This window comes from Trachypithecus francoisi, unplaced genomic scaffold (assembly GCF_009764315.1).
Source record: "Trachypithecus francoisi isolate TF-2019V2 unplaced genomic scaffold, Tfra_2.0 Contig01474, whole genome shotgun sequence".
NCBI lineage: Eukaryota > Metazoa > Chordata > Mammalia > Primates > Cercopithecidae > Trachypithecus > Trachypithecus francoisi.
In genome coordinates this window covers 4788272-4932450 of record NW_022681435.1, presented here as the reverse complement: position 1 = coordinate 4932450, position 144179 = coordinate 4788272, and the positions used below count along the sequence as shown (strand labels likewise).

Below are 144179 nucleotides of genomic sequence, written 5' to 3'. Positions count from 1 at the left end.
AAACTCAACTGCAAAAACAAAAAGGGGGAAATGAATCCCCCAAAAACCAGATTTTGAAGGTTCTTTTTACCTTAAATTTTTTGAATCAATGGAGACAATTGCAGGACTCTGCTGCCGTAACTCATCTTTCCTTACCTCCCTCGGTGATAGTCCCCGCCGACAATTTAAGGGTTTGGTATCCTAATAAAGAAGGTAAGTATGCTCAAGGGCAAGTTCTAAAACAGGGACGGGGCTATGCTCTTGTCCTTACAGGGAGCGGACCTGAGTGGTTTCCTACAAGAAGGTTAAAACCCTGTTGAAAAGAAAACTGGACTCAGCATGCATCTCTTCCTTTGTTGGTTGTGCCTCGGCGGGGGACTTATTTCCCTTAGTGAGACTTTGTATGAATATTGGACTTATATTCCCTTTCCACCCTTGTATCAGGGAGTTGCCTGGGGGGAGGCAGAAATTAAGGTTTTCACCAATGACACTACTTGGATGCCGTCCCCCTATATGGACAAGGACAACATAGAGCGGGAAATGGGAATAATAAACAGCACATACCAATTTGGAGTGAAAGGACTTCCAATTTGCATGGGAAATAGTCCTCATTGTCTCCAAAAATCGCATGAAGCTTGGGCTGTTCACTATAATCATAGCCATGTGGCTGCTAATACTGTTATTATTATAACTAGAAGCTTTCAGTATAATCATACTGTATATAGTAATGAGACTATTCCTAGTTCCTTACCTTTTTGTCCTATCCCAGAGTTTCCCCTAATATTGAGGTGCTAGAGTGGCAGCACTGTCGGGGAACTAAGCCCCGGATTTTATTAGAATACAGTGGGCTACAAGTAACTGATTGGAGTGTGCACGGTGATTTTCAAACAAAATTTAGTCATATACCTTTGAAATGGCACCGTGTAAATAAAAATATTGCCGCTGACTGTAATGAAACCTTGGTATGGCGTGAAGGAGGCCTGTCGCCACCTATGCCTCATCTTAGACACTCTTTACAAGTACAGAGTCATCTTTGGAAATTATTAGCTGCAGGTGATGCCATTAGTACTTTTGTGGGAAATATGTCCCTTAATCTTTCTAACCCGAGTAATTCTTTTCATATTCAATTACATTGGAATACCTCCCAATATATCATTGCTTGTGTCTGAAAACCTTATCTATTATTAGCAGGGAATTTGACATGGAATAATGATACGGGGATTGTTAATTGTACAGATACGTGTACATTTTTGTCTTGCCTCAATCATTCCTGGTAGCATGACTTTACTAGAGATATTTATATCCTCAGGGCTCCTAAGGAAATTTGGCTACCTGTCAACCTTACGCGACCGTGGGGGGCATCACCTCTTGAGACTTATATTTGGACTTCCCTCCAGCGGACCCGTCGTGCCCTTGGACTTACAATTGCCTCAGTGATGGGCCTCGTTGCCGTTGCCTCCACTGCGGCCGTGGCAGGGCTCGCTCTACATCAAAGCATACAAAATGCTGAGTTTGTGCAGCAATGACACGAGCAATCTCACCGGTTGTGGCTTCAACAACGAAACATTGACACTCAACTTGCTGAAAGATTGGACAACATGGAGCAAGCCTTAACATGGCTTGGAGATCAGCTCACTGTCCTCAGTACTTGGATAACATTGCAGTGTGATTGGAACTCCACTCAGTTTTGCGTAACGCCTGTGCCTTTTAATGTCTCTCAGAATTGGACCAAAATCCGAAAATTATTAATAGGCCATAAAAATATCAGTTTGGACATCCAAGAACTCACTCAAAATATTTCCGAAGCATTTCGACAACAATTACATGTATTATCCAGAACAGCTACCCTGCAGGAGCTGGGTCAACGCCTTGCTGCCCTTAACCCATGGACCCAGATGAAAACATAGATTTCTACAATCTCTGGAAGTATCTTGCTTTGGGCACTCGGATTAGGTCTACTTCTCATAGTGATCCGATGTTCCCTCCGTCGCATACAAAAACAAAGAAAAATGCAGGAGCAAGTATGGGCTACCTTTCTAGAATTGAGGCAAAACAAAAAGGGGGAAATGCAGGGGCCATTAAAAACAACATGCTAAGAATAGATAGGGCTCAAGGACAGTATTTCCAGTTGAACTTTTAATGAACTCCCGTAGGCGACAAGAAAGCGGACAGATAAGGAAGAGCCTAGAGACAGAGAACTAAGCAGAAAGATACATCTGGGTACAGAAAGTTTGTTTTACATTGTGTTATTTCTGCTGACGTGGAGCTTATAGAGTATAAATAAAATAAGGCGGAGGCTCTGGGGGCGGCCGCCATGTTCTCTGTTTGTCTTTGTCTCTTGTGTCTGTTTATTCTCCACCATCCCCGGCGCAGGCCCCAATAGTTGTTCATTTGTTGTCCAGAAGTTAAAACATGTATAGGAGGATGCATATGGAAGCTGATTAGCTAAATAAGCGACCTGTGCCTTTGAACAATTTATGGCCTCTCTCCAAATCTACCCTTCCTTGCCCTGCTTTGTGATACAGAGCTGAACCCTGTGAATATTCGTCCTTTGCCAGCTGGCACAATGTTAAGCTTTGCCAATAGAGAGCACTGGGGCACACCAGAGGAGGGCAGGCCGTCGTGTGCCTTTTCCCCTGTTCCGGTGGTATGTAGATGCCTGTGGTATTTAGATACCAGTGGCACGCGTGATTCCCAGTGCTGCTCACCCTCCAGCAAGTCGCAATGTTTGCACAAAGGTTGACTCCCCTTTGAGTTTCACCCATGCCCCAGATGGCCTTCCAGTGCATCTCACTGGCATTTCTGTGGGCAGTTTCCTACTTGCCATCCTAGCCCGTCACACCTCAGAGAACTTCTCTACCATCCAGGGGACACAGCCACAGCTTCGAAATCTTATCTCAGACATCAGGAGGCAGATCCTCTTTCAAGTTTGTTCTTATCTTGGGTATACTGCCTCAGCCCTGTAAGTCGTGGCTACTCCTTGTATCTGCTAGTCCTGTATTCTTTAGAATTTTCTTTACTCCCTCAGTAGTTAATCCACTGTTATTAGTTGCTAGTTACTAACATATTAAATTTTCTCTGTTCAAATTACTGGTGTGATCTTTGTCTCTTGACTGCACCCTGAGTCATATAACTAATCATTGAAGAAGCTGCTCCAACCACCAAACACAGTGTCTGACTTAATAAGCTAGGTGAGTTTTTTTTCATATAGTCACACAAGTAACACATAAATATTCCCATAGAAAACCCAAATTACACACAAATGAAATCTCCCTTAACCCCACTCCACTCTCAATGCAATCCCAGTTACTTCCCAGTGTTGGAAGTATGATGTGTGTCCTTCCAGACCTAGCCCCTCTCCCTTCTTAGTAATTTATTTCTACTTTTTGCTTTTGAAGCAATGTTACGGCATGTTGGGGGGCGGGAGGTGGCGGTGTCTTGGTAGTTTTGTAAGATAAAATTCCTAGAAATTGGATCACTTAGCCAAAGAGCATTAACATTTAAATTTTAAATTTCCCTTCTGAAAGGATAATCTAAATTCTCATCCCACACAATAAGATTTTAGCCAGTCGCAGTAGCTCACGTCTGTAATCCCAGCACTTTGGGAAGCTGAAGTGGGCAGATCACTTGAGGTCAGGAGTTCAAGACCAGCCTGGCCAACATGGTGAAACCCTGTCTCTACTAAAAATATAAAAATTAGCCAGGCATGGTGGCATGCACCTGTAATCCCAGCTACTTGGGAGGCTGAGGCAGGAGAATCACTTGAACCCAAGAGACAGAGGTTGCAGTTAGCCAAGATCGTGCCACTGCACTCCAGCCTGGGTGACAGAGCAAGAACTCCATTTCAAAAAAAAAAAAAAAGGTTGTAGACAGTCAAGGTATGTCAAAGTTAGAAGGTACCACAGAAATCACATGGGTAAAACTTTTTCACCTAACTGATGATGAACTAAGGCTGAGAGAGAGACCCAAAGCAAAGTGGAGAACTGAGGCAACTCTTCGTATAACCACTCTTCCAACAGCCCTATATTTCAAACAAAATGATCTATGTGTCTTGGCCATGGGTGAATTTGCAGTCCAAATCACCCAGCTATTGGCCAGTTGTTTTTTAGGATCATAACATCTAAGGCTTCAAAGGGATTTAGAATCCATCAAGGTCAAATTTCTACCTACAGCAGCATCTTCTCTAAAAGACTAGGCAATCCTAGAACCTCCCTTGAAATGTTACTGAACAGCTCCTAAATTCACTAGTGAAAATGGAGCAAGGGAGAAGCACTTACCAAAAATTAACCTCAACACTGTTCATATGGCACCTCCTTAACAGTAGGCCCTTAAAAAACAGGAAAAGAGGCCTAAGTGATGAAAGCAAAAAAGCAGAAGCAGTGACACCCAACCACCCATCCTTCCAACCTCACAGCCCTGTTCACAAGGAAGGGTACACTCTCAGCATCCGTACGGTTCCTCAGCATGGAAGTGGCTGTGACAGATGTGATCTTGAATATGCCTCTTGGATCAATTCTTGATGCTGCTGGGCCCCTAGTTTTGTCTTCTTGACTTGTGCTTACAAAGAAAGTCAATAAAGTCAAGTGAAACCTCACAGGTTCATCAAGCACCTAAAGAGTTCCCACCCTTTGCTGGGGATCAGCTCTCTCCCTCTCTGTTCTCTGTTCCTAGCTCTTCGTTTTTCCATCTCCAATTTGCTTTGATATCAAATACAGGGTCTTAGCTCTAATTGGCCTGTTCTTCCAAAGACCTATGAAAAGCAGAGTCTGATTGCCATTGGCTCTGCCAGCATCTGGGGAGATCTAGTTTAGCATTACAAATCAAGAATCCTCTCTCTGCTTAGGTCCTGGTCATTATAGCATTTTCTTGATTATGTAGTTTAAATCAAAGCATAGTATTGCTTTATTTCTCCCTTTTCCATGGAAAAATAAACAGGTAAATTTTCCATATGAAATTCCATAAACACAGGCTGACACACACCACAAACCATCTCTTTATAATTCCTACACAGCCTTGTTTCCTTCAGGTGAGATAATCAGAAATAGAAATTTAAGAAGTCTTTCATGCAACAGTTTTCTCTTTCTTATTTATTAAATTATTTGCTCCATCTGGCACTAGGAATCCAGAGGTGAATAAGACACTGTCTTTGGATCCAGTTAAAGCTGTAAATGTGCAGGGTGACATCTCTAATGGGATAACAGGTGAACGAGGTAGGCCATCATCAAAGGTACGCACTCTCAGCATACCAGGGTAGCCCTTATGAGTGCGGAGGATGTAATTGCTACAGAAGTAATGCCAGATAACATTTCCTATGTGTTTATTTTGTGTCAGTTAAGTACATCTTTATATTTACTATCAATTTCATTCTTACCAAAAAAACACTATTTTATAGAAAATGGGTAGTAGTTCTCAGAGATGGTAAGCAACATGGCTGACATCACAGAGCTAAGAGACGACGGTGCCTAACTTGAATACAGGTCTGCCAAATCCAAACTGCCATCTGCTGCACCACACAGCCTCTCCTCAGTTTTTCCTACCCTTAGAAGCCACTAGGCTGCATGAGCAAACCCAGCCTCAGAAGGCTTCCAGTTTGTGAGTTCAAGTTATTGCCTATAGACTGATGGTGGGGGAAACCAACAGCAGCTCCAGTCATGAGTGCTGCAGAACCTCAGGGATCCTGTTCTATTTTTTCTTGATGGAGAAAGGTAGAACTCATTCTTCAATGAAGCACAAACAGAAAGACATATGATGAATGACTGAGAATTTGGTCAACCCTAGCAAAAACACTGCAAGCTGTCTGGATAGGCATGAGTTGTATCGTCTCAGATCTGAGTCAGAAGCAGCTGGTTAATGGTGCCAGACACCAGCTCTCTGAGTCACTCCCTGCCTTCTCCATCTCTTGCATCTGTGGAAGGGTATGCCTCAGAAGAACGGCTCTGTTCCCTAGAGATGTCACAATCAGAGGGTGGAAATGTGGGCTGCCTTATCCCTCCTCCTCAGTCCATCTCCCCCTCGGCTGCCTAAGTGCTCTTGTCAAAATAAGCCATTTCTCAAATTACCAGCCTTTTCTACCCCAGCTGACTGTTCTGATTGCCTCGCTTTTCCTTGTAGATGCTACAACCAGCCATGTGGAATTTTATGGTAAGAAAAGTGTCAGGAATAATTAAAGAGAGAGAGGGAGGGAGAGAGAGAAAAAGATAGAAAGGAAGATAACGTTCCTTAGCAAAAGATGCTTATTTTGATTTTCTGTCCCATGCTACAGTTAACTGTCATGAAACAGTCAAGAGCTGTTAAATTTTGGCTCCTAAGTTTAATTAAATGCTGTATTTTTCTTTTAAATGCTGGGAGACATTTTCTTATACTTGATGTACCAGTGAGACTCAATACTTTCTGCATAAGTTTGATAGATGCAGGAAGGCAACACCATGTGATACTGAGCAACCTGGAACCAGAACCAGGAGATCCAGGCTGTCCTCCTGACTGTGCCCACACATAGTAGTGTCACCTTGAACTACCCATCTTACTCCTTGGGCCTCAGTTTTCTCATCTGTAAAAACCAAGTGGTGGCCTCTCATGTTCTGTGCCAAGTATAAATTTTGCAATTATGGCCTCCGGGGAGCAAAAACGTAACTTTACTTTCCTGTCATTTAGAAAAGTTGACTGGGAGCGGTGGCTCACACCTGTAATCCCAGCACTTTGGGAGGCTGAGGTAGGCAGATCACTTGAGGCCAGGAGCTCGAGACCAGCCTGACCAACTTGGTGAAATCGCATCTCTACTAAAAATACAAAAATCAGTTGGGCAAGTGGCAGGCACCTGTAATCCCAGCTACTTGGGAGGCTGAGGCACCAGAATCACTTGAACTGGGGAGATAGAGGTTTCAGTGAGCTGAGGTCGCACCACTGCACTCCAGCCTGGGCAACAGAGGGAGACTCTGTCTCAAAAAAAAAAAAAAAGAAAAAGAAAAAAAAGAAAGAAAGTAAAAAGTTATATTAAAGCCCCCTTTATCTGGTTGGCAACAACTGAATATCATCATTTTCAGTTTTAAAACTGCGTCTCAGTAACCTCAATAATTTGAAATTATTTTAAGATTCTCTCCTATCCCCATTTTTTCCCCCAACATGACAAGTGAGTTTAAGGAGGTGTAATGTGGCCTTCAGGGCAGCTCTTTGTATTTGGTTCTCCCTCTTGATCTATCTCACTCCGGTTCTAGCATCCCTTGAAAGGTAGCCTGTCTTAGCTGGGCCTCAAGTGTCTTCCACAGTGGCACCCTCCAAGTCATTGGCTCCTGTCCTCACTGTCCCCATTGAAGTGCCTGAGGTCCTCCTGCGGCTGTGGTCCTCACCCCCACTTGCAACCATCAAACCTGAAGCCCCAGGCTGCTTCAAGTCCTCTCTCTTTGGGCCTTTCTTGGCTGACATCCTGAGCCCATCTCTATTCTAATATCCTATGCCACTGTGGCTCAGGAGACACTGGCAAGGCTGTTGACACTCAGAGGTATAGTTGACACACTTCCACTGTGGAATTATCAACCCTAGAAAGGACAGATATCTTCATACATTGCTGCACCTTCAAGACGAAACTGAAAGGGGGACAATGTAAAGACAGCCCTTGGAAACTCTTCAGATTCTCCTCTAACTCTCCTCCCTGTGCCTTAGTCTAGAGTTTTGAAGGGATTTCAAGGAAAAATGGATTATTCCAGATGTCATCCCCATTTAAATCTTTCTGACCTTACATCTGAATGGTGATTTTAGCTTTAGAAGTCAAGAATTCACCACTTTAGTGTCAGACATTGACCTCTTTTTTTTTTTTTTTCCACCAAAGTAGGTAGTTCATGTCTGGTTGTCTATACTGGGGCAAGAACAGCATCCCGGGATTCACGTGGCAGTATTAAAAGAATGTACACATGGAGAAATGGAGCAAAACTATCAATACTACATATGACAGTATGATAATTCTATGATTGGATGACTTGACTTGGTTAAGTATCAATTCTAAGTTTTAGGCTAGGTGTGGTGGTTCATGCCTATAATCTCAGCAATTCGGGAGGCTAAGGTGGGAGGATTGCTTGAGGCCAGGAGTTTAAGACCAGCCTGGGCAACAAAGTGAGACCCCCATCTCTACAAAAAATTTAAAAATTAGCCAAGTCTGGTGGTGTACACCTGTGGCCCCAGCTACTTGGGAGGCTGAAGTGAGAGTATCACTTGAGTATCAGAAGTCAAGGCTACAGTAAGCCACATTCATGCCACTATACTCCAGCCTGGGTGACAGAGTGAGACTCTGTTTAAAAAAAAATCTAAGTTTTCAATTAAAGGTTTGCAGCTGGCCATGGTGGCTCACACCTGTAATCCCAGCACTTTGGGAGGCTGAGGTGGGTGGATCACCTGAGGTCAGGAGTTTGAGACCAGCCTGGTCAACATGGTGAATCCCCATCTCTACTAAAAATACAAAAATTAGCTGACTATGGTGGTGGGTGCCTGTAATCCCAGATACTTGGGAGAATGAGGCAGGAGAATTGCTTGAACCTAGGAGGCAGAGGTTGCAGTGAGCCAAGATCACGCCGTTGCACTCCAGCCTGGGCAAAAAGAGCAAAACTCTGTCTAAAAAAAAAAAAAAAAAAAAAAGAAGTAAATTAAAGGTTTGCTTCTCTTTGAGGAAACTCACTAAAGTCACTAAAAAGCATATATTTATAAGTTCTTACTACTTACATTTTTATAGAAACTGGGGATTCAACTGTGTGCAAGTCAAGGTCCTTGCTTGTATGATGCTTTAGTATGGAGAAAGACGGTAAACTAGCAGATGAGAAATAATTTTAGACATGTATACTGCTGTAAGTAATGAGAAGGAGCTAGCCATTCCATGCTTTGGGGAAGAGCATCCTGGGCACAGGGATTAGCAATTGCTAAAGCCCTGAGAAGGAAAAGAGCCTAGAGTATAAAGATGTCACTTAGAACTGTCTGCAAAAGATGGATAAATGATCAGAACAGTAAAAAGACATTAGTCACATACGGAAACTCAGAGAGAATGGTGAATTTCAGCGAAGCTGGGTTGCCCAAAGTTGAGATGATAGTAAGGACATAGGAGCAACCAGAATGTCATTTAGTGATATGTTTATTTGCATCATTTATTCAGGCATATAATTCATTCTATAAGGACTTATGGGGAGTTCTAAGGGTTACAAAACCAAACAAAATCATGGCCTTTGCCCCCCAAAATTTTACAAATTAAGGAAGGAATTGAGACATGTATAAATAATTACATTCAAGGTACAGTGTGTTAAACACACACACAGGCACACAAATTTTTACTGCACCATAGTAAGTCTAAGGGAAATGAAAACAGATGTACTGAAAGAGAACCAGCAGTCCTCAAGAATACTCAGCACTTGCTTTTCAAACCCAAGGTTTTGGACCAAAAAGGAAAATAAAAGCCATTTCTCTCTTATAGGTTCCAGTTCTTGAAAGCCCAGACTTTCAAGACTATGGTCTCTACTGGGAGTTTAGGAGTCTATAACAACTTGGTCCCCTTCCCATATGGTAGCAGGAGGAACTCCATGGATGCAGTCCCCAGTGAAAAAAAAGAAAAACTGGTGGAATTTACTTAAACAAACCATTCAAAGTGTCTGGAAATTGTCAAAAGGGCACACGACAAATGAAGAAACATTTACTCAAGAAAGTCTATTGAAGTCACTAAGAAGAATAAGAGTTCATGGCATTTGAACTGCACCCCAACCCCTCCCTCACCCTACCCTAGCTCAGCTTAATGGAAGTTCCACTCCAAGTGGGTATGGCCAAGAAGATGGAGCTCCATCTTCTTATTCAATCAGAGGTTGCCATAACTCATAATGGGGGACTGGCCATCAGCATTTCTCATCCTCTCCAACTACAAGTTGAATGGCTAAATTTCTGATGAGTGCAACCAAGAGGTTAATATACCTTCCTCCTTCCTCTGTCAAGCTCCCATTCATGGGATGGAGCCTCTACCTCAGGTACAGAAGCCCATGGATACTTGGAGCTGGTCACCTTTGCCCCAGCTCACTCCCAAGGCAGTGGTTCCATGATAAGAGAGATAAGCCAAGAAGACCAGAGGCTACTGCTCCTGCTCAGCTCCCTGGATAGCAGGTCAGAGATTTTGACAAGTGGAAAGAGGCAGTAGGTGAAAACAGAGAGCTCCAAAATATTCTCCAGAACAACCAACTTTATTTGAAACAGAGTGTGGGGAAGTTCAAGCCTAAGGGTGCTCTTGAGAAAAATATTCCTTTTAAGCAAAAAGCTAAACTATAGGCTCTTATCTTAGTCTGTACATGCTGATGTAACAAAACCCTTAGATTGGTAACTTATAAAGGACAGGAGTTTATTTCTTACAGTTCTGGAGGCTGAGAAATCCAAGATCAAGATCGCAGCAGATTTAGTGTCTGGAAAGAGCATCAAATTGTATTTTTTAAATGGGTGAATTGTATGTTATGTGAATTATATCTCAGTGAAGCTGTTTTTTTTTTTAAGTGCTTGTAATAACTTGACTGTTTGTTATTGACCATAACAGCATGTAGAAAGCTATCACTGGCCAGGCACAGTGGCTCATGCCTGTAATCCTGGCACTTTGGGAGGCCAAGACGGCTGGATTGCCTGAGCTCAGGAGTTCGAGACCAGCCTAGGCAACATGGTGAAACCCCATCTCTACTAAAATACAAAAAAATTAGCCAGGTGTGGTGGTATGTGCCTATAATCCCAGCTACTCGGTAGGCTAAGGCAGGAGAATCACTTGAACCCGGGAGGCAGAGGTTGCAGTGAACCGAGATTGTGCCATTTACTCCAGCTTGGGCGACAGAGTGAGACTCTGTCTCAAAAAAAAAGAAAAAAAAGAAAGCTATCACTGCTTCAGAAGGTTGAGGGAGTGGGGGTGGGTGGGCACAGGGACAAATGGGCATAAGAAGGAAAGAAAGTCACAGAGTCACAGGGTAACCCATACTCAAGGAATAGGAAAACAGACTCTTCATTATAAGAACAATGAAGAATTGTGTGCATTTTTATAATCTACCACACACACCCTAACCTGTGCACTGAAAACATTTTTTTTTAATTTTCCTTGAGTTCATAGCAGAATTCCTTTTGACAAACTTTTAAAGACATGAGGGTACTTGGGAAGATTTAGGATCTGAATTTACAACTGCCCACTGGAGCAGGACAGCTTACGGGTTCTCAGTCTCTATGGCAGGTCGTGGGAGACAGTACAGGCATAGCTCAGTGTCCTATGTGGTAGAAGAGAAGACAGTGGGTGTGTAATCAAGCCTCAACTTCCAGGTGCAACACCTACGAACAGAGTAACCAGACAGACAGCAGAGCTAGAGGAGAGCCCGGAAGAGGTGATGGGGGAAGCTCAGTAAGCAGGCTCATAATCCGCAGGAAATGTCTCAGCAAGGGAAAAACTCATCCATCTAGCAGAGCTTTAAGATATTAAAACCCACTTATGCCTAGTGTTCCATTATTGGAATGCTAAGCATGTGAGAGTTACTCATATCCTACTGCTCAAGGTCATCACTAAGGCCTGATTTTTCACTTATGCAAAAATTAAAAACATTGCAACTTCCAGCATAAATGGGTTAATATGGGGGCCAGAATCTTTAGCTGATTCTCTCAAAGATCAAGTCACTAAATGTCTGTAGAGGGTGAGATGGAAACCAGATCTCAAATACAAGGTGAAAGGCAATTCTCAGACTGGGACATTGGGTCAACCAGCACCAGACCAATGGGGCGGGGGCTTTTCCTGCTTTTGGTCAGGTTGGCTTCTGGATTCTGCAGCAAGGCCGAACAACACAGCTGTGACAGGAAGAAGTGGGACAGAAACTGGCCTGTGCTCAATATTAGACTAAATCACAGGAACTAAGGCAGTTTCCATGGACTGAAATTGAATATAATCATGAGTGTGATGAGACTACCCAAAGTGAGAGTCGTGAGTGCAAATATCAGCTTCAGAATGTCTGCAGCAATGCATCCATTCCTTTCTCAGCTGAGGAGGTCTTCCTGGTACATGGTTTTCAGTACTGAACAAAACGCTTTAAGAGGATCCTTGACAAACTACAGCACATCAGGAGAGGAGTTTTTAAAATGGAGAGGATTGGAATGTAATAGCACATTAGAAATGTATATGGGAGCTGGGCATGGTGGCTCACACCTGTAATCCCAGTACTTTGGGAGGCTGAAGCGGGTGGATCAACTTGAGGCCAGGAGTTCAAGACCGGCCTGGCCAACATGGCAAAATCCCATCTCTACTAAAAATATAAAAATCAGCTTGGCGTGGTGGTCCATGCCTATAGTCCCAGCTACTCAGGAGGCCGAGGCACAAGAATCGCTGGAACCCAGGAGGTGGAGGTTCCAGTGAGCAGAGATCATGCCACTGCACTCCAGCCTGAGCAACAGAGCAAGACTCTCTATCAAAAAAAAAGAAAAGAAAAACCACACACAGAAGAAGTGGATATGGGAAAGTGAAAAGGAGGGTATTCTGGCTGTGAACAAGAAGACATGCAGAAGGGGAAGTAAGGATGGAATTACAACTGCTTTAAACTAGCTCTAGGGGACATCAGACATTACACCCCAGAAGGAAGAACCAGGATCAATGAGTGAAAGATGTCACTTTAGAGAGAAAACAGATCTAACAATTAGCAGTTGGAAAAATGGAACAGGTTTTCCTGTAGTGGTAGTGAGTTCCTGGTCCCTGGACATATACCAGCAGAGACTTCTGGGAAACTATAGAAGAAATTCATGCGTTTGATAAAGTGTAGGTTGAGATGGGCTCTAAAGAACCTCATAGTCAGAGACTCTAGGTCTCTGAGACCTAACTGTCAAAGCCATGGATGGCAGAGAACGTTCTGAGCCGGAGTCACATACAGAGGATGGGCTTCAGGAAGAGCAATTCATTGGCAAGTAAAGTAGAATGGAGATATAGGGACTCGGGCCACGTGGCCAGTCAGGTGGTGTAGTGGACAGCTATAGGGTTGTGTTACCCCTAATCTCTTTTTTTCTGGAAACTTACCCCTCCACTCACTACCCACATAGCTACAGAAGCAACCTCATATTCCAATAGGATATGGCCAACCCCAGTCACAAATCCTGGCATAGATGCCTGACCACAGCTGCACTGAACACAGTGCCTATTGCCATGACCTTAATGCCAGTCTGGGTTGGGGGACCTGACTCAGCTTGCACAGTGAGCTTTTTCCCAGCATCTAGGGATGTGAGGGTCTTTCCCTCGGTGGTTGAGGCTACACTACCTGCTGTCATGTTTCCTCCATGAACCAGAGAAGTAGAGACAATGCGTTTGTAGAAAGAGGGAGAAGGGACCATGAAGGTATGAACAGGGAGGGATGGAGGTGAGAAATGGAGAGCGAACCCTGACCCTGCTGAATTCCACATTCCAAAGATTCTGCCATAACCACATTCCTGTCCCGGGTTCCGCAAAACCCCCAGGTATCCTCATAAGAGTCTCCCTTTCGTTTAAGCTGGACTAAATGAGCTTTCTGTCACTTAGTATATTGGTAAATATAGTCTTAGCCAATTCAAAACCTCCTTACAATTGTCAAGGTAGAGCCAGATAGAAACAGTGGGAAGGGAAAGGCCATGCAGGTTTCAAATATGGAAGGAAATGATGGACCATAGCATTCTTCCCTTCGAACCTTCCCGCCCCTTCTCCCCACAGGGGCTCTCTGCAGTCCAGGTAAGAAACATCTGAGGTTATGGCTGAGACGATGCTCAAGTGCCAGTTTACTTAGAAGTTGATAAATTGGTCATGGAACAGATGCTACATAGAATGTTACTTAATTTCATTAGCAATTTTGCCTTTGCCAAAACATGTTTTTGCCAGAAGTGCCAGCACATCAGAGTTGTGTGTTTGTTAAAATTGAACAGGATCCCAGAGAGCCCTGGAGAGGGTCACAGACCACCTGGCAGATGGTCACTGGATTTTCCACAGCAGGAAGAAAACACAGTGTGCCCCACAAAGCTACGCTTCCCTGGGAGCCTCCAACATGCACCCAAAGTCCCCCCAAACCAAACCGGGATCTGCCCCAGGGATGGCCTTTTGCTGATGAATGACTCAGCCCAAGAGACTCCATAAGAGACCTCCTAATGTCCACACTTTTCCAGACCTCATGCTGCTCCCACTCCACGCGCTACCCAAAGGGGACAGCCGTCAGTGCATTTTTATCTACATTTTTACCTGCAGTTCATAGTCAGTTCTCAATAATCAAACTGGCTTTCCTTCTCTTCTTAGCTAATTTCAATAATATATAAAGCAACCACTCCCTTCCCTCACACATATGCTGTGAGATTTAGTTGACTTCTTCAGTTAACAACAGTCCTTTTCTTTGAAGCAAATTTTCTTCTTTATTAGATCTTGATTAGAAGCAATTAATAATGGGTTCGAATTTGCCAAGAAGAGCTTCCCAGCCACATACATTTTGCATTTGTAGCAGGAACTCGTTCTCTTTTTTTTTTTTTTTTTTTTGAGACGGAGTCTCGCTCTGTCACCCAGGCTGGAGTGCAATGGCCAGATCTCACCTCACTGCAAGCTCCGCCTCCCGGGTTCCCGCCATTCTCCTGCCTCAGCCTCCCGAGTAGCTGGGACCACAGACGCCCGCCACCGCGCCCGGTTAATTTTTTGTATTTTTTTTAGTAGAGACGGGGTTTCACTGTGTTAGCCAGGATGGTCTTGATCTCCTGACCTCGTGATCCGCCCGTCTCGGCCTCCCAAAGTGCTGGGATTACAGGCTTGAGCCACCGTGCCCGGCCAGGAACCCGTTCTCTAACAACGGTTTCACACAAGGAGCAACATGGTCTGAACAATTTCAAGGATTTTCATAACTTCACGCCTCAACCTCACTAGCAAACGTGCTCACTGGGGCTACTTTGGTCCATTTCTGGATTACTTTCGGTCCACTTCCATTTACTTCCGGTTCACTTCTATGCCTATGTGAGTGTTTTCAGACACTAGAACTATATATTCCAGGTCAAGTGTCTCTACATCTGCTTTGTCCCTGAATGCAGGATCATTTAACAATAATAATTTTGTTGTACATTTGCGTAGTACTTTTAGCTTAACAAATTTACGTAATCTTTGGATAATCTTTACGATCAGGAGTTGTCAGAAATATTTAAGTTACAAGTGACAGAAACCTAACTCAAAGCTGATTAGGCAGAAAGGGGCATTTCTACTGGTTTCTATGGCCTATCTCAAGGAAGGCAGAGTAGTTGAGCCCCAGGACTCAAGATTCCTCTCTCTCTCTCTCTCTCTCTCTCTCTCTCTCCTCTCTCTCTCTCTCTCTTTCTCTCTTCATTTTCCAAACATGGTAGTTTATTCTCTCAGAATGGCTTTTTCCATGGGGCCAAAACCTAGCATCCAGCAGTTCAGGGGGCCATTACCTTCCCAACTTTATCTCCAGAGAGGAGAGGAATCACTTAATTCCAGAAGGAACTGGTTTGGGAAATATGTCACCTCTGTGTCCAGGGATAATGGGAACTGCAACTGGAGCCCTCTCTAGACCCCCATGATCGGGAGGCTACAGTGTGAAAGTGGCTGTTCCCCAAATAAATATATTGTTCTCGGCGGGGCGCGGTGGCTCAAGCCTGTAATCCCAGCACTTTGGGAGGCCGAGACGGGCGGATCACGAGGTCAGGAGATCGAGACCATCCTGGCTAACACGGTGAAACCCCGTCTCTACTAAAAAAAAAAAAATACAAAAAATTAGCTGGGCATGGTGGCGGGCGCCTGTAGTCCCAGCTACTTTGGAGGCTGAGGCAGGAGAATGGCGTAAACCCGGGGGCGGAGCTTGCAGTGAGCTGAGATCTGGCCACTGCACTCCAGCCTGGGCGACAGAGCGAGACTCCGTCTCAAAATAAATAAATAAATAATAAATAAATAAATAAATAAATAAATAAATAGTTCTCAAAAGACAGAAGAGGTTCTAGGCAGGACCAAACAACAGATATCCACTCTATAGGTGTCTTTGTATTTTACAGAAGAGGAGGCAGAGAATGAGAAAGTGGGCAACTTGTCTGTGCGTATTCAACTAGTAAATGGCAGATCCCAGACTACAAAAAAAAAAAACTAAGAACATCTGGGTATAGTCACATAGTTTGCAATCTAAAAGCAAAGACAAAATTCTGACAATAAGTCTGAAATTGGGGCAGAATATACGAAATCAGGACAGTCTTAGAAAATCTGCAGTTTTTTCTTAAGAACCATATACACCTAAAAAAGTGCTTCACATACAGTAGATGCTCTAAGATGCTGAATTTCACAACTTGACAGTGTTTTATTATTTTTTCTTTATTCTTAATCTCTCATCCTCTCCTTGCTAGAGTTTAGGATACCATCCAAGGGGGAAAGTAAAGATTTGGTACATCATGGGTGTATAACCAAGGATAGCAACTCACTCCTAAACCGTGTAACCTTTTCTCGGTTTGCCTGTTGCAGTCAGCTCCCCAAGTCCTAGGAACAAAACTCAGAAAGTGTGAGTGAATGCAATGCAAACCCAGCTTTCGTGGAGAAAGCAACCAAGGGAGGTGCCTTCCAGCTCTGGCACAGCAGCCGAGTTCACCGCCAACCTGATCACTCAGGAGGCAGCAGATATGTTGCAGATGTCATTCTGCATGATCTTCCTTTTCACCCTGGAATCATGCCAAGCACACTGCAGTTCCAAAGGAAGACTTTGGATGTGGATATGAAATGCCTTACCCTGCTATACCTCTGCCCTCCTTCCTTTCAATCCTCCCTCCCTCCAGTGGCTTAGACATCCAGAGCCTTTCTTGCCCCACAGCTGCCCAAATCCTCCCTTTGTACTAGACCCAGGCTCAGAACGAACTCATCCTGCCCTTTCCTGCCCTAGCCATCCTCTCACCCTTTAGGGTCCTGAGATAAATTGGAAGTAGGGGTGATATGAAACCCACAGAGGCATTTTCCTTGTCCAGGAATGTCCTGATTAGCAAAATACAATACACAACTAACTCCTAAAAAGTAATTGAAAGGGCTTGCATTTTAATCAATATGGCAGACTAGGTATTCAGAGAGATTCCTTTCAGTACAGCACACTGAACTTTTTTTTTTAATTTAATGCACAGTTGAACTGTAAGAAAAGTAAAGAAATTCCTCAATAAAGCCTGAACCCAGAGTGCAAGCAACACGATTGCTGGTATTTGTTGACCTCTGGTGGCCTAGACTCTGGATTTTAATGGGCCACATGCACGGGGACAAGAATAGCCAAGTATACTTTTCAAAATGTTAAAGAAAACCACTTTTTCTCATACAAATACATGGTAATGTTTATTTGACTCATTAATAAGAGAACCAGAGAATGACAAAGCCAGTTGCCATTTCAAGGGAAGAGACATTAAATGTGTGTGTGTGCTGTTTATGTATGTGTATAAATATATATGTAATGTTGGATTACGATTTCTGAACAATTTTTGATGGCTTAATGTCCTACAGGGCAAAAAAAAAAAAAAAAAAAAAAAGCCATAGCTTTTAGAATTATCTCCTTTGCCAGATAAAAATTGTTTGCATCTCATCAGCAATTATTTTCTATAAACTAACATCTAACTTTCCAGAGTCATAAGCTTTCTGGGCTCTAATCAATAGAAATCGCAAAAGAAGAAAAGTTTCCTTCCCCTGTCTAGAGAGGCAGATGACTTTTAAGTAGCTTGTTAAATGATGCCCTAAATGACAATGTATGGCAGGTGATCATCTTTTTGCCTTACTTCCAAATTTCAAGTAACTTTTCATAATAATCCCCATTGTGTTTCTAGGTATTCTCCAAAGATTATTTAAAATTACATGCATGCAAAAAAAAAAAGGGGGGGGGTGGGGGGCAAGTGTCATTATGTGTTTGTTATTTGGCCTGGTTCCCATACATAGAAAGAGCAGCAAGTGGTATTAGGACATATAAGCCTTTCTATTGTGTGATCAGGAAGAGCTGAGTAGCTACTAAAGCCAGACAATTAGCTTCTTTCCAGCAAGGTCTTAAGGAATTCAAGTTTGCATTCTCAATAGCCTCCATCACTCCAGAGATTTAAAAATTCACTCTTATTTTTTTCAATTATTCCAAGGCTACAAAACCAAAATTCATCTCCACTAGATTTCATTTGTAGCATCTATAAATTAATATTTTTCTCCTTGGTGGTTCCCACATTTCCTAAGTTTCCTGGCCTGCCAAGAAGGAACTTTCCTTTTACCAGATCGGTTTCCTGGGAGTGTTTTGCAGACATTTGTTCTACCTGTGAAGTTAGGCCTATTTACTGCTATCATATCAGACAAAATGAGATTGATTTTTCAGATAATGTATTCCAGGTTTGCCCTTGGTTATACAATCATTTTGTCTAATTATATTCTAGTTTAAAAATAAAAATGAGGAGACAGTTTTTTTGTTGAGCTTATGCAAATAATTACTTTGCCATGAAATGTAAAAAAGACTCAGGAAAATAGTTGATTCTGAATTTTGATATGTCAAAGAGAAAAATATATCTTTTTTTATTTTTTAGATGAAGACTCGCTCTGTCCCCTGGGCTGGAGTGCAGTGGTGCCATCTTGGCTCACTGCAACTTCCGCTTCCCAGGTTGAAGAGATTCTCCTGCCCAGTCTCCTGAGTAGCTGGGACTACAGGTGTGTGTCATTATGCCCAGCTAATTTTTGTATTTTTAGTAGCGATGGGGTTTTATCTTATTGGCCAGGCTGATCTTGAACTCCTGACCTCAAGTGATCCATCTGCCTAGGCCTCCCAAAGTTCTGGGATTACAGGCGTGAGCCACCGCAGCTGGTGGATATTGTTTTTGAGGTGTTTCAGTTAGTGAGAATATAGAGTCTAGTAAATCAAGAATTAGGAATAGATCAAGAAATAAAAGTGGTTCTTTATGTGCCCATCAGAAAACAGAATATAAAAACAATGCCAACAATATTTAAAACAAATAATCACATTTTATTTCCTTCATTGGTTAATTCAGACATACTTCATCAAGTCTTTATTTGCCAGATCTTGAATCAGCAGTCTGCTTTTGGGAATTCATGTGCATCTAGACTAAAGAGCTTCCTGGAAAGTCTGACACAGTCCCAGTATCGTCTTTCAATTGTCTACTTGTGGCAGTGGGTCTCCATGAGTTTATTCCTTGTGGAAACAGTTGATAATATCGCTTGACACAGTGTTTTCTAGAATTAGCCTAAGACACTGCCATGGACTGTTTATGTCCCCTCAAATTCACATGTTGAAATCCTAACCCTCCAAGGTGATGGTGTTAGGAGGTAGGGCATTTGGGAAGTGATCAGATTACAGGGGCAGAGTTCTGATTAACGGGATTAGTCCCTTATAAAAGAGACCCCCAGACAGATCACTCTCCCCTCTGACTGGACATGTATGGTTACAATAAGAAGACAGCTTTCTTCCAGAAAGCCAGTTCTTACCAGACACCCAATCTGCCAGCACCTTAATCTTGGACTTCCCAGCCTCCAGAACTGTGAGACATCAATTTCTGTTGTTTGTAAGCCACTCAGTTTATGGTATTTTGTTACAGCAGCCAGAAGAGACTGCTGTATTTTGTTAGAGCAGCCTGAAGAGCCTCAGTTTCAGAAATTCCAATGAATCCTAAGCAGAATGAATAACATCAAATCCTTATCTAGACAGATATTAACAAAGCTCCAGAGCACCAAGGCAAAGGAAAAGATCTTATAACCAATTAGAAAAAAGAGAAAAATTATATACCAAAGAGTGACAATTAGGTTGACAAGAGATGCTCAACACTAGCAACAGAAACCAGAAATAGTGAAACAATTATTTCAACGTACTGAGAGACAATAACTAAGAATCTAGAAATACATAAGTAACAAAACTATCTTTTAAGAAAAATAAAGAAAAAAGATATATTTAGACAAATAAGAAGCAGAGTATTACCAACAGTTCCTCCCAGGAACTTCTTAAAAATGTCCTTTGGATGGGAGGAAAATTATTGATCCTGGAAAGAAGAAATTAGATTAAAGAATGAATGGTGAGCAAAGAAAATGGTTAAATAATAAATTGTAAAATCCCAATAAACACTAATATAAAGCAATGTAAATAACATTTAATATATATAGTTTAAAAATATCAAAATAGATCTAAAATCCATTACAATAATAGTTTGTAAATAAGAAGTGATTGATGTTAAAATGTTCTAGGATCCTCATATTATTCAAGAGAGTGAAAATTGATCAGTTTTAGACTTATAATAAAGTAGTTCCCAAAATTTCTAGAGTTTCTACTAAAAGAATATTTATGAAAAGTTTAACTTTCAAATAATAGAATGAGAAATGAAATACTGTGGGAAAAAAGTCAGTCCATAAGAAGGTAAGAAAAGAGAAGAAACAATAAAATAGAGCCAAGAGAATCTACAAAATAAGATGATAGACACGAATCTAAATACGTAACTAAAATAAATGTAAACAAAATGAAGCCTCCAATTGAAAAATAAATATTGTCACATTTGACTTTTTTTTTTTTTTTTTTTGAGACGGAGTCTCGCTCTGTCGCCCGGGCTGGAGTGCAGTGGCCGGATCTCAGCTCACTGCAAGCTCCGCCTCCCGGGTTTACGCCATTCTCCTGCCTCAGCCTCCCGAGTAGCTGGGACTACAGGCACCCGCCACCTCGCCCGGCTAGCTTTTTGTATTTTTTAGTAGAGACGGGGTTTCACCATGTTAGCCAGGATGGTCTCGAACTCCTGACCTCGTGATCCACCCGTCTCGGCCTCCCAAAGTGCTGGGATTACAGGCTTGAGCCACTGCGCCCGGCCTACATTTGACTTTTAAAATTTCAGCTATAAGCTATTTTTAAGTGTCACATCAAAACATAAGGTCATGAAAATGTTGAAAGTGAAAGAAAAGATATTTGAAGCCAGTACTAAGCAAAAGAAAATTTAAGTCACTGTATTAACTTCAGACAAAACAGACTTTAAGCTAAAAGGCATCATTAGAGATAAAGAAAGTCACTGCATATTACTGAAAGGCTCAATTCAAATGAAGAAATAATAGATCTAAATATGTGGGCACGTAATAAAAAAGTTTCACATAATGCAGAATGACAGAACTAAAAGGAAAAATAAAAATCTCATCATCATACTGGGAGATTTTAACATTCTTTCAAAAACTGATCAGTTGGCCTGGCATGGTGGCTCACACCTGTAATCCCAGTACTTTGGAAGTCAACATGAGAGAATCACTTGAGCCTGGGAGGTCAAGGCTGCAGTGAACTCTGATTATGCTACTGCTTTCAAGCCTGGGCAACAGAGCGAGAGCCTGTAGTAAAAAACAAAACGAAAAACTCATGAATCAAGCAGCCAATAATATCAATATGACTAGAAAAATAAAATCCACAATCTTAATCTAATGGAGATACGTAGAATAGTATAACTAATGAGTGAAGAACTATACATTTTCAAGCATATGTGAAACTTTTAGAAAAACTGGTTGTATCCATGGTTATAAAAGAAGTGTCAAAAGTTGTCAACATAGTAACATCATACAGATCACATTCTTTGACTATAATATTATGGGGTTATAGATGACTAATGAAAACACAATTCTGGGCCGGGCGCAGTGGCTCAAGCCTGTAATCCCAGCACTTTAGGAGGCCGAGACGGGCGGATCACGAGGTCAGGAGATCGAGACCATTCTGGCTGACACGGTGAAACCCCGTCTCTACTAAAAAATACAAAAAAAACTAGCCGGGCAAAGTGGCGGGCGCCTATAGTCCCAGCTACTCGGGAGGCTGAGGCAGGAGAATGGCGTGAACCCAGGAGGCGGAGCTTGTAGTGAGCTGAGATCCGGCCACTGCACTCTAGCCTGGGCGACAGAGCCAGACTCTGTCTCAAAAAAAAAAAAAAAAAAAAAGAAAACACAATTCTGAGACAGGTACATGGAAAATTAAAACTACATTTTTAAATAAAAATAGAAAACAATTTAAAAATTGTTACAATAACATATGTATATCTAAAAATAAATCTAATATACAATATTGATTATCTTTATGCCATAAATTAGAAACTTTTCTTTAAACACTTTAAAGAAGACCTAAATAAATGGAAATGTATGCCAAAGTTACAGATAGAACACTCCCTCTTGAAAAGATGTCTGTTCTCTTTAAATTTGTCTGTCTGCTGTATAGAATTCAAGTCAAGATTCCAAGAGGTTTGACTTCTAAAATGTATATGGAAGAATAAAAGGTCAAGAATAGCTAAGACACTTCTGAAGAAGAATCAGGTAAAATAATTTACAAAGCAGTAGAAATTAAGATAGTGTGGTAGCACCAGCGGGGAAAACAAGTAGACAAACAGAATAGAATAAAGGTGCAAAAAAGACTCACACAAATATGGGAACCAAACAAGCTGCCACCCACTCTCAGCGGAAATCAATGGATTGTTTAACAGATGATTAAAGTTGTGCTATTTTTCATATGGAAAAAAAAAAGGAAAAGGAAAAGGAGGCCAGGTGTGGTGGCTCACGCCTGTAATCCCAGCACTTTGGGAGGCTGAAGGGGCCAGATCACTTGAGGTCAGGAGTTCGAGACCAGCCTGGCCAACATGGCAAAACACTGTCTCTACTAAAAATACAAAAATTAGCTGGGTGTGGTGGTGCACACTGTAATCCTGTTACTAGGGAGGCTGAGGCATGAGAATTGCTTGAACGTGGGAAGTGGAGGTTGCAGTGAGCTGACATCACACCACAGCACTCCAGCCTGGGTGACAGAGTGAGACTCCATCTCAAAAAAAAAAGAAAAGGAAAGAAAAAGAAAAAAGGCACTTAACTGATAACATACATATCAAATTAATTCCTAACAGATCAAAGACTTAAATGTGTAAAGGGAAAACTTTTTTTTTTTTTTGAGACAGAGTCTTGCTCTGTCACCCAGGCTGGAGTGCAGTGGCCAGATCTCAGCTCACTGCAAGCTCTGCCTCCTGGGTTTACGCCATTCTCCTGCCTCAGCCTCCCGAGTAGCTGGGACTACAGGCACCCGCCACTTCGCCTGGCTAGTTTTTTTTTTTGTATTTTTTAGTAGAGACGGGGTTTCACTATGTTAGCCAGGATGGTCTCGATCTCCTGACCTCGTGATCCGCCCGTCTCGGCCTCCCAAAGTGCTGGGATTACAGGCTTGAGCCACCGCGCCCGGCCGAAGGGAAAACTTTAAGAAAAGCCTTTATAAGAAAACACAGGCTTATGCCTATAATGTCAGCACATTGGGAGGCCAAGGTGGGAAGATCTCTTGAGTCCAGGAGTTTGAGACTAGCCTGGAGAGAAGCGCAAGACATCTGTCTCTTCAAAAAATAAAAAATTAGCTGGGCATGGTGGTGTGTGTCTGTAGTGCCAGCTACTGGGGAGGCGGAGGCAGAAGGATCTTCTGAGCATAGACGATCAAGACTGCTGTGAGCTATGATTGTACCACTGCACTCAGCCTGGGTGACAGAGTGAGACCCTTTCTCAAAAAATAAATAAATAAACACAATATTGAAATTTTTAATTACGTTAATATTAAGAACTTTTTAAAATCAAAAGACATCATCAAAAGAGAGAGATAAAACATACCATGAATTGAGAGAAGATACTTAGAATACATAAATCAAGAAAGAACCAGTTTCCAGAATATAAAAGAAATCCTATAATTCTCTTAAAAAAAAGACTTGAACAAAAGGCATTTCACATAAATAACATGGATGCCTAATAAACATATAAAACATTTTTTAACCTCATTAGTAACTGGGGAGGGGATACAACCAAAACCCATAATGAGATTTCATACTGCCCAGATTGACCAAATTTAAAAGCCTGATGAGGAGGGTTAAAGATTCAGGGCAACAAAAGCTATCAGCCTCTGCTGGTGACAGAGTAAATTGGTAGGATCACTGTGGAAGAAGATGAGCATTATTAAGTACAACTGAAGATACACAAATCTGTGAAGCAGCCATCTGCCCCTAGGTATGTATTCTAGAGAAACTCTCGCACATCCACATCTGGAGACACACACAGAATGTTTATAGTAGCAGTATTCTACTGACAAAACTGCAAACAACCAAAATGCTCATCCACAGTAAAATGGATAAATTAGGATGCATTCAAGCAATGAAATATTAAATATAAATAATATTTTATTCCCATGTGTATCAACATGGATATACCTCAAAAGCATAATATTAGATCAAAAGCAAGTTGCAGTATGATTAAGTTTATGTAAGTTTAAAAAAACAGGCAAATCTAAATAAGTAAAAGCTTAGGGATACATGCATTGTGGTGAAACTCTGAAGTGAATGAAAATGAGCAATAGTGGCTGGGCGCAGTTGCTCATGCCTGCAATCCCAACACTTTGGGAGGCTGAAGCAGGCGGATTACTTGAGGTCAGGAGTTCGAGACCAGCCTGGCCAACATGGTGAATCCCATCTCTACTAAAGGTACAAAAATTAGCCAAGCATGGTGGCGCACGCCTGTAATCCCAGCTACTCAGTAGACTGAAACAGAAGAATCACCTCAACCCTGGAGGCGGACGTTGCAGTGAGCCAAAATCATGCCACTGTACTTCAGACTAGGCGACAGAGCAAGACTCTCTCGAAAGAAAGAAAGAGAGAAGGAAGGAAGGAGAAAGAAAGAAAGAAAGAAAGAGAGAAGGAAGGAAGGAAGGAAGGAAGGAAGAAGGAGAAAGAAAGAAAGAAAAGAAAAGAAAGAAAGAAAAAGAAAGAAGGGAGGGAGGGAGGGAAGGAAGGAAGGAAGGAAGGAAGGAAGGAAGGAAGGAAGGAAGGAAAAAAGAAAAAGAAAATAAGTAATAGACAATTCAGATTCAGGACAGTGTTTACCTCTGAAGAAAGTGAACAGAGAATGATTGGAGTGGGGCTCCCAGGGAGATCCAAGGGGCTTGGGAATGTTTTATTTCTTAAAATGGGTGGGAGGTACATGGTTATTTATTTTTCTTTGAGCTGTAAAAGTACATTATACACCCTCTTGTAAGCATGACAAATTTTATACACTCTCTTGTAAGCATGACAAATTTCATACACAAATCCATTTTAAGGCCAATCAGTATGGAAACAAGCAACGTGGCTCAGAGTGAGGGCGCATTTAAGAGTTTCCTGGATGCCCTGTTACTTCCCTTGGAAAAACACTTACTGTGCACCTGCCTCATGCTAGGAAAGGTGCAGCTGAACGGACTCCCTGCTGGCTCCTTTGTCCCTCCTCGCCCTCTTGTGGACGGGAGAAAAAAGCCACTCATGCTCAGAGTTCCTCCACTAGTTCCGACACTTGTGCTCAGAGTAGCCTACACTACGCTGGAGATGGTCACACAGGCTTGCTTTGTCCTTTGTGGTTCTTTTCTCTCCTTCACCACTCTGAAATTGCTTCGGAGGGTTTGATCTATGTTTTCTACTATCCTTTATTTCTTCAGTGACCGGAATGCATACGTAGATACATAAATATTTAACCTGGCACACACTCTTCCGATTTTTTCCCCCCGAACCTAGATAGGAATGTGATTTCAGAAAGAAAGGAATTAGGAGTGCAGTTTTGTGGGTTATTGATTATGTTTTGTTACTGTTAATGATAATAGTAGAAGTTCAGTGGTTGAGCAATCCTCCTGGGCACAGGGGACCTTCAGGTTACTCAAGGGAGCCCTGATGGGGGAGTGTGCTGGCTGCAAGCCTTAGCCCTGGGCAGGCATCAGGCAGTACCAACCACCTGCCTGGGGTGAATCCCCGTCACTACCCCTACTAGCACCAACAGAACCTAGATGTCTTTCTACCTCCCCCATGCAGCAAATAAGAAGAGGGAAAGTCTATGTGGGTCTCCTTGCAACATCCCTTGTTTTTAGAGAAACCCCCTTGGGAAGAGTAGGTCTCTCTTCTTGTTCTGGGTGTCGTCATGCCAGAAGGTGATTCCGGAATCGTTGTAGCCATCTCGTGCCCAATCGGAGATGAAGCTAATACCGAAGGGCAAATCTCAGTGGCTTACAACAAAGGGGTTTATTGCTCGCGCGTGCTGTGTATCCAACACGGATGGGCTTTGCCTGGGTCTCTGTTCTGAGGCCAGTCTATAGAGACAGCTCTTATAGAGGACCTGTTAATCTTAGTAGAGGAAAAGAGACATGAAACCTTTAAATATGGCACTTAAAACTTCTGTTTGAATTGGATCGTGTCTCACACATTTCACTAGCCCAAGTAAATCACATGGCCAAGCTTGAGTGAACAGAGCGGGTGGCATAATCCTAACACAGGGAGACTGTAAATATTTGGGAACGATTATACAATCTACCTAGGATGGCAAGAACCTAAGAATCCGGGTCCTCATGACATCACTGAGTCCCACTTTATAACTGTCTAGTTTGCCATGTCTCTGGACCTACCTGTTACATGAGATTTTTCATTGTTTAGGCTGCAAAGGTTGGAGTGGCCTCTTCAGAAAACAATGGTATTGCCACACTTTTGTCCTTTAGCCTAGGACGCTCAAGTTCTCTGATGCTTTGACCCAACAAATAAATATCCCATAGTGACCCTGAAGCTTTATAAGTAACATCAAGGAGGTCCAGGAAACTTTTGTGGAGCCAGGCCAGTTAGCAGAATTTCCAGACTCACATTTCAAACAATTTTCTGCATCTTTATCCTAGAAAATCATAGAGGTATATGATAGTTTTTATTTAGCCAACAAACAATTCCTTTTGAAGCACTCCCACCCACTCTCTTCCAGGCCAAGCTCCCATGTCCTTCAATTGTGCTTTAGGCTGATTCTTTTTAACGGCTGTTCTTTCATTGTCATCTCCATGGAAAGCCTTCCTGGACTCCCCCGAAATGGTCGGTTGCAAATGATAGAAAAACATACTTAAGACACAGGGAGCTTTTTTAGCAGGCCCCTGAGATACCACCCAGAATTGAAAGACGTGTCTCTGGAACATTGGCTAGGGGAGGGATGGGGCTGGGCCTCAGAAAAAACTGCAGCCAGGGAATGAGAAGCCATTGATTCTCCTCCCCTCCCCTCCCCTCCCCTGCCCACCCTTCCCCTCCCTAACTTCCCCTCTCCTCTTCTCTCCTCTCCTCTTCTCTTCCTTCCCTCTCAGGACAGACCAGCTGCCTCCACATGGCACAGATCTGTCTGCTGTGAGCTCTCAGGTTATATGTTTTCTGACTCCACCACCAGAAAGAGAGAGGGGCCCTGTTTCTAGTTCAAGTTCTACCTTGCCAGGGAAAGCTCTGATAGGCCTGGCTTGGGTCAGATGCTCACCCCTAGTCCAACAACCATGGCCAGGGTTTTACCATTGGCCCAACCTGGGTCAGGAGTCCAAGTCTGTTCCAGGACCAGGGATGCAAGGACACAGCAGCTCCTGTTGGAGCCACCGATTGGAAGCAGGAAAGGAGAAATACTCAGGGGAACTGTTCTTAGAGGAAGGATGGGGGTTGCTGGTTAGACAAAAAAATAAGTGTCCATTCTACCTTCCATAGCACTTAGTGCTTTGTGTTGATTCTATGTCTACTCACCTATCTCCCCACACTGAGTCAGACCCCGGAGGGCAGAGACTAAGGTTTCCCCCAGTGAAAATCCACCACAGGCAATGGCTGCAGGGAACAAGCTCTCTCACTCAGTTGAGGCTTGGTCCTGTCCATCGTGGGACCTTGGATGGTATCCTTCATTTCTGAGAGTGTCAAATCCATAATCTGTAAGATTTCAATATCTTCCTCAAAGTTTCTGATGAGGCTTGAAAGAGATAAAGTGTTAAAGTACCTAGCATGTAGTAAGTACTCAATACATGTTGATTAAAGAGTAATTGCCAAACCCCCAAGACTCTTTCAATCTTTGGTACTTAGTTGACTCCGACTGCAGAGTTTAGGAGCCCCCAAGATGAATGAACCTCACTTCTGATACCAATTGCAAGGTTAGAGGTCCCCCCGAACCACCCCTGTGTTCTGTAATTCACCAAGAGGACTCATAGAACCTTCCATGGTTATGGTTTATAGCAGCAAAAGGACACAGGCTAAAAGCAGCCAAGGGAAAGAACCCCTGGAGCAGGGGCCAGTGAGGTTCCAAGCAGGAAGTTTCTACCCCAGTGGAGTCACAGAGGACTGACTTTCTCAGCAACTGTGGGTGACAGTGGCAGACTATTGGGTATTGCTAACCAAAGAAGCTCACCCAAGCTTTGGTGTCAGGAGATTTGACTGGGGCACCATCATGTGGACCTTTGTGGCTGCCCATGTGGCTGAGCTCAGTCTCCAGCCCTTCACAAGGTCAAGCTGGTACTGTATGACCCAAAGCCCCCCACAAATCATATTGTTAGACCATTTGGTGCCACTCAAAACCCCCAGAGAAACAGGCTCTTATCAGGCATGGCATTCCAAGGGCTTAGAAATCACCTCTCTGGAGCAGAGGTGAAAGTGCCAAACACTCTTTGGGTAAGGTTCACTAATTAGTAGAAAGCCATACATTTCTTGTGTTATCAGGACTGACTCTTGCCTCAATAAATTCTGCAGGCAAGGGCTGTGTCTTTTTAAAAAACATTTTTTTTTTTAAATTTTAGGTCCATAGTAGGTGTGTATTTTTTAAGGAGGTACATGAGCTGTTTTGATGCAGGCATGCAATGCATAATAATTACATCATGGAGAATGGGGTATCCACCCCCTCAAGCAGTTATCCTTTGTATTACAACCAATCCAATTGCACTTCTTTAGTTCTTCCAAAAGGTACAATTAAGTTATTATTGACTATAGTCACCTGTTGTGCTCTCAAGTAGTAGGTTTTATTAATGCTTTCTATTTTTTTGTACCCATTAACCATACCCTCCTCACCTCCCTTGCCCCAGACTATCCTTCTCAGTCTCTGGTTACAATCCTTCTACTCTCTACGTTCATGAGTAACATTGTTTAGATTTTTAGATCCCACAAATAAGTGAGAACACATGATGTTTGTCTTTCTGTGCCTGGCTTATTTCACTTAACATAATGATCTCCAGTTCCATAAATGTTGCAAATGATAAGATCTCATTATTTTTATGGCTGAATAGTACTCCGTTGTGTGTATGTACCACATTTTCTTCATCCATCTGTTGATGGACACCTAGATTGCTTCCAAATCTTAGCTATTATGAACAGCGCTGCAACAAACATAGGAGTGCGGATATCTCTTCAAAATACTGATTTCCTTTTGGTGGTGTATAGACCTAGGAGTGGGATGGCTGTGTCATATGGAAGCTCTATTTTTAGCTTTTTGAGAAAACTCCAAACTGTTCTCCATAGTGGCTGTAGTAATTTACATTCCCAGGTACAAGGGTTCCCTTTTCTCCACATCCTCACCAGCGCTTGTTATTAAGGGGCTGTGTCTTGTCTCGTGTCTTCATCAAACCATCTAATTTAGGATAGAGCCTTTTGCAATTGTTCAGCAAACAACTGATACCAAAATCAATTGAAACCTGTTATAAGTCAGCATAGACAAGAAAATGAACTTCCCTTGTGCACATGAATAACGAGAACAAGCAGGAGCTTGGGTGGAAAGGAACCCTGGACGGGGAGTGTTTGGGGAAGGAAGCCAGTGGTATATTTTGGAAAAGTAGGCAATTTAAAAAAAAAAAAAACAGTTTTAATGGCATTTGCTTTGCTTTCTAAGTAGCTCTATATTCACAAATTCAAATTCAAAACATACAAAAGTGTATGCATCAAAAATCTTCCTCCCAGATGGGCAATTTTAAAATGGAATTTTGAAGATGAAAACATCTGTTCACTTACTATCCCCTCCCTCCGATCTCCCAAAAATATTCTGCTTTCAGGAATGGTTTCAGGGTAAGTTGTTATTGTTTTGATTTTACCAAATGAGCTACATATAAAAACAATCATCTACATTTTAAATTGCGTGTCCTGCTCTCTGCCACAGACAAGGATAAGGTCGAATTTATTAGAAAATACTTTTCTTGGGCCGGGCACGGTGGCTCACGCCTGTAATCCCAGCACTCTGGGAGGCCGAGACGGGCGGATCATGAGGTCAGGAGATCGAGACCATCCTGACTAACACGGTAAAACGCAATCTCTACTAAAAAAAAAAAAAATACAAAAATTAGCCGGGCGTGGTGGCGGGCCCCTGTAGTCCCAGCTACAAAGGAGGCTGAGGCAGGAGAATGGCGTGAACCCGGGAGGCAGAGCTTGCAGTGAGTGGAGATCACGCCACTGCACTCCAGCTTGGGCAACAGAGCGAGACTCTGTCTCAAAAAAAAAAAAAGAAAGAAAGAAAATACTTTTCTTCGGCCAGGCGTGGTGGCTCAACGCCTGTAATCCCAATACTTTAGGAGGCTGAGGTGGGTGGATCATTTGAGGTCAGAAGTTTGAGACGAGCCTGGTCAACATAGTGAAACCCCATCTCTACTAAAAATACAAAAATTAGCAGGACATGGTGGCATGTGCCTATAATCCCAGCTATTCAGGAGGCTGAGGCAGGAGAATTGCTCGAGCCTGGGAGGTGGAGGTTGCAGTGAGCCAAGATGTGCCAATGCACTCCAGCCTGGGCGACAGAGTGAGACCCTGTCTCAAAAAGAAAAAAAAAAAAAAATACCTTTCTTTTATTCTAAGATAGTAGCCTTGCTCTTAGACTCTTCCCTGTGTATTTGGACTGACTTGGGCACTTTCCTTTGAATGATGAAAGGCTATCTCACCTTGAAGCACGCATCTAAATCCACACAAGCTCTCAGTATTTGATGAGTAGATCTTCCTCAATGCCTCTGATCAGTTGAACTTTATTTCAATTTGAGAAATCTTGTATTTTTCATCACTTTATTTGCCTTCCCAGTTAGAGGCCTTTGTACTCACACAGGCTTCCTGCTATTTACCTGGCAAATAAAGCAACAATATTCTAGGCCTGTTTGTCTCCAGGAAGCCTGCTGAAGTGCTATTAGCCAGAAGAGTGTATCCAAATGGAAGCATGCAGGTTAAGAGAGACCAGCCTTTGCAAACAGCAAACAAAGTCCAGCTGGCAGAAGACAGGATGAAACCATATTTGCAATTACCTGTTTGTTCAGAAACCTGTGGAGCGGGTCTGGGGCATGCTTTCTTTAGAAGACTCTCCCCACACGCCCACTGCACTTCTGGGCACCTGTCATCAAACCTGGCAGCAACTGTTTGTCTTTTCTCTGCCTCTTCTCACTGCCTGTGCTGGGAAAACAGAAGGACGGAAAACAAAGCCCCGAGAGCCAATTAACCCACAGTGCCACCCCTCACTCCCAGCCATTCTTCCTGAATGCTCAGACACATGTTTCTGATGCACTAGTGGGGACTCTGTCTTTCCCACCCAGCATGCGGATGGCCCACCTTGGCCTTGCAGTCTTCAGAGGGACGTGCAGGCTGGCCTGGATTTGCCTCTTGGCTGTCTGTGCCAGGTGCATTCATCTGTTCAGGCTGCTGTAACCAAGTGCCACAAACTGGGGGCTTAAACAACAGAAACGGATTATCTCCCAGTTCTGGATACTGGAAGTCTGAAAACAAGGTGTCAGCAGAGTTGGTTCCTGCCAAGGCCTTCGAGGGAGATTCTGTTCCTTGCCTCTCCCCTGGCTTCTGGTGCATGGCTGGTGATCTTGGTGTTCCTTGGCTTCTGCTGCGTCTTCCCATCTCTGCCTTCATCTTCACATCGTATTCCCCATGCGTCTATGTTCGTCTCTGTGTCCAAAGTTTCCTTTTATAAGGACATCAATTGTGTTGAAATCGGGCCCACCCTACTCCAGTATGAACTTGTCTTAACGAATTTCATCTTCCATGACCCTATTTCTAAATATGGTCAAATTTTGAGGTATTGGGGGTTAGCTGTCAACATCCGAACTTTGAGGGAAACACAAGTCACTTTGTGATATGGTCTGGCTCTGTCCCCACCCAAATCTCTTCTTGAACTGCAGCTTCTATGATTCCCACATGTTGTGGGAGGGACCTGGTGGGAGGAAACTGAATTATGGGATCAATTTCCTTTATATTGTTCTTGTGGTAGTGAATTTCACAAGATCTGATTTTTTTTTTTTTTTTTTTTTGGCCCATGATGGTTTCACTTACCAGATTCTACTTCTGTTTTTAGAAAATGTTCTGCTGCTTAAACACAAAACAAACCACTGATCTAAGAAGTACTGATCTAAGAAGATCTAAGAAATACTGCTCTAAGAAAAGCAGCACTTTTCTGACATTAGCATTTGTCCCTGTCCCTCGCTTCAATATTCCTGCTCAGTACAACATTCCAGAATGACTCCTCTGAGTGATGGAATGATCAGAACTAGATTAACAACCAGGACTCTAGGACGGCAGAGTCCTACACAAGACAAGAAGAGCAGGAGCCAGTCTCAACCAGCTCTGGTTCTAACCAGCAGGGTGACTTTGAGTTTCAGGGTCCTCCTGTGTGAAGTGGGATAACTCTACCAGCCCTCTCTGCTCTATGGAAGAGCAAGCAAAAGAATTTACGTAAAAGCCCACTGTGAAGTGTATACTGTGAACAAGAAGGGAACGTTCTGTCTTGCCAGGCTCTGTGATCAGAAATATGAGAAGGATTCACCCCACATGCATGCCGCTTCTCCACTATTTGTCAATTCCATGTTGTATTGATCCCAACAGTCACTAAATCCATTGCTTCACACAGATTTACAGGCTAGGAAGAGACCCATATAGCTGATATCATTCATTATACCTTATTCCACCACAAAATCAATATAAATGTGTCATGAGAGATCAAAACTCTTCCGAGTCTGCACCATACCCATAAACTAAGCAGAGTTTGGGGATTTCTGATTTAATTTAGCCGTACGTATCAGGAAATAGAGAACAGGAAATTGAGTAAAAAGAAACAGAACAAAATCAAAAGAAGTCAGAATCTGAACAAAACACAAGGCCTAGGGATTTCACTGCTCAGCAGTGGGTCCTGGGTGTGATAGGCTGCTGGGTTTGTGAGTCCAGTGAACCACACCTCCTGATTCATACCTTGCTTGGTTCCCTCCACTTCAGTCTCACCTGGGCCTGTGACTAGTCGGCTTGAACCAACAAAGTGGCAGAAAGGACACTGTGTGGTTTGGAGCCTAAGCCTTAGGAGGACTTGGCAGCTTCTACTTCTGTGTACCTGGGAGCCCTGGGGTACCACATTAGAATATGGACGTCCTGCTGGAGAGGCCACATGGAGAGCACAAGCCCTGAGACTACCAGCAGAAAAACCAAAGAACCCAGGCAGTGGGAAGAACTGAGGTCCCAAAGACACGACCTCAAGAGAGCCATTCCAGCCACCCCCAGCCATTTGAGCCATCCTTGCTGGGGCACTGGACATGGGGTGAAGATGCCACCCTGAACCTCCCTGTCCCAGCAGACACCACTTGAAGCAGAGAGGAGCTCAGAGGGCCTCTGAGTTACGTAGCGATGGCTCACAGAACAAGGGTTGAAGAAGCCAGGATGGGGGTCCAGCTGAGGTCAGCTGTGCTCTGCCTCTAACAATTCCTAGTTGGAGCTGAAGGCAAGTATGGCCAAATTATAACCCTCAAGGGGCAAGTTAGGAAGCAAAAAGAGGAGTTACTTGGGACAAAATAGAGAATTCCTAGATGCTGTACGTACAAATAGAAGGAAGAAAGATGAGGAGAGGGACTTAGAAGGAAAGAACTGAGATGCTCTAATGGGGAATTTGATTAATTTCTTCTTCTCCATTATCTCAGGAAACTTTCAATACTGTTATCCATTTCTTGTGAATACATCGTAAAGGTAGATGTTTGAGAGATGCACCTAAGAGCTGGGTGATACACTCAGGTGACACCTGCTCCTCAAAAGTTGTGTGCAGAAACCCAGGGAACTAAGGATTCTCCTATTTGATTGGCTAAACCATGTTAATAAACTTTTGTGATTCAAAGATTTTCCTGCTCAAAGCATCCATGTAACCCCAAAGATGCTCCAGGAAGAGGCAATCCAGTTCTAACACAACTTAGCTAAATCATTTTGCGTGGATAAGGCCAACCCCTCAGGTAATATAAATCCAATGCCTTTTTCAGTGATGACCAAGGTAAGGGAGGCCCCAAAAGAGCCCTGGGAAGTGAAAACCAAGGCACATGTAGTCTTCAGGAGCCCATGGAATGGTCCGGAATTACAGGCAATTATTGCTCAAGAGGTCAGTATGGGTCAAACACCACCCTGCACCTTCAGAATCCACTAACTTCAGCCAGATTCAATATACATGATTTCTTATTCATATCGACACCAGCAGCAGCTATCTCTGGTCTTGGGTTTTCTTGGGGTTTTGCCATTTATTTGGCTCAGATTTTACCACTGACTGCTGGCCCTCCACTACTGATCCAGGCCCTTCCATACTCATGCCCTGCTGTCCTTCAATCCATCTGTCCAGGGCTGACATCAGCATGGGTCCCCGTCCCTAGCTTCAATATTCCCACTCAGTATAAACATTCCAGAATGACTCTTCTGAGGGATGGGATGATGAAAACCAGATTAGCAACCAGGACTCCAAGGAAGTGAGAGGGTTTGAAGCAAGCCAAGCAGGCAGTTAAGAGATAGAACCTCCAGAAGAACATGGACATTGGAGAGGAAGGTAAGGCAACCAGGAATCTGAAAAACAGCAGAATCCCAGACAAGCAGGAATCCAGCCATCCTTCTCTAAAGATCCAAGAGGAGCAAGTCAAGAAACGGGGGGAGAAGGCTGGCCACAGCCCCAGTGCAACATCGTGTGCACTGTTGTTGAAGAGAAAAATGACCCTGAAAGTGAAAAGCGAAAAACAAGAAGCCCTTGACCCTAAGGCATACATTTAAACATCAGAGGATCTTTTCCATAACTCTGTCTCAGGGACGGGAAAACAATCGAAAGAGGAGATGGGTGGCTGCACCTGCCCAGACATGAAGACAGGGCAAAGGTTGGGATGAAGGCAGGTTGGGGACATCACTCTTTACTTTGGTCCCTATGTTCCTTGATATTCAGTCAGGCCACACGAGTGGTACTGGAAGCAGCCTCCTATGCCCAAGGGAATGCCCAGCCTTACTCCAAATGTGGCCTCTGTGCCATCCACAGAGCCCCATCATCTCATCATCTCTCCTTAGACCTGAATAGCTTTTTGATTGGATTTTTAGAAATGGGAATGTCAGTGGCAAGAACAGGAAGTTCACAATTCCCATGATATGCTGAACAAGACAAGCAAAAGGAAATGTCACTATCCTCAAGAAAGAAGTCACACACCAACCCTTCCAATCAAAAACACAACAGAGTGGCAGCTTGTCCTTTGCATGTGATCCTCAGACTCACATTGCAGTGCATCAAGCTGAGTCACATTTGGCCATCGTTGAGGAGTGGCTGTAAAAGTTGCCCCTCCATGGCCCTCCAGTTATTCCATGCCGCAGGCCTGCCCAGTGCCATTCAGCTGCACAGCCACTGTGTCTTCAAAGACCACACAAATTACAGACTGTCAGAAATCTGCATAAGACTAGGAGAGACTGTGAGGCCAAGCAAGAATGACTCCCTCTGCAGAACCCTGCTGCAAACTGCCCTTTAGTTGATCTGAAAGGAAGATAAGCTCCATCTATGTGGGAGGAAGAGCAAAGTGCTTTCCTTCGGGTGTCTCTGAGCAGATAATTGGAGCCAGAGTGACGGGGAGAAAGCAAATTCACACCAGAGCAGCTGTTTCTTCTGCCTGTTTTGAAACTCATTGCAAAAATATAGACTTCAAGGACGGAAGTGCACTGAGTTTCCATGCCCAAGATGGTGGTGTCGTCTCGCATAGCAAAAGGAATGGTGTTCTCCCTGGCCAATTTTGCGTTTTAATGCCTTGAGAGGCAGCTGTCTTGTAGACAGCAGTTTCACTGTGTTTTAAGAGAGTTTCTTTCGTCTATCTCCCCATTCACAGTGAAAATACTGTCTCAAAGAGCTCCTAGAAGCACTTTATTAGAAACCTAAAGTTTTAGGCCAGGTGCAGTGGCTCACACCTGTAATCCCAGCATTTTGGCAGGCCAAGATGGGCAGATCGCTTGAGCCCAGGAGTTCAAGACCAGATGGGGCAACGTAATGAGACTTCATCTCTACAAAAAATAAACAAAATTAGCCACATGTTGTGGCATGCACCTGTGGTCCCAGCTACTTGGGAGGCTGACCTGGGTGGATCGCTTGAGCCTAGGAGGTTGAGGCTGCAGTGAGCCAAAATCACACCAATGCACTCCAGCCTGGGAGACAGAGCAAGACCCTGTCTCAAAAAAGAAAAAGAAACCTAAAGTTTTGAAAGGTGTTATGGATTGAATTGTGTTCCCCTCAAATTCATATTCTGAAGCCCTTACCCCCTAGTACCTCAGGATTACGACCTTATTTGGAAATAGGGTCATTGCAAATGTATGCAGTTAAGATGAGGCCATACTGGTGTGTGGGCTTCTACTCAAACATGACAAGTGTCCTTATAAATAGGGAAAATGTGGCCACAGATAGTGGGAACATGCCACATAAAGATGAAGGCAGAGATCAGGGCGGTGCTTCTGAAAGCTATGGAGCCCTAAAGATTGCCTGCAAACCACGGACGCCGGTGGAGAGCATGGAACGGGTGCAAACCATGGACGCTGGGGGCAGAGCATGGAATGAGTGCAAACCACAGATGCTGGGGGAGAGCATGGAACGGGTGCACACCACGGACGCTGGGGGAGAGCATGGAACGGATGCAAACCATGGACGCTGGGGGCAGAGCATGGAACGAGTGCAAACCACAGATGCTGGGAGAGAGCATGGAACGGGTGCAAACCACGGACGCTGGGGGAGAGCATGGAACGGATGCAAACCATGGACGCTGGGGGCAGAGCATGGAACGGGTGCAAACCACAGATGCTGGGGGAGAGCATGGAACGGGTGCAAACCACGGACGCTGGGGGAGAGCATGGAACGGGTGCAAACCACAGATGCTGGGGGAGAGCATGGAAAGGGTGCAAACCACGGACGCTGGAGGAGAACATGGAATGGGTGCAAACCACGGACGCTGGGGAAGAGTATGGAATGGATTTGCTCTCGCAGCCCGCAAAAGCCACCCCTGCTGACACCTTGATCTTAGACTTTGAACCTCCAAACTGTGAGACATTACATTTCTATGGTTTAAGCCACCCTCTTTTTAGTACTTTGTTACTGCAGCTCTAAGAAACTAATGCAAAAGACATTGCTGTATATGGATGAAAGAAAAGGACAAGTCGAATGAAGCTGGTGCTACTTAATGAATTAGGTAGATCCTAAGTGTTGAAAGGGTTTAAAGAGTACATAATTCAAGAGAAAAATATTTTACCTTCCAGGAATGTATTTTCTCACTGGAAAAACAAGATATGTATTCAAGAATCAAGCCTTGGGTTTTTTGTTTGTTTACTTGCTTGTTTTTCGAGATGGGGTCCTGCTCTGTCGCCCAAGTTGGAATGCAGTGGCGCGATCTTGGCTCACTCCAACCTCCGCCTCCCAGGTTCAAGTGATTCTCTTGCCTCAGCCTCCTGAGTAGCTGAGATTACAGGCACACGCCACCATGCCTGGCTAATATTTTTGTATTTTTAGTAGAGATGGGGTTTCACCATTTTGGCCAGGTTGGTCTCGAACTCCTGACGTCAAGTGATCCACCCACCTCGGCCTCCCAAAGTGCTGGAATTACAGGCATGAGCCACCACACCTGGCCTCTTACTTCCTTTTAGAAAAATAGCATCACTCATGATGTGATCTCAAGTCTCATAGTCCTGGTTCCTAGGTCTTTCTTACGTGTGGGCCAAGTCTCCTGGTCCAGGAACTGTGGCCAGAGGTCCCAGGCCTGAGCTGAGGGGAAGTCCCTGGGCCTACAGCACGGAAAGCTCCTGGCTCTTCCTGCACCCCCCACCCCAACCCCTTGGAGAGGTTGCAGAGAAAGGAGGGTTCAAGGACTTGTGGCATGTCTACTGGCCAAACAGGTGCCAGGGCTCTCATCACCCACTAGTCACCAGCACGGAGCCTTCTCCATGAGATGCCAATTAGAGGAATGGGCTGGAAGGGCTGGGAGAGCCCAGTGAGCCTACCAATGAAGGACGTGAGGGAGGATCATACCCTGTAGCCAAAGGGCAGGTATCAGAAGAGGACAAAGGCAAGTGGCAAGGAGGTGCCTGATGGGCCACAGCCTCTGGTCATTGCAAAGCTTCCTTGAGCATCTCTGTTCCTACGGTCTGGAATCTCCTGTCCCAAGGACTGCCACGTAGTCTTCATCAGAGTGCTGATTAAGGGCAGAGGCCAGGGAATCAGCTGGCCTTGGTTCAAACCCTTCTCTGTCAGTTACTAGCTGTGTGACCTTGAAAAAGTGACTTAGTGTCTCTCAGTCTCACTTTTTTCTTTTTTTTTTTTTTTTTTTTTTTTTTTTCCGAGACGGAGTCTCGCTCTGTTGCCCAGGCTGGAGTGCAGTGGCCAGATCTCAGCTCACTGCAAGCTCCGCCTCCCGGGTTCACGCCATTCTCCTGCCTCAGCCTCCCGAGTAGCTGGGACTACAGGCGCTGCCACCTCGCCCGGCTAGTTTTTTTTTTTGTATTTTTAGTAGAGACGGGGTTTCACCGTGTTAGCCAGGATGGTCTCGATCTCCTGACCTCGTGATCCGCCCGTCTCGGCCTCCCAAAGTGCTGGGATTACAGGCTTGAGCCACCGCGCCCGGCAGTCTCACTTTTTTCAACTATAGTATAGAAATGATAGTAGAGACTTTGGGATGGATTAAGTTAAATAACCCATCTAAAGGGTTTAGTAAATCATCAGCTACATGGTAAGTCCTCAATCCATGTTAACTCCTTAATAAACTCACTTTTACACCTGACAAAAGCATTACCCCCTTGCAGCCCATCTGGAAAACGTCCATCTTGCTTAATCAAACCCTCTTTCTTTTTTTTTTTTTTTTTTTTCACTTCTTTTTTTTTTTTTTTTTGACTTTTTATTTTGATTTTTATTTTTTTTATTTTTATTTTTTATTATACTTTAAGTTCTAGGGTACATGTGCATGACGTTTATATCATGTATAACTCCCCAATGCAATCCCTCCCTCCTCCCCCTCCCCATGATAGGCCCCAGTGTGTGATGTTCCCCTTCCCGAGTCCAAGTGATCTCATTGTTCAGTTCCCACCTATGAGTGAGAACATGCGGTGTTTGGTTTTCTGTTCTTGTGATAGTTTGCTAAGAATGATGGTTTCCAGCTGCATCCATGTTCCTACAAAGGATGCAAACTCATCCTTTTTTATGGCTGCATAGTATTCCATGGTGTATATGTGCCACATTTTCTTAATCCAGTCTGTCACAGATGGACATTTGGGTTGATTCCAAGTCTTTGCTATTGTGAATAGTGCCGCCATAAACATACGTGTGCATGTGTCTTTGTAGTAGAGTAATTTATAATCCTTTGGGTATATACCCAGTAGTGGGATGGCTGGGTCATATGGTACATCTAGTTCTAGATCCTTGAGGAATCGCCATACTGTTTTCCATAATGGTTGAACTAGTTTACAATCCCACCAACAGTGTAAAAGTGTTCCTATTTCTCCACATCCTCTCCAACACCTGTTGTTTCCTGACTTCTTAATGATTGCCATTCTAACTGGTGTGAGATGGTATCTCATTGTAGTTTTGATTTGCATTTCTCTGATGGCGAGTGATGATGAGCATTTTTTCATGTGTCTGTTGGCTGTATGGATGTCTTCTTTTGAGAAATGTCTGTTCATATCCTTTCCCCACTTTTTGATGGGGTTGTTTGTTTTTTTCTTGTATATTTGTTTGAGTTCTTTGTAGATTCTGGATATTAGCCCTTTGTCAGATGAGTAGGTTGCAAAAATTTTTTCCCATTCTGTAGGTTGCCTGTTCACTCTGATGGTAGTTTCTTTAGCTGTGCAAAAGCTCTTTAGTTTAATTAGATCCCATGTGTCAATTTTTGCTTTTGCTGCCGTTGCTTTTGGTGTTTTAGACATGAAGTCCTTGCCCATGCCTATGTCCTGAATGGTACTACCTAGATTTTCTTCTAGGGTTTTTATGGTATTAGGTCTAACATTTAAGTCTCTAATCCATCTTGAATTAATTTTCGTATAAGGGGTAAGGAAAGGATCCAGTTTCAGCTTTCTACTTATGGCTAGCCAATTTTCCCAGCACCATTTATTAAATAGGGAATCCTTTCCCCATTTCTTGTTTTTGTCAGGTTTGTCAAAGATCAGATGGCTGTAGATGTGTGGTATTATTTCTGAGGACTCTGTTCTGTTCCATTGGTCTATATCTCTGTTGTGGTACCAGTACCATGCTGTTTTGGTTACTGTAGCCTTGTAGTATAGTTTGAAGTCAGGTAGCGTGACGCCTCCAGCTTTGTCCTTTTGACTTAGGATTGTCTTGGCAATGCGGGCTCTTTTTTGGTGCCATATGAACTTTAAAGCAGTTTTTTCCAATTCTGTGAAGAAAGTCATTGGTAGCTTGATGGGGATGGCATTGAATCTATAAATCACCTTGGGCAGTATGGCCATTTTCACGATATTGATTCTTCCTATCCATGAGCATGGTATGTTCTTCCATTTGTTTGTGTCCTCTTTGATTTCACTGAGCAGTGCAAACCCTCTTTCTTTATTCACAGCAGCAAGTGTAGGTTTTCTCTCTTTTTTTAAGAGACAGGCTCTTGCCCTGTCACCCAGGCTTGGAGTGCAGTGGCACGATCACAGCTCATTGCAACCTCAATAAGTTCTCTTTTTGTTGTGGAAGATCAGAGCAGACCCCATTAGATAGTGATGATTAGCTGTTGATGAGACTCATTTCTACTATGGGATGAAAAGAAATCGCACTTCTGTCTCGCCGCAACCAAGTTCCAGACTCAGCTCCCTGACAGTCTAGGGGTTAGAGAAATAGGCAGTGTGTTCCTCTGCACATGCAGAGAGAGCTTTTATTTTTATTTATTTGTTATTTATGAGATGGAGTCTCCCTCTGTTGCCCAGGCTGGAGTGCAATGCTGCAATCTCAGCTCACTAGAGCATCCACCTCCTGGGTTCAAGTGATTCTCCCACCTCAGCCTCCTGAGTACCTGGGACTACGGGCGGGCGCCACCCTGTCGTAGAGACAGGGTTTCGTCATGTTAGCAAGGTTGGTCTTGAACTCCTGACATCAGGTAATCCACCCACCTCAGCCTCCCAAAGTGCTGGGATTACAGGTGTGAGCCACAGCGCCCAGCCCAGGGAGAGCATTTTTGTGCTTTAACAAAGCATGATATCAAAGTAATATGAGTAAGCTAGATGGGCAGAGAAAGAAACACTGGCAAGCTGCATTCTTTCAAAGCCAGACTGCACCTGAGTTGGGAGGAGCAGAGTGCGCAAGAGCAGATGAATTCAGCGATACTGAGTTCAAGTGTGGCCAGCACATCTCTGCTCACAGCACACAGCCAGCTGTCAGGTGAACTAGATTATATATAAGTAAGCACATGTCTCTAATTGTTGAGTCAGGGGATATGAAGTCACATGGCTATGCCTGCAAGGGAGGCTGGGAAATGGCGCTCAGCTGGGCAATCATGTGCCTCGCTACGGTCTGCTGTTATGAAAGGAGAAGTCAGATGTTGGGGAACACACAGCAGTCTCTCTCACAAGGGGGGATAAAGAGAGAAGATTGAGGAGGGGAGCCAGGCACGGCAGCTCAGGCCTGTAACAAGCCTCCCAAGTTGCGGCCAAGAGTCAGAGGCTGTAGTGAGCTATGATGGCACCACTGCCCTCCAGCCTAGACAACAGAGCAAGACCCCTATCTCTAAAAAACAGAGGAGGGAATTAGAGAGTGAGAACAGAGCTGAGAATGGAGAAGAAGAGTTAATTATAAGTAGAAGAAAAAACTCCAGTTGCTGAGGCAAAGCCCTGGGGTTAGATTCCAATCAGTGCCAACAGCATCATAGCAGTTGCTGAGTTGTTATTCTGGGGTTTAGGAAGAGGATGTCTATGACTACAGTGAGGAAGGGGGGCCTATTCCATCTCCTGGGCCTTACCAGCCTCCACTCCAGGCTCATCTTGTTTCTGTTGTGATTTTGTGCTTCCGACTCTTAAAACTGTTCTGCATTTTGTTCCCTTTTATTTGCCCACTGTGGTTAAACAACTCAACCAGACAACTTGAACAAGAGCTATGACTGAACAGGGATCATGAAAAGAGGGGGTCCCCTAGTTCCACTATGAATGGAAAAGTAAGCACACTTCCTTCCCTTTGCATAGTGGGCGTGTTTTTCCAAAAGGTTCTTGCAGATGTTGTCTCAATTCCCTCTGTAACAAAACTGCAAGGCAGGGACAGGCACTGTTAATAATAAGTAGTGAGGGTGCAGTCTCTGGGGTCAGACTGCCTGATTGAAATCCCAGCTCTGCCATTTATGAGCTGTGTGATCTTGGGGAACTCACTCAACTCCTCTGAGCTTCATTTCTCTCAACTATAAAATGGGAAGCACATTGCAAGCACTTTACAGGTAGGGAAACTGAGATTCAACTAAAGGGATTTGCTTAAAGATTCAAAATCTGGTTTTCTAACTTCCAATTCTACTCTGCCTGAAAGCATAGGTTTTATGGAGCTCAAAGTAGGTGAGTGACTTGTGGCATGAAATCAAAATTAATGTAAACTTATGAAACAGAACAAAATATATAGATCAGAGAAAAGAAACCCAAGGAATGGTGATGTAACACGGAAACAAGCCAGGGAGGTACTGAGAGAAAAAGAATAGAGCTAGGCAGAGGGGAATCATGGCTGCCAGAAGCATGAAGAGCCTGAAGCTGTCGTTTTCCAGAAAAGGAAACTGAGGCATGTGGCAGTCACATGCAACTCCAGCAGACAGGACTGCAGCAATGTGGAAGGAACTGCATCCCCTGAACGTCAGAGAACTTTCTCATTCTGGCGATTCAGCCTCCCGAATTCCCGGGGAAATTCTCTGGAAGGACTTTGGAATCTTCACACTGGCTGCCCATCACAGAGGTCAGACAAGCACGACCAGTTGAGTGAGGAAAGCACACATCACAATGCGTTCTTCTTGCTTTTGTTTTACTTTAATCCCTCTAGGAATAGGAGACAGATAACCTTTCAATAATCTGAAATTCCAATAAAAAGAAACTCTCTCTGAAAAGTACACAGTGTTTGGGAAGGCTTCAGTATTTAGTAGACTTTAAAGATTTTCTTTTTTTTTTTTTTTTGAGACGGAGTCTCACTCTGTCGCCCAGGCTGGAGTGCAGTGGCCAGATCTCAGCTCACTGCAAGCTCCGCCTCCCAGGTTTACGCCATTCTCTCGCCTCAGCCTCCCGAGTAGCTGGGACTACAGGCGCCCGCCATCTCGCCCGGCTAATTTTTTGTATTTTTTTAGTAGAGACGGGGTTTCACAGTGTTAGCCAGGGTGGTCTCGATCTCCTGACCTCGTGATCCGCCCGTCTCGGCCTCCCAAAGTGCTGGGATTACAGGCTTGAGCCACCGCGCCCGGCCGACTTTAAAGATTTTCATCAGCCCTCCAATTTCTCTGTGTGCTTTGGAGGCATTGAGGGGAGTAATATTAGCTGAATAAAAGGTCACCACCACAAGAATTGTTTTTAGCTACATAAATGTGACATGGCAGGGTTGAAAGCTCTAGATAGATATTAAATTGCTGGTAATACTTGTGAGTAGGTACAACTATCATTTTCCACACCCCCAGGCAGCAGGGGAAGCTCTTTCACTCTATGATGGCTTGTAAATTATTTTCCTGTTTTTGGTCTTTTTCTACATTTTTGTCCTCATTTCCTCTATGATTTTTTTCAAGCTTCACCTGGCTTTGCAGCCATAAACATTTCCACTTAAATGCTGTGTTGCTGGTTCTCAAACTTGAATCAGAATGATCTCGGGGCCTTTGGAGACACTGATTGCTGGGCCCCAGCCCCAGAGTTTCTGATGCAAGACGTCTGCGTGGGAACTGAGAACCAGTGTTTCTAACAAGTTCCCAGGTGACGCTGTTGCACATGGTCCAGGACCCATACTAGGAGAATGGCTGGGTTAGATCGCCCTCCCTTGGCTGCGCCCTGGACTCTGTCCTAGCCAAGGCCAGCAAATCACTCTGCACTTTTGTCTTCCTGTGGTTCCAAGGAGACTTTCCTTGTCAATATTGTGGCACTCCATTCAAGACCCAAAGATGTACTGATGAAGCTTCCGGGGGGTGCTGTGGAAGTCAGTCTGAGAGCTGAGCAATGCCAGGGGGCACTAAGTCTTGGGCGTCTCATCCCAAAGCCATCCCAGAAACACCCTGCTTGTTCTTTACTCCCAAGGCAGGTGTAGATTCCACGTTAGTCCTTAAGGTTTGCGATATCTCTGGCTGGTCCCCAGGGTTGGCTTTGATCAGAGGCCCTGAAACCTGGAGCTGAGCAGTTCTCCCAGCCATCCACTGACCCAGGAATGCCAGAGACCTCCACAGGGATCTCCCTCACCAGAAAGCCAGCACTGACCCTTAGCTGAGGGTGGGAGGACCTAGCAGGACATTTGTCTGATGCGTTGGGTCTTAAGGATCCAGGAACATTGAAGTCCAGTCTGACCAGCAGTCTTTACCTTAAAAAGTGAAAAATAAATAAAACATAAGATTCATTTCAAGTTCCTCAGAAAGAAAGCAGTGAGTCACTGAAAAAAAAAAAAAATACTGTTTTCCATTGAAAATGATAGATTAGATTATAAATATTAGATGTATTTTCTAAAGGATTAAGTGAAAACCTTATTTGGGCATTCTAAATTCCTTAGTAGGCTGGTCATTTAAAAGGAAGCAATGAAGGCCCTTTGATTCCTCTACTTCGCAGTCGGACAAAGTCTACAGTTTTCCTAGGAGGCTTCCGGTGTGTTCAAGAAGGCAGCGGGGCCATCCCAGCACTTTGGGAGGCCGAGACGGGTGGATCACGAGGTCAGGAGATCGAGACCATCCTGGCTAAGACCGTGAAACCCCGTCTCTACTAAAAAATACAAAAAACTAGCCGGGCGAGGTGGCGGGCGCCTGTAGTCCCAGCTACCCGGGAGGCTGAGGCAGGAGAATGGCGTAAACCCGGGAGGCGGAGCTTGCAGTGAGCTGAGATCCGGCCACTGCACTCCAGCCTGGGCGATAGAGCGAGACTCCGTCTCAAAAAAAAAAAAAAAAAAAAAAAAAAAAAAAAAAAAAAAAAAAAGAAGGCAGCGGGGCCGACGCTGGTCTCTTACGTGCTGCCCTCTCGTGGTCTCCCAAACACATGCAGCTAAAGTTTTCTTCCGATCCCGCTCATCTATTTGTTCAAATCAACAGGAACAGAGCCCAGGACAAAGGGGAACAGGTGATGGAGGTCGGCTACAGCACAGCTGATTCCACGGGTCTGATTAAGCTACTGCACTCCAGCCTGGGCGACAGAGCAAGACTCTGTCTCAAAATAAATAATTGGTATTTTTCCATAAAAATATGTTAGCAAGAAATGTATAATTTATTATATTTAAAGGAATTTATAAATATTATAAATATAAATATTGTCCAATTTTTTTCCATTTCTAGTTTCTAGTATAGTAAATATCAATAGATATATTCCACATAATAAACAAAGGCTCTTCGGGTCCCAGATAATGTTGAAGGTATAAAGAAATCTTGAGTCCAGATAGTTTCAGAATCACTGATGTAGAGGAACCGTGGGATTGCGGGATGGCTCCAAAGCTCAGTTTGCACATGTGTCCTGGGATGTAACATGAGGAGAGATTTGGGGTGGGTACCAGTTCACTAGTTACCTGATTTTAAAGAGTGGAAGAAAGAGTGTTAGGTTCAACACCGTTCCCCAGGAATAACCTCTTCTCAGGTTGCATTCAACTTTCCCTGAGCCCAGGAAAAGTGAGGCTCCTTTGCATTGCACCTGTGCTGTGCCGAAAGGAGCAGTGGCCCCAACTGAATGTGTGCTGCTGTGTGATGCTAGGCAAGCTTGTTTCCCTGGTGCCACTGCAGAGTCTGTGGCTGAAGATTCTAATAGGCTGGTCCTTGCAGCAGCTGTGGGTTCCATACAGGGACTGGCCTGAAACAGATCCCCACAGCTTCTCACTACGGTACTGTAGAGACCAGAAAGCTAAATGTTACATTTTTTTAAAACACATTTGCAGCTAAGATACTGTTATCAGATACTCTAAATTGTGTTCCAGAAAAGCATATAGAAACTCTAACCCCGACCGGGCGTGGTGGCTCACACCTGTAATCCCAGCACTTTGGGAGGCTGAGGTGGGCAGATCACGAGGTCAGGAGTTCAAGACCAGCCTGACCAACATGGTGACACCCCATCTCTACTAAAAATACAAAAATTAGTTGGGCGTGGTAGTGGGTGCCTGTAATCCCAGCTTTTCAGGAGGCTGAGACAGGAGAATTGATTGAACTCGGGAGGCAGAGGTTGCAGTGAGCCAAAATCACACCATTGCAATCCAACCTGGGCAACAGAGTGAGACTCCATCTAAGGAAAGAAGGAAGGAAGGAAGGAAGGAAGGAAGGAAGGAAGAGAGTGAGGGAGGGAGGGAAAGAGGAACTCTAACCCCCAATGTGACCTTTTTTAGAGATAGGGCCTTCAGAGAGGCAATTAAGATTAAACGAGGCCATAAGGGTGGGTCCCTAATGCAATAGGACTGTCTTGGTAAGAAGAGGAAGAGACACCAGTGAAGCAAGCACACAGAGAGAAGGCTATGTGGGGACACAGCAGGAAGGTGGCTGGCTACAAGCCTCGGGAGAAACCAAGCCTGCCAGCACCGGGATCTTGGACTTCCAGCCTCCAAAACTGTGAGAAAATACATTCCTGTTGTTTAAGCCACTCTGTTGGTGATATTTTAACATGACAGTCACAGCAAACTAACACAGGCAGTGACTGAGATTTAGATTCTGCCAAGCAGGCATTCACATGGGATTTGGAAGGTAGAAGTGAGATACACACAAAACCTCTGCTTCTTCTGCTGGAAAACATCTTGGACATGTCTGGTTTTTCTGTGGCTGCTTCCTGGTCATGGCAGTGTCTGATTATATGGGCTTCCTGGTCATAGTAGCTTCCTGATTATACTAGTTTCCAAAACATGGAGGAGGAAGCATGGCTCTGCTTTAGCAGCTGCGGCAATGACTTTCCAAGTGACATGTGGCTTCCTGGGAAGTAGCTCTCATGGTACTGAGATGTGGCTTTGAGAATTGTTCCCGGAAGTGACGGGCAAGAGAAGACTCTCCCACTGGTCTAGCTTTGCCATCTGGCCCCTATAAATAGTACTCCAAGTATCTGTGGCACCTCAAGTAGTTCTATGAAACCTATGACAACTTTTAAAGGTCTCTGGGGTCATGGATCAAAGCCAAGCCCTCTTTGGCTATTAATATTCTTCTATGTAAAAGTTTCTAACTTGCAACCAGGTACAGTGGCTCATGCCTGTAATCCCAGCACTTTGGGAGGCTGAGGTGGGGGATCACCTGAGGTCAGGAGTTCAAGACAGCCTGGCCAACATGGTGAAACCCCGTCTCTACTAGAAATACAAAAAAAAAAAAAAAAAAAACAGCTGGGCATGGTTGTGGGTGCCTATAATCCCAGCTACTCGGGAGGCTGAGGCAGGCAGAATTGCTTGAACCCAGAAGGCAGAGGTTGCAGTGAGCTGAGATCGTGTCTCTGCACTCCAGCCTGGGCAACAGAGAGACTCCATCTTAAAAAAAAAAGTTTCTAACTTGCCGTTGGGCCCTTGTAAAAACAGAATACCTGGCCATGGGAAAGTAGTGGTCATGTAACTTAAGCTGTCCATAAAGAATTGTTATCTAATCCAGCGAGTCATAAGTTTGGATGCCTGCAGAGGTCTCCATCATAAGTGGTTATGGAATATGGGGACAGGTCCTGAAAGTGCCCGTACATCACTGGAGTGGAGGCTGTACAATCTCAGTGTACCACCTCCTCCTGCTACAATGCCATCTGCCATGACCTCATGGCTGGTTTCCTGGGATCAGTTGACTAAGAAAACATTGAGCCTGGTTTTCAGAAGGTGCCACACAATCATCTGAAAGTTGATACAATATTATGGCCCCATTCAGGGGTAGCTCTGGCGGGACAGAGAAATCCTTGTAATGGGTAGAACTTTGAATTCCTGGAAGAAGAGATGGCCAAATGTATAGATCTTCCCTAATTCCCAGGCAGCAGCTAACCATTTAGCTAGATGACTAACAGCTTGGAAGAAGTGAGACTGGAGGAATTCTTGACAAGGCCTGGGGAAAGTTGTATGGAAGGCCTTCTCAGAATAAGCCCCAAGTGTGGCAATCATTGTGTCCCTCGTTACTGTCATGGAAGAGCTCTACACGTAAGGCTTTTACTACTCAGGTGAGCAGGGTGAGCGTGATTCTTTGGCTGTGAGCCAGCCTCTCCCCATGCAGCCAGCATGCCACCTTGCTGATAATCCCACTGAGCAAGCACAGGGTGGCTGGATAAAGAGACAGAAGCAAGGCAGGCAGCAACTTTTGCTGCTTTTTTTTGCCCTGGAGCAGGCACCGCCCATGGAAGTATCTGACCTTAGCAGCATCCTCATCCTCATGGCTCCCTTCTCTACATTCTGCTCCACACGATAGTACTGCTTTCATATCCTCTACCTCCAGGAGCATATTTTGGGACATCCAGGCCCTTAATGTCAATATCAGTGTTTCTTGAAGTGTAGGCATCAAAATCGCTTACTTATGTTTGTTAGTATGTAGGAGTCAGAAAATGGATTTTTATCAAAATCCCCAAGTAATCCTTGTCTTCACTAAATTTTGTAACAATCTAATCTTGAACAAAAAGAAAGTAGTTCTCTTTTTTATTCTCTCTCTGTCTCTCTCAACTCTCCACAGCCTGCCCTCTTAGTTCAGTTTCCTAGGCCACGGACTTCCTCTTCCCTAGTGTCTGGCCCCAGGAACCATCTCTTTTTAGTGGCCGTAAACCCCATACCTGCAAGATGAAGCCTTAAACCTCATAAAACTCTACAGAAGAACCATATGCCAGTTCAGTGTAGCCTTGGTGTTCATGTAAGAAATCTTCCCTTCCAAGAATGGAGTGGGGTGGGTCTTCCTTCTTCGCCCTGCCAGAAGTCATCATGATGAAGAAGGCTGACAGCTGGAGAACAGAAAGCTGAAAATCATGGGTTTATCAGTCCACCCCTCACTGAGGAGGGGTTGAGATTGAAAACTCCTAAAAGGGACATAACCCCTAGACTGCCAGCTGGGAAGGCACAATCTGGGGCCAGAGAAGCTCCCCACTGCAGATCCATTTCCAGCGTGGAGAAAGCATCCTCCTGTTTCCTCCAGTCTCAGCCTGTCCTGTGGTTCTCTGCAGCCTTTCAGGCAAACACAAACAATGGCATTCCCATCTGCCCTGGCCCCTCTCTTCCCACCATGCCACTTCCCCTCAGCAGAGTCCTGCTGATGTTCACCTAAGCCTGCACCCTCTCAACCCCTTTATCCTCATCATCATAGTCATCACAACCTGCTTACTTTATTCATACCAAGTAGCAACAGAAAAGTCCAATTTCTGCAGCTGGGCATACTTAGCTTCACCAACAAAATGTCTATATGTCAGACCACAATGGAGCACGGTAGTTTGAACTTCTAAAATGTAATTAACAGCTAGATAGTGTTTCTCCAAACTCCCCATCTAGTAAGCACTGAAGTGTAGGGTATCTAAAACCTTAACAGACTTCCCCTGTTTCTTGCAGGAGTTTTATAAAAGGATATTAAGGAGAATGACTGCCCTTCTAGCCCAGAGACTGTAGTAGGGGATTTGTTTAGAGTTAAAGAAAATCTCTCATGGGACTTGGGTTCTGTTGGGTTCTGGATACTGATTTGTTGTGTCCAATAAGACCAGATTTGCTGATTTACAAAGCCCATTGGTCTCAGGTTCATTCTCTGTAAAACAAGACATTTCCCAAGAAGGGGTCTCTACACGTCTCAGAAGCTTTTATGAGGCTGTGAGCCTCATGTGATACCAGAGGAAGACATCACCAGCTCACTGTTCACAAGTCCACCCCATTCCCAGTGTGGATCTGAAAACCACAGAGTGCCAGTCTCTGTAAGTGTCCTCTATTGTCTCTGGTCCAGCTCCATGAACATCCTGAATGTTTGCATAACCAGAGGGAACAAGGGGGCCTCCTGGGGAGATACAGGGAGACTGTGTGACAATGGGGAGAAAGCAGCACATTTGGAGGAGCCCTGGGTCCCCCAGGTCTGGTTGTAAGGCCCTCTCTTAGGTTTCCTTAGTCCTCATCTTCCTTCAAGCATTGAAGAAACACAAAATACCTCACAGAATCCTCAAGCAGTGCAAATGCCCTAAGTCTTTCCCATCTTCCAAGCCCACATCACACTCCAGCTTCCAGCGATCTCTCTCCTGCTTTTCACAGTCAAACTTCTGGAAAGAATTGCTCATAAACCCCCCTGCCTGGCTAACCCTTCAGGACATGGTGGCTTAGCATATGGGCTCCAGAGCCTTCCGACTGCTTGGATTTATATCCTGGTGCCCCCACCTGGCTATGTGGCCTTGCACCAATGACATACCTCTGTGCCTCAGTTTCTCCATGTGTAGATAAGGATGATAATAGTGCTTATGTGAGTGCTCTATTAGGATTAAATGCCTTGGTTTCTGTAAAGTGCTTAGGATGGTACCTGGTATATAATGAGCCCTCAATAAATACTAGGTATTACTGTTTAACAACTCTCGCCGGGCGCGGTGGCTCAAGCCTGTAATCCCAGCACTTTGGGAGGCCGAGGCGGGCGGATCACAAGGTCAGGAGATCGAGACCATCCTGGCTAACACGGTGAAACCCCGTCTCTACTAAAAAATACAAAAAATTAGCCGGGCGAGGTGGCGGGCACCTGTAGTCCCAGCTACTCGGGAGGCTGAGGCAGGATAATGGCGTGAACCGGGGAGGCGGAGCTTGCAGTGAGCTGAGATCTGGCCAGTGCACTCCAGCTTGGGTGACAGAGCGAGACTCCGTCTCAAAAAAAAAAAAAAAAAAAACTCTCAATTTAGGGCTAACTTCTCAGAAATTCCACTAGGCCTCCTAGTTAGAGTCAGGCTTTCATAGTTCTTTTTGTTTGTTTGTTTGTTTTGTTTTGTTTTGTTTTGTTTTTTTGTTTTGTTTTTTTTTTTTTTGAGACGGAGTCTCACTCTGTCGCCCAGGCTGGAGTGCAGTGGCCGGATCTCAGCTCACTGCAAGCTCCGCCTCCGGGTTTACGCCATTCTCTCGCCTCAGCCTCCCAAGTAGCTGGGACTACAGGCGCCTGCCACCTCGCCCGGCTAATTTTTTGTATTTTTTTAGTAGAGACGGGGTTTCACCGTGTTAGCCAGGATGGTCTCGATCTCCTGACCTCATGATCCGCCCGTCTCAGCCTCCCAAAGTGCTGCGATTACAGGCTTGAGCCATTGCGCCTGGCCTCATAGTTCTCACCTAAGTTGAAATTAGGTATTTTTGGTGTGATTGTCGTGACCCTCACACAGGGCACACACTATAAGGTCAAAGGGAGCAGAAATTGCACCTGTGTTTCTCTACACTGTATTCCTACTGCTTAGCTCAATAACTGGCCCACAGCAGGAACAAATAAGTATTTCTTGAACATACAAAGGAATGAGTGAGTGCTGGTACTGGCCTGAGTCCATTTAATGAATGGAGGTTGCTGACAGAGAGCAAGTGCCCCAAGCTCCTGGATGAACCCATAATGGAAGACATCTTTGGCCAAAGGGTACCTGGCTGCTTGAAAGAATGACTATGGCTCCCAAAGGGGGGCTATTAGGGAAGCCCTTTGGGCATAAGAAAGCTGACTTTGGGCCAAAGACTCTACATGTCTTGGAGAAGTTGCTATTTGCATGTGAATGTCATCAACTGAGACTGTGATGTAGAACAAATCCTGTCACTCATTGAGTCCTGTGGCTCATTGGAATCCTTTTGGAAGTTTTGAAAAAATGAGTATGGATTCCTAAGCCCCACTCCAATCTGGAAATCTCCAGGAGTAGATCCTGGAAACTTAGATTTTTAAAAAGATCTTCGGGTGATTCTGTTGCCACCAGCCTGTACAGACTAGCAGGCTCTAATCTGGCCACGTTTTATCTTTTTACAAAGGAGGAAACAGAAACACACTTTTGCCCTACATCAGTAACGAGGGCATGAAGTGTTTAATAAACACGGAAATTAGCTGATAATTTGTTAGGGACTAGAAAATACGGTGTGTGCCCTTGGAAATAGCACGTAATACAAATCATGCATGGTAGGGGTCATTAGCATGGAAATGAGGTCTGATTAAAAAGCACTGACAGCACTTCTTCCTCCTCCTATTGTGATTAGAGTAAATATTAGACTGTTTGGCACACTCCGTCAAGTTTCCTCCAATAGACTCATCTCTCTTGGCCAGGGTATGTTTGCTGAGTTTAGCACAGGATGGCCCAGTGTCACTTATCTAAGAGTTGACAGCCCTTCACACCTGAGTGTTCCTGGCTGGTGTGGACTCAGCGATCCAATCATCACCATCATTCTCTACCCCAGGGTTTCTCAACCTGGGCACTATTGACATTTTTTATTGGATATTTCTTTGCAAGGAGTGGGGGGGTGCACTACCCTCTGCACTGTAGGATGTTTAGTAGTCTCCATGGCCTATGGTGTCTACCCACTAAAGAACAATAAAACATGTCCCTTGGACATTGCCAATTCTCCCCTAAGGAGGGAAAAAAGCCTCCCCTTCTCCCATCTCCACATTGAGAACTGCTTTAACCTTACAAATTCACTTAACAGAGAACTCAAAGGACCACAGCACGACATCAGGAATTTTCACTGGAGCCTTTTTCCCCAATAGAAAAAATATAAAAGAATATTTCTATGGATTTCATGGACAAGACCCAAAAAAGGACAAAACCAAAAAGAAACGATTGATAATTTTGCCTACATTAAAGTGTAAAACTTTCATATGAAAAACATCATATATGGAGTTGCCACAGAGGAGAAAATATTTACAATACAAATAATCAATGAAAGGTTAATGTTCAGAATACACAATTGTATTTGTTCCTTCTCACACTGCTATAAAGGACTGCCCAAGACTGAGTAATTTATAAAGAAAAGAGGTTTAATTGGCCGGGCGCAGTGGCTCACGCCTGTAATCCCAGCACTTTGGGAGGCTGAGGCGGGCGGATCACAAAGTCAGGAGATCGAGACCATCCTGGCTAACACGGTGAAACCCCGTCTCTACTAAAAATACAAAAAAATTAGCCGGGCACGGTGGTGGGCGCCTGTAGTCCCAGCTACTCGGGAGGCTGAGGCAGGAGAATGGCGTGAACCTGGGAGGCGGAGGTTGCAGTGAGCCGAGATCGCGCCACTGCACTCCAGCCTGGGTGACAGAGTGAGACTCCGTCTCAAAAAAAAAAGAAAAGAGGTTTAATTGACTCACAGTTCCACATGGCTGGGAGGACCTTGGGAAACTTACAATCATGGCAGAAGGGGAAGCAAACACGTCTTTCTTCATATCATGGCAGGAAGGAGAAGTGCCAAGCAAAAAAAGGAGAAAGTCCCTTATAAAACCATTAGATCTCGTGAGATCTCACTCACCATCATGAGAATAGCATGATGGTAACTGCCCCCATGATTAAATTACCTCCCACTGGGTCTTTCCCATGAACTACAATTCAAGAAGAGATTTGGGTGGGGACACAGCCAAACCATATCAATAGGGATGTCTCAGAATCAATAACAAAAAGAAAAACATCCAATAAGAAAATGAGCAAAGGATATGGTAGGCAGTCTGTGAAAAGGAAACTCTGAGTGGACAATACACTTGGAAACTGGTCAACCCTATGAATAGACAGGAAATGCAAATTGAAATGATCACATCCTACCTTACACTCATCAGAGGCAGTAAATGAATAAGTTGATAGTACCAAGTATTGGGGAGCAGGCACTGAAGTGATAGTATCTACTCCCATACACCCCTAGTAGAGGCACAGATTGGTAAACATCACTTTAGAAAACTGTCTAGCATTATCAGGTAAGATTGACTCTGCCATTACTCTCCCCAACAAACACCCTAAAAAACTAACACATCTCCACAAGGAAACACCATCAAAGGGTGTTTACAATAATGTTTGCAATAGTGAAACATGAAACAAACCAAGTATCTACCAGTTGGGGAATGGATAAACATTTAAGATGCACGTGCACACGATAGGATATCATTAGCATTAAAAATTAATGGACTATATGTGTAATGGGAAAATCATATTTTAAAGGATAGTACAGTATGGACCCAATTATATAAAGCTTAAAAACAAAGAGTATACCATTTATAGACACCTGCATATTGGTTTAAAAAAAAAGGGTGAAACTTGGATAAAAGGGAGGAAGTAAATGGGATGCAGGGAGGTCTACAATTGAGTTTACAATGTTTTATTTTATTTTATTTTATTTTTTTTATTTTTTTTTTTTTTGAGACGGAGTCTTGCTCTGCTGCCCAGGCTGGAGTGCTGTGGCCAGATCTCAGCTCACTGCAAGCTCCGCCTCTGGGGTTCACGCCATTCTCCTGCCTCAGCCTCCCGAGTAGCTGGGACTACAGGCGACCGCCACCTCGCCCAGCTAATTTTTTGTATTTTTTAGTAGAGACCGGGTTTCACCGTGTTAGCCAGGATGGTCTCGATCTCCTGACCTCGTGATCCGCCCGTCTCGGCCTCCCAAAGTGCTGGGATTACAGGCTTGAGCCACCGCGCCCGGCAATGTTTTATTTTTTAACCAAACAAAAAGAAGTACATCTGAAGGAAAAATGGCAAAATGTTAACCTATGTTTAATTGGGATTGTGGATATGTGGGGTATGAATTGTTTCATTCTCTAGACTTGTCTGAAATTTTTAGTTTTTTAAATTAAACATTTTAAAATAAATACATCTGGAAAAGGCAAAACTATAGGGATTGAAAACAGATAGGTGGTTGCCAAGGGCCAGGGATGGGGGTAGGGGTTGACTACAAAGGGGCCCCAGCAATCTTCGGGAGTGATGGAACTGTTCTGTATCCTGCTTATGGTGGTGGTTATACAACTGTATTCATTTGTCAAACCTCACAGACATGTACACTTCTTAAAAGGTGAATTTTATTGTATGAAAATTATACATTAATGAAAAAATAAAAATGAAAAAATATCTGCTAATAATGGTAGGAACAAAAGGTGCAGAATTAGACATTAATTAACTTTCTTACCTAACAAAAAGGAAATACTATATAAAATTGGATTGTTACTTGGAAGCATATATCAATGCATTCATAGGTATAATCCATACATTTTTAAAATTAAATCAACATTTGAATTAATAATAATAAATGCGGCCGGGCGCGGTGGCTCAAGCCTGTAATCCCAGCACTTTCGGAGGCCGAGACGGGCAGATCACGAGGTCAGGAGATCGAGACCATCCTGGCTAACACGGTGAAACCCCGTCTCTACTAAAAAATACAAAAACTAGCCGGGCGAGGTGGCGGGCGCCTGTAGTCCCAGCTACTCGGGAGGCTGAGGCAGGAGAATGGCGGGAACCCGGGAGGCGGAGCTTGCAGTGAGCTGAGATCCGGCCACTGCACTCCAGCCCGGGCGACAGAGCGAGACTCTGTCTCAAAAAAAAATAAAATAAATAATAATAATAATAAATGCATTTATATCACAGAATCTGCTGAAACACCCAGCACTTCACTCCTTTCTTAAACAAGAGCAAAATGCAACTTCAGCTCATTCTCCCTGCTCTGGGTGCCGGAACAGAACAGGATTTCTGACATTCATATTAATATTCTTGACGTTCTTATAATAAGTAGCTGTCAGAAATATTTGGTTATTGAATGAATGACTCAGTCAATAACCAAATGAGTGAAAGAAAGAAGAATCACTTCTCTGTCTTAACATCCTGTTTCTATTTTACTGGGGCAAGATCTTCTCTTACCTCTACAAGGATAGTGATAGTTTCATTAAGTTTTCTTCTCTCTGTATAATCTCCTGTCTCGAAATTCCTTTTTCTGTGGATTCCTTTTAGTCTTACCCCTTCCAGATATCAAAGGCTTTTCTCAGGTTTGTGGGAACCCTGGTTGTGCTCATGATTAAGGATGAGGGACTTAGAAGCTGAAAGGAAGCTTTGAGTCAGAGTGACCAACACTGAGGGGTGTCCCGGAACATGGGAGTTTCAGCACTAAAACCAAAAAAGTCCCAGGCAAGCCAGGCTGAGTCGATCACCCTATTCTGAGCCCATGGTGTGAGCTTCACGGGAGGGGATCTGGCTGAGACTTTTCTGGAAGAGCCTTTAATGTCAATATTTTTAGGGATTTCATCTTGGGCCAGTCAGAATCCCCAAAGAAGCAGTTTCCAACCTTCTGCCTGGAGGGTCAAGGCCAGTCTGGCGGGGATCGGGCAGCCTCCAGGATGCGGTATTCACACAGCTCTCACTCTTCTGATCTCTTCTGATCTGAGCGTAGAATCCCCATCCGCCTGGCTTCCCTCAGCCTAAAGATCCTGCTCTGTCAGCCTCTGGGCATCAGCCTTGTCCTTCTTCACATCTACAGATCTAGAAGTGTGACAAGGCTGAAGGTGGTAAGGACAAGGACTTTCTCCATGATGCCACCCCCACTTCAGCCATACCCATCTTTCCCAGAAGTCCCCAGGGCACTTATCCTTGTGTGTCATTGGTCAGAGCTGGGTCACGTGACCAAACCTGCACCAATCACAGGGAAAGAAAAAGAGGAGGAACATTATTGGTTTCTACCAAATATGATGATTTCCCTTGGCACATTGATAAGGGAACAACATAAGGGTTTGTGTAGTGAAAGAGGAAGGGGTGCAAATGTGAGTAGGCCACCAAAAGTGGCCATCTCTCAGCATATACAAACACAGTGTTGATTTAAATCCCACTTGGGGTCTAGGGACTAAAGTTCTAAAGGTTTCTCATCCCTTCAGAGGCCCTGGGGCCTCTCAACTTTGAGCTTCACTAGAAGTGTTACCAGTGCAGAGTGTCCAGGTTCTTGGTGTTTTGAACAAAGAATTGAACAAAATGCACAAAGCAAGGAAAGAATGAAGCAACAAAAGCAGCGATTTATTGAAAGCGAAAGTAGACGCCCCAAGGTGGGAGTGGCCTGGGTATAGGGCCTCAAGAGTCTCTTTACAGAATTTTCTCGGGTTTAAATACCTGTTCTAGAGGTTTCCCATTGGTTACTTGGTATACACCCTATGTAAATAAACCAATGGCACACAATCAGTCTGATTGGTTGTGGAAAGCAACCAATCAGAGGCTGAAGTGAAGTTACAAAGGTTACACCCTATGCAAGCATCTAATTGGTTATGGAAAGCAACCAATCAGAGATACTTTCAATTTTCCATATGCCATACAGAAAATGGCAGGTGGCGGTGGTTTGCAAAGGGACTAGCCACTGATCCTTTTGTTGCTTAGATGTGGAAAGTTGAGGTTTTCCTTTTGATTTAGTTCTAGGAATTCAGCGTGAATTGGCCTTAAGTTCCCTGACTCCAGACCCTATTCTCCTGCCTCAGAAGGGGGACTGATTGGGCGGTTTGAGGGTATGATTCTTGTAAAATTGAGCATCTCTGAGACCTGGTTGAGAGGAGCCTGCCCAACTGTATGAGAAGCCTCCTAGAAAAGAAATCATCTAAAGAAAGAAGGGGTCATTTCCAACATTAGTGTCAACTGTTTATTTAACACCCACTGTGTACCAGTCATAGTGCAAAGAACTAGAGACATAGTGGTGAAAAGGACAAATGCAGAAGGAAAGCAATTGTCTCTCCATCCAGTCACCCTCCATCTTAGCGCCCACAGACTCATACTGCATCCAAGGGAGATGAACCTATATTGGAATGAGTGAAAACTGTAAGAGCAGTTTCCATGAAAACGTGACGAGCACCCCGTGTACTGCTTCAAAGCCTGAATGAGAAAGCAGAGATAGCCCAAGTGGAAGCAGAAGGGACTTACCTGCTTGTGGCATTTGTGGAGGACATTTGTGCACTGAATGGACAACATGGTCTGGGCAGGTGGCTGTCCCAGCCCACGTGGTGACAAGCTTTGAGAGTGGAGTGGGGATGTCAGCAGGTGCTGGAAGCACCCCCCCTCCTCCACCTGCAGCTCTGGGTAGCTCTGAGAGCAGAGCAGGGGTAGGGGCAGCTCTGAAGGGAGCCAGATTCAGAACGAGGAAAGAGCAGAATTCAGGAATGTAACCTATTTTTATCCACAGTTGATACATGGGTATAAAACATGGATTTCAGAATCTAGAAGACTTCGAGGAGGTACCCATCAATTATACTCTGAAACTGCTCTTTCTATAAATTTGTTTTCTCTTATTATTATATGATTTTCAAACATATACAAAAGTAGAAGGCTGGGCATGGTGGCTCATGCCTGTAATCCTAGCAACTTGGGAGGCCGAGGCAGAAGAATCCCTTGAGCAGGAGTTGGAGACCAGCCTAGGCAACATAGTAAGACCCCATCTCTACAAAGAACTTTAAAAAATTAGCTGCGAGGTCAGGTGCGGTGGCTCACAACCTGTAATCCTAGCACTTTGGGAGGCTGAGGTGGGTGGATTGCTTGAGCCCAGGAGTTCAAGACCAGCTTGAGCAACATGATGAAACCCCATCTCTATAAAAAATACAAAAATCAGCCAGGCATGGTGGCACATGCCTGTAATCTTAGCTACTTGGGAGGCTGAGGCAGGAGGATTGCTTGAGTCTGGGCACAGAGGTTGCAGTGAGCTGTGATCCACTACACTCCAGCCCTCCAGCCTGGGCGACAGAGCCAGACCTTGTCTCAAAAAAAAAAAAAAAATTAGCTGGGTATGTCAGCACTCACCTATAATCCCAGCTACTTGGGAGGCTGAGGCAGGAGGATCACTTGAGCCCAGGAGTTTGAGGCTGCAGTGTGATATTGCACTGCACCCCAGCCTGGGCAACAGAACAAGATGCTGTCTCTAAAAAAATAAAAATGAAAATAGAGAAAAAGTATAATGAGGTTTCATGGATCCATCACCCAGCTTCAAACATTAACCAAATGGCCAGTCTTATTTCATCTACGCTAGGTCCTCCCAATATTGTTTTGAGGCAAATATCAGATTTTGCATCATTTTGTTCATAAATATTTTAGTATGCAACTAAAAGATAAGGGATATAAATGTATGCATATATATGTAGTAGTATATAACTATAATACCATTATTACATAAAAAGTGCAATCAGTCCTTAATATCATCAAATACCTAATCAGTATTTAAATTTCCAGTCTTATAAACATCATAATTTTTACAATTTGTTTCAGGATTCAAATAAGGTACACACAATCTATAAATCTGAAACTTCGAGGGAATTCTAGATTGAAACAAGCCCAGAACAAAACTGGATTTCTCTAACCCTACCTTATGTTATACAAAATTACGACAGTGGGAGGGTTGGGTTTTTTCCCTTATAAAAAAGTCTTTCCAATGCTATGTCAGTCATTAGCTACTTCCACGGGTCCCAGATTTCTGATCTCATCACTGGAAGCATTTGGCAATTTGGCTGCAGAACGATGTTGGCAGGAGAGTCATTTCCCACCGGAGTCCACCCATGTGGCAGTGTTACCCTGAAAATGCCACTGGTACTCAACAGCTCCTCGGAGGCCTAATGAAGTGAGAGGGTTCAGGTGCCAAAGCAGCCACCAGGGGGCTCCCGAGGAACTCTATGAACTTCGGCGTTCACTGAAAAGCCAATTTGGCTGGTTTCTTACGGCATGCCTGTTGAGCCTTAGCGCCCCACTCTCTCAGGCTTCCGCAGCAGAGGGACCAGACCTCAGGGAGCTGAGGCTTGTCCCCTGTGGCTGGCTGGCAAAGCCAAGGTTAGCTGTCCATGGCCATCACAGTGTTTGAAACGTTCAGCCCTCCCCTCCCCACCCACTTCGGTCATCTTTGCAAACGCACTGGACAGCAAAGAGCATCCCCTGATGTGGCGCGTTCCACGCTAACAAGGACCCTGTAGCCTGTGGTTGTTAATACTTTAATGATTAAGTAAACAAAGAACTTTATTATAAGCGATGGAATGGACTTAATTAATCCGTAAGGGTAGACAGCTAATGTGAAATTATACACCTAGAAAAAACACACACCTGAGAACCGGGATCCCAGCTTCTCTATTTGGCCTTGTGAGTCTCTCCTCATCTCTAGGTCTCATCGCTGGAAACTGAGGGGGTTGGGCTAGAAGCCACAGGCTGAGGTCTCTTCCTTCTCTGTTAGTTTTTGTTGGGGCCTTATCTTGGTGCACAGGGATATCCATCTATCTAGGGCTGCTGTGACAAAGTACCAAAAACTGAGTGGCTTGAAACAACAGACATGAATTATCTCACAGTTCTGGAGGCCAGAAATCCAAAATCGAGGTGTCCCATGGGGCCATGCTGTCTTGGGCAGCTCCAGGGCAGATTCTGTCCTTACCTCCCCCGGCTTCTGGGGTTTGCCTTGGTGTTCCTGGGTTTGCATGTGACTGTCTTCTCCCTGGGTCTTCACATCGTCTTCCCTGTGTGCATGCTTGTCTCCGTGACCAAACTTCTGATTATTATAAGGACACCAGTCATATTGGATTAGAGTCTCCATCCCCAGTGACTTCATTGGACTTCATTACCTCCGTAAATACCCTGGCTCAGGCCGGGCACGGTGGCTCAAGCCTGTAATCCCAGCACTTTGGGAGGCCAAGACGGGTGGATCACGAGGTCAGGAGATTGAGACCATCCTGGCTAACACGGCGAAACCCCGTCTCTACTAAAAAAAAAAAAAAATACAAAAAGCTAGCCGGGCGAGGTGGCAGGCGCCTGTAGTCCCAGCTACTCGGGAGGCTGGAGAATGGCGTAAACCCGGGAGGCGGAGCTTGCAGTGAGCTGAGATCCGGCCATTGCACTCCAGCCTGGGTGACAGAGAGACTCCCTCTCAAAAAAAAAAAAAGAAAAAAAAAAAAAAACCAAGGCCCTGGCTCCAAATAATGCCACATTCTGAGGCACTGGGAGTTAGGACTTCAACAGATCTTTTGCGGGAGGGGATACAATTCAGTCCAAAACAGGGACTATGGTGAAGAATAGGTGATATTTGAAAGGCCCTATAATGACAGACCCATGAAGTATGCATGCTAGCAGGTCACACCACTGAGGTTCTACGATGAAGTTACAAGTCTGCAAAGATGCCATAATAACATATTGACAGCTATGTTATGGGAAAGTACATATTGCAATTTTACAGAGCAAAGTGAAGAGCATAACCCAAATGAGCTTCATAACCCAAATTACATTAAATTCATATTTAGGGCCGGGCGCAGTGGCTTATGCCTGTAATCCCAGCACTTTGGAGGCCGAGGTGGGCAGATCATCTGAGGTCTAAAGTTTGAGATCAGCCTGACCAAGATGGAGAAACCCCGTCTCTACTAAAAATACAAAATTAGGCGGGCGTGGTGGCGCATGCCTGTAATCCCAGCTACTCAGGAAGGCTGAGTCAGGAGAATCGCCTGAATTCCGGGGGGCGGAGGTTGTAGTGAGCTGAGATCGCTCCATTGCACTCCAGCCTGGGCAACAAAAAAAAAGCGAAACTCCATCTCAAAAAAAAAAAATTCATATTTAATCATTTCCTGTGATAATTAATATAGACAATCAAATACAGATTAAACCAAAAAGAAATCCAGGTTTTTTTTGCTAAAATGGTACAACAAAAGTTTATTATTGTGCTACTAAAAATTTATAGAACATCATTAAGCACTAAGAACTCTTTCACATATTAAATACAAAGAACATGTATATATTAAACTTTCACAAAATGAGATTCACACCCCTTCTTAGGAACGCAAGCATTCATTGCAGAAACAAGGCCACCTCATTTTGCTCGTCATTACCAATAAGGTCCATCCATTCTTTTGTGTTTTAACCAGAACATTCATGGCCCAGCAGGCACTGCTTCAGTTCCTGACATGGTTTCTCAATGAACAGCGTCAGGGCCAGCCCAGTGGCGAAGGTCAGCACACAGTGTCCAGAGAAAAGATAGAACTGGAGACAAAGTGGGCAGGGTGAACACAGTTTTACTCTGGGATTCCTATTGTGTTCAGATCTAAAGTGTACCATCCTAGCTCTATGAAATGTATCTGTAGGACAATCAGTGCTACATATTAAAAATAAAATAAATAAAATAAAAGATATTATCCTGTGCTGAAGCCCTCCCTCTTTCTCCCACAAATAAAGCAAAGAACAATGAAGCTCTTAGAAAAAAAAAAAAAGCCTTCCATAAAAGCAAATAGGTTGCCTTGTTGCTCAAGAAGAGAACAAGCTATGGTACCATAACATACCATAACAGAAGTAGGAGCTGCGTGCTAACTCACCATGTTTGTGTCAGTGTAGTGAATCAGTGTTTCCTGAAAGCCATTGTAAAGGATGATCAGAATCGGATGCACCAAGTAGCAAGCATAACTGATGCTGGACAGGAAACTCCAGATGTCCCAAGAAAGCACACGGTTCACCAGACCTGGAGGGAACAAGCACTGAGGCATGAGGCCACAGCCTGTCTCTGGGCCAGTGAAGATGCCCCATTGTCCCATTGATGCTCCCGTTGCATTCTGCACCTAAGTCTGTGAACTTTTCCTAAGAAAGTCTTTATGCATTATAATTTTAAGACAATGTACCAAACCGAAAACCACCTTTCCATTGCAAGAATTATGATAACACAAGAGAGATACATGGTTTCAGCCCCTGAGCATAAAACATTCCATGTATAAAACAAGGTATACATTCCTCATACTCACCTGGGTTCTGGATCAAGATGTAGCCACAGGGGAAACTTGGGATAAGGCATTTAACATTGCCAGGCCTCCAACTCTTCATCTGTCAGTGAGAGCCTTGCATTTGATCACCCTTTAGGTGCCTTTCAGGACAAATATTCTGTAACTTGATATATATTCTAGAACTGTGTTGTCCCAGGCAATAGCCCCTAGCCACTTGTGGCTATTTAACTTAATTAAAATTAGGTACAATGACAACTTCCTTTCTGAATAGGACTTATTGCTAACCTTATTTGGAATAAGGGTCTTTGCAGATGTCATTAAGATAAGGAACCAGAGATGAAATCATCCTGGATTAGGGTAGACACTTACCCAGTGACAAATGTCCTTATAAGAGACAGAAAAGGAGTCACAAAAGCAGAGAAGAGATGCAAGGAAGAGAACCATGTGATGACGAAGACAGAGACTGGAGTGAAGAGTCCACGAGCCAAGGAATGCCAAGGCTTGCCAGCAGCTACCAGAGGCTAGGAGAGGGGATGGGACAGATTCTCCCCCAGAAAATCCAGAGGGAACAAATCCTGCTGACACTTGGATTTTGAACAGCTAGCCTCCAGAACTGTGAGAGAATAAATTTATGTTGTTTTAAGCCACAGAAATAAAACGTAACTTTTGTTTCTCCTCTGCCTCCTCATTTAAAGTGCTCAGTAGTGCATCACAATTTGCTCATGATAAATCTTTGGAGCCATCCTAGACTCCTTTCATTCCAGACTCCATAGAGTGCTTCCAAAAATGTGTCTCAAATCAGACCACTGCTCCTCACCTCCATGGCTAACACCCTCATGAATCTTCCATCACCTCCTGTGTGGGCCTCCGTGGGAGCTTCCCAGTGGATCTGTTGGTCTCTGCTCTTGTTCTTGCCACCCTATAGTCCCCATACCACATCCAGAGTAATCTTTTAAAATCACATATCAGGGAGAAATGGGGAAGGGGGAGATATTGATCAAAGAGTACAAAGTTTCAGTTAAACTGTTGGAGTAAGTTTTAGTGATCTATTGCACTGCATAGTGACCACAGTTAATAATAATGTACTGGGTATTTTTCAGTGGCTAAAAGAAAAGATTCTTAACATTCTCACCACAAAAAAAGAGATAACTTGGCGAAGTGATGCGTATGTTAATTAACTTGATTTCATCTTTCTACTATGTATGCACATACCAAAACATCACGTTGTACTCCATAAATACAGTTATTATTTGTCAAATTGAAATAAATTTTACAAATCCACAAATCAAATCATGGGCTATGATCTGAATGTTTACATTCCCCCAAAATTCATATGTTGAGATCCTAATCCCCAAGGCGATATTATTAAGAGGTGGAGTCTTTGGAGAGGCAATTAGTTCACAAGGGCTGGGCCTTCAGGAATGGGATTAGTCCTCTTAAAAAGTGACCCCAGAGAGACCACTCTACCCTTCCACCATGTGAGGACACATCAGGAAAGTTCCATCTAAGAACCAGAAAGCAGGCCTTCCCCAAACACTAAATCTGCTGGTGCCTTGATCTTAGATCTCCCAGCTCCAGAACTGTGAGATATAAATTTCTGTTGTTTTTAAGCCACCTCATTTATGGGATTTTTGTTAAAGCAGCTGAAATGGACTAAGACTTCATGTGACGTGGCATTTAAAATAAAATCCAAACTCTTCTCATGGCCTTGAAAGCTCTGCCTAACCTGGGTCCTACCTTCCTCTCTGAGTTCCCGTCCCACCTCTCTCTCCCCCTTGACCCTTGATTCCTATCTCACTGGTCATTTTGCTCTTCCTCCAAGTCACTAAGCTCGTTCCAGTCTGGACACCTCTGCCTTCACATTCCATCTGCCCAGAATGCTTTCGTACCACATCTATGCAAATGTACCCCTAGTCCAGTTAGTTACCCCCTAATCCCTGCTTTATCTTTATTTACTGTATTTTAAGTTCCCCCGACCCCACTGTAATCTCTCACAAGGGCGGGATTTTTCTTGTCTATTGCTGTATCCCCACATTCTAGAACAGTACCTGGCATAGAATAAGCATTCAAGAAGTATTTTATGTAATTAAGTGAAAAAACACAGATGGACTTACAGACAAAAGATACATTTCCCCCAAGTGAAGGCTATAAAGGTAAACCACAATTTCACAGTAGAAAAAAACCAAGTAATTGTAGAAAAATGAAGTCAGCAAAGAACCCAGGCTCACGCAGATAAGCCAGACACAAAAGAATGCACCCTAAAGCAAATAATACCATGTTCATGTTACGAGCCACAAGTGATTCCAGCAACTATTCATCATATCATATTAATGTTGCTAATGCGAATTTTATTGGCTTTATAGTTTTATGATTACTTCATAAATTTGCTTTGGCTTTCTGAATGCATGTGCTATAAACGTAAAATTTTGTATCTAGGTTTATGTTTGTTCATGTTTAGGCAAAATTGGAACAAAAATAAGAGCATATAGTCAGGGTAACTTGAATCTATGTACCCAGAGGAAAAAATGTATTGAATAAGAAAGAATACAAATAATTTGGGCCAACACCAAGAAGCCAAAAGAATTCTTATTTCTTTGGAATAGACCCACATATACTTAAGTTTGAGGACAAAAACTGTAGGTGACAGACCACCACTGAAGGACTTTAACTGAAGGAGTAATATGGTCAGATGACTCTGGCAGCTCAACAGAAGACAACTTTGAGCATAACAAGACCAGCATGGTCTACATTGCTACCAAGCAAAGATGTTTAAAGATTCACTGAATCATCAAGATCCCTTCTAGTCCTGAGAATCTCAACTAAACATTTCTTCTTATTCAAACTTCCTATTTTTTTTTCTAAAGGTCATCAGCTAGAAACTTTTTTTTTTTTTTTTTGGAGATAGGGTCTCACTCTGTTGCCTAGGATAGAGTGCAGTGGCACGATCTCAGCTCACTGCAACCTCCGCCTCCCAGGTTCAAGCAATCCTCCTGCCTCAGCATCCCAAGGAGCTGAGATTACAAACGCGTGCTGCCATGCCCAGTTAATTTTTGTATTTTTAGTAGAGACGGGGTTTTGCCTTGTTGCCCAGGCTGGTCTTGAAACCCCAGGCCCAAGCAATCTACCTGCCTCGGCCCCTCAAAGTGCTGGGATTACAGGTGTGAGCCAGGTAGACACATATTTTCCAAAAATGTATTTAAGCTATCACCTCCTACATTCACCTACTAATCAATCTTGATATCTTATAGATAGTTTTGGAGATACAAATCTAGGATATCAGGTGCCCCTACAGTTGTGGATTGGCTAATGACAGCACACTTTTGAGTGATAAATTGTTCAAGAATAAGTAAACTGGCTTGCTCATCACCTGGGTGACGAGATCGTACCCTTTCTGAGACTAATGACGGAGAGCATTGACTTGTTCCGCTGTAATAATGCTGCTGCAGGCTGGGCGTGGAGGCTCACGCCTGTAATCCCAGCACTTTGGAAGGCCGAAGCAGGTGGATTACAAGGTCACGAGTTCGAGACCAGCCTGGCTAACATGGCAAAACCCCATCTCTACTGAAAATACAAAAATTAGCTGGGCGTGGTGGCAGGTACCTGTAATCCCAGCTAATCAGGAGGCTGAGGCAGGAGAATCACTTGAACCCGGGAGGTGGAGGTTGCTGTGAGCCGAGATCGTGCCATTACAGCCTGGGTGATAAGAGCAAGAGTCCGTCTCAAAAATAATAATAATAATAATGCAAATTTGTTTAATCTTCTAACTTAACCTAAGTCATTGCTCTCTAATATTTATGTTTGCCAGTTATTTTTGATAAACAGCAGCACCTCTCACAGTAGAGAGGAATACTGTGATGTTTGCAACATTAGAAATGACCTGTGCCAGGCCGCGGGGAGTAGTTGTTTATGAGGCTCTACGACAGCACAGGGACATGATCCTGGGGTGAGGCGGCAAGGTTGTGATAATGTATCCCAGAATTTCCCATAAATGCAAATACATCCGTCAGAGAGAACGCAGTCCATTTCCTCTTTAATATCACTTTTCCATATAAGGGAAAGCTTTTAAAATTAAAATATGAAAGATCATTAAGGCTCATTTTAAAATTAAAATATTAAAGAGCATCGCTATATTAAAATACTTCTAACATTTAGGAACTGTTTTAATTAACATCCGGGAGAAGTGCTATCACTTAGGCATGAAGAGCACTGACTTTGGACTTGGTGCTGAGACCTGGGTTCATTTTCTAGTTCAACCACTCACCAGCTGTGGGACTTTCACTGTGTCGCTTTCTCTCCAGACACGGTTGTTCTCATTGCTAATTATAGGTCTTCTCCCAGGGGTGTGGTCAGTGCTACTGGGGATCTGGGTGATGTTTCCCACAAGGTCTAGTATACACCATGTGCCCAGTCAGCTGGAACTGGTTATCACGCCATTGTGTTTCTCTTTCAATCGTTATTTCCCACCACCTACCTTTGCTGAGGCTGACTGGCATGGGTTTACAGGCTAAGTTTAAACTCCTCCTGATGGGTTATTTCCCCAGAGTATGAAGTGGGTATGCCTCCTCCCAGATCCACTGCTCCTGTTCCAGGGCTTTGGGTAGCTTGAGGCCAGAACCTCTACTGGGAGCTTCCTGCCAGCCTTGTCCTGTTGTTTGCTGACATCCCAAGCACACAGTTCCTACCTCTCGCCAAATAGAGAGGAGAGGGAGGAAAGCATCAGGTGACTTGGATACACCTTTCTAACCTGGAGAAGATTCTTTTCCATTGAAGCCTTTTATCTGCTTGGCTCTCTGCATGTTGAAAGCCAACTCAGTTATCAAAGGGGATCTTGGCAAGCATTTAGTCTACACCTTCAGAGGGGGAAACCAAGGCTCAAGGTGCTGTGACTGGAAGTCTTGCTCCTAAGCACTAATTTTTTATTTTTTCTCATGACACTACTCTGCCTGAATTCACTTTCCAACTTCTAAACTAGCTTCATTGGAGGAGCTGCATCTTTTTCTTTCAGAACCCGCACTTGTGCATACATCCATGTAAAAATCTTATACTTAAATTCTCTATCTTTTCCAAGGATAGAGAGAAATTGATATTTTTGAATCAATATCAGTCATTCATCAACCACCCCAGAAATCAGAAGACCCTCTGGTACACTCCTTGTGTGTTCAGTTTGTCACCTTTAAAGGAACAGGGTGTGAACCCAACAGCAAAGCCCAGAGCCGCTTCCATACCTCCATATCCTCCCTGGCATGCAAAAAGGACCCAGCCCACAGCTGCCGCCCACAGGGTCCGGTGGAGGGCTTGGTAGAGAACTGCAGCTACTGGAAAGGAAGCAGAGGCGTCGTCCACCACGTATGCCAGAGCGGCCACCGCAAATAGGGTGGCCAGGGAGCAGCTCCACCCCAGCAGGACCTGCATCTGCAGGGAGAGGAGAGGTGGGGCCCAGCCCTTTTTAGCCATTGTATAATTCGCTTCTCCTACACAAACTTATTTTTTGGTGTTATTACTGTCACTTAGGTCTTTATTCGCAAACCTCAGTCGGTGCATAGATTTGACTAAAATGGAAGGTTGTAATTTAAAAGGGGTGGCCAGGAGATCTTTGTGGTGACAGAGTTCACTACCTTGACTGTGGGGGCAGGGGTTGCACAAATTTGCACATGGGACAAAATTACCCGGAACCATACAGATGTGCGCAAATGAGTACATGTAGAGTTGGTGGATCTGAGGTCTATTGTGCCAATATCCATTTTCTGGCTGTGGTCAGGTACCATAGTTATGTCACACGTTGCCTGCTGGGGAGCCGGAGCACACAGCACCTCTCTGTACTAGTTTTGCGACTTTTGGGGCATCTATAATCATTTCAAGATGGAAGTGAAAAGAAAATCAATAAGTAACGTTCTAACCCACCCCTAATCTCCCAGTTTGTCCCTTAACCAAATTAAGGCTCCTTGATGGCTTCTGCCTTCACCGTAAATGTGAGGGCCTCAGCGCACAGCCCCGGCCTGGGCAGCAGCCCAGTCAAGTGGAAGGAATGGGAGGATGAGAAGTCTTCAGCTCAAAGAATAGCCCCAAGAGTTAAATCCTAACACCTGACTCAGTTCAAGATCTTGACCTTGCGTCACCTGACTTGACCTTTTTAGACCCAGACCTGTCTCCCAAGTAGCTCTCTTGCTTCTCTGTGCTGTACTCAGGCTGCTGTGATGATGTCTACACTGCACTGAACCAACATCGGATCAGTCCACCGTCTTGTCTCTGAGACCTGCTTAGGTCTCAGGTTCCTGGCTGCGGGAGAGGAAAGGTACATACTCAGGGGCACTCTACTCTTTTAGCCTGGGATCTCCCTCACCCCTTTGCTACTTCCCTGGCCCAAATGGGCCTGCAGTCTCTCAAAATGCATCTTGGGTATCATGTTCTGTTTCTGTACTTGTCTGCTTATCTTTATTATGGTGCATCCTGCCTTATCTCACTCTTGGCAGCTTCCTCCAGCTTAGACCCTGTGTCTTTATTTTCTAGCTTCTAAAGCTTTGAGTTTGGTCTACGCAACTGTTTGCATTGTTTCTCCAGGTTAACTTGGCTTGTGTTTTAGCTCCAGGCTTCCTGGTCCTGACCCTGGCCCTTGAAGTCATTCCCAAATGCTCTCTCTTCATGTTAAGTTTTGCCCTTTGCTGACACACATTTCCCCCTGTGCCCCCATGTAACCTGGACTATGTTGAAGCCTCTCTTTAATGGCACTCTGTTATAATCTACAACTGAATTATACATTTCCTGGAAAATATCGTAACTCCAACCAAAACAAAAAACAAAAAAAATCACATAGCTTCTGTATATTCATTCCTTTCGGTAAAATCTTTTCTCCTCTTCCTCCCATGGGCAACACAAGGTTTTCCAAGGACCAGGGTCTCTTCTCTGGAACATCTAGGTAAGGTACCCACAAAGCCTAGGCAAACAAAGGTAGGACCTGGCAGAGGGGTTTGGGGCAGGAGTTGTATCCTAATTCCTGGCCCTTCTTCCACTGAGAAGAAAATTCTTTTTCATTCATTCATGTGTTGAGTACCTTCAGTGAGTCAGGATCTCAGAACCAGATGCTGGTGATTCAGAGGTGAGACAAGTAGTGAACTCCAGGAGCTCACTGTCTATGGGGTGAATAAATGCTTTATCATGCAGTACAAACCAGGGCCCAGGAATGCACAGTGCACAGAGGAACCCAAAAGAAGGACATGGCCTGGCCTGGAGGGATAAGGAAAGACTTTCTGGAGGTGAAAACTCTAGGTGAGCCCTCTAGGCGAAACAGGAGTTAAGTCAGATGAAAGGGAGAGGTGAGTAGGGAGAAGAGGGAAGAGGCAGATTCCAGACAGAGAAGGAGACATGAGCAACTGCACAGATGCCAGGAACAGCTTGTGTGTGTCAGTGGTGGCAGTCAAGGGCACTGTGAGCAGGTTGGTATCACTGACGTGCAAAGGGCAAGGCAGAGAGTGGTGAGAGAGATGACGCTAGAGAGACAGGCAGAGTGATGTCATGGGGACTCTGAAGGCCTTGTTGAACAGATCGAGCCTTATCATGGATGTCAAAGGAAGTCATTGAAAGATTTTGCACTGTTCAAGGGTATAGCCAAGGTGGTGTCTCACATAGATCACCATCTATTTAAGACATTTAACTGAGCATGAAGAGGGAGCATTTGGGAATGACTTCAAGGGCCAGGGTCAAATCTACTCATCAAGAGTAGAGTTGAGATCAATAAGACTGGAGGCAAGGAAACAAGTGACAGCATCCAGGCAAGAGATGAGAAAAGCTTTAAGGTCAGTTCAAAAGGCTGAGAGAGGATGGCAGGAGAAACCATCGGCAGGGTGTAGGGAATGATTGACTGAGAGCAGTGATCAGTGAGCAGGAGGCATCCGAGATGAACCCAGGTTTCCAGCTTGAGTAATGAGATTGGATGGTGAACCAGAATGATTGCCCACAAAGGAGCCAGAGAAGAAAACGAGTGTTGGGGTACATCTGGAAAAGCAAAGTAACAGCTTCTTCCCCTCTAGACACCTCATGTCCTGATTCCCAGACACAACCATCAAATCTGACCAAGAATCTTGTGTATAGAAACCACTGAGCGTGTGCTGTTAAAAATCCAACCCAACTCAGTATCCTCTTCCAGAAGAGAGTCTTGCCATTGTAATCTCACTGGGTAGTTTTCTCACATTGGTAGTTTCTTTGGGTCAGTACCAAGGCTCCTACTGATGGGACCACGCTGGGTACCAAATCTGGAGCATCATAAGGAGAGCTCAGTGAAGAAAGCAGAGATTCAAGCTCTGGCAGGAAGATAAAGGCCTTCTTATCTTTTAAAAAAAAAAAAATGAAGACGGGGGTCTCAGCGTGTTGCCTGAGCTGGTCCTGAACTGGACTCAAGGGATCCTCTTGCCTCAGCCTCCTAAAGTGCTGGGATTACAGGTGTTAACCACTGCACCTGGCCAATTCGTTCTTATTCTTTAGCATGGAGAGACATCAATAACACTCTACAGCACAATACAGTACCCAGCAGGCTGACTCCTTCATCCACAGCTTTGGAAGAGCCTGGCCAGGTGGGCCACACAGTCCCAGCCAGACCCATGCCCATAAAGTGAGGCACGGGAAATCATACCTTGGTTCTGAGAATGTTTTCCTGGTTGTTTTGGTGCATGTAAATGCTCAGAAAGAGGCCCACAAGAAATGGCCCGAATCGGCAGTAGGGCTTTGTGTAGTACTCCACAAAATACAATACAGTAGCCTCTTCACTGAAAAATACAAGGAAATAAGGCAAAATGTTACGTTTAATCTGGACATGGCAAAGAAAATCCAAATCCCTGAGATGGCCATTGGGATAATCAGCAAGCCCAAAGGTACATTTAGGGCACACTTGTTCATTTCCTCAGTCATGGTGTGCAAACAGTGACCTCATGGTCCCGTCTCAGCCAAAGCTGTCTTGTTTAGGTTCCAAATTCCCTCAGGCCCCTCCACCACAGATCCCAAGGAAATATGATGAGTGTGTTCATTTTAAATAGCTGTGTCTGGTGGCCAATATGTCAGAATGCTCTAAAAATGTAGCACCCAGATGTGAACTCAAGGGTCCCAAGGGCAGAGACTGTCCTGAGAGAGAAGTGATGAGAGGTCCAGGCCAGGCCTTTAAAAGGATACCAAAAACTATTCTTTGAAGCTGTGTTTTTCAAGGTATGGTCTCTTGACATCAACAGCTGCATCAGGCCAGGCATGGTGGCTCACCATGTAATCCCAGCACTTTGGGAAGCCAAGGCATGAGGATCGCTTGAGCCCAGGAGTTTGAGACCAATCTGGGCAACATAGGGAGACCCCATCTCTACAAAAAAAAAAAAAAAAAATTAGCCGGGCCTGGTGGCACATGCCTAGAGTCCCAGCTTCTCAGGAGGCTGAAGCAGGAGGTTCGCTTGAGCTCAGGAGGTTGAGGCTGCAGTGAGCTGTGATCATGCCACTGTGCTCTAGCTTGGGTGACAGAGTGAGACTCTGTTGCAATAGAATAAAAAACACACAAACAAAAACAAAACACCTGCATTACCTGAGAACTTATTAGGAACCCAGACACCTTGGCCCCACCCAGACCTACTGGCAGTGGACCAGTAGGTCCACTGTGTGTTAAGAAGTCCTCCAGGTGGCCCTGGCCCCTCAAGGCTGAGAAGCATTGCCTAAACAGTGCCCTTCACAGGAGACGTCCAGGTTATACCCAAGACCATGGAATCATCATCTCTGCACGTGGGACCCAGGGACTAGAAATTTTAAAACTCTCCTGAGCTTCCCAAATGTAGATTGAGAACCCCTGCTCTAAATTTATCACCATTAAAATTATCACCGTTCCCCACTGAAGCTAGACACACTCTCAGCACCTAACTGCCCATGCAGGAACCACTGGAGGAAAGGAAAGTGTTTGAGGACTAGACGTATGGTTCTTCGACTGTGGCTGCACATTTGAATACCCTGGGATTGCTTACAAAAGTCAGCTGCCTGGGCCCCATGCCCAGAGATTCTGATTCAATTGTTTGGAGGTGGGGCTGGAAGCATCAGTGGATTTAGAAGCTCCCAAGTGACTCTAATATATGGCCAGGGTTGGAAAACGCTGGACTAGACATGAGTGAGCCTCCTCCTCAATCACTTGGCCATGGCATGATATGGGAAGGGCATGACAGTCTCCTGGTCAGGAGGCTTGGGATGTCATCATCGATTCATTCATTTATTCTCACATGCCACCCACTCACGGATTCACATGGAGCATTCACGTGCCAGGAACCGTTCTGGCCGTTTTATTTTGGAAGGTCGGCAAAAGCTGCTCTGAGAAGGTGACATTTGCACAGACACCTGAAAGATGTGAAGGAGAAAGCCCTGCCAAGATCTTAGATTTTAACAGAAGAGTAATTCAGGCTGAACAGCAAGTGCTAAGGCCCCGGGTTGGGGAGGGTGGGGAAGGGGGTTCGGGGAGCATGTTTGGTGTGGCTGGTCCAGTGTCAGCAGGTAGGAGGGTGACCAATGAGGCCACTGGAGGTATTCGAGCAGATGACTGATGTGATCTGATTTTCATTTGTGTCACTGCATTGAGAAAAGATTATCAGGTAATCATACCAGTTTTTCCTGTGTCATTGTCATACATGCCTCATTGGGGAGGCGAAATAGCACTGTGGATTGGCTCCTAGGTTCAAATCACATTGTGCCACCTACTAGTTGTGTGACCTTGAAGAGGTAGGTTCAGTCTCTCCATCCAACAGAGCCACCAAGCAGCAATTGGCTGCTGGAGGAGAAACACAGTAGAGCCACATGGGGGCGCTCCTTTCCTCTGAGAAGCGTTTCAGTGGGCAACGTGAGTTCAGAGAGGACCTACCAGTGTAGGTTGAAAGGTTCAGAAGTTTGGAAGCAAGAAGACAATCAGCTTTCCCATCCAGACCGAAAGTTTCATACTCACTTTTTCCATGAACCAAAGGGCACAGGGTGAGCAGCCTGGCATTCAGCAGCCCTCCCCGAGAAGTCCTGGCCAGAGAGGGGCAGCCTGGGGAACCATGTTACCTGGCTTCTGATGGAGCCACCACAGGAAGTTTATATGCCAATGTGATCAGAGCAGTGGCTGTGAAAGATGCCAAGAACAGCATGGCTCCAAGGAGGATGAGGATTTGTGTACTCCTGCAAAGAAGAGAGGACACAGAGAGGAGTGCCCTTCAGTTTCTTGCCCCACAGATGCACTTCCTGTGGCACAAAAGGCTGGAAATCCTGACTGTCAGAGGAACTTCCTGCTGGACCTGCTTTTGAGAGGCTGATGAGGGGCAGGGAGAGCTGGGCTGGGGCTGGAGGACCTGAGGCAGCCTCGGTCTTGACCATCCATTAGCCGTGCCACACAGGGCAGAGCCTTGAACTTGAGTTTCCTGGTCTAGACAGGAACAGTAATCACATCGTTGCCTGACCACCCTGAGGCTTACCGTGCAGCTCAAAAGGAGTCCATGCCTGGGAATGCCCCTTGTCACCTATGAAACACGATATGGATACAAGTGGTGGTGGGTTTGGGAGAGAGGACTGTCAAAGACAAGATGGGACACAGGGTGGACCCACTCCAAGCACAGGGGAGAGAGGATCAAGAAGGAGGAGGATGGTATGGTTTGGATCTTTGTCCCTGCCAAATCTCATGTGGAATTGTAATCCCCAGTGTTGGAAGTGGGGCCTGATAGGAGGTGACTGGATCATGGGGGTGGATTTCCCCCTTGCTGTTCTTGTGATAGTGAGTGAATTCTCATGAGATCTGGTTGTTTAAAAGTATGTAGCACCTCCCCACTTTGCTCTCTTCTTCTTGCTCCCACCATATAAGATGTGCCTGCTTCCCATTCTGCCCTGATTGTAAGTTTCCTGAGGCCTCCCCAGAAGCAGAAGCCTGTACAGCCTGCAGAACCATGAGTCAATTAAACCTCTTTTCTTTATAAATTACCCGGTCTCGGGTAGTTCTTTATAGCAGTGTGAAAATAGACTAATACAGAGTGGAAAACAGGCATGCCTTCAACTGAGGAGCAGAGCCTGAGACAAATGTCTGGGTGCAGGTAGTTCACGTGGGAGTAGGAATAAGGGATAGGGTAGGAGAATAGGGAAGCAGGGAAAAACCAATACCAGGATGTGCTATCAAGGTAGCCAATGCTCAATTCTTCCAGAATGTTCCACAGGGCCTTATGAAATGTACCTTAAAACTGTCCTGTGAGATGAAAGAGAGAAGCATTTTCCTACTGTCTTCTGTCTCACATGGGTTAAGGATGGTCCCACATAAAGTAATTCCTCCACATTTTGGGATCGTGCATGTATAAAACTAGGATGTTCCCTGAAGCACCCAGAGTGAGGCGCTGTCTGGTTGTACCTGCTCGGAAGTGTGAGGGTTGGGATTTTGAGGATCTACAGTGGTGTGGAACAAATGCCAAACACAGGTGCAAGATCATCCAGGCACAGCCTGACCTGGAAAATGCCTTTGACAATGCAATTCTGCTAGTGGAAGTTGCCATGACTGTTCATGAGGAAGGGATGAGATAGATACTATTCAGTTATCACCACAGTGATACAGGGAGAAAATTATTTTCAGCCAGAGTACCAATGTTAGTATAATGTTTGGAAAGAAGGATGAATTCTAGCTCCATGGTGCTATGATTGATTAGTAATGTCTGCTATGAGGGTAGGCAGGTGGTTATGGTAATAATGCTGTATGTATATTTACTGTGACTTCTGCCAGACCCCTTAGCTCTTCGCTCCTTGAATTACTGAGCTCCAGAAAGACCTGATTCCACTGGCATTCCATGGAATGATATTCTCTAAAGGAAGAAAAGCCCTACTTTTATACTTCCCTCCACTTATAAGCTAAATCTTGTTGCATAGTCACAAGCTTGGACAGTGTGGGCTTTCAGCTGAAGGACTGAAATTCACCTTCCACCACAGCCTTTAGGAAAGATGCTGACATTGGAGCCAGGGCTCCTCAGTCATAAGGACACTCACATGGGTTCCCAGGCAAGTCTAGAGTGGGCAGGCATAAGAACTCAGTGTCCTAGGTAAGTGGTAGTCAGGCCATCCAATAAAAACCCACAGCCACCCAAGTAAATATGTGTTTAAGTCCCTGGGGGACTTAAGCACAGACCCTGGCACCTACTTCCAAGATCAGTATCTCCACCACAGACTCCACAAGTCTCTTCCAGCTAGCACCATGTCAACTAAACTCATACATCTTCCTGACATTGAATGTTATGGGCTGAATTATGTCCCCAACAAAGTCCTATCATGAAATCCTAACCCCCAGTAATTCAGAATATGACTGTATTTGAAGATGGAGTCTTTAAAGCAATAATTAACATTCAATGAGGTCATTGGGGTGGGCCTTAATTCAATATGACTGTGTCCTTAAAAGAAGAGGAAACTTGGAAACAGAAGGAAGAACATGTAAAAACTCAGATGTTTTGTTTTATTATTAATATTCCACTCTGACAACAGTTAAATTGGATGACTAGAGGACTGAATATTGATGTTCCCTCTAAGGAAAGTGATTTATCATTACGATTCAAGAGCGCAAAAGACATTCATGCCCTTTGACCGAGTAATTCCCCTCAAAGATATATATTATTTTTTTTTTTTTTTGAGACAGAGTCTCACTCTGTCGCCCAGGCTGGAGTACAGTGGCCGGATCTCAGCTCACTGCAAGCTCCGCCTCCCGGGTTTATGCCATTCTCCTGCCTCAGCCTCCTAAGTAGCTGGGACTACAGGCGCCCGTCACCTCGCCCGGCTAGATTTTTGTATTTTTTTAGTAGAGACGGGGTTTCACCGTGTTAGCCAGGATGGTCTCGATCTCCTGACCTCGTGATCCGCCCGTCTCGGCCTCTCAAAGTGCTGGCATTACAGGCTTGAGCCACCGCGCCTGGCCTAAAGATATATATTATAAAGAAATATCAAAGTTGGAGACAAATCCAGGCACTGATAAATATTTCCATGAAAATATTTATCAAACCATTATTTATAAAAGCATAACATTGGAATAATCCCAGTATTAAACAATAGAAGGTATACATAACTTATATATTTAATTCATGGAATGGAATGTTATGCAGACATTTAAATTATGTTGCTTTAAAAATAAAATAATATAGGGAAATGCGTGTGTCATAAAACTATTGAAAGAAAGATACTAAGGTGTATATACAGAATGCTTTCCTGTATCAAAAGCTGGGCAGAGCCTGGGCAACATAGCAAGACCTCATCTCTTTAGAGAAGTTAAAAAATTAGCCAAGTGCAGTGGTTCATGCCTGTAAGTCCCAATCACTTGAGAGATTGAGGCAGGAGGGTCGTTTGAGCCCAGGAGTTGGAGGCTGCAGTGAGCTATGATGGCACCACCGCACTATAGCAGCCTGGGTGACAGAGTGAGACTCTCATCTCTTAAAAAAAAAAAAAACTGGGCAGAAAAAATACCAGAAGGATAAGCCCCAAAATATTAGCAGCAAATTCTCCTTCCCTTGACTGACAAAGTGGAACTGGGGTGATTTTCCCCACCCCCCTTAACTCCTAATGTTTTCCAATGTTTCTCAAATTGAACATATATTTTAACAGAAAAGAACAATAAATTTTTAAAATATGGCAGGAATAATCCACAACTATAAGTCTCTCCATGAATTATTGAGGCCTTAAGGTGTTTCTAAAACTAACAAAAATTAAGGTGATAAATATCCAATGTGGGAAAGCCGGTGCAGCGATACATTGCTGAGGGTGTTGTAAATTACTTCAGTCTTTCTGGAGAGCAATCTCACAATATGTGACAAGTGCCACAGAATTGTTCCTACCCTTTGACCTAGCAATTCCACTTGGAAGTCTGCCCCCATGGAAGTAACTAAGAGAAAAATTAGTGTGTTCAAAGGCATGCATTGCAGTGACATTTATAATCATGAGAAATTGGCCACAATCTAGACACCCAACCATAAAAATGGTAGATAAACCCTAAAACTGACAAGTATGCAGGTTATGTCAATATGTGGCAATGTTTATAAGAACAGTGAAATGGAAAAAGCTGAGCACTAGATATTACATGCACACAATGATCGTAACTCTGCAAAACGCACACTGACTGGCGTAGGATCAATGTTGGAGGAGAATGCGGAAGAAGGTAAACAGTAGAGGATTTGGTATTTACTTTTCTATAAAGTTAGTTTCCCACATTTTAAAAAGCGGCTCTGCACAGAACTGGGACACTTTGTGAGGGTTTTGTGAAAGAGGCCACATGAGGAGAAAAGCTTGTCCCAATCAGACTCACTTTGCGTGGATGAAGATAATCACTGGTGTGGTGAGGTGGAACTGGAAGTCATTGGCAAGGTACCAGGTCCAGCCATTGCACTGAAAAGAGAGCAGCAAATTCACTCTTCCTTCATTTACCAGTTCTGCTCCACACTCTCCACCTGCCTGGACTAGGAGGCAGAATTCAGTAGGTGGGTGGGGCGAATTTCCATGGGAAGACAAAGGAAACTGAGTTAGAGATACTCATATTTCACATCCCTCATCTTGAGCCTTCTACCAAGCCTGGATGGCAGGTATTATGGCTGCCATTTTACAAAATGGAGATTCAGACACATTTTCTCTTTTGTTTAAAAAGGAAAAATGATCATAGCCCATCTCCTAGGATAGTTGCGGGACATGAACTCTGTCACGTTACAGGAGTGTAAGAGTTTCTCCTCATTATGGTGCAGTTGGAAGTCAGAGGGGTCAGCGTTTTTCTCTTTTCCTTGCCGCTCCCCATGCCCCAACTCTAGGTGGAAAGAACAAGTTCATTTAGAACCAGGGCTTGGCTCCAGATGATGTTTTGTGGAGAACCCCAGAGTTCCCATGGATGACTGACGTGGGATCGCCTGGCCAAAATGAGTTCCACAGACGGTCTGTGCTTGTGCCAGATGAGATGGTTAGCAGTATTTTTTTCTTCAGTGTGAGGAAGTCCCTGGGGGCAATTCTCTCCAAAGGGCCCTGGCACTTCTGCTTTCAAGGATCTAAGGTGGGCTGTACCTCAGAAAGGCCACTGGCTGGTATCCTTGCCACTGCTTCCTGCAAATGGCCCAAATCAGTTTGATTGGGGAAAACAGCCCAGATTATCCCCCAGGGACCCCATCACAGCCAGGCGGGCCCCACCTGCGGGCACGTAGATGGTGATACAAGCCTGTCCATATGGCTGGGCCTTTGCAAACGGAAGGCAGCCATCTAGTTAGTGAGTTGCTATATGCAATGATTAGGGCCCTGCCACGGTTTAGCGATTCCGTTTTCAGCCTTGATTTCAAGGCATATGTGGAACTGGTGATATAATTTCATTACAGCTATTTCACTTTCACTTGCTTCAAATTCATTATGAGGAAACTGGGGCTTTGGAGAAGCCAAGACATACATAGATCTTGTTGCTCCAAAGCAACTCGATCAGGTCTACTTTGAACTTGAGTAGAATCCAACATAGTCAGGGTGTGATGCAATGTCCCATTGCAGTATAGACTCAACAGACGGAGGTGAGGAATTTGTCCTTTCCCAGTTAGACAACATGGGCTGGCACAGGAACAGTGATGGGGCAGGGTCAGCTGCCTCCAGGACATGTGCCAGGATGACTGGCCCCTTGCTGGCCACTGCTATGCCCCCCTCCCTCTGCTGTTCACAGTGGCTGCCCCCTGCATAGTCTGGCAGGGTTACACCCACTTCATGACCAGAAGCCATCCCCCACTCACACAGCCCACCTTCCTACAGCATCACCAGTACTCCAGAGAAAACACCAGAATCAGGTTGGCCCTTGGAAAGTTCAGCACACCACCTGAAGAAATGAGGCACCAGGTTTGCACGCTTCTGCCTTTCCAAAGCCAGCAACTGGAGACTCACCGCATTCTTGACCGACACAAAGTTATTTAGCAGCAGCAGATTTGTCCACCATGCTTGCCGGCAGTTATCCCAGTGGAATTTGGGCACTTCCCAGACAGGTCCCCAGGGAACAAGAGAGAACAGTCCAACCAACAAGCACACTGAATACAGGTGAAGAGGCTGCAACCTGGCGGGAGAGAGCCGGGAGAAAGAAGGTGACTTTCCACTGGGGTCCCTCCAGTCCCCTCAGTGGGCACGTGGCGGGTGGGGCATAAGGTGCTCTAAAACAGATTGTACTGTCGGCCGGGCGCGGTGGCTCAAGCCTGTAATCCCAGCACTTTGGGAGGCCAAGACGGGCGGATCACGAGGTCAGGAGATCAAGACCATCCTGGCTAACCCGGTGAAACCCCGTCTCTACTAAAAAATACAAAAAACTAGCCGGGCGAGGTGGTGGGCGCCTGTAGTCCCAGCTACTTAGGAGGCTGAGGCAGGAGAATGGCGTGAACCTGGGAGGCGGAGCTTGCAGTGAGCTGAGATCCAGCCACTGCACTCCAGCCTGGGGGACAGAGCGAGACTCCATCTCAAAAAAAAAAAAAAAAAAAACAGATTGTACTGTGGGCAGCTGCCACCCAGCCACACCTCAAATGCTCAAGCATCCACAAGTTCAAGATCACTTGCTGAGCACCGATCATGTACTGGTTCAGGTGCTACTGCTGCAAAAATACTGCTATTTATTTATTTTTCTTTAGAGACAGGGTCTCACTCACTACAGCCCTGACTTCCACCTCCTGGGCTCAAGCAATCCTCTCACCTCAACCTCCCAAGTAGCTAGAACTGCAGGCGCATGCCACCACGTTCCACTAAAAATACTGTTATTTATTGAGCAAGTCATATAGGCGAACCACTGTGGGAGGAGCCTGCTAGAGATTTCTAAACCTCAGAACAATCCTGCAAGGTAGCTGTGACCTCCATTTTATGAAGAAATTATAGCTAAGAGAAGTTAGGGTGACTTACCCAATGCCACCAATCATAGGGCAGTAGACACTGGTTCATGTTCTTTCCACATGGCCTCACAAGATGAAAAACTCTTTCTCCCTTCCCTCCCTCCCTCCCTTGCTTCATTTCTCCCCTCCTTCACCCCTACCTCCTCCAAGCAAGATCTGAAGGAGCTACAAAGGGGAAGAATCAGGAGTGAGGTGTCTAGACCAGCACTGTTCAATAGAAACAGGATGCAAGCACAGCTGCCCCCAATTTTACACTTTCCAGTAGCCACAACTTAAAAGGTAAAAAGAAATAGGTACAACTCATTTTACTATTATTTATTTAGACCAATATATCCAAAATATTATCACTACAAACATGTACCCAATATGAAACATTGTTAAGAAGCTATTTGACATTCTTCTCCCTCTTACTGAGTCTTCAGAGTCCAATGTGGGCTTTGTACACATAGCACATCTCAACTGGCCACTTACCTGGTGGCTATTTGCTGGACAGTGTGGGTTTCGAGTTTAGAAGTAAGATTGCAGCCTGGAGGCGCATATAATTCTGGCATGGATTCTGGATGGGCTGGGCTCAGAGCCCTCTTCTAAAAGAATATAACTAAAAATCCCGGGTGGTTTTGGCTCAACTAGGGCAGAACAACGGCCCAGCAGTACCTCCAAACATCTGGGTGAGAGGAGGGGATGCTGGGGTGGTGTTGACAGATGGGAACTGGCAGGACTTGGAGCGTCTCCACTTAGAGGCGCATCCCCAGCAGAGAGGGGCTCAGCACCAAGCCTCTGGTCTGCACCCGGGGACGGAGACCATTGATTCCCCTCTTCTCCCCACAATGACAGCGTCCTACATAGAGAGTGTCCGGTGGGTGGGAGGGTGGTAAGCATTCAAGGAGAGGGAGTGGAATTGTTGATCAATGTGATAGAGAAAAGGCAGGCAACTCTGTCAAGACACAGCTTCCCAGATCAGCTCGCCTGCAAGTTTGCTCAGGCGACAACCTCCCTGGGTCCTAGGCACTGGGTCCTGCCATGTTTGCCATCTGACCGTGCTGCCCTGCAGCTGCCCCTACAAGCCTCCGGCCTTGCCTTTCTGATCATCCTTCCCACCATCTGTCGCCTCCCCTCCCCGGGGAAAGTAGTCAGCACTGCTCCCTTCAGAAGCAGAGCAGACGGCCGGGCGCGGTGGCTCAAGCCTGTAATCCCAGCACTTTGGGAGGCCGAGACGGGCGGATCACAGGTCAGGAGATCGAGACCATCCTGGCTAATACGGTGAAACCCCGTCTCTACTAAAGAATACAAAAAACTAGCCGGGCGACGAGGCGGTCGCCTGTAGTCCCAGCTACTTGGGAGGCGGAGGCAGGAGAATGGCGTGAACCTGGGAGGCGGAGCTTGCAGTGAGCTGAGATCCGGCCACCGCACTCCAGCCTGGGCGACAGAGCCAGACTGCGTCTCAAAAAAAAAAAAAAGAAGCAGAGCAGAAGGGAGCATTCCCCTGCCCCCCACTCCAGGCAGCATCCCTCACCTCTGCCAAGTCCCCCTCCCCCGGGTGCTTGTTAAAATGCAGACTTGGAGTCTGCAGGCTGTTGGGTGGGCCACGCCTTGAGTATCAAGCTTGTCTAAACTTTTCACACTGAGAAAATCATGTAATGTCTCCTCTTTCCTCTTGTCTAAAAGGGAAATGAGGGTTTCTGCTTTCTAAGATTTTTTGAAAATCTAATGAGATAAACAAGAAAACAGTTTGAAACATCTAAACCACCCTAAAATGCACACGTGCTACATTTTTGTCCAAGTTTCCAAGAGAATAAAAGTCAGAGTGGGTTTTCAAAGATTACAATGTGGGATACTGGCCAGTGTGGTGGAGGGGTGAGAAGCAGGGATTCTCATGCCTGGTGGGTGAGAAGGTAAATTGGAAAATGCACATTAAGATGTTAAATGCCCAAAACCCCTAATTCCACTTGTAGGCATTTAGCCCACAAACATGTCTACACAAGTGCCCAAAAATACATACAGATTGTCCCACTGTCTAAGACAGCAAAGAATTACCTCCATGCCCACTAATGGGGACAAGTTAAATACATAATGGTACACCCTACTGTGCCATACTGATAACCTTTAACATCAGGGATGTGGGTCCTTGTGTGCTAATAGAGAAATAGGCCAATCTGTATTATAAATGAAAACATCACATGCAAACAGTGAAGTATACAGTGCAATCCTATGCGTGCAGGAGAAGAACAGTGCTTATACACACATGGAAAGTTTCTGCAAGAATTCCTAAGAAACTTAAATACAGGTGTCCTGCGGGGAGTGAGACTGGAAGGAAGACCATTTATTTTAGCTATAACCTTGTGTTATAGTTAGACATTTTTATCACAAGTTATAAAAAAAACACCCTAATTTCTAAAATGTAACTGCTAGTTGACATAACCAGGCAGTTCTACGGTTCTAGAGCTTTACTCTCTTCCTTTCCTGTTAGATAATCTTTGTCCTGACTTACCCCTAGAAGTTAAGTTTGGGGATTTTCTTATCACTTGCAATAGCCCCCAAAAGGTCTCCCCCTGTCTGACCCCTACAGCCGCTCTCTGCCCTGCAGCCAGAGTGAGTCTTGCAAGATGTAAATCTCCCCATGCCACTCCCTTGCTGGGATCCTTCAAAGCTTTCTGTCTCAGAACAACAGGGAGTGTCCTTAGGGCAGCCCCCGCCCATCTCTGACCTCATTCCTCCCACTGTCCATGTGGCTCGCTTCACTCCACAGAGCACCTTTGGGCTCTTTGAGGCTCTTCAGACACCGCGACGCCCCTCCTTTCCCAGGACCTTTGTGATTCCGTTTTCCCGGAATGGACCATTCTTCCCCCACAGGATTTTCTTTGCTTAGAACACTCCTTTACTTTCTTCTAGGCTCTGGGCAAAAGTCACCTCCCATGACTGCCCTTCCAGAGAAAGCCTCCACCTTGCTTACTTCTATTTATTGATTGCTTGCTTGCTTGCTTGCTTGCTTGAGGTAAAGTCTCATTCTGTCACCCAGGCTGGAAGGCAGTGATGCAATCACAGCTCACTGAAGCGTCCACCTCCTGGGCTCAAGCCATCCTCCCGCCTCAGCCTCCCAAGGAGCTGGGACCACAGGCACGCGCCACCACACTGGGCTAATTTTTTGTATGTTTTGTAGAGATGAGGTCTCACTATGTTGGCCAGGCTGGTCTCAAACTCCTGAGCTCAAGGCATCGTCCCACCTTTGCCTCCCAAAGTGCTGGGATTGTGAGGCATGAGCCACTGCAGCCGCCTCTTCTCCAAAGGATCACTTTGTAGCAGCCATCCTCCCTGGCCTAGCATACATTTATTTGCATGCTGCAACTTCAAATTGCATATTCATTTATTTATTGTCTGCCTCTATTCACTGGAATGTAACCTGCAGGCTGTAAGGCACCTTTGCATGGCTTATTAAAACTCTATTCTCAGGGCTTAGGACAGTGCCTGGCACACAATGGGCCTCCAGTGAACACAGAATGAGTGAGTAAACAGATGGTCTGACCCCCGTCCTCCTGAAGATAAGCAGACAAGTGATAAGTGCTAACCAGGTAGCATCAGTGAGTTATACCAGCACACGTGAGAACCTCAAAATGGCCAGGAGCATGACTCTTTTGTCACTGGGGTTACCTTAGTGAAGGTGAGTTCAAGTTGTGGGTTGCTGACAGTTCCCTCCATTTTCAACACAGTTTTTTCCCAGGTTGGACTGATTGTCTCCCTAGCTCCCACTCTGACCTGCCTTCCTTCCAGAGCTCCCCAGCTCAAGGATGCCAGCACCACCTGCCATGTTGCTCAAGCCAGAAAATTCCTGAGTCCTTGATTTCTCCTCTCTCCATTCCCACTGCCAATTGCCAGTGAAAACCCTGCTCTCCTGCCCAGATACTGCAGTAATTTACTCACTGGGGTCCTTGCCTTACAAGGCCTCACTACCACCTCACTCTCACCCAGTGCTCCTCCTGCCCCCACCGCTGCTCTATCCACCTTGGAAAAAACCCCTGTCTCCTCAATCCCCAGCTCCAGACTTTTACTCTGCAGTAGGTTTCCCAAGGCTGGACACAGTGGCTCACACCTGTAATCCCAGCACTTTGGGAGGCCAAAGCAGGCAGATTATCTGAGGTCAGGAGTTTGAGACCAGCCTGGCTAAGACAAGAAAGCCTGTCTCTACTAAAAATACAAAAATGAACCAGGCATGGTAGTGGAACCCTGTAATCCCAGCTACTCAGAAGGCTGAGGCAGAAGAATCACTTGAACCCAGGAGGAGGAGGAGGTTGCAGTGAGCCAAGATCATGCCACTGCACTCTAGCCTGGGCAACAGAGAAAGACTCCATCTCAAAAAATAAATAAATAGGCTGGGCATGGTGGCTCATGCCTATAATCCCAGCACTTTGGGAGGCCAAAGTGGGCCTGAGGTCAGGAGTTCAAGACCAGCCTGACCAATATGATGAAATCCCGTCTCTACTAAAAACACAAAAATTAGCTGGGCATGGTGGTGGGCGCCTGTAATCCCAGCTACTCAGGAGGCTGAGACAGGAGAATTGCTTGAACCTGGGAGGCGGAGGTTGCAGTGAGCCGAGATTGTACCATTGCACTCCAGTAAGAGCAAAACTCTGTCTCAAAAAACAAATAAATAAAATAAAATTAAGTTGGTTTCCCAAGCAGAACCCACCATGCCATGAGATCCCCTGCCCCAACCCCCACCTAACTAGTATTCATCACCATGACCCCTCAGCCTGTATGCCAGCCTCTCACCTCCAGAAAACCTCAGGGCAGGACAGGCTGCTTACCCCAGTGCCACACACCCAAAATATTATTGAAATCATAAGCCTTCTGTCCTTCTCTGGAGGAGGGTTAGATTTTATAAAGCTTGGAAGAAACCACAAAGACCATGGTGAAAAGAAACCAACAAAGGTCTATGCCTTAGCTTGTCCCCATTCTTCACCTATTTGATGGAAAACTTAAAAGGTATAAATAACAACCACACTAATAATGATAGCTCCTACTTATTGAGGGCCTACTATGTGTAAAGCACGTTTCCATGTTATTTACATACATTATCTCACTGAATCCTCACAAGAGTCCTATGACCTGTCACTATTCTTCCCATTTTAGAGATGAGCAAACTCAAGCACAGAAAGACTGAGACACTTACTCAAGGTCACTCAGCTGCTGTGTGACTGAGCCAGAATACACACACAGCTGTCCAACTACGGAGTCTGCACTTGCCCACTGCATTTCACTAGCTCCAAATATTATGACGACACTCCTCTTCCTATTTTGTGACAGTGTGGAAACAAGATGAATGTGAACCGGGAGTCAGGAGTGCTGGCTTCCAGCTCAGCAAATAACCACAACATAGAAAATATATCAATGGCAGGGTTGGATGACATGAGCTGAAGTTTCCTTTTGTCCCTTAACTTTGTTGTTTTTGTTTGTTTGCTTTGAGACAGGTTCTCACTCTGTTGCCCATGCTGGAGTGCAGTGGCACAATCTTGGCTCACTGCAACCTCCACCTCTGGGGTTCAAGTGATTCTCCCACCTCAACCTCGCGAGTAGCTGGGATTACAGGCGTGTGCCACTACGCTCAGCTAATTTTTTGTATTTTTGGTAGAGAAAGGGTTTCACCATGTTAGCCAGGCTGGTCTCCAATTCCTGACCTCAAGTGATATGCCCCCCTCGGCCTCCCAAGGGCCTCCCCAAAACGCCTGGGATTACAGGCATGAGCCACCGTGCCCAGCCCTTCCGCCCTTAACTTCGGTTGTCTCATTCCATCACTGCCACTCTGCTACCACTGATTCCGTATTCTGCCCCAATGTTGGAATCCCTTCTGCATCAGCCAACCACACATTCCTAAAGAAGACCATTGGCCACGCACGGTGGCTCACACCTGTGATCCCAGCACTTTGGGAGGCCGGGACGGGCAGATCACGAGGTCAGGAGTTCAAGACCAGCCTGGTCAACATAGTGTAACCCCGTCTCTACTAAAAATACAAAACATATATATATATATATATATCTTAGCCGGGCATGGTGTCAGGTGCCTGTAATCCCACCTACTTGGGAGGCTGAGGCAGGAGAATTGCTTGAACCCGGGAGGCGGAGGTTGAAGTGAGCGGAGATGGCGCCACTGCACTCCAGCCTGGGTGACAGTGCGAGACTCCGTCTCAAAAAAAAGAAATCGTCATTCTTCTTGCCTCCCTCCCAGCAGAATGGCCATGGCCCGGAGCTTCGACCAAGTTCCTCTCGTGGTCACGTATCATTTTATTTTATTTTATTTTATTTTATTTTATTTTTTTTTTTTTGAGACGGAGTCTTGCTCTGCCACCCAGGCTGGAGTGCAGTGGCCGGATCTCAGCTCACTGCAAGCTCCGCCTCCCGGGTTTACGCCATTCTCCTGCCTCAGCCTCCCGAGTAGCTGGGACTACAGGCGCCCGCCTCGTCGCCCGGCTAGTTTTTTGTATTTTTAAGTAGAGACAGGGTTTCACCGTATTAGCCAGGATGGTCTCGATCTCCTGACCTCGTGATCCGCCCATCTCGGCCTGTATCATTTTATTTTTATCATTACCATTAGCCCTCTGATTTACAGGAGCCAATTACTACTAATTTGCAGACAAACAAATTTTCCTGTTGAATACAGATTCTGTGGAAATCTGACAGTGCATTTGTTGACCTCTGCTGCCCATCAGCTGAGGACTAAGGATGTTTTTGCCAGTGGAACATACCAGTTTTCATGGTATTTGTCCCAGTAGAATTTGAACCACATTAAACCAGCTTAAATCAACTGTATTAAGGGAAGGAAACTATTTCAGTTTACTTTTCTTTGGAAATTATTTTAAAAGAGGGTTAAAGACAGAAAACTAATAAATTATTACATAGCAATGAGGAATTGAGAAATTCTGTAAATAAACCTACTGTCAGGCCTGTGGGCGCAAGCTAAGCCATCATATTCCCAGTGACCTGCACGTGTACACCCAGATGGTCTGAAGCGACGGAAGATCCACAGAAGAAGTGAAAACAGCCTTCGCTGATGACATTCCACCACTGGGATTTGTTTCTTCCCCACCCTAACTGATCAATGTACTTTGTAATCTCCCCCACCCTTAAGAAGGTTCTTTGTAATCTCCCTACCCTTCAGAAGGTTCTTTGTAATTCTCCCCACCCTTGAGAATGTACTTTGTGAGATCCACCCGCTGCCCGCAAAACATTGCTCCTAACTCCACCGCCTATCCTCAAACCTATAAGAACTAATGATAATCCCCTTGCTGACTCTGTTTTCGGACTCAGCCCACCTGCACCCAGGTGAAATAAACAGCCTTGTGGCTCACACAAAGCCTGTTTGGTGGACTCTCTTCACACGGACACACGTGACACCTACCTCACCAGGCGACTGAGAAAGTATCTGAGTATGACTTTAGGGGTTATTCCTTTGTCTGAATTCCGATGCATCTTTAAAAAGGACCTTGCACTTAACCAACCACTAAAAGAAAAAGAAGAATTGTCACAGGAATTACTTATCAATAATACAGTTCACTGATTGGTTCATTTGGTTGTCCCAATCTGGATAGAATAAATTATGATGCATTAACAAAGCACCTCCAAGCCTTAAAAGAATTTTTTTTTTTTTTTTTTTTTTTTAGATGGTGTCTGTCACCCAGGCTGAAGTGCAGTGGTGCAATCTCGGCTCACTGCAACCTCCGCCTCTCGGGTTCAAGCAATTCTCCTGCCTCAGCCTCCCAAGTAGCTGGGATTACAGGCGCCTGCCACCACACCTAGCTAATTTTTGTATTTTTAGTAGAGGCAGTGTTTCACCATGTTGGCCACACTGGTCTTGAACTCCTGACCTCATGATCCGCCCGCCTCAGCCTCCCAAAGTGCTGGGATTACAAGTGTGAGACACCGCACCCAGCCAAAAACAATTGGTTTGTTCTTGCTCATGCTGCATGCCCAGGTTGACAGAGCAGCCACCGTCTGAAACCTCACCAGTGACCACAGAAGATGACAACAGCCTTCTGGAGGGCCACAAACTAGCAATGAAACCCTCTAATCTAAAAGAGTCACGTTTAAAGCTCTTAGCAGGCCGGGCGCGGTGGCTCAAGCCTGTAATCCCAGCACTTTGGGAGGCCGAGACGGGCGGATCACGAGGTCAGGAGATCGAGACCATCCTGGCTAACACGGTGAAACCCCATCTCTACTAAAAATACAAAAACTAGCCGGGCGAGGTGGTGGGCGCCTGTAGTCCCAGCTACTCGGGAGGCTGAGGCAGGAGAATGGCGTAAACCCGGGAGGCGGAGCTTGCAGTGAGCTGAGATCCGGCCACTGCACTCCAGTCCGGGCGACAGAGTGAGACTCCACCTCAAAAAAAAAAAAAAAAAAGCTCTTAGCATAAGAGTTTAAAGCACTTAGCATAATGGCAATACCAGGTACCACTTGGTCAGAACTAATGATGTGACCCACCCAATCACAATGGGGCCAGGAAGTGGAATGTTGCCAAGTGCCCAAAAGGGAGGGAGACAGAAAGATTTGTTGAACACTATTAATGTCCACCATTGTGTCTTTTGAAATAATAACACCAAGACTTTCCATTTGTGTAGAAGCACATGACTTTCAAAGTACTTTCACTAAGGAGATTGCTTTTCCTTCTCCAGTCGTACCAAACTACTTTGCAAAAAACGTTTGTTGGCCAGACCCAGTGACTCACACCTGTAATCCCAGCACTTTGGGAGACGGGAGTTCAAGACCAGCCTGGCCAACATGGCAAAACACCACGTCTAAAAAAAATATAAAAATTTGCTGAGTGTGGTGGCGTATGCCTGTAGTCCCAGCTACTCAGGGGGCTGAGGGAGGAGAATCGTTTGAACCTGGGAGGCGGAGGTTGCAATGAGCTGAGATCATGCCACTGTACTCCAGCCTGGATGACAGAGCGAGACTCCATCTCAAAAAAATATATAAATAGTTGTTTGTTGAGTGAATGATTGAATAGATGAATAAACAGCTCTATTAGGTAAAAAGGAAGATACTATCATTCCTGCTTCTCTGATGGGAAAAGTGAGACCTACAGATTATTAAGAGGGTTGCCCAAGATCGCAGAATTCTTAACCAACATACCCTGATGACAAATTCATTACCCAGAATGTGCAGCTAAAGAAACCAAAGTGATGCCTTTTAATTGCAACTGGATGGTAAGCAAGTTTGTGAGTTTCTCAACCTTTCGACATTTGTACCAGCGATCCTTGTGGGTGTTTCCCTAAGGAGCTAATGTATTTCCTATTGCGAAACAAAGCCGTGGGTTGGGTGGGACTTGGAAGGGATCAGGCAGGGTTGGAAAATGTCTCTATTCTCTGCCTGCCAGATTTTCCTTTGAAAAGCAGCAACTTGGAATCATTAAATAGGAACAAAATTTATAGAGACATCTAAAAGACAGTGCTAAGAGGGGGAGGCAGGGCAGCCAATTCTGATTCCGGCCTCCTCTTAATTTCAGGAAAGGATAAATCAGGGCAATTCTTTCTTTTCAGAGTGACCGGCTCCCGCTCTGCCAGCACGGTTGCTAAGCAAAACCTGGGCCTCGTTGTGTGTGTGGGCACGCACCTCCCAGCTTGCAAGTTCATCAAGAGAGGGCTACAAGAAAGGCTGGCAGGAAAACAGGCTGTAAGCAAGATAACTAGCTCCACGGGGCTAAGACCCAAAGACTTGAACACACTGCAACAGAGAAAAGCATGCACTAGTGATAGATGAAGTCAGCCCGAGAGGTGGGAGAGGATTACAAAACAGTCGCCAACTAATTATTCTTCAAGATAATCAGAAGGCTTTGGTTTTGCTATGTAAATATCAGTGACAAAGAGAGTAAGACATGGTTTCCTTGTGAAACAAGCTATACTTAAGCTCTAATTCTAACCTTACTATCTGTGTAGACTTGGACAAATCACCTCATTACTGAACATCAAGAAGTTTCTCATCTGTAAAAATGGGGATGATATGTATACCAGCTTTATAGGTTTATTGTGAGAATTGCATGGGATAAAAGATTTCAAGCTCTTAGCATAATGGCAATACTAGGTATCACTATTAATAATGGTTCCATTGTTCAAAAGAAAATGTAATGGCCGGGCGCGGTGGCTCAAGCCTGTAATCCCAGCACTTTGGGAGGCCGAGACGGGCGGATCACGAGGTCAGGAGATCGAGACCATCCTGGCTAACACAGTGAAACCCCGTCTCTACTAAAAAATACAAAAAACTAGCCGGGCGAGGTGGCGGGCGCCTGTAGTCCCAGCTACTCGGGAGACTGAGGCAGGAGAATGGCGTAAACCCGGGAGGCGGAGCTTGCAGTGAGCTGAGATCCAGCCACTGCACTCCACCCTGGGTGACAGAGCGAGACTCCGTCTCAAAAAAAAAAAAAAAAGAAAATGTGAACCTTTGAAAGTAATACAATAAAAACGGAAGGAAAAGGAGAAAAAGACAGTCACGGAGAGTGATGGTGAGAAATGGAAGCAAATAGAGATAAAGAGAAAAGAAATGTACTTCTCCGTCTCTAGGCTGCTGTCAGAATCTGCCTGGCTTCCGCCACCTCTGTTGGCCTCAGCTCTTCCTGTCTGGGCTCACACAGAGCTTTTCAGGCTTCAGCAGGCACAACCCGGAGAGCTTCTAACAGTCCGGATTGCTGGACCCATCCCCCCAGAAAGTCTGATTCAGTGGGTCTGGGGTGGTGCCCAAGAATTTGCACTTCTACCAGTTCCAGGTGATGCTGGTGAATTTGCAGCGGGATGACTGTCTGAGGACCACTGACATAAGGCAAGGCACGGCCCTCCCTGACCCCAGACCAATCCAGGTGGCAGATACGTCGTCTTTACATATTTGTAGTTTTCTGGGCTGTTTGGTATCTCAATAGCCTTGGCCTGTGCTTTAGAGATCTCAGGACTGACTTGGTGGCTTCTCTGGTGTTTCTGATTCCCACTGATGACCCAGAGATGACCAGTGGCCTTTCGTGCCCTCCATCTTTCCATCCTAGTGACAGCTTTTCTAGTCTCCAGATTGAGTTTGGCTTCGGTGCCTGCCATCCTGATCTGTCTGTGCCAGTGTCCCTCCCAGGGCTTGGACCCTGACAGTCAGTCCCATCCCAGCATACAGTCGTTTTTGCCTGGCTTATAGGAAACAGAGTTCTGGTCTTTGCCTGGTGCCCTGTGGGCAGACTCCCCGTTCTCCAGGGGCCCACTCCCTGTCTTCTGCAGCTGGGCTTCCTCTGCCTGGTGAGACCCAGTGCTGCCCTCTTGGAAAGTCTGGAGCCCAGGGGTTCCCATATCACTGCTGGTTTGCTGCATACTGTGGACCCTGAGCCTGGCCTGCCTGGGCTACTTGCCATCTCCTAGCACGATCCTTAATGGATAGGTCTGAGCTCATTCTGCATCCCTCTTTCTCGGCATTACCACAAGAAACTATCACACCAGATTCTGGAGATAAGACAAGAAATCATCCATTTCAACAATGACTTATTGAACATACTCTGTGGCTAGCACTGCTTCAGTGACCTGGTGACACAGCAGTACACAAAACAGAAAAACAAATTTGATGCCTTACATTCTACTGAAAGGACAGAGACAATTAATCAATCAAAAATGGCAGCTATAGTATGTGGATAAATAGAAAAAAAGAAGTCTAGAAGGCTGCGTAGTTTCACTTCAAAGAGAGGGGACAAGGAAGGCTTTGCTGTGTAAAAACTTGAAGGAGAAGAGGAATCAAGCAACCAGGCTGTTAGGGAGGTAAGTGGCACAGAAAGTGGCTGGTGATTAGTAATCCCTTACCGTTGTTCTGTGCAGCATGGGAACTAGTTCTCCCCTAACTGGGTGGGTCACACACATTTGAATTTAATGATTTTTTTTTTTTCCAAGACAGAGTCTCACTGTTGCCCAGGCTGGAGTGCAGTGGCACGATCTTGGCTCACTGTAACCTCTGCCTCCCGGGTTCAAGCGATTCTCTTGCCTCAGCCTCTTGAGTAGCTGGGATTACCACGCCCACCTAATTTCTGTATTTTTAGCAGAAACGGGGTTCCATCATGTTGTCCATGCTGATCTTGAACTCCTGGCCTCAAGCCATTCACCTGCCTTGGGCTCCCAGAGTGCTGAGATTACAGGTGTGAGCCATCACACCCAGCCTTAGTGGCCTTTTTTTAAAAATGGGGGCACTTATGAAAACATTGCTCTGTGGCTGTTGTAGTTTGGCCGACAACAGCATCTCCAGCAGCCATCAGTTTGCCCCTTTCTCCTCAGTCATTCTCAACATACGACAGGTATGTCTTGAGTCCCTTCTCTTTTAACAACCTTTCTTTGTGCCCCGTACAGAGTCCAGCTTCACTCCATTTCTTTGCTCCCTAAAACAGCAAAACATCTTGAAAGAGTTGTCCAAAGTCATTGTGTCTACATCCTCCCATCCTCACCCCACTCCCCCAGACTTCCACGTCCACCACGCCACTGACCCTGCTCCTGACGATGTCACCAAAAGGCTTCTGGTTGCCAAAGTCAAAGATTGTTTCTTTACACAATGAACTCCTGGAGCATTGGGCCCCGCTGACCACAGCATTCCTTCTTGAGGTGCTTTCTTCTCTTGGCTTCCTGGTCCCCACAGTGTCTGACTTGTGCCCCATTTCACTGGTCACTCATCCTCAGACTCCTTTGTGGGTTCTTCTCAGCTTCCAAAGGTTGGAACACCAGAGGTCCTGGCCTTCAGTCCCCATCGGTCATTCCATTCTCCTCTTAATGTGATCAGATTCAATACTGTGGCTTTAAATGCCTCCTATATCCCAAGGACCCCAAAATTTACATCTCCAGCCTTGACGTTTCCACTGATCTCCCCACTTACGAATGTCAGCTACCATATCACAGTTATGATATGACTTACGAATGTCAGCTGCCATATTACGAGTTATGATATGACTTAAAAATAAATGTCAGCTATCATATCACAGTTATAATATGACTTATGAATGTCAGTTACCATATCGCAAGTTATGATATGACTTACGAATGTCAGCTATATCACGAGTTACGATATGACTTATGATACGTCAGCTGCTCACCTGACATTTCTACATGGCTGTCTAAAAGGCCTCTTCACCTTAATTCATCCAGAACAGAAAGCCTGGTTTTCCCTCCAGACCTGGTTTCTCCTCCCATCTTTCCCATCTTAAGGAATGCCATCACCATTGACTCAGACACTGAAACCAAAATCTAGAATCATCCTCAACTCCTCTCTTTTCTCACACGTCACATCTGATGCATCAACAAGCCTCAGCAATTCCTCATCTTAAACACATCCCGAATGTGACCTTCTTTCTTGATTCCAGCCACCACCACCCCAGCCTTACCATTTCTCATCTAAAATAGGGCAAAGGTTGCCTCGTCGATCCTGCTTCCACTCTTGACCTTCTTAGGCGCATTACTCACATAGGAGCCAGAGTGATCATCTTTCAAATAAATCAGATCACATCACTGTCCAGATGAAAACAAGCTCTCTCACTCCTTCCCGTTCCACCAAGACTGAAGTCTAAACTCCTTAGTGTTGTTACAAGGTCCCCCATGGTCTACCCTTGCCCTTCTCTTGGATTGGGTTTTCTGCCACGTTCCTCACCTTCACTAAGCTTCACCCTTCTTTCTTCTCCTTAACAAGGCTCCTCCACTCTTGCCTGAGCACTTTTGCACTAACTGACCCTTTGCCTGAACTTTCTTATCTCAGATTTTCCCATGGCCAGCTCCTTCTTGCCATTCTGGTCCCAGCTGAAATAGCACCTCTTCCATCAGACAAGCCTTCTCAGACCTTTGGAAGTAGATAAAAGTGGTTGCACAGGCTGGGTGCAGTGGCTCACTCCCGTAATCCTAGCATTTTGGGAGGCCAAGGTGAGCAGATCACCTGAGGTCAGGAGTTCGAGACCAGCCTGGCCAACATGGCAAAACTCTATCTCTACTAAAAATATAAAAATTAGCCAGGTGTGGTGGCAAGCGCCTGTAGTTCCAGCTACTCAGGAGGCTGAGACAGGATAATCATTTGAACCCAGGAGGCAGAGGTTGTGGTGAGCCGAAATTGCGCCACTGTACTCCAGCCTGGACGACAGAGTGAGACTCTATCTCAAAAAAAAAAAAAGGGGGGGGTTGCGCAATATTGTAAATGTATTAAATGCCCGAAATTTTACACTGAGTGGTTAATTTTGTTATGTAAAATTTACCCCAATTTTTAAAAACAAAAATTAGAATTTTCATGAGGATTAAATGAGATACTATTTCAAAGTGCTTACCACAGTGCCCAACACTTCTCAAACAATTAAGAAATTTTACCTCTTAATAGTTCATATAAATAAACATAACTTTATGAAACATCATGTCATTTTCTGAATTTTTCCCATTTCACTATAGTGAGAATTCAGAACTTCATCAAGCACCTGTACCACTCTGTGGGCCAGACTTCGAGAAGCACTGAAATAAACAATTTTGATGAATACAATCAATGTTTGTAAAAGGCGTGTGTTACAGAGCCATCCTAACTCATGTAATAAATGGAACATACAGTGGAGAGTCTCTTGTGAAAACAGTACTGTCTAGAAATGGACAAAGGCCCAGGTGAATAAATGTGGGTCATTCAGCTTTTCTCATTAGAGTGAGAATGGTAACACATACGCATACACACATCCCAGAACAAACACCACAAGCCCCACAGCAGTGAAAACGTAGTTCAACCTTATTACCTGATCAGGAAAAATGTATCAACTCCAAGATAGAAGGGACCGCTCCGAGAGTAAATGTACAGTGGGTTTCTAAGCACTCTGCTTTTCCATTCAAGCACATTATCTGTAACAAACATTGAAAAGCAGTGTCTTTTTGTTTCATAGAAGAAAATCATGTGATTTCTCTTTTCAGAAAAAGCAAAAGGAACACCTTCAACTTTTGGTTGTACTTGGCAGGTTTTAAGAATCACTATAGGCCGGGCCAGTGGCTCACGCCTGTAATCCCAGCACTTGGGAGGCCAAGGCAGGTGGATCACGAGGTCAGGAGCTTGAGACCAGCCTGGCCAACATAGTGAAACCCCGTGTCTACTAAAAATACAAAAAATTAGCCAGCCGTGGTGGCGGACACCTATAATCCCAGCTACTTGGGAGGCTGAGACAGGAGACTCGCTTGAACCTGGGAGGTGGAGGTTGCAGTGAGCCGAGATCACGCCATTGTACTCCAGCCCAGAGGGTAACAGAGTGAGACTCCGTCTCAAAAAAAAAAAAGAAAGAAAGAAAGAAAAAAGAAGAAGAAGAAGAATCACTGTAATTCATGTAAGAGGAGAAGTTAGACTGGAAATAAAAGGTGGTGACTGAGGTCCCTAACGGTCGTTCAGGAGCTTTAAGCTCCTTTGTGCACTGACAGTGGCCACAAGCCCCTTGGACTGCAGCACTACCTATCATGGGCTGGTACAGATCGCCCAGGAGGCTTCTTCCATCTGCCCTGGCTGTGTTTGCCCCCTGTTTAGAGAGTACCACTGTTATTGATAGGAGCACTTCAGGAGGGTAGCAGCAGGAAGAAGGTGGAGAAACACTGATTTGATATTAGTGGACCATTTTTATTTATGCTTGTCTGCTTTTCAAGGAAAAATAAATGTTAAGTCCTGGCTTCATTAACCATGATGAGAGAGAACTTGGCTTTTTGGATAACGAAAATACAATACCCAGGTATCAGTATTCACCTGGCAGCCAGGTGCCTGATTTGTACCTAGAGGGAGTAAAATGAGCCACTAGACACTGGCCTGGAAACCTTACTGATAGGAGATCACACACAGTGTCTCTAAAACAGAAGGAAGGCTGCTCGTGGGAAGGCTGCCAGACCCCCATCCTTTGGCCACCATGATCCCGCCATACCAAAGAGTGTCTCTTCCCTGACTGCTCCCAGAGTAAAGGCTCATCAGCTCTCCTCACCCAAAGACAGCCATGCAGTCATCTGACTGGTATGTCCCGAGATGATCCACAGAAGACTCAAAACACGAACGCCATTCAGTGCAGAGCAGGTGCTGCCCGGTGTCTTTGTAGTCCAGATGGCTGGCACATTCTTCTGCCAAGAAAAGCGCTCCAGAGCATGAACCATGGCTCCTAGAAACCCTGAGCAAAAGCAAAGGTGTTACTGTCCACCCTGACTGCCAGGGTATCCACACACCACGCCACAACAAGAACCAAAGTGCAATCCACAGATCTTGGCCGTTACACAGAGGCTCTCTTGCTCTGACCCTGGGCTTCTCAGCTCAGCCTCCATGGTTCCATCTTGATCTATCTGTGGACTTTCATACTTAGTATCCCTCCCTTTTGAATCTTGACTTTCGCTAACAGACTTGACCTGAGTTTGTTGCCCCACATGCTTTGTGCAGAATACGCTGCCCAAGCTCAGGCCCCAGAGATGCCAACCCCTGACCCCAGTCCTACTTGATGAAGAGTTGAGGGAAGGAGAATGTAGACATCAGTAAGAATCGATGTGATCCACAAAGCAAGCATTTCACGTGAAAGAACACCCCTGCAATTCTGAGGACTAGTTGCTTATGAATAATGAGTCAGGCATGGTGGCTCATGCCTGTAATCCCAACACTTTGGGAGGCTAAGGCAGGTGGATCACTTGAGGTCAGAAGTTTGAGACCAGCCTGACCAACATGAAACCTCATCCCTACTGAAAACACAAAACAGTTAGCCAGGCGTGGCGCATGCCTGTAGTCCCGGCTACTCCGGAAGCTGAGACAGGAGAATTGCTTGAACCCGGGAGTTGGAGATTGCAGTGAGTCAAGATTGCACCACTGCATTCTAGCCTGGGTGACAGAGTGAGATTCTGTCTCAATAATAATAATAATAATAATAATAATAAATAACAACCCTAATGTAGGTCAGAGTGTAGGCACAAAAACAGAGGGACTGGTGGCACAGGAGCTTAGGGCACAGGCCATATAGCCAGATGCTCCTGGCGCTGATTCTGTCACTTATCAGCTCTGTGACCCCCTGGCAAGTGAATTAACTTCTCTGTGTCTAAGTTTCCACATCTGCAAAATAATCAAAGTAGATTTTATAGGAGTATCATGAAGAACAAGTGAGATAATGCTTATAGATCACATTAAATAGAGGCAACCCATAGTACGTACTAGTGAGAACACAGCTACCACTACCACTATTTTAAGCCCTATCACTTTAAGAATGGTTAATACCATCTTCTTAATTCGTTCCCTTTCTTAAAGAATTTGATGTTTACCTATTCTGAGAACCAAGCAAGTGTTTGGAATTGCAAGACAGGGGCCTCCAAGCTCAAGCCGGCTCCGAGAGACTTCCATTTCTGCCTGGACAGAGCCCCATGCCTTCAACATTGTGGGCACAAAGAAGTCTTTGCAGAATTAAAACTTATTCACAAATAAGGTCTGGCTCATAATCAAGCTCTGGAAATCTAAATCAGTTTCTTAAATTGAAGAATTTAATTACCTAACATTTTGAAGTTCCAGCCATGAACACAAATATTTCCTTTTAAGTCACTCTTTGTGACTGCGTCTCTGTCTGAAGTCACCACACCCACCCTTTTCATTCACAGGGGTTTTCACTCAGGAATTGGCCGTGAGTCCAGCACAACAGCCTCCTAGAGCTGATTCAGCTGCTGCTCCTCAGTTTCCTGAGCAGTGAAGAGATACAGGACCCGGGTTCTGTCAGGTTTGGCCAACTTCTTTAGCCTCCCTGAGCCTCAGTTTCTTCACTTTTAGAATGGGCATAATTTTGACCAGGGTTGTCATGGGGATTCTAGAACATCAAATATCTGGTTTGCTGCCTCATGTGGTAAGCTAGTGCTCAGCATGTTTGTTATTATGTTTTTCTGTCTAAATTCTACTCGCGAATGAACTCACCCGTCAGCGGTTTATAAAGGCTTCTGAAAATACCTGCTCTAGAGGGAAGACAACCTCCCTGAGGCTCACTTAGCTCATTTGTAAATGGAAAGTGTTATAAACCATGAGGACGTGGAGAAGATTGGATGAAACGATGCAGGCAATCACTGGTTCTCAAAGTGGAGGTCTCCCAGCCAGCAGCTTCAGCATCACCTGGGAACTTATTAGAAATGCACATTCCCAGGCCCCACCACAGACCTATGAGGTCAGAGTCTTTGGGTCAGGGCCCAGGAATCTGTGCTGTAATAGTCATCCAGGTGACTCTGATGCTCGCCAAAGTTTGAGACCCACTGGTTGTGACAATGCTCTGAAAAACCTTGCAGCCACTTCGGATCTGCTCAATCACAGTGAGCCCACTTTTTTTTTTTTTTTTTGAGACGGAGTCTCGCTCTGTCGCCCAGGCTGGGGTGCAGTGGCTGGATCTCAGCTCACTGCAAGCTCCGCCTCCCGGGTTTACGCCATTCTCCTGCCTCAGCCTCCCAAGTAGGTGGGGCTACAGGCACCCGCCACCTCGCCCGGCTAGTTTTTTGTGTTTTTTAGTAGAGACGGGGTTTCACCGTGTTAGCCAGGATGGTCTCGATCTCCTGACCTCGTGATCTGCCGGTCTCGGCCTCCCAAAGTGCTGGGATTACAGGCTTGAGCCACTGCACCCGGCCACAGTGAGCTCACTTTAAACAACAGACCATTAAGTAAGAGCCCTGATGCCCGGGGCCTGAATCCATAGCTATGTATGTATGTCATGAAAACTTCCTCATACATTTGCTCATATTTTTCTCATCTAAATAGCAAAGGACAGGCTCATGTAACAGGAAACCATTCTAAGCAAATGCAATGGTTATTTGGAGGATAAAGAGTCAGGAATCCAAATACCCAACTTGGCTCTAAACTTCTAGAAGACACGGTGGTCTTATGTTGATTTGACTCACTGATTAACGTGAAAGTGGAGAGAGAAAAAAAATGCTGAATCTCTGGGTCTCTCCAAATTGATCTTTATTTTCAAACATTCAGAGATGTGGTATTTTACCTTTGATGTTTTTGTTTTTTTCTTTTTGAGGCAGGGTCTGGCTCTGTCACCCAGGCTAGAGTGCAGTGATATGAACTCAGTTCACACTACAACCTCTATCTCCAGGTTCATGCAATCCTCCTGGCTCAGTCTCCTGGGTAGCTGGGACTACAGGTACACACCACCATGCCCAGCTAATTTTTGTACTTTTTTGTAGAAACGAGGTTTTGCCACGTTGCCCATGAGCAATCTTCCTGCCTCAGCCTCCCAAAATGCTGGGATTATAGGTACCATGCCCAGCATCCTTTGATGGTATTAAGTACAAAAATTAAAAAGTTGTTATGGCAACAGAACATGGAAAACCCCCATTTTGAGACCACAGTTAAATGTGCCAGATAAAAAAAGGTAACATAACTTTAATGTCCCAATCATAGTGTGCCTCATTCTGGGTGAGGAACCTAAAGTTTCAGTTCCTGACACCACACCAGGTATGTCTGGCCTAAATCCTGTCATCCAGCCTTAAAAGGCTGGGCTCTGCAATCCGGCTCTGTGGACGTGGCATGTCCCTGCAATGCAGCTGACCCTGCTGGTCACTGAGTGAGGTCAGAGTAGCCCAGCCAGGTCAGAGCAGCCCAAGCATGTAGCCTTGGCAGATTTAAGCCCCTACCCTTTCTTTCCTCTCCTGGCTTAACCAAAGAGAATGAGGAAACAAGGAATGATTTTAGGAGGAGGTGGTGTAAGTACTTATGATCTCATTTAATTCTTTCCACAGATCCCATTATATGCCCCTGATTTACACATGTGGAAACTGAGGTTCACAGAGGTCACACAATCTGACCACAGTCAGAGTTAGCAATCAAAGCGGGTTTGATTGGGTGACAGAATTCCTAAGCATGTGCTCTTTCTGCCACACCAAATGTGGAACTGTCTATAGGCTGCCAGTGCGGGAGCGCGGGGTTGCGGCGGTAGCGGCACAGAGACAGAGGTCTAGAACCACATCGTGTGAAGTAATTGAGGGATTCTGGGATTTGGACAGGGCCACCATAACTGCCCTCAACATCTGATGGAGCTGCAATAGAAACAAGAGAGCATGATTATTTTCTGGGCCCTAGAAGGCAAAACCAGGGCCCCTGGTGGGAATTACAGGACAGCCAGGATTGCCTCTCGTTCGGAAGCCTGACCACCAGCGCTTCCCATCACAGGTGGGTCCACAGGAAGCCACCCGGCTGCTAGAGCTGCTTCCAGCTTTGGGAAAGAGGTTGTGCCAGGGACCTCTAGGCCTTCTTGGCTCCTTCTTATATCATATCTCTGCTTACACAAACATGTGTTTTGTTTTTATTGCTGAGCTTTTTGTTGGTGTTGCTATTGTTTTTGTTTCTGCCTTAAGACCCGAATAGGGCGGGGCACAGTGGCTCACGCCTAAAATCCCAACACTTTGGAAGGTCAAGGCGAGTGGATCCTTTGAGCCCAGGAGCTTGAGACCAGCCTGGGCAACACATGGCAAAACCCCATCTCTACTAAAAATACAAAGATCGTTTGAGCCAGGAGGCAGAGGTGGAAGTGAGCTGAGATCATGCCACTGCACTCCAGCCTGGGTGACAGAGGGAGATCCTGTCTCTGAAGAAAAAAAAAAAAAATCTGAGTAGGATCTGAGAAAATAATTTCTATGCCTTCCACAGTAGGCATATTCCCTGAAGCTGCTTTATCATTTCTTCATATCCTTCTAGTTCATTCACTGAAATTTCTTTTTTCTTTTTTTTTTGAGACAGAGTCTTGCTCTTGTCACCCAGGCTGGAGTGCAGTGGCATGATCTTGGCTCACTGCAACCTCTGCCTCCCGGGTTCAAGCAATTCTCCTGCCTCAGCCTCCCAAATAGCCAGGATTACAGGCACCTGCCACCATGCCGGGCTAATTTTTGTATTTTTAGTAGAGACAAGGTTTCACCATGTTGGCCAGGTTGGTCTCAAACTCTTGACCTGAGGTGATCCACCTGCCTCGGCCTCCGGAAGTGCTGAGATTACAGGCATGAGCCACCAAGCCCAGCCATTCCATTTTATTTTTATCCCCCTAGTTGGAGTAAGAAAGGACAATTGTGTGGACCTGGATCTAAAAGAAATCTGCCAAATATTCACATTCTGGTTCTGTTCTTTTTTTTTTTTTTTGAGTCAAGGTCTCTCTCTGTTGCCTGATTAATTTTTAAATTTTTTTGTAGAGATGGGGGTCTCGCTACATTACACAGGCTGGCCTCAAACTCCCGAGTTCAATCAATCCTCTCACCGTGACTTCCCGAAGTGCTGGGATTACAGGCATGAGCCACTGAACCTGGCCCTCTTATTCCACATGTTCTGAAGGTTAGAGAGAGAGAGATTCTATTTGCCTTGGTGTATAGGCAGGCAGGTAGAAATGAAGGCAATGCTCTTGATTTTTCACTAAAACACAGTGCAGTCTATCTCAATGAAATCCAGCCTCTCACTACCTGTGCTGGGTTAATCTGTTTCTGGTTCACACGTACCGTACTGCGTGAATTACCTTGTGTTGCAAGCTCAACACCCTCCCTTCAGTTTCTATGTAAATCATTCACCTTCCTGGGGATGGCAGGAAGCTTCTACGGGTCACGTGTGTAAGTGTGACACTGAAAGCAGACACTGTGGCCGTGGAATTGTTCTCAGAGAATTGCTGCAGTGAAACCCCAAGTCCTGTTTGAACCTAGTCTTTGATCAGCACAAAAACACACTGGATAATTGTACTCACAAAATAAAGCAGCATTTTTAGTGACCTTGCCTGACCTTAGCACGCTGACGGTAAACAAAGACGGGACAGTCAAGAGCAGAGATCTAACCTCCACACTGATATTTGGAAGCTGCAGGGCGTTCAGTAGGAGCCAGCACTGTAGGCATTTGTGTCCAACTGCACACTCGGCTAAGTCACCTCCCCTGGGTGGTCTTAGTTTCATTCAAATGCCTACTTTTTCCTCTGCTCCGAGCTGCTGACAGGGCCAGATGTGCCGGGCAGTGCGTCCGTGGGATTCTGCTGCTTTGTTCATTGCTCTCCGCCTTGCTCAGGGGCAGACTCCCGTAAGTGGCCAGAGGTGCCCCATGTTCCTGCGATGTCCTGCAGGCTGACCCCCATTCCCTAGCTGCCACGCAGACTGTTCCAGCCAGAGGGAGGATGAGACCCAGCAAGGTGATGAACCTGCAGGAAGAAGACACAACAGCTGCGCCTTCCCTCATCTCAGGACACCAAAATGAGACGCCGAGAACACAGGCCTGTGAAAAGCAAACCGCTGCATACTTATGTAGAAAAACCTTCAACAATTTTAAGGATGGAGAATGATGCTCTAAGAATAAAACTAATGAAAAAAGAGAAAATACATCAAGGAAAATGTTAATGGATTTCACTTAACTTGTCATAATTATTTTTAAAATCTTAAAGCAACCAAAATACTGAGGAAGATGTCTGCAGCTGATATGACTAAGAATTAACATTCTTTACATACATAATAAACTTTAAAAATTAGTAAGAACCTGGCTGGGTGCGGTGGCTGAAGCCTGTAATCCCAGCACTTTGGGAGGCCTAGGCGGACAGATCACCTGAGGTCAGGAGTTTGAGACCTGTCTGGCCTACATGGTAAAACCCCAACTCTACTGAAAATACGAAAATTAGCTGGGCATGGTGATGTGTGCCTGTAGTTCCAGCTACTCGGGAGGCTGAGGCAGGAGAATCTCTTGAGCCCAGGAGGCAGAGGTTGCAATGAGCTGAGATCGCCCCACTGCATTGCAGCCTGGGTGACAGCGAGACTGTCTCAAAAAAAAAAAAAAAAAAGAAGAACCTAACTCACACATGGAAAAGGGGGTAAAGAATATGAATTTACAAGAGAAAAATACAAGTGGCAGATAAACTTAGGAAATAAACACCCTCTTTGGCAGTTTTTCAAAGATGTAAATTAAACCATGTATTCACCTATCAAATTGGTTCCACTTTTTATAAAGGTAGTAGCTTTTGATGCTGGTGAGAGGGTAAAGTAACACATGAGAGTTTCCTACTGGGGACAGGAAAAATGAATTGTTCAGGAAAACAACATCAAATGATTCAAGAATTATGACCCAGCAATTATACTTCTACTTAATTTATGCTAAGAGACTGGGTGCAGTGGCTCACGCCTGTGATCCTAGCACTTTGGGAGGCCGAGGCAGATGGATCACGAGGTCAGAAGTTCGAGACCAGCCTGGCCAACATGGTGAAACCCCGTCTCTACTACAAAAATGCAAAAATTAGCCGGGCATCGTGGCATGCGCCTGTAGTCCCAGCTACTCCGGAGGCTGAGGCAGGAGAATCGCCTGAACCTGGGAGGTGGATGTTGCAGTGAGCCGAGACCATGCCACTGCACTCCAGCCTGGGCAACACCCAAAAAGTATTGGGTGACTTGCTGCAATGTGTGTAGGCAAGGCAATGCCTCAAATAAAATTAATCTTCAGTGGTCGCCTGACAGCAAGGAACAGGAATGTTTTGGGATAGAATACATTTCTCAGTGGTCCTGAAACCAGTCACACTAGGCGTGACCGGCCTTCCCCTTGAACACTTGTGCATTTTCTTGTTTAAGGTAAATGGTGGGCTGAGCATGGTGGCTCATGCCTGAAATGCCAGCACTTTGGGAGGCCAAGGTGGGTGGATCACCTGAGGTCAGGAGTTCGAGACCAGCCTGGCCAACATGGTGAAACCCTGTCTCTACTAAAAATACAAAATTAGCCAGGTGCAGTGGCGCATGCCTGTGGTCCCAGCTACTTGGGAGGCTAAGACAGGAGAATTGCTTGAACCCATGAAGTGGAGGCTGCAGTGAGCTGAGATTACGCCACTGCACTCCAGCCTGGGTGACACAGCAAGACTCTGTCTCAAAAAAAAAAAAAAAGGGTAAATGGTGATCTCCTTGTGTCTCAGTCTGTTTGGCTGCTGTAACAAAATACCATAGACTAGGTGGCTTATACACCCCAGAAATTAATTTCTCACAGTTCTGGAGGGTGGGAAGCCCAGGATCAAAGTGCTGGAAGATTCGGTGTCTGTTGAGAGCCCACTTTCTGGTTCATAGACGGCGCCTGCTAGCTGTGTCCTCACATGTTGGAAGGGGCAAGAGAGCTCCCTGGGGTCCCTCGTCTAAGCTACCTGACCCCATTCATGAAGGCTCTGCCCTCATGACAGGCACCTCCCAAAGGCCCATCTCTGGAGATCATCACATTGCGGGTGACATTCCAACTCATGAATTCTAGGGGGGGAACAAAAACACTCAGACCATAATATCCTGAAACAGGCAGTACTGGCCAGATATCATGCAATGAATGAGATTTAATAGTGAAATGCAGTTGATGAGGGCAAGTTGATAAAACAGTACCGACAGATCACAACCCATGCAGGTACCTCAGATGTCCATACTCACAGACATATGGCAGCAAATGTGTCCAGGGGGAACGTTCCAGTAGCACATCTGGCCACACTCCCACCAGATGAGGAGGAAGAATTTATTGTAAAAAGAAAGAGAGAAGGGGCCAGAAATGAAGTATTTCTGAATCTTAAAGTATCTACCAAAAAAGAAAAAGAGATTGTATAAATCATTTAGTTTGTAATAATGCCTTACATTTTCCCAAGTGCTTTCATATCTATTATTTCAAAATGAAACTTCTACAGTAAAAAGGGACAGCTGGGGCTGGGCGCAGTGGCTCATGCCTGTAATCCCACACTTTGGGAGGAGGCCGAGGCAGGGTGATCGCTTGAGGTCAGGAGTTTGAGACCAGCCTGGCTAGCATGGTGAAACCCTGTCTCTACTAAAAATAGAAAAATTAGCCAGGCATGGTGGTGCTCGTCTGTAGTCCCAGCTACTCGGGAGGCTGAGACATGAGAATCACTTGAGCCCGGGAGGCAGAGGTTGCAGTGAGCCGAGATCATGCCACTGTACTCCAGCCTGGGCCACACAGCAAGACTGTCTTCAAAAAGAAAAAGGGTGGGGACAGCTGGTTTTGAATATATCTGATTTACAGTTGGAGGGAAGTAGGACACAAAAATGTGGAAACTTACAGAATGAGGAACTCTTAGCCCAGCTGGAAGTCAACCCAGGTCTACTGAATCAGTCTTTTCTCCTGGCCTTTCCTAGCACACGATACTGGGAACTAAAAACCTAAACTACGCGCCATTGCTGGCTCAAATCTATTTGTGAACAAGCCCCCTGACAGAGAAATGCAATGTAAGATGGAAATATACAATTGCAGCCCATAGTCTGGGGAAAGGTGCCATCTGAAATTGAAGGTAAGAAGCAGCAAGTCAGGACACAGCTGATGAGCACTGGAAAAAATTGCGTGTAAAGATCCTACTGGTAAGACTAGGGCAGTTGTCTCCAGTTTTAGCAAGCCTCAGAATTACCTTGAGGGGCTGTTGGCTCTCTGCCTCCCCTCCCTGCAAGTTTCTGATCCAGGAGGTTTGAGGTGGAACCTGACTTTGTGCTTCTGACAAGTTTACAGGTGTTCTTGCTGCGAATCTCAGGAGCACATGGTTAGAATTAAGACCAGGGGACTTCCAAAATCTCCACAAAGGATGGGGACATAGCTTTCCTCCTTCTTTAAAATGGGGATCATAATAGTACCTACCTCCTAGGGTTGTCATGAGAACTAAATGACACACTGATTGTAAAGCCCTTAGAACAGTGCAGGACAGGCAGTAAGTTTAATAAATGCTGGGTGTTCCTCATCTCACCACACCACATTGCCTAGTCTTGCATTCAAGAGGCTCAAGTTTGAGCTAGCTTGCTTTGTGACCCTGAGCAAGTCACTTCATCTCTCTGGGTCTCATTTCCTCATCTGTGTAACAGTGAAGGGTGGGTCAGACATGATGTATTCTTTTATTATTATTATACTTTAAGTTCTGGGATACATATGTAGAACGTGCAGGTTTGTTACATAGGTATACACGTGCCATGGTGCTTTGCTGCACCCATCAACCCGTCTTCTAGGTTTTAAGCCCCGAATGCATTAGGTATTTGTCCTAATGCTTTCCCTCCCCTTGCCCCCAACCCCCCGACAGGTCTCAGTGTGTGATGTTCTCCTCCCTGTGTCCATGTGTTCTCATTGTTCAACTCCCACTTATGAGTGAGAACATGCAGTGTTTGGTTTTCTGTTCCTGCGTTAGTTTGCTGAGAATGATGGTTTCCAGCTTCATCCATGTCCCTGCAAAGGATAAAAACTCATTCTTTTGTGGGCCGCGTAGTATTCCATGGTGTATATGTGCCCCATTTTGTTTATCCAGTCTATCATTGATGGGCATTTGGGTTGGTTCCAAGTCTTTGCTATTGTAAATAGTGCTGCAATAAACACAAGGGACATGATGTATTCTAATGTCCTTTCCATCTCTAACTCTCAAGGTTCCCATGAGTCTGTGACCCAAGAGTTTCTGAAATGTCCAAAAATGCTGCTGAAAGACTAATAATATGTGATTAACTGTGATTCCTAATTGTAGTATGGTAAGGGTAGAATCAAGAAGGAAGGGTCATCTGTGTGTCCTCAGCCCTGGCCAAGAGTTGGGGTGCTTGATCTAGGTTACCAGCACGTTCCCACAGGAGACCTGGCAGCAGAATTTTTCATAATCCGATTCCATTTGCTCTGAACCAATGCTACTTCCTGTTAGTATTTGGGTTTCCAAACTAAACTCTTCCACTGAAAATGAAGTGTACTGACCAGCCAGCACACGTCCGCTCCCTTTGGAAGTTCTATTTCTAATTTTAAAGGAATCAAATGACCTTTCTGTTTTGTTTTGGTTTTGTTGTTTTGGTTGGTTGGTTTTTTTGTCAATCAACCACAGCCCAGCTCTAAATCCTGCCATGGTAAACGAAGACAACCGGCAGCCCACACACATCCAATCAGCCTTAAGTAATCAGCCTTAAGTGTCTATGCTGTGCTAGATTCCAGATCTACAAGGGGAATATGAAACCTTTATTGGAAACCTCTGTTGAATCTGTTCTCCAACAACTTCTCACCCCACCCTATCCTGACCTCTTCACTAACACAAGGTCAGCTCAAGCCCTGTCTAAATTCCCCACTCTTACTCTATCCATGCTGGGCTCTGCTTCTCTAGCTTTTATGCCCAGCCCCAACACTTGAGTGAGATTGGACATTTCTTTCCCGACAGTGTTTCCTAATAGCTCAGGCACACACACTTTTCTTCCTAACTAAATTGTGCATATTTTTGAAACGAGTAACTCCCAATCATTTTGATCCCCCCACCCCCAGCATATACAGGTGATGTCTCATACAAAGGCCAGAGAGAAAATTGCTCAATAAATATTTTCTGAATTGAATTGAGAACACAAAATGGTATTCTGTGAAATGTTTTGGATTCCTTTTGAATTCTTAGCCAGAAAGGCAATTCTATGGGTAATACAAGGAGTTACTATTAAAAGAGTTCCATTTTCTCCATTGGTGCTCAGGGAATCTGTAAGAGAGAGTTGGAGGAGAAAAATCTTCCCTTGTATTTCTAGCACCAGTGTTCTGCTATGTAGGCCTAGTGATTCTCATAGGAAAAGCAAGGTGAGATTAACCTAATAGAGCATAGGAAAAGAGCACAGTTTAAAGCTTATTGTAAAGGACTGTTAAACATCGATTCTAAGCAGCTCAGAACTCATTGCTTTTGGCCACTGCAAACTGGGACAGTGTGATCATCATAAAACGTTATAAAGTCTCCAGTGGGACAGACTTAGAGTGAATGAGTCTTAGACTTAGAGTGAGTCCCCGAGAATAGAAATGTGCAGCCTTCAGTGTTGTGTCTGGATAAAATCAGACACAACTCAGTGTTAAACAGACCTTTAGAACAAGCCCCAGGCTGGGTGTGGTGGCTCACACCTGTGATCCCAGCACTTTGGGAGGTTGAGGCAGAAGGATCACTTGACTTCAGAAGTTTGAGACCAGCCTGGTCAACATAAGGAGACCCCAGCTCTACAAAACATTTACAAATTAGACAGGTGTGGTGGTGCATGCCTGATCTCAGCTATTTGAGAGGTTGAGGTGGAAGGATTGCTTGGACCCAGCAGATTCAGGTGGCAATGAGCCATGATTGTGCTACTGCACTCCAGCCTGGGGACAGAGCAAGACCCTGTCTCAGAAAAACAAAAGCAAAACCAAAAACACCAAAGTCCCTTCTTTGTCAGCTCTTGTGTGGTCCCTGTGACCAGGTAGATTGCTTCTGCCTCACAATTAAACTTCAGCAAGATTATCTAACATTTGCCAAGCATATTCTAAGAGCAGGGCCCTGAGCTAAGGGGCTATGAGTACCCATCCTCCCAACTCCCTGTTGTGTTAAAGGGAACTCAGATAATCTAGCCAGCCTAAGAAGTAGGTATTAGGTAGTCTTTTGGGTTGAACTGTCTCCTCCAGAAAGGTTCAAGTCCTAACCCTTAGTACCTGCATATGTGACCTTATTTGGAAATAGGGTCTTTGCAGATGTAATCAACTTTAAGATGAGGTTAGGGTGGGCCCTAAATCCAGTATGACTAGTGTCCTTATGCAAGGGAAGTTTGGACACACAGGGAAGAACTCCACATGTGGGTGGAGGTAGAGGCTGGAATGATGTGGCTACAAGCCAAGGAGTGCCAGGAAGTACTGGCAACCACCAGGCATGTGGAGTGGGGCAAGGAACAGACTCTCCCTCAGAGCCTCCAGAAGGAACCAACCTCATCATCACCTTGACTTCAGATATTTAGCCTCCAGAACTGCGAGAGAATGAATCTTTGTTTTTCTAAGCCACCCAGTGTGTGGTCACTTGTTACAGCAGCGATGGGAAAGGACTATTAATGACACCAAAATGCATGGGTCTGGATTTTTAGGAAAATATCCCATAATTGGGTTTCATAATCACCACATCCAAGTTCCATCCAGGCTGTCAGCATTCTGGTGTTACATAATTTTATTCTTAGGAATTCAGGTAAAGTGTGTTGGGTGAAATTTTATAACATTCTATGACAACAACTGTGCAGTGTTTTGCCCTAGCCCTTGGCCAAAAGCAGTTATGTCCTGACCTGCCAGGATCTTGCTTTCCCTCTGCCATACTAGGGCATTTTTTCTCGCCCAATCTACTACTGGCCATCCCTGCTCCCCTCCTCTGGGTGAGTGCAGTCCGTGCAAACAGCTTCAGCCTGGTATGCTGAGCTGGTTGTCTCACATCTGTAGAGGAAATATTGGCAGCTCCATCAAAGAGCTTTAAGGAATAGCTGATAAATCCTTTCCAGATGGGGACACTTTACCCCGGGCAAAGACCTCCAATTTCTATCTGCTGCCTCTGTGCCAGAGCTGGAAAAATGCCTGGGCAGCAAAGACTAAGTTCCCCTAATCCATCCACCCACGTCAGCTCAGTTGACAACCACCAGGCCGTTTTCTTTTCCTGGTTCCTCAAAGAGAATCTCCATCTTGTTTCTCTTCGAACGCTACTTTCTTAAAATATCTTTTTATCAATGGCAATTATTTCTAATATTTTATTTTATTCTAATGTCAACTCTGGCTAGAAAGCTTGGCATTAGTCTGAAAAATTAGGCTAATTGACAAATCTCTTAAATAATAAGGACTATTAACTCATTAGACTTAGAGTCACTTAGTCACTTGAAATGCTAATTTAATAATAACTACACATTTATCTTTGTTTCTAGGATATTTACGGCTTATCCAACAAGAATTGAAATTTGAATTTGATTTGTAATGATTTATTGCTTTTTTATATTTATTTATTTATCTATTTATTTATTTGAGACGGAGTCTGGCTCTGTAGCCCAGGCTGGAGAGCAGTGGCACCATCTCGGCTCACTGCAAGCTCCGCCTCCCAGCTTCACGCCATTGTCCTGCCTCAGCCTACCCGAGTAGCTGGGACCACAGGCGCCCGCCACCACGCCTGGCTTATTCTTTGTATTTTTAGTAGAGATGAGGTTTCACCGTGTTAGCCAGGATGGTCTCCATCTCCTGACCTCGTGATCCACCGGCCTCGGCCACCCAAACTGCTAGGATTACAGGTATGAGCCACCATGCGCGTCTGATTTATTACTTTTTTAAACAGCACATGAAATACCTGGCTAGACAGATAATACACCCAAAGCCATAGGAATCGTCACAAATGCAGAGGACCATTTAAGATTTTGACAACTAGCTGCAATATCAATACTTTAAAGGAGAACTCTTAATAATGTATAACTTTATTATATGTTAGTTCTTCTCACTCCTAATAATGTAGAACTTTAGTATGTGTTAGTTCTTCTCTGGATGACCAGAATAAATATAAAAGACACCAGTGGCAAAAACCTAGGCTTAAAATTCTTGCTTTGAAAACTTTAAAAGACTTAGGGGAAGTCAAATCAGTTTCTGTGGAGACTAAAATATATTCCTTCCGCATAGCTAAGGGAGAAGTGATTAGAAGGCCATAGAGAGAGCCATGCAGAGCCACCCCTCACTGTACAGAGGAAGAGACTGAACTTGGGGAGATTAAGTGATTGGCCCAGGATCACACAGCTGGGAGGTGACAACCAGGACCAAATGCTGGGCTCTTAACACTAATCCATTACAACATGTTGACCGTACACAGTCCTCGTTCAGAATGGCCTCTGGATATGGCAGGTGGCAGATTGCCACACACGGGCCAGGGCACAGAACACTCACAATATTGAAACCAAACACCACCCACTTCCTTTCTTCAGCCTAACCAGGCAGCTGTGGGTGAGGGAAGATTGTTTACCTTTAAATTTTTGTTACATAAAGATTCAGCTCTATCTTTTCCTTATTGTCTCCCTACCTACTCCATTACTATTCCACCATCTTTACCCTTGAACCCCTCAAACCTCCATTAGGCTCAGTTTATTGGATTGATCACAATGAAAGGTTGGTTCAGTCCTGAAGAAATTACCTTTCTTGGTTCTAAGGAGCTGGGGTTTTTCCAACATTACGCTGTGAGATGATAGTTTCACTAGATATTCTTTTGTACCTACCCAGCCAAGACATCAGAGTCACATCCTCTTCAGCACAAGAATCAGGGACACACACGCCCACACTGTAGTCCGTCCCATCCTGGGAAACACAATGCCACAGTGTTCTTTCATTTTGGCATTCATAACATATATGCATGATCATCCCAAGTAAGTTTGCTGCTAAATAATCAGATTGGGAGTGGGAGAGAAGGATGTTGAAAGAAGAAGTGTTCCAACTTCTTAAAAGATGATTTTTCCATTACTGAGTGGTTCAAGTGAATTTCCAGAGCATCGGACACATGCATATTTTTAAAAAAAATGCCTCAAGGCTTAATGTAGGTGATCCTTTAAAAAGCAGCCAGTAGTTTTGGATAATCTGCCCCACTGCCTCTCTCTTCCAAATGAAAAGTCATTAAGAGTTGCATCTCCTGCAATTTTCAATACAATTTCCAAGTTGCCATTAATTGGTGGCAGGACACATTGTATCAAATAAAGATTTTATTAACAAATCAAGCCAAGGCCGGGCGCGGTGGCTCAAGCCTGTAATCCCAGCACTTTGGGAGGCCGAGACGGGTGGATCACGAGGTCAGGAGATCGAGACCATCCTGGCTAACACGGTGAAACCCCGTCTCTACTAAAAAAAAAAATACAAAAAATTAGCCGGGCGAGATGGTGGGCGCCTGTAGTCCCAGCTACTCGGGAGGCTGAGGCAGGAGAATGGCGTAAACCCGGGAGGCGGAGCTTGCAGTGAGCCGAGATCGCGCCACTGCACTCCAGCCTGGGTGACAGAGCGAGACTCCGTCTCAAAAAAAAAAAAAAAAAAAAAAAAAAAAATCAAGCCAATAACTAGAATGCCTGTCCCAATAAAGAAAACATCAAATTATAAATAAAACATTCTGGGATGATTCTTCTAAACACATAATTTAGAGGATTGTGTAGGCCTGACCTTTTTCTCCAGTATCAAAACCATTAATCCGCTTTGAAAATGACATTTGTATGCACTGATTAATCCCTCAAGCAATCATTATCCTAACCCTCAGCAGGACAAATGGAGCTAGGTGGTCATCTCTCTGTCTCCACGGCGAACCATTCTAAGATCATTTTATAGCATTAGTATCAGAGAGCTTGGATTTCTTATTGTTAATTTATACAATTGTTATTAGCCAACTTGTAACATTCCTTTAGTACTGTGTGACACATATCAAGTCTATCTTTGTATTTCATAACAGGCTATGCTGTTCCTAGTTTTGTTTTCTGTTTTTGTTTTTGTTTTGTTTATTTGTTTGTTTTGTTTTTTTTTCTGAGCAATAAAAGGATTAACGTGCTTTGAAGATAGCCCTGCAAATTTGGTCAACTGATTTAGTAATGTTTTCATAAAAGTCATGGCCCGTCTGCTAGGATAACCTCAAATTCATGTTTAGAGCTCTCTTTCTGAGAAAAGAGTTAAGGGTAATGGGAAGTCCACCCTGCATCTGGTATTTTTTTTTTTTTTTTTTTTTTTTTTTTTTTTTTTTTTTTTTTTGAGACGGAGTCTCGCTCTGCCGCCAGGCTGGAGTGCAGTGGCTGGATCTCAGCTCACTGCAAGCTCCGCCTCCCGGGTTTATGCCATTCTCCTGCCTCAGCCTCCCGAGTAGCTGGGACTACAGGCGCCCGCCACATCGCCCGGCTAGTTTTTTGTATTTTAGTAGAGACGGGGTTTCACCATGTTAGCCAGGATGGTCTCGATCTCCTGACCTCGTGATCCGCCCGTCTCGGCCTCCCAAAGTGCTGGGATTACAGGCTTGAGCCACCGCGCCCGGCCTGCATCTGGTATTCTAAAAGCTGTTGATGAGTCAGGAGTGTGTGGAAAGCTCCTTGACTTAATCCACCTCATACCAAGTAATAATGCGGTTCCCTGACAGCAAGGATACAGAATGGGGACTTTGTCTGGGGCTAAATCCAAATTTTGAGGTCCTTTAGTAAAGGACCTCAAAACCTGAAGTATAGGAGAGTCCCTACTGGACCCCAGCAGAGAAGGGCAGAAGAGAGCTACCAGCAAACTCAAAATAACTCTCAAAAAGAGAGCCATAGCATTTGAAGCTATAGAAGCTGCTGGCCAGCGTTTGACCTTGGATTCCATGTGAAAGTTGTCCAGAGGTCTTGCTCCATACAATGTGGTAGAAGGAATATCTCAAGTCCTATGTGGTTTGTGAACAAGAGTCTCATTTAATGTCTCACACTCAAGATGCTGAGCAGGTTTCTGCCAAGTATTTAAAATTTAGTTTTTATTTTTTGCAAAACATCGTAATAGTTTTTTTTTAATTATGAAAAGGAATCAACGGAGTTGTATTTTATTCTATATCATGACATTCACTTGTCCTTTAAGAGCAAGTGTGCAGGTCCCCCACACTCACCTGCAGTATGTGAAGCTTGCAGTACTGCCCTCGGAAGTTCCCCTTGGGAGCATGCGTGGAAAGACACTCGCTGTATGATCCCAGCCTGTCCATGTTTCCATTAAGAATGTTGCTCCCAAGCTTCCCCAGAGAGTCATACACTGAATTGCAAGGCAAGAGAAGTTTGCAAAATTACCTTTCTGGAGTCACTTTTAAATAAATTGATAGCTACTTAGCTCTACCTTCTGAATCTATCAAACTTATATGACTGAAAAAGAAGAGAAACAGATCTAGTCAGATGCTACTCTTTGAGCCTATGTTTTGCATACATAGCCCCTTTCATCATGCTGGGAGAACAATGATGTGAATTTTTGTGCTATTACATTATCTGCCAACAGTTGCTGAAAAAGATGAAGAGTTTGATTTCTTTTAAAAAACAAATGCTTTCTGGGGAGTGAAAAGGTATAACTAAAATTTGGTAGCTTTTCTTTCTCCTCCGCATATACCCAGGAGAAAATACTCATGTTTTTAAAAATTTTTATCCAGTTTTGTGGGACCTTACTTTGGAGAGAGTTAATTTTGTCTTTTTTCATTTAACCTTAGGAGCAGAAGAGTGATCAACTCCACAGTTCATGGCATTTTCAGCCCTGGTCCTGCAGAGTCTTTTTTGTTTGTTTATGCTTATTTATGGTCTTTATTCCTTCATTTTAAAAAATTCATTTCCTTTCATCTTTCTTCATCTCTTCATTTCCTTTTCTTTTTTTTTTTTTTTTTTTTTTTGAGACAGAGTCTCGCTTCTGTCGCCCAGGCTGGAGTGCAGTGGCCGGATCTCAGCTCACTGCAAGCTCCGCCTCCCGGGTTTTTGACATTCTCTCGCCTCAGCCTCCCGAGTAGCTGGGACTACAGGCGCCCGCCACATCGCCCGGCTAATTTTTTGTATTTTTTTAGTAGAGACGGGGTTTCACCGTGTTAGCCAGGATGGTCTCGATCTCCTGACCTCGTGATCCACCCGTCTCGGCCTCCCAAAGTGCTGGGATTACAGGCTTGAGCCACCGCGCCCGGCCTTCATTTCCTTTTCTCAGATTCCCCTCACTCCATGTATGTGTGCTGTATATCCTCTTATTTGTAGGTGCTCTTGTCTTGTGTATGTGTATCTGCCATATGTGTGAATGGTTTTGTGCTTCCACTCTCCCTCTGTTTCTATATATGTCACACAGTGCTACATTTTTACAATTTTATGTATATCTAGTCCAGGACCACTAACTTCTGTATAATAATGCATCACCACCTTTGACTTAACTATTCCCCAGATGATGGATGGATAGATGATTCCAACCCACAGAAACACACAGTGGTCACTCCTCCTATGTGTCCCTTTATAGAACAACATGAAGATGGAGCTCAGATTCTACCTGTGAGTGGAATTGATGAATGATAAGCACACAAATACTTAGTCTGTGTTAATCCAGCCAGATAGTTCGCTAGAGGGACTCCTTCAATCTATATCCCCCAGGGGTGCTGGCTCTTTTTGTTGTTGTTCTTTTTTGCTTTGTGCTGTTTAGCTTTTTAATTTTTGGCAGTTAATGGATATAAAATGGCATTTAATTACTGCTTTGATTTTCATTTATCTAATTACAAATGAGCCAAGGTATTTTTATTGATTAGTCAGCCATTTAAATGTTCTCTTCTGAACCCACCTGTCCTTTGCCAATTTTTTATAGATTTTTTTCTTTGTGGTTTGCCAGAGCTGCTTATTATTCTATACATTGATTCTGTCTGTCTGAGTCATTGAAAGTAGATACTCTGGCAGTTCTCTGTCAGTTGACATTTCCATGATGTCTTTCATTGAACAGAAACCCATAGTTTTGGTATCATGAAATCCACCAATATTTTGCTTATTGATTGTGCTTTTGGTATTTTCCTAAGAAATTCTTCCCCATTCATAGGTCACAAAAGGATTTTCTAATATTACCTCCTGCTGTCTTTATAGTTCTACCTTTTGTATTTAGGTCTTTAATCCATCTGAGTCATGGTGCATTTTTTTTTGCCCTCCAAAAGGTGGTCTGGTTATCCCAAAACCACCTCTAAATAGTTTTCCCTTTCATCATGGATTCATGGAGCAAGTTTCTTCTTATATCCAGGTCTCATATATACATGGATCTGCCTCTGAGCTCTCTGGTTTATTTTGTTTATCTGAGATGACACTGCCTACAGAGCATGTACGGCCAATGCAAAATGACAACACAGGGCCCCTTGTTTAAAAATGTTTAAGAGGGCCGGGCGCGGTGGCTCAAGCCTGTAATCCCAGCACTTTGGGAGGCCGAGGCGGGCGGATCATGAGGTCAGGAGATCGAGACCCTCCTGGCTAACACGGTGAAACCCCGTCTCTACTAAAAAATACAAAAAACTAGCCGGGCGCAGTGGCGGGCACCTGTGGTCCCAGCTACTCGGAGGCTGAGACGGGAGAATGGCGGGAACCCGGGAGGCGGAGCTTGCAGTGAGCCGAGATCGCGCCACTGCACTCCAGCCTGGGCGACACAGCGAGACTCCGTCTCAAAAAAAAAAAAAAGTTTAAGAATTTGAAGATGATGACAGCAAATCACACTTCAGCCAAGCATAAGGCTCTTTTAAGAGTAGGTCCCTGTGTGACTGCAGGAATTGCATGCCCTGGAGCCAGCCCTGATTCTAGCACTGGACTAGATACACATAAAATTGTAAAAATGTAGCACTGTGTGACATATATAAAAATAGGAGAGTGGAAGCACAAAACCATTCATACATATGGCAAATACACATACCCAAAACAAGAACACCTACAAATGAGAGGATACACAGCACACATATATGGAGTGAGGGGAATTTGAGAAAGGGAAAGGAAAAGATGAGACAGATGAAAGGAAATGAATTTTTTAAATGAAGGAATAAAAGGCATAAATAAGCATAAACAAAACCATATGGTTTTTATTATTATGGATTTGTAGTATATCAGGTATTCTGCCTTTAGTCTTTTTTTTTTCAAAGTGGATCTAGTTTTTCATGGACCACTAATCATGGATACAAATTTCAGAAAAAGTTTGCTGAGTTCTTCAAAACATCCAACTAGACTGTTGACTTAAATATGCTTTGAATTTTTACATTAATGTTGGGGAAGAATTGACATTATTTTTATACCAAGCCATCACTGGAGACCATGCTATTTATGCAAATCTTTTTGTATCCTTATAATTTTACTTTTTTTCCTTGGTAAACTTAAAACAAATTACATAAAATAACTCCTAAATAGATTACAGTTGGCTATTTTCTGTGGTATTTTATTTTCAGTTTATATTTTCTTTTTTTTTTTTTTTGAGACGGAGTCTCGTTCATCGCCCAGGCTGGAGTGCAGTGGCACTGTCTTGGCTCACTGCAAGCTCCCCCTCCCAGGTTCATGCCATTCTCTTGCCTCAGCCTCCCAAGTAGCTGGGACAACAGGCACCCGCCACCACGACCAGCTAATTTTTTTTTGCATTTTTAGTAGAGATGGGGTTTCACAGTGTTAGCCAGGATGGTCTCGATCTCCTGAACTTGTGATCCACCCATCTCAGCCTCCCAAAGTGCTGGGATTACAGGTATGAGTCACCACACCCGGCGACTCAGTTTATATTTTCTAATTGATTGTTGCTGGCATAGAAATATGCTATTGATTTTTATAATTTGTTCTGATATTTGGTGAATTTGCTGAACTTTCTTATTAGTTCTGCAGTTTTATTTCTCCCTCTCATAATCCTTATACCACATCTTTTTTCCTCTTCTAGTTTTGGAATTAAAGTTATAATCAAATTTACAAAGTGAGTTGGGCAGCTTTCACACTTTTTTGCTTTCAGGAACAGCTGTAATGATTATAGGTTGCCAGGGTTAGTGATGTTGAGGGAAGTGGGTTATATATGGCTGTAAAGGTATAACACAAAGGAGAACTTTCTAGTGATGAAATTGTTCTGAATCTTGGTTGGAATGTGGCTTACATAAATCTACACATGCCATAATGACATAGAACTATATCCACAGATTATATCAACATCAATTTCCTTTCAAAAAAATATTGTACTATAGGTCAGGCCAGGTGGCTCACACCCGTAATTCCACTTTGGGAAGCCAAGACGGGTGGATTGCTCAAGTTCAAGACCAGCTGGGGCAACATGGTGAAACCCTGTCTCTACAATACAAACAAAACAAAACAAAACAAAAAATTAGCCAAGCATAGTGGTACATGCCTATAGTCCCAGCTACTCAGGAGGCTGAGGTAGGAGGATTATTTTAGCCCAGGAGGCAGAGGTTGCAATGAGCTGAGATTTTGCCACTACACTCCAGCCTGTGTGACAGAGTGAGACCCTGTTTAAAAAAAAAAAAAAAAAAGGCTATAATTATGCTTGACACAATTGGGGAAAACTGGATGAAAGATATGTGAAACCCTTCTTGTTCTGTGTTTTCATAGATTTTGTATTTGTCTATTTGGCATTCATTCATTCATCACTCAATTGTGTTAACTACATTTTCTTATTTTCTGTATTTGTCAAGCTCTGATATGTGTGGCCTCACTGACTGAGAAGAGACTGCCCCTTCCATGGCTACCCAGTTCTTAGAAGGAGCAAAGGCTCATCCTAGGAGCATACCTTTAACATGGAAATGAATCAATCCAGAGCACATGACCCCAGCTATCGCCTTTATCAAACTCTCACACACCAAGTCAATGTTCCTCTGCCCTAAAGCACCCCAGGGCCAGGTGCCAGACAATCTGAGATCACTCATGTTACCCAGAGCCCACCTACAGTATTCAAACCAGCCAGTCCTGCACTGTTCACCCTGCTCTGCCTGGCTTCCCTTCAGAAACCCCAAAAACGCAGTGACCTATGCTTCTCGTTCACCCTCCTGCCTCCTGGCCAATTGTATGCTTCTCCAGGTGGCTCTGTGTGGCATGGCAGGCCCCACCTGTGTGGCATGGCAGGCCCCTCCTTCCAGGAAATGCAAGTAATAAAAATCATCTTTTTTTTTTTTTTTTTTTGAGACAGAGTCTCACTCTGTTCCCAGGCTGGAGTGCAGTGGCGCGATCTCGGCTCAATAAATTTATTGAGTTGATTGCTTAGCTCAACCTCTGCCTCCCAGGTTCAAGCAAGTCTCTGCCTCAGCCACCCGAGTAGCTGGGATTACGGGTGCCCATCCACCACGCCCAGCTAATTTTTTTGTATTTTTAGTAGACGTGCGGTTTCACCATGTTGGCCAGGCTGGCCTTGAACTCCTGACCTCATGATCCATCTGCCTGGGCCTCTCAAAGTGCTGAGATTACAAGCGTGAGCTACCACGTCTGGCCTAAAAATCGTCTTTCAATGGCGTTGTCCTTTCAGTGGAGACACTAGGTCATTTCTATAAATTAAAATCCCATGGGTATAACTGACACATCGCTGAACTATTCTTTCAACTTCCTGTGCACCTATAATTATTTAAAATAAAAAGGTTTAAAAAAGTAAAGTGAGATGGGCAACTTTCACACTTTTGAAGTTTGCTGGAACAACTGGGATTGTATATTGTAAGAAGTTGGGTAGAATGGAACTGTTTCAACCATCATAGTCTATAATTTGGTGAGAAGAAAGGTCTTAATTTCAATTTTTTTAATGCTTAATAGTTTTCCATTTTTCTATTTCTTTTTGAATCATTCAAAATTTTAAAAATTTATTCATTTTGTTTTGTTTTCCAAATATTCATTTATTATTATTTTTTATTCTTTGTTGTATCTATATTTACTCCTTTTTCATTCTTCAGTTTTTATTTGTATCTTTTCTCACTTGTCCTCCTTCACTATTGCTTGAGGACTCTAACAATCAGCTTTTGGTTTTGCTAATCTTGGTATTCTTTATGGGTTTGTTTCTTTTCTGTCTCATTGATTTCTGACCTTTTTTTTTTTTTTTTTTTGAGGTGGAGTCTTACTCTGTCACCCAGACTGGAGTGCAGTGGCACCATCTCAGCTCACTGCAACCTCCGCCTCCTGGGTTCAAGGGATTCTTCTGCCTCAGCCTCCCGAGTAGCTGGGATTACAGGTGCCCGCCACCATGCCCAGCTAATTTTTGTATTTTTAGCAGAGACAGTGTTTCACTGTGTTGGCCAGGCTGGTCTGACCTTATTTTTATTATGTCCTTATTGTTTCTTTGAGATTGATGTTTGTCTTTTATAAATTTATTGAGTTGATTGCTTAGCTCAAGTTTTCAACCTTTCTTATGTCCTTGTAACAGGTAAGGAGAGCAAGGAATTTTCCTCTAAGTACTGCTATATCTGTATCTAAATTTTGATGTCTGGTGTTTTCATTATCATTCAGCTCTAAGTGTGTGTGTGCACCCACACAACTTTCCAGTACACTTTCTTTTTTTTTTTTTTTTTTACAAAGAGTTAGCTGGTAATATAATATTTAGTTTCCACACAGAGAAGGTTTCTCTTTCAGCTTTTCTTCTGTCATTTTGAAGTCTGATGTCAATCTGATTGCTGTTCTTTCCAGAAGTTTTTAGAATTTCCTCATTGCTTTTAATATTCTTAATTTTATCTCTACTGACATATACTCAGTTGTAAATTTTCTTTATTTATTTTAGCATACTGTAAACCCTTTCAACCTGATATTTTTAATCTTCCTTTAATTCCAGAGAAAGTATTGTCATTATGGGTTCAGATATTGCCTTCTTCCATTTGCTTTGTTACATTTCTCCTTTTGGTTTCTATTATCCAACTGTTGGCACCTTTAGCCTCAATATTCTTTGGTTTTTCTTTAATCTTCACATCTCTTTATCCTTTCCTGCACTGTTTTGAGAGATCTTCAAACTGATCTTCCAACTCACTAATTTTTCTTGGCCTCTATCCATCTTACTATCTATCTCATCTATTTTGTTTTGATTTCAACTGTTCCTCTTGAGTTTTTATGATTGTTTTTTCGTGCTTTGTATCAGTCATATTCTCCCTTATCTCTGATTACATTTATTGTACTTTTTAATATTCCTGATGACCCACCTGTTCCAATCATTCAGCTTCACGTAGTACACACGTTCTTCAATCCAGTGTCCCTCTTTTATGTGCCTGCTCCTCAAGGATTTGGGTGTTTTGGCTTGTGTACTCTTATACTCTTTGTCTGATGAAGTGCGTGTGTTCAAGAACATGTGACAGCCCAGCCCCCAGAGTGTGTTCTGCCTCAAAAATTTAAAGAGTGCAGAGAAGAGAGCATGACCCTCAGGGCAGAAAACCCTGGCACACAGAATCAGCGTCAATCCCAGCCCTACCAAACAACTCTCTCAGTCTGGAATTTTCCCTCAAATTATCTGAAAGAAGCAGCACTGAGAAGACATAATCTCCTGCTACTGTGATCCCCCAGCTTCTTAGGGAAGAAAGAGGGCAGAAGGGTGAATGACCAGGCTGGGATTACAGGCACCTGCCACCATGCCTGGCTAATTTTTGTGTTTTTAGTAAAGATGGGGTTTCACCATGTTGGTCAGGCTGGTCTCGAACTCCTGACCTCAGGTGATCCACCCACCTTGGCCTCCCAAAGTGCAGGGATTACAGGCATGAGCCACCGTGCCTGGCCCAGTTGGAGTTTTTCAAGCTTGATGACTATGGTCCATTTGACTTCTTTCCCTTAAAATTACATGGCAAGATGAATGTTGCCAGGACTCAGGCAGATCTGTGCATTGTGACAATAACAACTAACACATAGGCCCTAGTGTGTGCCAGGCATGTTTTGAGTTGCTTTCTGTCCATTGTCTCATTTAACCCTCACACAACTGTGTAATGTTATAAGCTAAGTAATCATTATAGTCCCCATTTTACAGATATGGAAACTGAGGCACAGGGAGGTCACGTCACTCACTCAAGGTCACATTACCAGTAAAGGGTAGTAGAAGTGAGAAAACTGAGGCTCAGAAATGATAAGTAATATGCACAACAACAGAAACCTACCTCCTTTTAACTGCTAGCAAGAATTAGAGCTGTGTATTCAAACCTAGTTTAAGCAGAATTCATAACCTCTTACTCTCTCAAATAGACACAAGGACCCAGTTTTTACTTGTCAGTTTGGAATATAATTCTTAGGCATAACTAAAGATAATGGTATTCCTTAGAAGGAGTGGGGAGAAAACCCCAATAAAGCTTGTGAAATGACCGTGCTCCTCCTGCATTTCTGTCTTAACTACTACAGTTGGATTTCTGAGATTTAATCTGGAAATCATGTTGAAGGAACTGCATTTTGCTTACATATGTGCTTTAAAAAAAAAAAAGAAAGAAAGAAAAACAAAAGGAAATATGTAGGCCGAATGCAGTGGCTCATGCCTGTAATTCCAGCACCTTTGGGGGCTAAGGCAGGTGGATCGCTTGAGCCCACAAGCGCAATACCACTCTGGGCAATGTGGCAAAACCCCATCTCTCTACAAAAAATACAAAAAATTAGCCAGGCATAGTGGCTTGCACCTGTAGTCCCAGCTACTCAAGAGACTGAGGTGGGTTACCTCACCAGGGGAGGTCAAGGCAGCAGTGAGCCATGATCACACCACTGCACTCAAGCCTGAGAGATAGAGTGAGACTCTGTCTCAAAAAAAAAAAAAGGGGGGAATATGTTATTTTGAAAACCTCCTGGTCCTAACTTGACAAACAGTACTTGCTGAGTTCACCGGGTTAACTGGCTTTTGAGGAGCCCTTGCCTCTTCTTCGGCCAGTTCCACTGCATCAGACCACTTGGGCTCAGCCAGCGGGTGATTATCAGTGACCTCTTTTCCATAGGTTTTCATTATTCCAGGTTTTTGCTGGAATGAGAATTACTGACCCTCCCGTTTTCCTTCCAATGAGTTTGAGTCTCCTTGTCTCTCACCACACTCAGAATCTTAGAGCTGGTGTGCAACTTGGCCATTTATAGCCATCGGTGATCTTCTAGACTGAGATGAACCACAAGACTGACCATGTCCCTCCCCTTCTTTAAACTCTTCAAGGCCCCGTGAACATAGTTAAAAGGTAAGGAGAGAACACGGTCACTATATTTATAACTTAGATAAAGAATTGCATTCAGAACATATAAAGCACCCTTACAAAGCAAATTTTTTTTGTTTTGAGGTGGAGTCTTGCTCTGTTGCCCAGGCTGGAGTGCAGTGGTGTGATCTCAGCTCACTGCAACCTCCACCTCCCAGGTTCAAGCAATTCTCCTGCCTCAGCCTCCCAAGTTGCTGGGATTACAGGCGTGCACCACCACACCTAGCTAAGTTTTATATTTTTAGTAGAGATGGGGTTTCACCATGTTGACTAGGCTGGTCTCAAATTCCTGACTTTATGATCCACCTGCCTCAGCCTCCCAAAGTGCTGAGATTACAGGCGTGAGCCACGGTGCCCAGCACAAAGCAAACATTTTTAAAAAGCCAAAGAAATGATTTAAAATCCACAAAAGCTACGAACAGGAAACCCTTGGAGAAGGAAATCCAACTGACTAATAAATAGGAGAAAGTTGTTCAGTCTTGCCAGTGAACAGCAATTAGATATTCTACTTATGGCCCGGCGCGGTGGCTCAAGCCTGTAATCCCAGCACTTTGGGAGGCCGAGACGGGCGGATCACGAGGTCAGGAGATCGAGACCATCCTGGCTAACACAGTGAAACCCCGTCTCTACTAAAAAATACAAAAAACTAGCCGGGCGTGGTGGCGGGCGCCTGTAGTCCCAGCTACTCGGGAGGCTGAGGCAGGAGAATGGCGTAAACCCGGGAGGCGGAGCTTGCAGTGAGCTGAGATCTGGCCACTGCACTCCAGCCTGGGCGACACAGTGAGACTCCGTCTCAAAAAAAAAAAAAAAAAAAGATATTCTACTTACTGTATTGGTTGAAATTTTAAAGGTTAATACAATTAAGTGTTGGTGAGTGTCCAAAATTCATGTGTTGGAAACTGAGTCCCCAATGTACCAGTATTGGAAGGTGAGGTCTAATAAGAGCTCATTAGGCCTGATAAGAGACCTAATAATGGACTAATGTCATTATTGCAGGACCAGTTCACTTGTGTAGAGAGTGGGTTATTATAAAAGCAAGCCTGGTTCCTTACGCTTTCTCTCTCATTTACCTTTCCACCTTCCACTGTGGGATAACACAGCACAAAGTCCCTTACCAGATGCCAACACCATGCTCTTAGACTTCCCAGCCTCCAGAACTGTGAGAAAATAAATCTCTTTTCTTTATAAATTATCTAGTCTATGATATTCTCTTATAGTAGCAGAAAATGAACTAAGACAGTAAAAATATGAATACATTTATTTATTTTATTTTATTTTGATAGAAACAAGGTTTTGCCATGTAGCTGAGGCTGGTCGTGAACTCCTGAGCTCAAGCAATCCACCTGCCTCAGCCTCCCAAAGTGCTGGGATTACAGGCGTGAGCCACCGAACCCTGCCTGAAGAAATTTTTTTGGTATCCTGGAAGGCATTCTCTCTCCTTAGTAAGCAACTAGATTTTCTTTTAGAGACTACCACTCCCCAGCTGTGCACAATCTTGACCAAAAAATCAAGGTGCTCTGTCCTCTCATTACAGAGGCCAAAGGGGTCCCTGGAAGCCACTCCAAGCCTTACTCCCCATCACTGTGACACACAGTCAACCCTCTACCAGGACTTTAGTTGAATGAGAAAGGTCCCAAAGCCAAGCTTGGGCACCACTCATCCGCCAGGAAGCAGGTCTTTAGCCTTTCCCTCCCTCCTCTGAGCTGGCCCATACTTTGCCAATAGCTTTCCTTTATGTTGAAGTTTGCCAGAATCAGTGTCTGGGGTTTTAGCTAAAGACTCCTTTCTCACTGCTAGGCACAGTGATCCAGCAAGTCAGCGTCCCAGAATCTGCCCCAGGGATACACACATAAGCACACAATGCAAGATGCTTGCAGCAGTAATGCTTGTAATGGCAAAAAGTTGAACACAGACTATGAGGTTTAACCATTTCAAAATGGCATTTTGTAGGATAAAACAGTTTAATGTTCACAATTCCAAATAGTTCAACCTCTCTCAGAAAATTGTTAAATGAGCCATGGGGCTTTCATAGTTCATATTTTATTATGCTATGCAAAAACTAAAAAGAGATACATATTTACTGCTGTGGAAATACTCCAAGACATATTATTATGTAGGGGAAAAAGCAAGTTTAAGAAATACATGCGGCCGGGCGCGGTGGCTCAAGCCTGTAATCCCAGCACTTTGGGAGGCCGAGACGGGCGGATCACGAGGTCAGGAGATCGAGATCATCCTGGCTAACACGGTGAAACCCCGTCTCTACTAAAAAAAAAAATACAAAAAATTAGCCGGGCGAGATGGCGGGCGCCTGTAGTCCCAGCTACTCGGGAGGCTGAGGCGAGAGAATGGCGTAAACCCGGGAGGTGGAGCTTGCAGTGAGCTGAGATCCGGCCACTGCACTCCAGCCTGGGCGACAGAGCGAGACTCCGTCTCAAAAAAAAAAAAAAAAAAAATACATACATATATATACACACACACGTATACCCACACACAATATAAACATATACTCTCTCTCTCTTTACATACATATATATATATATATATGTTTGAAAGAGGGCATTACTCTGTCACCCAGGCTGGAGTGCAGTGGTATGATCTCAGCTCACTACAGCCTTGACCTCCCAGGCTCAAGCAATCCTTCCACCTTAGCCTCCTGAGTAGCTAGGACTACAGGTACACACCACTATACCCAGCTAATTTTGTTTTTTTATTTTTGTATAGACAGGGTCTATACATTATGTTGCCCAGGCTGGTCTCAAACTCCTGGACTCAAGTGATCCTCCTACCTTGGCCTCCCAAAGTACCGGATTACAGGCCACCATGCCTGGCAAGAAAAATAAATACATTTTTTAAACTTAAAAAATTATATCTTTCTAGTACATACCAAAAAGAAGAAGGAGAAAATTCTAGAAAAATTTGTACCTCATTGATGACACTTATTATCTAGGAAAGGGACTGGTATTTGAATGAGGGAATAAAAAGGTCTTGAACTTTGTCTGCACTATTTAGATTCATTTACAGTGTGAACAAATTCATATATTATTTATGTAATAATCTGTAAAAATGTTTGAATCAATATACTTCTTAAATTCTTAATGGCGTCCCATCATCTAGAGTAGGGGTTGGCCAACTATAACCCTGCTTGTCTTTTAAGAAAAGTTTATTTTTGCCGGGCGCGGTGGCTCAAGCCTGTAATCCCAGCACTTTGGGAGGCCTAGACGGGCGGATCACGAGGTCAGGAGATCGAGACCATCCTGGCTAACACGGTGAAACCCCGTCTCTACTAAAAATACAAAAACTAGCCGGGCGAGGTGGCGGGCGCCTGTAGTCCCAGCTACTTGGGAGGCTGAGGCAGGAGAATGGCGTAAACCCGGGAGGCGGAGCTTGCAGTGAGCTGAGATCCGGCCACTGCACTCCAGCCTGGGCGACAGAGCGAGACTCCGCCTCAAAAAAAAAAAAAAAAAAAAAAAGAAAAGTTTATTTTTAATATGGCCATGCTCATTCATTTACATATTGTCAGAGCTGCTTTCCCACAAAATGGCAGGGTGAGTAGCTGTAAGAGAGACCCTCTCGCTGACAAAGCTGAAAATATTTACTATCAGGCCCTTTAGGGAAAAACTTTGCAGCCCTCTTAGCTACGGCTGTGATTCTCAGCTCTGGGGGGAATTCTGGTGGACATTCGAATCACCTGAGACATTTAAAAAACATACACCCAGGCTCCACCCCGACAAAGAATGACTTAATTGGTCAGGGGTGAGGCTTGAGCTTTAATTAGTTTTCAAAATGTCCCAGGTGATTGTAACGAGCAGCCAGGCTTGCCTGCTCTGTTTTAGGATTAATTCCAGACTCCTGAGTACGGTTTAAAAGGCCCTTCGTGACCTGACTTGCCCCTTTGGGTTCATCCTCCCAACCCACGCTCATTTCCTCTGCTCCAAGATACAGAACGCACCAGGCGACACTGTCTTTAAGCGTGGAATGTTCCTCCTTTCCATCTGCCTGGCAAATGTTGAATCATCCTTTAAGTCTACTGAAGGATGTTCTTCCCTAAGAAGCATTCCAGATTCTTGCTTACATGTCACACTAAAAGGTAGGTTGACATTGTGTACCTGTCTCCCACGGTGAGGGGAGGGAGGACGCGCTGTGTCTTCATCTATCTCTCAGAGCAGGAGCTCAATGAACATTTGCTGAATCAAATTAAACTTAAAAAAATTTAAGTTCAAATGCCCAAAATCCAGCTCCACCGAGACATTGTTTCCTTGTGTCAGAAAAACAAAATAATTAAACTGGATGCGTTTACTGTAACAGACTGATTTTTTTTTTTTTTTTGAGACAGAATCTTGCTGTCACCCAGGCTGGAGTGCAGTGGCACGATCTCGGCTCACTGCAGCCTCCGCTTCCTGGGTTCAAGAGAGTCTTGTGCTTCAGCCTCCCAAGTAGCTGGGATTACAGACATGCACCGCCACACCCGGTTAATTTTTGTATTTTTAGTAGAGATGAGGTTTCACCATGTTGGCCAGGCTGGTGTCAAACTCCTGACTTCAAGAGATCCAACTGCCTCGGCCTCTCAAAGTGCTGGGATTACAGGCGTGAGCCACCACACCTGGCGTGTAACAGACTAAATGATTTTCACATCCCCTTTTCCATCATGGAGTAGCCCCAACTCTGTAGCCTGAAGTGTAAGAAAGGGTCTGGAACCATAAGCCTTGAAGAAGACAGAAACAAAAGAGATGTCAAAACTGAGGCTGTCTCCCTCCTTAGGTAAACCCTGAAGAACACATGAAGAATATCCCATTCTTCATTTGAGAAGGTTAAATTCTAGTTTTCTTTCCAGTTGGTATTTGCTTTCTAAGCTGATTGCATTTGCAGTTGTCTAGCTGAGCTCATATTTTGTGCCACGCAAATTTTCAAATTGCGTTTGCTTCCTTTCTGAGTATGAATTCAAATGGACAAGTTGCTCTTTTCCAAACTAATCCTTAATTAGCTTCTGTCAAGAACCTAAGATATGCCAGGGCACGGGCACCCTCCAAATCAAAATACATTGTGATTGCCATGGGAGGGAGAAATAGAATAAATGAATGATTAATCGCACCTGCTACTTCAAATCATATGGCAGTTGTTCCAAGTTTCATTTGCAAAAGATTAAAACCAACTTGTTTCAATTCTGTGCTAATTGGCAGGCAAATTTTCTTTCTTACTTGGTGGCAATGAAATGTGGATATTAAAATGCACAGCTGATTAATTTCTGGGTTTGAATAGAGGAAAAAGGAGGCCTCGGTCTACAGTCTTAAGTTTTTAAATATGATGTGTTGACATCATGAAGTTGAAGGCAGTGGAACCTTCTGGAATGCTAGGCCAGAAACAAATCCTGAAAGGAATTATGAGTTTCAAGCTTTTATTAAGCACCTACCAGATTGCTATGTTACATTGGAGATTTTTGAAAACAAGAATAGTCCTTGTCTTATAGTTGACAATACAGGGCATACAGGTAAAACGCTAACTAGCAGGTGCCAGAGATTTCCTTGTGGTTAAAGAGCTGAATGTGCTCTCCATTTCACAGCCTGGTTCCTGAGACAGGCTCTTAGCAGACACCTCCTGGCAGTCCCCTTGTGTCTGGTCGGCTATTAATCTTAGACCAAAAGAACAAGAATAGCATGCATGTTAATTTCTTGTAGCTACTGTAACAATTACCACAGATTTCATAGCTTAAAACTATAGAAAGTTATTTTCTCATAGTTCTGGAGGCCAGAAATCCAAAATAAATATGACTGGACTGAAACCAAGGTGTTAGCAAGGGCTGCACTCCTTGTAGGGGCTTCAGGGAAGAATCTGTTCTTTCCTTCCTCCAGCTGCCGGCCTCCCTTGGATTGTGGCCACAGCATTCCAAACTCTGCCTCTGTGGCCACATCGTCTCCGTGTGCATGTGTGGTGGATGCATATTTCCTCCTGTCTCCCTTTTTTTTTTTTTTTTGAGATGAAGTCTCACTGTCGCCCAGGCTGGAGTGCAGTGGCGCGATCTCAGCTCACTCCAACCTCCACCTTTCAGTTTCAAGCAATTCTCCCGCTCAGCCTCCCAAGTAGCTGGGATTACAAGCACCTGCCACCATGCCTGGCTAATTTTTGTATTTATAGTAAAGACGAGGTTTCACCATGTTGGCCAGACTGGTTTCGAACTCTTGACCTTCAGTGATCCACCTGCCTCAGCCTCCCAAAGTGTGGGATTACCAGCGTGAGCCACTGTGCCCGGCCTGTCACTCTCTTCTAAGGATACATGGGGCTGCATTTAGGGCCCACCTGGATAATCCAGGACAACCCCCACATTTTAAGATCCTTAATCACTTCTGCAAAGACCCTGTTTCCATATAAGGTAATATTCACAGGCTCCAGGAATTGAGATGTCTTTTGGGGGACCGTGTTTCAGTCTACTGCAGCATGGATATTTGGCATCCAGTGAACCCAGAATTTCAGTGAAGCCCAGTTTCACCTTTACCTTAACATTTGCTTCATCTCAGCATCTTTTCTGTCCCTTGCTCTAGCATCAGGAGAGGATCTGGCCTTGAGTAAAATGCCCTTCAGACTAACAGCTGGGTGGGAAGAGAGGCAACATTCAGAGACTGAAAATCAAGATGACCAGATCTGCCCTGGTGACAGGGGACCCAGGCTCGGCCGGGGGCCTGTGAAGGGTGCTAGTCCATTCAGTGTCTGCCTGCAGACCCCTGCCTCCAACAAGGCATCAGCTGTGGCCTTGGCTTCCAGGAGAGAAGATGAGGCACACGGACAAGAGACATGAAATAAGCATTCCAGGAGGGAAACATGGAATCCAAAGGGAGCAGGTGACCCGAGTAGGAAACTCAGTACTCTGGCCAATAGGGTGGGCTCAGGGCTTGGTATAGGAACCAAGGAAGAGGGACTTGAAGGGTTAAGAAAGTCTCAGAGCAAAAGTAGCTGCTTGGGGAAATTTTCAAGAATGTGATGAGATTAGAGAAACAGGAAATGAAAAGCCCGGCAGGCTGCTTGGGATCCAGAGGCCTCCCTTCCTCCCTCATCATTCTGTCCCAGAGGAATCAAGTGCAGCAAAATGCAGCAATCACATGAAACCTGGGAGGGAGCCAGGATCTGCTGAGAGAAGTTAAAATTCCACATCAGTAGCTTCCCCTGCAAGTTCTCTGCTGTAGACACACATGGGCTGGTTGCACTTTAAGAAAGTGCTCTGGGGCGAGGCACGGTGGCTCACACCTGTAATCCCAGCATGTTGGGAGGCCAAGGCAGGCAGATCACCTGAGGTCAGGAGTTCAAGACCAGCCTGGCCAACACGGCAAAACCTATCTCTACCAGAAAAAGTACAAAAATGAGCCAGGTGTGTTGGTGTGCACCTGTAGTCCCAGCTTACTCGGGAGGCTGAGGCAGGAGAATCACTTGAACCGGTGAGGTAGAGGTTGCAGTGAGCTGAGATCATGCCACTGCACTCTAGCCTGGTGACAGAGTGAGACTCCTCAAAAAAAAAAAAAAAAGCTCTGCTACATCTCAAGGAAAATGAGTCCCTGGACCTACCCGAGACACAGTGCTTTACTTTTTTTTTTTTTTTCTCTCCATTCTGGATGATAAATACATGCTTTTGATTCTAGAGTGCATTTGAAAGGTGTTAATTCATAGTTCTTTGTATTAGTTTGCTAGTGCTGTCTTCAGAATTTTCCACAAACTGAGTGGCTTAAAACAACAGAGATGTTTTATCTCACAGTTCTAGGGACTAGAAATCTGAAATCAAAGGCTGAGCAGCATTGGTTCCTTCGGAGGCTCCGAGGAAGAACCAGTTCCATGCTCCGCCAGCTTCTAGAGGTTGCCAGCAGCCCTAGGCCGGGAGGCATCACCCCAGTCTCCTCTCCATCCTTATGGAATGTTCTCCCTCTGTGTCTGTGTCCAAATTTCCCTTTTATAAGGACACCAATAATGGGATTAGGGCCTACCCTAATCTACTATTACCTCCCCTTACATATCTGCAAAGACCTTATTTCCAAGTAACTTAACATTCACAGGAACCAGGGGGTTATGGTTTCAACATATCTTTTGGGAAGATACGTTCAACCTATAACACTCACCAGGTGGGGATTAGTATCGATTACACTGATATAAAAACCATGTGGGACACTGGATTCATTCGCTAGGGATGCCATAATGAAGTACCACAGCCTGGCTGGCTTAAACAACAGGAATTCATTTCTCCCAGTTCTGGAGGCTGTATGCCGAGACCAAGGCACTGGCAGGGTTGGCTGCTTCTGAGGCCTCTCTCCTTATCCTCTAGGAGACTGTCGTCTTGTGTCCCCATGTGGTCTTCCCTCCATGTATGTCTATGTCCCAAGCTCCTTTTCTTATAAGGGGCACCAGTTATTGGTTAAGACAACCGCCACCCCAACTCATCTCATCTGGGCTTAATAATCTCTTTTTTTTTTTTTTTTTGAGACAGGGTCTTACTCCATCACCCAGGCTGGAATACAGTGCCACAATCACAGCTCACTGTAGCCTCGAACTCCCAGGCTCAGGTGATCCCCCCACCTTAGACCCCTGGGCAGCCGAGATTACAGGCATGTGCCACCATGCCCAGCTAAATTTTTGTATTTTTTGTAGAGATAGTTTAGCCCTGTTGCCCAGACTGGTCTTGAACTCCTGGACTCAAGCAATCCTCCCACCTTGGCCTCCCAAAGAGCTGGGATTACAGGCATGAATCGCCACGTCTGGCCCAATTATCTCTTTAAAGACCCTGTCTCCAAATAGAATCCCATCCTGACGTACTGGGACTTAAACATATGAATTTGAGGGAAACACAAGTCAGCCCATAACATACACAAATTACAAATAATGAAGCCTGTAGTATAATAATGAGGTCCTTAGTATCAATTCCACATATAATGAATTGATTCTCTCAGAATACTTTCACTGATTTTTACCCAACTCTTGTATCCGTAGCCAATCTATGGTTTCAGTTGACTAAGTATCGTCCCAACATGAATGTTGATATTTTCATTTACGTCAATGAGTAATACCGACGTGAAACAAGGAAGATGTATGTCAGAACTTATTTGTCCATGATGTGAGCAAATTTTTTGCTGAATTTTATGACAGTTGGAGTACTGAAGATACTTCCTTATCTTTTTGTGCTATTCCTAATGTAATGGTTAGACATTACACACTTCTAATTTGCACTCAAGATTTTATCCATCAATTTCCTCAGTCTAGACAATAAAACAATAAATCAAGCCCTGACTTACAGCTATTGCTGACTTCCCTGATGAAGACAGGCCCCCATGGCTGACTCCCAGCTCTCAAGGTGACGTCCCTGAACACAAACCTAGAAGGCCACGCACAGTAGCACAGCAGTGACTTCCACTGTACAGACACGAGAGCTGTAAATAGCTTTAAGAATACAGATAGATTTTTTTTCTTTTTCTTTTTTTTTTTTTTTTTTGAGACAGTCTCACTCTGTCGCCAGGCTGGAGTGCAGTGGTGCAATTTTGGCTCTTTGCAACCTCCACCTCCCAGGTTCAAGCGATTCTTCTGCCTCAGCCTCCTGAGTAGTTGGGATTACAGGCACATGCCACCACACCCAGCTAACTTTTGTATTTTTAATATAGACGGGGTTTCACCATATTGGCCAGGAAACTCTCAATCTCCTGACCTCGTGATCCACCCACCTCAACCTCCCAAAGTGCTGGGATTACAGGCGTGAGCCACTGTACCCAGCCTGTACCCGGCACAACTGGCCATTGTTAACATAAGACATAGATTTTTTTTTCTAATGTAGTAAAATAATTGGGAAGTGATGAGTTTTGAATATTTATTACTTTTGGGCTGGGCATGGTGGCTTACACCTGTAATCCCAGCACTTTGGGAGGCCAAGGTGGGCAGATCACCTGAGGTCAGGAGTTTGAGAACAGCCTGACCAACTTGGTGAAACCCCATCTCTACTAAAAGTACAAACATTGGCCAGGTATGGCAGCGCACACCTGTAATCCCAGCTGCTTGGAAGGCTGAGGCAGGAGAATTGCTTGAACCCAGGAGGGGGAGGCTGCAGTGAGTCAAGATTGCCCCACTGTACTCTAGCCTGGGTGACAGAGTGACTCAGTCTCAAAAAAAAAAAAAGAAAAATCTATTACTTTTTGTTCTTAATATAATTTAATTATAAATTTGCGTGAGTTAGCCCCTAAAAATAATTATATTTAACAACCACCTTGACACTTAACAACTGGCACTCACAAGCCAGCACAGACTGTCTGTAGCACACTGCTGGGCTTAGGAGTCAGAAGTCCTTTTTTTATTTTAGGTTCTGGGTATATGTGCAGGTTTGTTATAGGTAAACTATGTGTCATGAGGGTTTGGTTGGAATTCTTTAAAGTTGCTGTAGATTTCCAGAATTGAGGACACAGCCTGGTCATTTACAGGTGAGGAACCTTGTTAAAGGCAATGTGTTAAACAAGGTGATGTGGCTTGGGTGAGGCCACACAGCTGGTGATTGGCCTAACCAGGAGGTGGTCCCAGGCCTTATTGCCAGCCTAGCACAATTTCCACTGCCTAGTATCCTGTCTCTAAACCTTGATTCGTTTACAAGAGAAGTACAATGAGGAAAGGAACAAAGTGCCTGTGGGAAGGTTCAGGGGGTCAGGCAGAGAGAGAAAGAGGAGAAAAGAGACCAATTATCAACATAGTAGGACAGCCCAGACAGGGAACCAACCCTGAATTATAATAGAAATAGACAAGTATGAAGAAAGAGGAAGGCAGCTCATTCCATGGTGGTTAATGTAAACCAAAAATACGATTCTAAGACCCCCAACCATCTGAATGCACCCTTCCTTTCAGCCAAGGGCATTCCAAAGTCAACCTGAAAAACTCGTTCAGGCCACAGTGGGAAGGGAGGGGGGCATCCCTCATTATACCCTCCTCCCTTTCAGAATTCAGGCACAACTGGCCAGTGTTAACATAAGACTGATAGAGGAGGCTTAAGTCTGATAAGAGACATTGACAATCTATTGTCTCTGAAGCTTGTTACCTGGAGGCTTCATCTGCATAATAACCTAGGTCTCCATAATCCCTTATCTTAACCCACACACTTCCTTCTATGGATTCCAGGTCTTTAGATAAACTTTTTCAACCAATTGCCAATAGGAAAAGCTTTGAACCCACCTATGACCTAGAAGCCACCCCACTCCCTTCCAGTTGTCCTGCCTTTTCAGACCAAACCAATACACATCTTACGTGTATTGACTGATGTCTCATATCTCCCTGAAATGTACCAACCTGCAGTCTGACCACCTGGGCACATGTTCTCAGGATCTCCTGGGGCTGTGGTCACAGGACATCAGTCACTCATTTTGGCTCAGAATAAATCCCTTCAAGTATTTTACAGTGTTTGACTCTTTGTAGACATCAAGGAGAAAGAACATTTAAAATAATCAGGAGAGAGGATACCAGTGATCTTTTGGGATGTGGTTTTTGTTGTGTTTTGTTTTTGAGATGGAGTTTCGTTCTTGTCACCCAGGCTGGAGTGCAATGGAGTGATCTCAGCTCACTGCAACCTCTGCCTCCTGGGTTCAAGCAACTCTCCTGCTTCAGCCTCCCAAGTAGCCAGGATTACAGGCGCCCACCACCATGCCCGGCTAATTTTTGTATTTTTAGTAAAGATGGGGCTTCACGATGTTGGCCAGGTTGCTCTTGAACTCCTGACCTCAGGTGATCTGCCTGCCTGGGCCTCTCAAAGTACTGGGATTACAGGCATGAGCCACTGTGCCTGGCCTGGATGTGGTTTTTGTACGTGATAAGAGGTTGAATGTAGGACTTCTGAGCTTTACAGAGTTTAAAACAACAGCAACAAAACCAGAAACAGACCAGAATGCTCGCTGAGGACTTTAGCAGCAAAAAGGGACATAAAATAAAACCCCAAGATTCAGGAGGGTGGCAAAACCAAAGCATACAAATGTATGTGGTGGATTTTGTTTCTGTAAGGATGGTGGACCTGAGAATGTTAGAAAGCAAATGGAAAAAGATGGTGGAAAGTTTGAAACAGAGCCTCCTTTTAGAGTCAGATTACTACAGTGTTTCCTACCATGGCCGCCCCCTTTAATCTATCTTACCCACTGCTGGATTGAGTGTCTCTAAATATCAGTCTCTCTCCTGTTCTAGAACAGCCGTGACTCAAGGACTCTCTCTCCACCTTATTCCTCCGGCCCTGGCCCATTATCCAAGCTCCTACACAGCCCATGCCTGCCACCATCTTCGTGTTTGGGGCTTGGAGGTGGCATTTAAAAATGCCATCATGCAGCTGGGCATGGTGGCTCATGCCTGTAATCCTAGCACTTCAGGAGGCCGAGGTGGGCAGATCTCTTGAGGTCAGGAGTTCGAGCTCAGACTGTTCAACATGGTGAAACCCCGTTTCTACTAAAAATGCAAAAATTAGCCGGGCGTGGTGGTGCATGCCTGTAATCCCAGCTACTTGGGAGGTTGAGGCGGGAAAATCACTTGAATCCGGGAGGCAGAGGTGCAGAGATTACGCCATTGCACTCTAGCCTGGGTGACAAGAGTGAAACTCTGTCTCAAAAAAAAAAAAAAAGGTTATTGTGCAATATTTAATACATTAAAAAGTCATAAACAATAAAACAAGTGCCTATGTTCCCACCACCCAGCTTAAAAAATAAAACTTGACCAATCATTTGAAATGTGTGTTCCTAATTGCATCCCCACCAAGGCTAGCCCTGGACTGAATTTGGAGGTTATCGTTCTCATGCATTTCTGAACACTTGTACTACATATGCAGAACCATATAGAGCAAGACAGCACCTTAAATTGCATTTGTTTAAACTTATGTATATATATAACTTCCTACAGCTTGTTTTTTTCTTCTTGATGTTATTTCCATGTGATCCATATGTGTAGCTCTGCTTCACTCTTTTTGTTGCTGGGTTTTATTTTGTTTTTCTTGTTTCTCTTGTGGCTTATTTTATTTTATTGAGAGAGTCTTGCTCTGTCACCCAGGCTGGAGTGCGGTGGAGCAATCTCGGCTCTCTGCAATCTCCGCCTCCCATGCTCAAGGAATCCTCCCACCTCAGCCTCCTGAGCAGCTGGGACTACAGGCCTGTGCCACCACACCAGGCTAACTTTTTGATTTTTAGTAGAGACGGGGTTTCACCATGTTGGCCAGGCTAGTCTCAAACTCCTGAGCTCAAGCAATGCACTTGCCTCAGCCTCCCAAAGTGCGGGGGTTACAGGCATGAGCCACTGTGCCCAGCCCTGTTGTTGCTTATTTTATTCAACAATTAAAAGTGCAGACTCAGGAATTGGACGATGTGAGCTCAAATCTTATTTCTACCACTGCAGGCAGGATACTTTGCATTTCTGTGGCTCCATTTCCTCTTGTATAAAAGAGATGATACTAACACTCTCCTCCCCCGCATAGTGGCTGCTAGAACTAAATGGCACCGCTCCCGCCCAAGCCTCGGAATGATGCCTACTGTATTAAAGTACTCACTCACCAGTGACTCTTATTCTTTTTCCATCCACATGACTGCCAGGAAAACCAAACTGAGAACTAAGGTCAGAACGACATGCTGTGCTCAAAATTCTCAGGCAAAATGTCAGAGCAACAATGCCAAGTATTTTCTGGTACATTAGAATGAAAATCAGTTTAAAAAACTACCAAGTATTGTATTCATCTGTTACAATAAATTAAGTCATCTATCCACTTAGGTAAATCATTCAATTCTTTCCCGAACCATTTATCTTGGAAAAATCTTTTTAACTTAAAAGATTTTCAATTTTCAGGCTCCTACAGATGGAACATGGTCAGTGCATGACTAGAGCAACTTACAAGGCAAATATAGCGTTAACATGGCTGTGACTAATGATGACAATATGTGCCACCACCTCATCACCAGGAATCTGAGCCAGCCACCGCACCGTCTGGATTTTCTTGGCCCACTTATTTGGCCCCAGTTTGTCAGAATGTTCCCTACAACATCACTAAGTGTTGGAGCAAAACAATCAATTTCAAAATGAGACTTGCAGAAGATGGCTAGTAAATCAATTGGATTTGTATTCTCTTGCTATTTCATTAAGTATCCGGACATCTAATCCCGTGTAGGATGGCAACTGCTTCAAATTATGTTTTTTTGTTTGCTGTTTTTTGTTTTTTTGAGATGAAGCCTTACTCTTGTCTCCCAGGCAGGAGTGCAGTGGCACGATCTTGACTCACTGTAACCTCCACCTCCCAGGTTCAAGCGATTCTCATTACTCAGCCTCCCAAGTAGCTGAGATTATAGGCACCCACGACCATGCCGGGCTGATATTTGTATTTTTAGTAGAGATGGGGTTTCACCATGTTGGCCAGGCTGGTCCTGAACTCCTTACCTCAGGTGATCCGCTTACCTCAGCCTCTCAAAGTGCTGGGATTACAGGCGTGAGCCACCGTGCTCGGCCTTATGTGCTATTTTGAATTACAAAATATCAGATGAAAGCTTTTGATTACCTTTACAATGGATATTATGCTACTAAGCATTTTTCAATACAAAGTACATTAGTCATGCATTCAAAATGTGAATGTAAATTGCTATGTTCGTTTGTCTGGCTTTGGAAAAAGCAAGTTTTTACATTTTTCCTTGTTAGTGGTTCCCATCAGTATCAACTATGAATCATTCTTCTGAAAAAGAGGTTACCCCAGTGAAAACACATCTGATTTTTTTGTCCCTTTCTGACAGGAAAGTGTGTGTCTCTTTAGTTGTAGGAATGATTTTGGGAAACTAATAACAAACTTCTAAGCATCTGAAGTCCATCTCTATTACATGCCAAGAAGTGTGGCTGCAGTCTCACTCCATCCAGCTTGAGCCCACACATTTACCAACACACTCCTTAGCATGTACTATCAAGCACAGAATGGGCAAGACTTTTTCCCCCGAATAAGGAAGCAAATCATTACCAAAAGCAAACTAAATGTCTAGAAAAAGAAGCCCTCCAGGCGCAGTGGCTCATGCCTGTAATCCCAGCACTTTGGGAGGCTGAGGCGGGTGGATCACGAGGTCAGGAGTTTGAGACCAGCCTGACCAACATGGTGAAACCCTGTCTCTACTAAAAATACAAAAATTAGGCATAGTGGCGGGTGTCTATAATCCCAGCTACTCGGGAGGCTGAGGATCACTTGAACCCAGAAGGCAGAGGTTACAGTGAGCCAAGATCACACCATTGTACTCCAGCCTGGGTGACAGAGTGAGACTCCATCTCAAAAAAAAAAACCCAAGATATCTCGTATGACAGTGAAATGTTATCCATATTGATGACATCAATAATGTTAATAATAAGCATCATACAGTGTATAAACTATTCTCATCTTTCTTTTTTGAGAAGACTCACTCTGTTGCCCAGGCTGACATGATCTCTGCTCGCTGCAACCTCTGCCTTCTAGGTTCAAGTGATTCTTCTGCTTCAGCCTCCCAAGTAGCTGGGATTACAGGTGTGTACCACCACACCTGGCTAATTTTTGTGTTTGTGGTAGAGATGGGGTTTTACCATGTTCGCTGGGCGGGTCTCGAACTTCTGACCTCAAGTGATCCACCCACCTTGGCCTCCGAAAGTGCTGGGATACAGATGTGAGCCCCCCATGCCCGGCCTTTCATCTTAAGAGGGTGATCTTCATGAGATTCTTCTGGCTAGACTGATGGTAAAGCCTCCTACATTAAAAATTCCTCCTCCCTTTTTGATTCCTGGCAAAATGCAAATTAAGGCTCATCTTCTCTTTCCTTTCTGGTTCTGTGTCTTTAATTCTCAAGAATTTATCTAGAATGTTCCCAGCACAAACCTCCACTGCCCTGTGTTCACCTCTGCAATGGGCCAGGGAAACCTACTTACTTCTTAGAGCGTATTCTTTGGGCTTCACTGAATTCAGATCAGAAAGGAATTCATCAGTATCTTGCATGCACTTCAGAGAAATGTTTCTTGCAGGAAAAACAAAAGTAAATTGAAAAGACAGCAGGCAAAATAGTAGAGTCAGGCCCATCATTGTCTCCTAACCTGTTAGGATAAGCCTCACATCTTGGATCAACAGCCTTATATTTATGAAACACTGGTGTATGATATGTTGCAGGTAAATGGGACATGCTCACTCTTTAATAGGCAGAGAGACAAGCTGCGTCTCCCAGCCACCTGCAAAGCGGCCAAGATGAACAAACCATGGAAACCAATTTATATACAACTTGTTATTGTTGAGTAACACAGCACTGTGGATGTGGGGGCCGCTGACCACCTGGCTTCCTTTGGTTATGCAGATTAACATTTCCAGTTAACATGGATAAGCTGGATTTTCTCTGGTTAGATGGCCTGGTATACATCTCTGGGTTTCAAAAATATAGTGACTATGTTAAATGGCAATATTTGGCTTTTGTCCAAGAAGGATGATGAACTCGTAAAACATTTGGATGAATGATAAGCAAAGAAGGACCTCTCCGTGATGGTCTGCATAGGGTTTGCATCTGCTAAAGCATGTGCTGGACTTTGAGAGCGGTATCAGCGTGGGAGTGTTGAACTGCGCCGTGGGAAGGAAGTTTTTGCAGCAGGACAAATATGCACACACATCCACACGTGGGAGTTTGGAAAACATATCCTGGGAAGTCAGATGCTGACGAAGGACCTTGGGAATGGTACGCAACTACTTTAAGGAAACATAAAACGTGTCGATCTGGATTTCTCACAGTGTAAATATTCTTTTTCCAGAAAGACTTGCTTTAAATAGTAATTTCCATATATCTCCATTTAAAATGGGAAGCAATTTCTGTAGACCTTGTTTACACTGCTGGAACACATCTGCACTTGTGGGTGGCTGTGACTTAGTTGTACTTCCTGCTGCCATTTGGCTTCAGAGCATCTTCTATTCTAGCATCCCGGACCACCCCTTTCTATGCACACACCCCGCCGACTCTGACTTCGGTTCCTTTGTTCATGCCCTGCCCTCTGTCTGGAGTGACCTTCTCCCAGCTCCGCTCCTGCTCGGCATCCTCATCTATTCCTACTTATTCTAAGTAGGTGTTGGCTCTTCCAGGAAGCCCTTCTGGGCTTCCCCTCTGAGAGTAGGCTATGAGAATAGCCTGTTCTCTCTGCTGCCTAATTGCTTTGCACACTCCCTTTACCTTCTCACTTTGAAGGTATCTATTTCTGCCTCCTTTTTTCTTTTAGACTGGAAGCTCCAGGAGGGCAGGCACTGTGCTCTTTTTATCATCCTGGGATGTTCTCAGGCCTTCTGGGTAGTGATTAAGAGCCAAAGCTGTTCCTTACTGGCTGTGTGACCTAGAGCAATTGTGCTGTCTCATTGATCTTATCTTGAAAATGAAGATACTCATAGTTTCTACACCTTGGAATTATGAAATTTAATATAAAGTATTGAAAGAAGGCCAAGTGTGGTGGCTCATTCCTGCCATCCCAGCACTTTGGGAGGCCAACGCAGGAGGATTGCGTGAGCCCAGGAGTTAGAGGTTACAGTGAGCTATGATTACACAACTGCACTCCAGCCTGCGCATCAGAGCAAGATCCTATGTCTTTTAAAAAAAAAAAAAAATGTTAAAAGTATTGAAAGAGGCTGGGTGTAGTGGCGCATGTTTATAATCCCAACACTTTGGGAGGCTGAGCGGGAGACTCACTTGAGCCCAGGAGGTCAACCAGCCTGGGCAACATGGTGAGATCCCTGTCTCTACCAAAAATTTATAAAATTAGCCAAGCACACACCTGTAGTCCCAGATACTCAGCAGGCTGAGGTGGGATGATTGCCTGAGGCCAGGAGGTCGAGGATGCAGTGAGCTGTGTTTGTGCTATGGCACACCAGCCTGGACAACAGAGCAAGACCCTGTCTCAAAAAAAAAAAGTATTGAAAGAGTTCCTGGCCTATTATAAATACTCAAGAAATGCTACGTATTGTCCTTATATTCTAAATGCCCACTACATACCTGGCAGATAATATACCAGTTATCCTGATAATGTGTCTACAAGGGGACATTAGGGTGTCTGACCTTTTGTAGACTCTTAATCAACAGTAGGTACTGTGGCAGTTTAGGATTGTTTTTATCGGCTTGAAACAAACATTCAGGCACACAAGCTGAAATAGTTAACACACTATCAGGTAAATAATTCCCTGAAAAAAAAAAGACAGATAATTTAGATCCAAGTTACAAAGGGAGGCAGCTTTAAAACACAGAATTTTCTAGTCAAAACTACTCAAAGATAAACTGGGGCTCTTTCAAATGACATCACGGTCTCCAGCCTTGGAAGTGCTCAGCTGTTGGTTGACCACGAATGAAGGCATTAGAGAGATTCAAGCCTCAGATGGTCCTTGTACAAATTACTTCTTAGGTCTCCTCTAACTTTGAAATCCTCTGCATCTACCTTCAAAAGTATTTTCGGCTGAGCACAGTGGCCTCTAATCCCAGCACTCTGGGAGGCTGAAGCAGGCAGATTTCTTTGAGCTCAGGAGCTCAAGACCAACCTGGGCAACATGGCAAAACCCCATCTGTACAAAAAACAAACAATACAAAAGATTTTTTTTTTTTTTTACCATTAATGTGTTATTATTAAACACCTCTGAAAGTGTTGTCTAATTGAAGTCGACACTGAAATTTCGATGCAAAAATGAAAGCATCCAACTTGGAATATATAGATAAATCAACAACTTGTAGGAAAAAGGAAACCAAATTTGGTGCCAGAACCCAGGGTTTAAGTCTTGGCTCTTACAGAAGCAGGTTCAGTTTCCCTATCTGTAAAATTGTGAACTCAGCCCAGTTCACACAGTTGCATTATAGCATGAACCTAAAGCTCATGATACAAAAACATTGATAGAATCCTGAGTCCTAAATAAGTGTTTGTTAGCATTAGAGCTCTCACTGCCAAGTTGCTTTTTGGGTTTTGATTTGCTTAACCATCTTTCTACCTTAGGAGAAGGTAAGGGAGGGGACTGAAAAAACTAGAGGTTTAGATAATTTGAATACAGTCAGTCCTTTGTATCTGCTGGTTTCAAATCCATAGATTGAAAGAAAATATTCAGAGGGGAAAAAAAACAACCTTTAAAAGTACAAATAAAAAGACAATATAGTGTAACAACTACTTACATCATATTAGGTATTGTATGTACTGTAGAGATGATTTAAAGTATAGGGGAGAATGTGTGTAGATTATATGCAAATACAAGACAATTTTATATCCGGGAGTATCAGTGGGTTTTGGTATTCACAGGAAGTGGTTCTGGAACTTTTCCACTGCCAATACCAAGGGAAGTCTGTATGAATGATTAAACAGAAAAATCTCTGAAACTTGGATTTATTCCCGGGTTAGTTGCTGGTGTCATGTAGTCACTGAAAGTAAGAATGACATTGCTTTTAGAATTCAGCATTAAATACTTCATCTTTTTCAAGTGGGGAAAAAATATAATGAGCAGAACTCACCTCTACATTTTAATCATTAGTAATAAAAACCACTTACGATGCTTTAAAAATACTACCTAAATAAAAAGGAAAAAGAAGATCTTACTTCTGGGTAACTAATAGCTCAAGATCCTTCTGTTTGTCCCAACCCCTAAGAAAAAAAAAATTATGACTAATCAAGGCTCAAGGAGGCTCAGTCATTTTACAAAAATATTTTAGGTAACTGTTTTGTTTTTTGTTTTTTTGCAAGCAGTTTGCTGGGCATAAAAATAGGACATGAAAATAAATAATGCCTTCATTTCCTGAAAGCAGGCCTCTAACATTTCCGGAAGCAGCAGCAATCAACTGGCTGGTGCTATTATTTATGACACGGTCACGTTATTCAAGTAACTATTGAAAAGGAAAGGGCATTCAGCCTCCCATCACTTGGCAATGGGTTTGAGAAAACAAGGATCAGTCTCGACTGTCAATAAGGATCACAGGGGAAAATATAACTAATACCCACTGCTCTCAGGCTGGAAAAGGAAGAATGCCTCTTGCAATGAGAGGAAATGGCAGTTTCAGATAGAAAGCAGGCAGAGAGTTCATGGAAAATCTTAGAACATTTGTCCAGGGGATGGCAGATATTTAGCACATAAGTGTATCATGTCAGGCAGTGATAAGTGCCAGGGAGAAAAATAACAGGGGAAGCAGAGATGGAGAGTGGCAAGGCAGGTGTGTGCTCATTTCAGTAAGGGAATCAGGGAAGGCTCTCCAGGCAGGGGACTTCTGTGTGGACCGGATGTGAAACATGTGAAAAGCCCTCATGAGGAGAACTGGGGAAAGAGCATTCCAGGAGAGGGAAGAGCATGTGCCGAGGTCCTGTAACAGGAATATGAATCGTGGATAGGAACTAAAAAGAGGGAGTGACGTGGGAGTGGGGGGAAGTGACAGGAGGTGAGGTTAGGTATGGTGACGGGAGCGGGGAGGTCTTCCGGGGCTGGTCTCATAGCAATTGAAAGGCACTCGCTTCCATTTATCTTGGTCTCTTCTGAAACAATGGATACTGGCACGTTGTTTAGCTAGTGTCTTATTCAGAGGGAACCAAGAGCCTAAACTTTAGGTTCTCCCCATGATGTTGCCACTGCTTGTGTCCAAGACAATCCAGTAGTTCCTTAAAGATAAACTGACTTCCCTCACCTTGACAATTCACAAAGTTACTCTCAATTCAGAGTCACCACGGCCATTGCCACCATGCCACCATCATGCCACCAGACAAATGTGTTTAACTGGCCTGCTCTCTTGTATCACCTACTGAAGAGTCGAGTAGGAGCATAGTTTTGGTCACTCCGTGCCTGAAGTTAGGCTGCTGGGAGTCAGGGCGAGTGACCTTCTGGATTCCGCAGTGGGAGGTAAGATCCATCTCTTGCCAAGATTCATTTAATGGCAGGTGCCCCCAACACTGGAAAGGGAAGTTCAGGTGCTGAGCTGAACTGGCAAAGTAGAGACATTCATTATTCCTGCTTACAGATGCATCTGTTTCCACCGTGGAAAGGGTGGAAGATGTTGCTCTACTTCCCATTAACTCTTGTCAACATCACACCATCCTCTCTGATCAGCAGACCTGTGCCTACCTTGTTCTTTCTTAAAAAATAACATTTGTTCTCCAAAAATAACCAATCCAATTAAGCATGATTTGACCTGAAGGTTAGGAAATGACTCATGGACTCGGGCGAAACCCACACTTTCTGGAACTGAGTTGGACTTGGAGGTGTGCTATGGTGGACTCTAATTATAGAACTCCCCTGGGTGAAAACATGGTCTTGCCAAGGACTGTGTTTGCAAACAGATCTGCCATGGTCATGTAATGTACAGTTCTAACTATAAGAAAAGCTTGAGGATAAGCAACTTGCAATAAAATAGCATGGCAAATTTAATAATCAGTTCCCTTAAATACTGGGAAACA

At 44.5% G+C, this 144179-nt stretch overlaps 1 protein-coding gene and 1 long non-coding RNA gene across 2 annotated transcripts; both read right to left on the bottom strand.

Annotated features, from left to right (window-relative positions):
- Window positions 1-43393: 43393 nt before the first annotated feature.
- Window positions 43394-56519, bottom strand: LOC117098801. The gene is made up of 3 exons (XR_004443605.1): window positions 55834-56519; window positions 48838-49017; window positions 43394-44476 (listed from the first exon to the last, which is right to left on the bottom strand). It is a non-coding gene; the product is annotated as an uncharacterized LOC117098801 (long non-coding RNA).
- A 5284-nt stretch (window positions 56520-61803) lies between these two features.
- LOC117098797 (O-acyltransferase like protein) lies at window positions 61804-138834 on the bottom strand. Its single transcript, XM_033237738.1, has 15 exons — window positions 138684-138834; window positions 113808-113947; window positions 111436-111514; window positions 104872-105013; window positions 102409-102635; window positions 96459-96638; window positions 95247-95349; window positions 87900-88001; window positions 79530-79695; window positions 77941-78020; window positions 73698-73811; window positions 71278-71410; window positions 67880-68066; window positions 62256-62398; window positions 61804-61926 (listed from the first exon to the last, which is right to left on the bottom strand). Exons 1-15 carry the CDS (start codon window positions 138832-138834, stop codon window positions 61804-61806), a joined length of 2070 nt encoding a protein of 689 aa, XP_033093629.1.
- Window positions 138835-144179: the final 5345 nt, after the last annotated feature.

Excerpts from the sequence above, each read along its gene's own strand:
- LOC117098797 (XM_033237738.1), bottom strand. The coding sequence starts at position 138,834 with ATGATGGGCCTGACTCTACTATTTTGCCTGCTGTCTTTTCAATTTACT. Across the intron at positions 71,411-73,697 it reads GTGGCTCCATCAGAAGCCAG|TGAAGAGGCTACTGTATTGT; the intron begins GTAACATGGTTC and ends TGTATTTTTCAG. Across the intron at positions 62,399-67,879 it reads ATGCCAGGGAGGATATGGAG|GTCTGGTGAACCGTGTGCTT; the intron begins GTATGGAAGCGG and ends TGTTCCCTCCAG.